Source organism: Lynx rufus, unplaced genomic scaffold (assembly GCF_022079265.1).
Source record: "Lynx rufus isolate CCGP_SWC_20201006 ecotype Redwood Valley unplaced genomic scaffold, mLynRuf1.p SCAF_9, whole genome shotgun sequence".
Lineage (NCBI taxonomy): Eukaryota > Metazoa > Chordata > Mammalia > Carnivora > Felidae > Lynx > Lynx rufus.
In genome coordinates this window covers 66,407,026-66,551,204 of record NW_025814897.1, presented here as the reverse complement: position 1 = coordinate 66,551,204, position 144,179 = coordinate 66,407,026, and the positions used below count along the sequence as shown (strand labels likewise).

The 144,179-nt window shown below is 41.4% G+C and overlaps 2 protein-coding genes and 1 pseudogene across 4 annotated transcripts in view; 1 reads left to right on the top strand and 2 right to left on the bottom strand.

Annotated features, from left to right (window-relative positions):
- SBF2 (SET binding factor 2) overlaps positions 1-30,761 on the top strand; it is a 489,861-nt gene extending 459,100 nt beyond the window's left edge. For both annotated transcript variants that reach the window (XM_047070360.1, XM_047070361.1), the window contains 10 exons: positions 717-818; positions 1,515-1,700; positions 16,293-16,419; positions 19,355-19,482; positions 20,736-20,969; positions 22,038-22,142; positions 24,291-24,484; positions 25,179-25,266; positions 27,908-28,039; positions 29,022-30,761. In XM_047070360.1, the coding sequence (XP_046926316.1) occupies positions 717-818; positions 1,515-1,700; positions 16,293-16,419; positions 19,355-19,482; positions 20,736-20,969; positions 22,038-22,142; positions 24,291-24,484; positions 25,179-25,266; positions 27,908-28,039; positions 29,022-29,120 (1,395 nt within the window). In that variant the 3' untranslated portion in view covers positions 29,121-30,761. The remainder of the gene's footprint in view (positions 1-716; positions 819-1,514; positions 1,701-16,292; positions 16,420-19,354; positions 19,483-20,735; positions 20,970-22,037; positions 22,143-24,290; positions 24,485-25,178; positions 25,267-27,907; positions 28,040-29,021) is intronic.
- Positions 30,762-36,849: 6,088 nt separating this feature from the next.
- Positions 36,850-37,129, bottom strand: LOC124504574 (60S ribosomal protein L37a-like; annotated as a pseudogene).
- Positions 37,130-50,133: 13,004 nt separating this feature from the next.
- On the bottom strand, positions 50,134-129,012 carry SWAP70 (switching B cell complex subunit SWAP70). Of its 2 annotated transcripts, none has more exons than XM_047070737.1 (12): positions 128,849-129,010; positions 102,789-102,929; positions 88,278-88,451; positions 73,321-73,548; positions 70,764-70,910; positions 69,518-69,626; positions 67,184-67,365; positions 60,801-60,908; positions 58,793-58,959; positions 52,757-52,955; positions 51,682-51,778; positions 50,134-51,356 (listed from the first exon to the last, which is right to left on the bottom strand). In XM_047070737.1, exons 1-12 carry the CDS (start codon positions 128,945-128,947, stop codon positions 51,250-51,252), a joined length of 1,758 nt encoding a protein of 585 aa, XP_046926693.1. In that variant the 5' UTR covers positions 128,948-129,010; the 3' UTR covers positions 50,134-51,249. The 2 variants fall into 2 exon arrangements, 1 of the variants encoding a protein (XP_046926693.1); XR_006960558.1 differs by lacking the exon at positions 50,134-51,356 and adding an exon at positions 51,855-52,500 and having other exon boundaries at positions 51,717-51,778; positions 128,849-129,012.
- Between the last annotated feature and the right edge of the window lie 15,167 nt (positions 129,013-144,179).

Sequence of the window (144,179 nt, the reverse complement as noted above, 5' to 3'; positions counted from 1 at the left end):
AGTTGAAAGTTGGATTCATCTACAAATTACATCAAGTGATACTTAAAATATAGTTTTAAACTACAATATACATTTGGTTTTGAATCTCTATGCTCTATTCACAGCATAATTGTTCATTAGGGACTTTGAGTCAGTTGGCTTGGCTTAAAAAGCTGAGCACAAATCTGAGTCTTCTTCCCATTTAATACACAGTACAAACAAGAGTGTCTTTCTTAAAATACAAAATTCGTTTATCATAAAATTCAACCCTGTAAAGTGTACAGTTCAGTGCTTTTTAGTATATTCACAGAGTTGTGCAACCATCCTCACTATCTAATTGCAGAAAAATTAAGAGTATCTGAAATAGAACTGACTACATCATAGAAAAACAAATTTTACATCCAGTAACTGTTTTGGTAGGGCCACTTATAGAATCTCTCTTTTCCACTCTATGGAATTATATAACTCTTCTACTTTGAGGAGATCATGTAAGGTCAGTTTATTTCATGATATATCATTTGAACACATTATTTTTAAATGTGTCTGCTTTTAAATTATGTCATTGTTTCATCTTGATTTTGACAAAGAACTTAAAGCATTTAAAACTTACATGGTTCTTTTGTCCAAATACTTTATCCCTAACTTGTTTTTGTTATCTAAGGTTGATAATGAGTCTGTGTGTTCTTGGTGTGCAGAAAGTGCCTGGTCTAATTGTGGCCTCCTTTCTTATCTCTTAGCTTCACAGGATAATGCAGCTGGCTGTGGTTATATCAGAAGTACTTGAGAATGGTTCCTCAGTTTTGGTCTGTTTGGAGGAAGGCTGGGACATCACTGCACAAGTAAACTCTTAAAACATATTTTCAGATACTTAGTTTTATATTTGTATCGAAATTCAGTTGTTTTTAAGTTCTGCAGATGAATCTTTTGTATAATGACTAATGTAATTATGGACAGAGAAAGTCCTGTGTTAAAAACACCTAGTATCCATGAGAAAGCTCTGAGTCCTGAGCTTCCCAGCACAACATAGCCTGGAGCTCCGGCTCAGGGCATCAGGCTCCCACATGAGAGATACACCATGTGAGCATACAAATGGAGCACTTGATCAGAGGGTAGGACATGGATCATCCTTCCTGGTTTTATCAGCCCTTTCCCTGGCTTTCAATAAGCCCCTCCTTTACCCACTCCACATGAAAAGGAAAAGTATAAATATAAACTACAGTAAGACATTAATCTATACCTGTCAAAAAGTAGATGTAGGTTTGAACTGATACTCTGGCCTTATTAATTAACCTAGGAGAGGGCTGCAGTCAGCAAACTGGTCAGCTAAAGATTAAAATCATAATTTCTGAAAGAAAACATGTAGCCAAAATGAATCTGAGTTTTAGCTTTTGCTGGAAAGTTTGCAGAATTAATTTGATTGGCTGTCGTGGAGCAGTTAGTGAACAAATTTGCTGTTGAGGTGACTTTGCTTGTCTTACTAACAAAATTTTTTCAGGACTGAAAGTAATGAAGTATCCATCCTGCTTGTGCCCTAGGTGACATCCTTGGTTCAGTTACTCAGTGATCCCTTTTATAGGACACTTGAAGGCTTCCGGATGTTGGTCGAAAAAGAGTGGCTCTCTTTTGGTCATAAATTTAGTCAGCGGAGCAGCTTGACTCTCAACTGTCAGGGTAGTGGTTTTACTCCCATATTCCTGCAGTTCTTAGACTGTGTACACCAGGTAAGTAGAGCAAGCTTAAATTGACTTGATATGAAGGAAAGAAAAGAACTAGCATTTATCGAGCCATTGCAGTGCTGTGCCAGGTATCCTCATGTCATGACTCTGATGGACCTGCTGAAATCTTAGCAGTGGATTGCTGGTAATAGAGAAGAAGAGAACTAGTTGGTTTCTGAAATTAGGATAACTGAGTTGGCTATTAGGCTGGCCCCCATGTGAAGTGGCCAGCACTCTAAATTATCATCTCCCAAGAAGAGGAGCAAACTTGGGTTTGTTGTCCAGAAAGCTTTGACCTATGGTAGAACAGCAAAAATCTCTAGGTAATGGCAGAGCCTGAAATGCAACAGATGGTCTTCCCAGTTTGAGAGAGGACTTTAGCTTGTGCCTAGGAATATAGAAGGTAGAGCCTAACCCCTAGAGAAAGAATCCGGGCTGAATCAGGCAAGCCTATGAGGTTGAGAACCCTGGCTCGGTTCTACTCAGTGACCTACTCAGGGCTAATCAAAGGACCAGACAGAAACACAGGTATATAATCCAGTCCAACCCAGCAGGAGCAGGGGAGTGGGGGAGGTGTGAATGCTTTAGGCTCCCTCCTGCCTTCATCTCATGCACATAAGATATAAACTCCCTAATGGGGCCTTAATCAGGATTGGGCTTGAGAATTGCCTGGCACTGGCTTTGCTAAATTGGCCTAGGAAAAGCAGGACTGACATTTCCAGCTTTGTTTCATCTGCACCACAAAATGAATGGGTTCTGGCATATCAAACATATGTGTCAGAACAGTGAGCTTCCTTGGAATGATTGGCCTCAGGTACCTATTGGAAGGAAAGGTGGAAATGTTTTTAGGAGCCCAAACTGGAACTAAGTCTTCTATTTTTTTTTTTTTTTAGTTTGTATTCATTTATTATTTTTTCTTAATTTGAAATTTATTGTCAAATTGGTTTCCATACAACACCCAGTGCTCATCCCAACAGGTGCCCTCCTCAATGCCCATCACCCACCCTCCCCTTCCTCCCACCCCCCCCATCAACTGTCAGTTTATTCTCAGTTTTTAAGAGGCCAAGTTGGTATATGGGTTTTGTTTTGGTTTGGTTTTTTAGTCTATTAATAATTTGATCAGCTCTTTTAATTCACTACGTAATTTTTCATTTATTTAAAATGTATAGTTCAATAGTTTTTAGTATATTCACGGATTTGTGTAATTGCCACAATCAATTCTAGAACATTTTATCACTCCAAAAAAAACTCCATACCCATTACCTGCAACTTTCCAGCCCCCTGATCCTACCCCCCACATACACACTCTGGTGGTTGTTTTTGATTGCTCTAATCGGCTTCTTAAAGAAAAGATCTATTGAATAATTTCAATTAATTCTGTCCAAGCAGCATCTGGAGAAGCTGGTGACCAGGTTGAGCTTACATTTTAAATCTTTGCAGCAAATGATATATTTGTTTACTATTTTAATATTAGTCTTTTTATTTCATACTCCTTTTGGCAGATAGATGAGGAAGACATTTGGAGCCCCATTGTCTCTGAAACAGAAAGCTTAACTGAGACCAAGGGAGGGAGCAAGCATCTTTTTTCTCACATCTAGATAGGTGAAAGCATATGAGTTCTTCATGAAAGCACTTCTTATTATCTTGCTTATTGCCTTCTTATATCACTTAGCAAATGAACTAGGCTGTATACCTTCAGCTTATGCAGTGATGTATGTCAATTATTTCTCAGTATAACTGACAGAGGTATGGGGAGGCAGGTAAGAGCAACTACACATTATATGATTTAATTTATAGAAAATTCTACAAAAGGCAAAACTGCAGTGACAGAAAACAGATCAGTGGTTTCTTGGGACCAGTGGTCAAGAACGATGGAAGGGCATAAGCAAACTTTTTAGGATGAGGGAACTATTCTGTCTTATTTGTGGTGGTGACTACACAGATGTGTACAGTGACCAAAATTAATCGATCAGCCTATATGCTGAAAATATGGAAATTTTGTTATATGTAAATTATATTTCAATGAACCTAAGAAACAAAATTTTAATTAGGAAGTCCAACATCTCAGTTAACTGGAGTTCCAGAAAAAGAAAACAGCAGCTATGTGGTTTCTCCAGAGAAAAATTTGTCTGTCTGGTACCCAGAGAATACTTATAAGCCTGACTGCCTGATTTTTAGAAATAGGCAAGAAATGGGTCCAGGGAGATCCCTTTTGAGTGTGCAGATTTTTTCTTTTTCCATGTTATTTTCAACTTCAAGCCTTGTCACCAACCCAGTTGTGCCTGCTGTTCCCAAGCCCAGAGCTCATCAAGTTTGGTTTTTCCAGAGGACAAACCTCTAATCTCTTGCTTTCAAGGAGACAATCACATGACTGCCTGGGGTAGGAAAGGACCCTGGAGATCTCACCACCTCCTCTATAAACTTACATCTAGTCCTCATTTTGGGCTCTCATCTCACCCCTATATATGTTACTCAGCACTTGGGGGCCTCTGAGCCCTGGGCCTTTCTGGATTTACAGGGCAAGCTGTTGCCTTCTCAAATCGTTGTCATCCTACAGGCATCCCAGTGTAGCTTCTCATCGTCTGTCATTTACTGCTGTCCTTCCTTCTGTTTTCATCATTCACAAATGTGCTGAATTTTCTTGACCTGCTACTGTCTCCCCTCTCATTCTCCCTACCTCCTTTTAGTTTTTTACCTTTTAAAACTTCCTTTCCTTTAATTAAGGGAGAGTTGCAGGGGGTGAGTTTGTATGGCTGTATTTGCTTAAGTTAAATGCACTATTACATATGTTAAATATCCATGTTCAACTTGCAGAACTCTGCATACCTAAACATTAGAGTCAGCTAAAGAATCCACTCACAATCAGTAAGAAATGAGAGGTTCTCATGGAAGACATACTGTCCTTGAAAATGAAAACATTATTGTATCCCAAGTATAGTAATAATTACTTGAAATGTAATGCTTATATTTTATTGTTGGTGGTGTGTAAGAGTGTGAATAGTCTAGAATGTTTGAAAGTAACCTGTATTTTGTGAGTACCTCTTAAGTGATGTAAACAAAGTAACTTAACATAAACTAAAATGAAGTAGGAATTATATTCCTGTTGTCTTCAGAATACATTATAATAGATGCTAAAACTATGTAATGTTAAGTTATATAAAACAACTTGAGGTGTATTTCTAGCAACTTTTCATTTTAAATAATGAGTCAAAATTCAAATGTTCTATATAAATTGAACTTTGATGAAAGTTCACTTATTTGTAGGTGAATGCTTCACAAACTGCAGAAAATAATATTGTTCAGGGTCTAAAGACCCCTTTAGTATTCATTCAAATCTGGTTGTATCACGTTAAGACGTTTTTAATTAAAATATGAATTTTTAAAATTTTTCCTGAACTCTCATTTGCTTTAGTACCCTCACACATAATATCCTGAGTGCAGGCAAGTCATGGCAAAGCGAGCATATGACCTTAATTGCAGTATTTAAAGGATGCTTGACTATGATAGGTATCAGCTTTGGTGAAGCAAATTACTTTGTGCTGAAAAGGGATTGTTTATTCATTCAAAAACAGAAGACTAAGAAGACTATAGTTAACAAATAGTGCTCTGACTCTTGCTGACTTAATTATAAGGTAGTGTTTCATCATCTTCTACATACTAGTTTTAGGCATTAGAAAACGCCTTCTTTGAATACCTTTCAAGTGAACACTAGTGCTTTACATGACTCTGGCTTTTGCCAGACAATTCGAATTACTGCTGTCCTCAGTCTCTCGGGGACACAAAACAGAGCCAGGCCCAACAACATTTAAAAGAAAAAAAAAGTGCAAAATTGTGCAGCAGCAAGCGAAACTCCCAGGTGGAATGTGTTCACTGCTTATTAACCATTTCTAACATGCTGAATGCCAAAAGGCAGTCTATGGAAATTTGCCTAGACTTGTCCATTAGTACTAATAGAGTTACAAAGAAAACAGATGAAGTACTGATCTTAAATTAGAACTGCCTCATCATATAAAAAGCCATTGTTTATGCCAGTATATCCAGGTGTCAGATGAATTAAAATGCTAGATCACTGTTTCATAATAGCAACATCTGGCAAATTTTTTGTTGCTTCTAAAAGAAATTGGCTTAGTTCAAATGATATCATTACAGGATGCTTCCTTTTCTTAAAATAGTTGAACCAAATTCAAAAAGAAATACATCCAAAATATAAAAATGAAATTTTTACCTAAAATTTATTTTTAAAATACAATACCAAAGGAACAAACCTGTAGGATATAAACGAAAACATGGAGTATAGGAAAGCATCTTCTCTACTTCAACATTAGAGTAAATCTTTGAGAACTTAGAACTTATTGTTTGAGGACCTGTTGTTTGAGAAAAACAAATACTAGTTATAACTTTGCTTTTGAAGTTTATTCAAATCGTAAATTGACTCACTCTGGTCTGGCTGTAAGAGATGGTTGTCCTCACAGTTACCATATGCCAGCACTATGCCAAGTCCTGTTCCAAAGAGAAAAACTATTTGCCTTTTGAAGATATGAACTTTCCTTGTGAGCACATGTGTAAGGAGCTAGGCTGCCCTCAAACAGTTTCATGACTATAAAATTTATCCATTAATATTGACAAAATGACTGCAGTTAGTGGATTAATGGCATATTCAAAGTTTCTGGTGTCTGCCTGCTCCTCATTCATCTGAAAACTGGCAGAAACTGACACAATCCAAGCTGTTTTATAACAAGCCAATTTTGTATTAAAGTTGTTAATATTTTGAGCCCATAAACTGAGTTTACGTATCAGTCTTACTAATTTTTGATCTTTAACAAATTTTTCAATCTCTCTGTGCTTTGGTTTCTAGATAGATACATGGATAGACATAGCTATCAGATGGATTACAAATAATTTTTTTTAATGTTTATTTATTTTTGAGAGAGAGAGAGACAGAGAGAGACAGAGCATAAGTGGGGGAGGGGCAGAGAGAGAGAGAGACAAAGAATCTGAAGCAGGCTCCAGTCTCTGAGTTGTCAACACAGAGCCCAATGCAGGACTCGAACCCACAAACTGTGAGATCATGACCTGAGCCGGTCAGACGTTTAACTGACTGAGCCACCCAGGCACCCCAGAAGGATTATAAAGCTTACGTAAAATCATTTGTACAGTAGAAACTGCACAGTTAATGTTTGTTAAATCTTAATCTTGAAATAACAAAAACTAACATTAGTTGCTTGTTTTTCTAGGGTGTATCTACCATACCCACAGTTTTTCCAATGTTGACACCATCCTATATAGGGTCTCTTGTAGCTTAACATTTCTAAATCTTGAAAGTAAAATCCAGTGTTGACCTACTATATTTTATTCCCAAAATGTTGATCTTTCCTGGGATTTGAGTCATAGCTTATTTTATGGGCCTTTAAATTTTATAAAGTACTTAATGGCACATGGGCAAAATATAAGACCCTATAAATTCATGTTTCTCCAAATTCCATTTCAGATTCTCTTCTTATAAATAAGTGAAATTGGCAAGTTTCACTCCGTAATGGAAAACAAAACTAAAATACCTCACATAGCTTTGTCTTTTAAATCTGTATATTTTTGTCTTTCATCAAGATAAATACAAAATTATTTTGGACAACAGAATCCAGATGATGCCTGACAAAGGCCTAAACTCTACTCATCAGCATATTTGGGGAAATGCTCGTATAGAATTAATTTATAGACTGAGATGCCTATCAATTCCAATTCTCCATATTATAATAAGGCTAAATTCATTTGAAGCAGATTTGCCTTTAGGCTCCAAAAATCTTGTGGCCAACAGGAAAGAATAAAATACTGAATCCAAATGCTGTTCTTTGAAAAGATCAATAGAATTGATAAACTTCTAGCGAGACTGATCAAAGAAAGACACAAAATATCAATATTAGAAATGAGAGGGGCACCTGGGTGGCTCAGTTGGTTGAGCGTCCAACTTTGGCTCAGGTCATGATCCCTCAGTCCATGAGTTCAAGCCCTGTGTTGGGCTCTGTGCTGACAGCTCAGAGCCTGGAGCCTGCTTTGGATTCTGTGTACCCCGCCCCTGCTCCTCCCCCCACTCATGCTCTCACTCTCTAAAAAATAAATACATGTTAAAAAATTTTTTTTAAAAAGAAATGAGAAAGATGACATCACTACAGAGTCTACAGATATGAAAAGCATGGTAAAGGAATATTATGAACATTTTTACACCAATAAAATAAACAGTTTAGATTAAATGGACAGATTCCTTGAAAGACACAAACTCCCACACTCACTCAAGGAGGAATACATAATTTGAATAAGTCTATGTCTGTTAAGAAAATTGAAATTGTAGTTAAAAATCTTTCCACACTGCAAACTTCAGACCCAGGTGGATTCCCTGGTCAATTCTACCAAGTATTTAAGGAAGAAATAATAGAAATTCTACAAAAACTCTTCCAGAAAATTGAAACAAAGGTAATACTTCTCAACTCAGTCTATGAGACCAGCATTACCCTGGCCTGACAAAGCCAACAAAAGAAAACTATAGACCAGTATCTGTGGTGATCACACATTTGATGATCACACATGCAAATTTTCTAAACAAAATTTTAGCACATCTAATCCAACAAAATATTTAAAGATAATAGGGGCACCTGGGTGGCTCAGTTGGTTAAGTGTCCGACTTCGGCTTAGGTCACGATCTCACTGCAAGTTTCCAGCCTCACATCAGGCTCTGTGCTGACAGCTTGGAGCCTGGAGCCTGCTTCAGATTCTGTCTCCATCTCTCTGACCCTCCCCTGCTCGTTCTCTGTCTCTGTCTCTCTTTCTCAAATATAAAAAAATAAAACATAAAAAAAAATTTTTAATAAATAAAAGATAATATACCATGGCCAGGTGGCACTTACCCCAGGAATGCACAGTTGGTTTCACATTTGAAATCAATCACTATAATTCACCATATTAAGAAACTAAAAAAGAAAAACCATATGGTCAAAACCAATACACTCAAACAACCATTTGACAAAATATAACCCATTTCTGTAAAAATGTTCAGGAAACTAGGAATAGAAGAGAACTTTCTCAAACTATAAATAGTATTTTTTTGAAACCTACAGCTAACATCATATTTACTAGTGAAAGACTAAATGTTTTTCCCCTAAGATCAGTAATAAGGTGTGGATGTCTGCTTTACCACTTCTATTCAACATTGTACTAAATAAAGATCCTAGCCATGCAATAAGGCAAGAAAATAATAATAATAATAATAATAATAATAATAATAATAAAGACATCCACATTAGAAAAGTGAAATTATCTTTTTTCACAAACAACAGTTGTCTATGGAATCTACAAAAAAAAAAAAAAGAAAAAGCTAGTAGAATAAGTGAATCTGGCAAGGCTACAGAACACATGATCAATATACAAAACTCACTAGTATTTCCACAGATAACAATGAATCATTGGAAAATTGAAATGTAAAAATTATTACCTTTACAATAGTATCAAAGAATGTAAAAGAAATCTAACACAATATGTTAAAGACCTAGACACTGAAAACTACAAAACCTTACTGAGAGAAATTAAAGGCCTAACCAAAGCAAGAGATACCTCTTGCTCAGAAAACTCAATATTGTTGAAATGTCAATCTCCACAAATTGATCTAAAGTTTCAGTGCAATCACAATCAAACTCCCAGAAGGCTATTTTGTAGAAATTGGCAAGCTCATTCTAAAATCCATATGGAAATGCAAAGAATCTAGAATAGCCAAAACAAATTTGAAAAAGAACAAAATTGGAAGACTTGAACTATCTGATTTTATTATAAAGCTACTGTAATCAAGACTGTGTGATAATTGATGTAAAGATAGATAGGTCAATGGAAAGGAAGAGAGTCCAGAAATAGTCCCACACATATATGATATGCAGACAACTGATTTTCAATGAAGGTGCAAAGCAATCAGTAGAGAAAGGATAGTTTTTTCAGCCAACAGTGCCGGACAATTGGATTCCCATATGCAAAAAAAAAAAAAAAAATTAACTTTGATCCAAACCTAGTAACAGTATAAAAATTAATTCAAAAGGGGTCATAGACCTAAATGTAAGACCTAATATTATACAATTTCTAAAAGAAAATATAGGAAGAATTTTTGTGACCTTGGGTTAGGCAAGGTATCTTAACATTCAACACCAAAAGCATGATTTATAAAAGAACAAATTGAAAGGTTAGACTTAGTTAAAATTTAAAATTTTGTTCTTCAAAAATTACTGTTAATAAAATGAAAAGACAAATCAGAGAGAGAGAAAATATTTGCACATTATGTATCTGCTTAAAGGACTTATGTCCAGAATAATTAAAAAATTCTTCAAACTCAGTAATAAGAAAACAACCAACCTATTTTTTTGTGGACAAAATATTTGTAATGACTTTACCAAGAGGTACAGATGGCAGATAAGCACATGAGAATATACTTGACATCATTTGTCATTAGGAAATGCAAATTAAAATCACAGCTTAATACCACTGCATACCTATTTTAATGGATAAAAAATTTTAAACTGACTACCTCAAGCGTAGATGAAGATGTGAAGGAACCAGAACTCTCTAACACTGCTGGAGGGAATACAGAATTGTACCACCATTTGGGAAAATAGTTTGGCCATTTTTTAAAAAGTTAAACATACCTGTACCTACCATGTGATTCGGCATTCCATCCCTAGGCAGTTATGCAAGAGAATGAGAGTTTTTGCCCATACAAAGGCTTATACATAACTATTCATAGCAGCTTTATAGATAACAACCAGAAATCCAGAAGCAACTTAATGCCCATCCACAGCTATGAATGAACAAATGGTGGTATATCCATACAATGGAATACTATCTAACTATAGAAAGAAATTAACTACTGATAACCCAACATGTCTGCATCTCAAAGAATTATGCTTAGTGAAAGAAGGCAGACAAAAAAAGAGTTCATACTTATGATTCCATTTATATAAAGCTCTAGTAAATGTAAATTAATCTATAGTGACAAAAAGCAAATCAATGTTTGCTTGAAGAAAGTGTCCAGGAAGAGGCAAAGGGAGCCCAAAGCAGCTTTTAGGAGTTACGAATGATATATTCATTATCTTAATTGTGCTGATGATTTCAGGGTGTATAGATATGTCAAAACTTATCAAATTGTACACTTTAAATATGTGCAGCTTATTGTACATCAATTATACCTCATTAAAGCTGTTAAAAAAAAGTCTCCTGGCTAACAAACCTCTAATCTCTCACTTATTCCCCATATCTTAAGTCCTTAGATGAGATCTCTTTGGCCTAACCCTATTTCTTCTACTAAAACAATACTTAACAGAGAGAAGGAAGCACATGGATTGTGCTTTTTGGAGACCACTGTAGAATTTTACAGTGGAAGAGTCTAGATGTCACATTGACAAGGAGGGGAAAAAAAGCCAGTGAACTGGGCAAACTGAGTCTCTGGAAGATAGGACTAAATAGAGAAAGTATAATTTTTCTTTTTTACTGGAAATCTAAAGATTTTGCCATGTGAATATAATCAAGTCTTCATTTCTTATTATGGTAAAAAGACATTTTAGAAGAGAGAATTGAGAGCCCAGAAATAAACCCACACATATATGGACAATTAATTTACAACAAAGCAGCCAAGAACATAAAGTGGAGAGAGGACAGTTTTCAACAAATGGAAAAACTGGACAACTACATGCAAAAGAATGACACCAGACCGCTGTCTTACACCATACACAAAAATTAACTCAAAATGGATTAAAGACTTGAATGTAAGGACTGAAACTATAAAATTCCTAGAAGAAAACATGGGCAGTACGCTCCTTGACATCAGTCTTAGCGATGTATTTATGGATCTGACTCCAAAGGCAAGGGAAGCAAAAGCAAAAATAAACACATGGGACTACACTGAACCAAAAAGCTTCCAGACAATGAAGCAAACCATCAAAATGAAACGACAGACTACTGAATGGGAGATGATATTTGCAAATTATATATCTGATAAGGGGTTAATATCCACAATATATAAAGAACTCCTATAACTCAATGATTAAAAAACAAAACAAAACAAAACATGGACAGAGGATCTAAATAGACATTTTTCCCGTGTTTCTTAATGTCAGATTCCAGATGTGGTTATCTAAGTATTAATCAATCCAGCATTCAGGTCAACCTGAAACTTTTTTTCCATTGAAGAAATCCTCACATGCTTATTTCTTAAACTGTTGCTAAAGAGGAAAAGAAAAAGAGAAAAAAAGTTGTTCTACCTCTTCTTTTCTACTTCCAGTAAACCTGATAATTAACCTCAGTTTGGGGGCAGATTGTTTTTCAACCCCAAGCAGTTAGCAACTGCAGGTGCCCTTGTGGCACATACAGGCACAAGCATAGTGCCCCAAGCACCCTCACGATGATGCTATCTAAGCACCAATTCCAGTTCAAGCAGGGTGAGTGCCAGGGTCCTTGAGAAGTGTCTAACCTTTCTAACATAATTGTAGGGTCTGGGATTTGTGGTGAGGCTAGTCACTCAGTACAGTGGGCTGTGAAAGTATTTTTCCACTTGTAGAGTTTTGCTTCTAGTCCTAGCATATGATCTCCCTGAAATGCCTGTAAGTTCAACGTAAGGTCATATTCATTATCATTTCCATCCTACTTTACCTCATAAGTGGGTCTTCAAAATTACATACTTAAGCATATTAAGTATCAGAATAATCAAGGAAAGATACAGACATGTATGAGGCAAGTGGTTTCTATGGAAAATAGTTATTAAGAGAAATGTTTTGTTATTTGGCGCTTTGTTTAATAAAAAGATTTTTTAAAGTTTTTAGAATCTATTATGGACTGGGTCTGTAGAAATAGCCCTGAACTCTTCTTCCCCTGTGAGTAACAAAGTGTATTCCAATGTCTGTTGGGGCAAAGTTGTTCTTGGAGCTCACTCTCCCTGAGCACATTGAATATTTCTCCTCCCTGAGACTCAAATGGAAGGGAACCAAGTTCTATCTCGGGCTTGTCCCCTGCTTCTGTCCTACCATCCACAACCTGAGTCACCCCCTCTCTGTCATGTGCACAATGGCTATTGGGGTGGTGCTATTGGTTCTGAACCAGAAGCTCAGACTAAAGAGCTTGCAGTTCTAAAACCTTAGAATAGGGCACACTACCTAGCTATTCAGAGCCATGTTCCATGGAAAACTCTCCTGTCTTATGGAGACCTGATGCAACAGGAGGTGGCTCAGATAAGGGAAGCAACTCCACAGTGTATAAGCCCATTGCGTGAGAGTCACACTCCCTTTTAAAACATTTTCTTAAAATCCATTTTACTTCATATTATGAGGTAAATTTTTAGTTCATTTAAAGAACCAATAAAAAAATGTTAAGGGGAAAAAACACCTTTAATCACAGAAAACTAGGTTTCTAACCAAATGATAAACTTTAATAAATCAGTGATATCCAGATCGTGACTTTAAATTTTCACTGATCTGTGGTAACCACCTGGGTAGCTCAGCCAGTTAAGCGTTTGACTTTGGCTTGGGTCATGATCTCACAGTTTGTGGGCTCAAGCCCCGCCTTGGGCCCTGTGCTGACAGCTCAGAGCCTGGAGCCTGCTTTGGATTCTGTGTCTCCCTTTCTCTCTGCCCCTCCCCCTCCTTGCTCTCTCTCTCTCTCTCTCTCTCTCTCTCTCCCAAAAATAAATAAACATAAAAATTTTAAAAAAAAATAGATTCTCAGGGGTGCCTGGGTGGCTCAGTCGGTTAAGCGTCCGACTTCAGCTCAGGTCATGATCTCACACTCCATGAGTTCAAGCCCCGCATCAGGCTCTGTGCTGACAGCTCAGAGCTTGGAGCCTGCTTTGGATTCTGTGTCTCCCTCTCTCTCTGCCGCTCCCCTGCTCATGCTCTGTCTCTCTGTGTCTCAAAAATAAATAAAAACATTAAAAAAAAATAGATTCTCACTGATCTTTTAGTCTGTAATATCAACATACATGCCTGCTCACTTTGGCTGACCAAGTGTGGGTCTACATTGCCAAATTAAACATGGAGAGAAAAGCTGGCTTCTAGACAGCCTGCCTAAAGTGTTCATTTGAAACAGCTTTTAAGCAAGTATAATTATGATTGGAACTTCTCTCAACCAAACAAAATTCTCTAACGGGCCATGAGAGATTGAGTCATAGAGAGGTGAAACTGCTAGGTTGATTGGAGTATCACGAGGTCATCAGCCTACCTTCTGCCACCATAAGATGGCTCCACAGAGTCTGCATGCAGCTTGTCTAAGGTACACTATAGCTCAGTGACGGTTCCAAGTTCTGCCTTGCTCCCTCCCTCCCATATCATGCTTTCATCCTTATTCCTATGTCCAAGGATCTCACAGTCTAATTTCATGATGACCAATCAGGTTAAATGGCATAAGCCCTTCCCCCTTCCCTTGGCACTTGAACGTATCTTTCTTCTACTCATCTGTCCGTCCTCATTTCCAAAGCTGTTCCCTATATCTGGGCCTGTAGTCTCATTCATTCTTGCTTTCCTGGAGCCTTACTCTCTTAGTTTCCAGCTCTTTTGCCACAACTTGTTCTCTCTCTACTGGCTTCTCTTGCATTGTCCTCAGACAGGCACGTCGTATTTCTTTTGTCCAGAAAAGATCTCTTGCTGTCCCCTAAACCACCACCTCCTCTCTCATTCCTTTCACTGCCAAATTGCTTGTTTTATTACCCACTATTACACCACAAACACTTGAAGGGAAAATTATGACTTGTGATAATTTATGTCTATCAAGTATTAGCACAGTAGGGGCGCCTGGGTGGCGCAGTCGGTTAAGCGTCCGACTTCAGCCAGGTCACGATCTCGCGGTCCGTGAGTTCGAGCCCCGCGTCGGGCTCTGGGCTGATGGCTCAGAGCCTGGAGCCTGTTTCCGATTCTGTGTCTCCCTCTCTCTCTGCCCCTCCCCCGTTCATGCTCTGTCTCTCTCTGTCCCAAAAATAAATAAACGTTGAAAAAAAAAATTTAAAAAAAAAAAAGTATTAGCACAGTATAAAGCAGTGAATAAGGCACAGACTATTGGAATCTAACAAGCCGGATTCAAATTTGGTCTCACTGGTTACTGTCTAATGACCTTGGGAAGTTACTTAATCTTACTCATCCTCAGCTTCTTTGTTTCTAAATGGGGGAAGAGGTGGTGGGAATGATAATGCTTATCTTCAGAGGATCTAAATAGATATTTTTCCAAAGAAGACATGCAAGTGGCCAATAGGTATATGAAAAGGTGGTCAGCATCACTAATATCAGGAAAATGCAAATCCAAACCACAATGAGATATCACCTCACACCTATTAAGATGTAGAGAAAAGGGAGCCCTTGTGCATAGTTGGTGGGAATGTAGATTGGTGCAACCACTGTGAAAAAGTGGTTCCTCAAAAAACTAAAAATAGAATGACCTTATGATCTGGCAGTCCCACTTCTGGGTATTTATCCAAGGGAGTGAAATCAGTATCTCAAAGAGATAGCTCTAATCCTGTATTCACTGAAGCATTATTCACTAAATAGCCAACATATGGAAATAGCCTAAGTGTCCATCTACAGATGAATGGATAAAGAAAATGTTATATATATAAACAATGGAATATTATTCAGCCATGAGAAAAAAATAAAAAAGGAAATCTTGCCATTTGCAACAACATGGCTGGACCTTGAGGACATTATGCTAAGTGAAATAAGTCAGAGAAAAATTAATTCAGTATAATCTCATTTATATGTGGAATCTAAAAAAGCCAAACTCATAGAAACAGTAGAATGGTGGTTGCCAGAGGCTGGGGTTTGGGGAAAATGGGGAAATACCAGTTAAAGGGTACAAACTTCCAGTTATAAGAGAAATAAGTTCTGGAAATCCAATGTACAGCATGATGACTATAGTTAACAATGCTGTATTATATACTTGAAAGTTACGAAGAGACTAGATCTTAAATGTTCTCACCAAGGAAGAAGGTAATTTTGTGAGGTGATAAAGGTATTAACTAATCGTATTGTGGTAATCATTTCATAATAAATATGTGTATCAAATCATCACATTTTATACCTTAAATTTAAACATTATGGGGCACTTGGGTGGCTCAGTCGGTTAGGCGTCCAACTTCAGCTCAGGTCATGATCTCACAGTTTATGAGTTTGAGCCCCGCTTCAGGCTCAGAGCCTGGAGCCTGCCTTGGATTCTGTGTCTCCCCTCTCTCTGCCCCTCCCATGCTTATGCTCTGTCTCTCTCTGTCTCTCAATAATAAATAAATGTTAAAAAAAATTTTTTTTAATTTACACATTGTATGTCAGTCATATCTCAATAAAACCAGATAAGAATGATGCCTATCATACAGTGTTGTTATGGAGAGTAAATGAAATTATGATTCTAAAAACCCCTTGCATGGTGTCTGGCACATAGTAGTTGCTCAGAAAGGCTGGTTCCCTTCCCACCTCCACTTACGGTAGGGATTCAGTTGATTGAGTGACCACATGGTCTCCTGCATATATCAGGACATCATTCAGTGGCGTGGCATCCAGTTTTTGTTAAGTTTGGGTCTTACTCTTTTCTTTGCCTTGTGTGTTTCAGGTTCACAACCAGTATCCAACTGAGTTTGAATTCAATCTCTATTACTTGAAGTTCTTGGCTTTCCACTATGTGTCTAATCGCTTTAAAACATTTCTCCTGGATTCAGACTATGAAAGATTAGAGCATGGTATGTGTTTGCATGCCCTTGTTTCATCTTTTTTGATAGTTTTTGTGTGTTTTTTAAAAAAAATTTAATGTTTGTTTTTGAAGGAGAGAGAGAGAGAATGAGCAGGGGAGAGGTAGAGAGAGAGGGAGACACAGAATCTGAAGCAGGCTCCAGCTCTGAGCTGTCAGCACAGAGCCTGACACGGGGCTTGAACTCATGAGCCATGCAATCATGACCTGAGCCGAAGTCAGAAGCTTAACCAACGGAGCCACCCAGATGCCCCATTTTTTTGTGTTTTTAATTGAAAACTCCAATAACATAACTACCCCCAAGTGTGGCAAGGCCATTTTAGGATTTATAAAAGTAGAATAGGTAGGAACGAGTGCCCAGATTCTGAGATTATGTGCTGTACTAGCTCTTAGGGACTGCAAGTGGTCTTCCCTGTAGCACCTTTGAAAGGTGAAATCTGGGTGGCGCAGTCGGTTAAGCGTCCGACTTCAGCCAGGTCACGATCTCGCGGTCCGGGAGTTCGAGCCCCGCGTCAGGCTCTGGGCTGATGGCTCGGAGCCTGGAGCCTGTTTCCGATTCTGTGTCTCCCTCTCTCTCTGCCCCTCCCCCGTTCATGCTCTGTCTCTCTCTGTCCCAAAAATAAATTAAAAAAACGTTGAAAAAAAAAAAAAAAAGAAAGGTGAAATCTGCTTACTATTTTAATATCTCAAAGTGGTATCACCGTTTGAAGAGAAACATTTGACCTAGTTTTTCCATCCCAGGTACACTCTGGTAGGAAAGGTGCCTGCCCTTGGAGGCACTTTGCATAGCAGTAAAGGCTCTGGAGGAAATAGAACAGGATTAAATTCTAGTATTCTCAGTACCAACTGAGTACTTTGGACATGTTAGGTGCCTCTCTGAGTTTCTTCAGTTTCCTCATCTTTAAAATGAGTACAATAATAGCACCTACCCCTTTGGGCCATGATGATCACATTAGGAAATATTTGTAAACTTCTTAGCACAGTTTATAGTGTATAATAATAACTCATTAAATTTTAGACATCTCCATCAATATTATAATTTTTAAGAGCAGTAATACTTGTAAAGAGTAGATTTTAAAAGTCAGGCGGCCCCTGTGAAAACATTCCCACAGGGATTTTACATTCTGTTGTTATAGGGAGAAGAGAAGGGAGGATGTACAGGATCTTGTTAAGAAGACAACAAAGAAAAAAATCAGCTATTTTCAGTATATGTACCTGGATTTTCATAAAGAAGACTCTTCTAGTAGCTGAAAATATTTACTGATGTTCTCAGTTTACAGTTTACAGTATGTCTTGGGACATACTGCTTTCCAGTGCATGCTGTTAAAATTGTCTAGTGTGATATTTTATACTGTTGGGAAGGGAGACAGCACTGGTTCTTATTTATACTTCTAGACCTTTGTTGACTCAGAATTGTCGTTCCACACGTCATAATCAGAAACTTTATAATTTCTTAAGCACCCATGGTTTGGGAAGATATGAAGGAAAGCTGGTTACAAGAGACATTGGAGTCACTTGGAGAACTTTTAAAATATCTGCTTGGACTCATCCTCAGAGATTCTGATTTAATTGGTCTGAGGCAAGACCTAAGCATTGGGGGTTTTTAAAGCCCTTGATTTTTCCAATGTGTGGCCAGGGTTGAAAACTACCACACTGGACTCTGCAGTTAAAAGGTAGACTAGAAACACTAATTAGTCTTGGGGGCCTCTTACAGGATTTTGTGCAGAGTTGGGCTTGAGACCATCTTTTCTGATAAACTGATAAGATGCTTCTTGACTTTTGACTGAGTCATTTCATTCAAAGCAAGACAGCATTGCTAAGGAAGGCACCCTTCCTGGCCTTTTAAAGAAATAACCTCCTGGGGCTACTGGGTGGCTCAGTCAGTTGAGCATCTGAATCTTGATCTCAGGGTCATGAGTTTAAGCCCAGCATTAGGCTCTGCACTGGGTGTGAAGCCTACTTAAAAAAAAAAAAAAAGAAGAAGAAGGAGAGGGAGGGGGAGGAGGGGAGGAGGAGGAGGAGAAGGAGAAGAAGGAGAAGAAGAAGGAGTGCCTGGGTGGCTCAGTCTGTTAAACATCTGACTCTTGATTTTGGCTTGGGTTATGATCTCACAGTTTGTGAGATCGAGCCCTGCATTGGGTGTTGCATTGACAGCACAGAGCCTGCTTGGGATTCTCTCTCTCTCTCTCTCTCTCTCTCTCTCCCTCTCTGTCTGCCCCTCCCTTGCTCACACAGTCTCTCTCTCAAAATAAATAATAAAACTTTTGTTTTTAAAGCTTATTTTAAAAAAAAAAGTGAGCTCATGTGAGTGACACATTGACTGTTCGATGGGTGCAAAGATAGGATCAGAAACTCCCTGAAGCACCTCCCCCACCCACTACATTTGGCTTTTGTTAAGTCACCCAAGGATACAGACCACACCCTTCTATCATCCAAAGTCTTCATGACCATGATTTGCAGTATATAAATTACTAAATAAGAAAACACTTTAAATGGCTTCATAATGAACAGCCAGCGACTGAAAAAAGAAACATAAAATTATGTTTTTAACTGAACTTCATCACATAACTCTAAGTCCTTCCCATTTCTCCTGAAAAATATGTAGAATGACTCCTGGCATGGAGCTTTGTGAATCTAGATATAGATGTAGGATATAGATTAGAAGAGAGTCACTATGTGCTGCTAAATACTTGGGAAAACCTTACCAGATGTTTTCCTTCCATTTGGGTTTGTTTCCATATAGCTGTGAAGTTCATTCCTATCCTTAGCTTTGCGGTCACCACCTAAGGTTTCTGCACATACATTGCTGTTCTGAGAGCTGTAAGATATATTTTGCTTTTCATCTGGTACATGCATCATAGTTTTAGGCAAACTGTTGATTTATTTGACTTTTGTTGCTTTTTTTTGGGGGGGGGGTTGATTTACAGGAACGTTGTTTGACGATAAAGGAGACAAGCATGCCAAAAAAGGAATTTGTATTTGGGAGTGTATTGATAGAATGCACAAGAGGAGTCCCATTTTCTTTAATTATTTGTATTCACCAATGGAAATAGAGGTACAGTAAGAAAGCATTTATGTTTCACTTTCTGAGTATCTAGTGTTAAAGTTTTCCTTACTTTTAAGTATATATAAGCTGTTTAAGCTTTTTATAAACATTGGATTAGGAAGCTATTTAAAATACCAGAAGCTATTTAAAAATTTGATATACACTATGGGTTTGGGTTATGATGGAATACAAACTGTTCATCATATTCTTGACCACAAAAATTAGGAGCTGGCCCCCAAAATCTAGGAGGGATAACTTCAAGAAAGTCAAAGTGAGGCAACTTTCTCCAGGAAGAAAGACAAAACAAAACTTGAAACCTCAACTGGTCATCTAAGCTGAAAAAATCTAAAATACTTTAGAAAAGATTTCCCTAAGTCCATTTATACCAAAGCTGTGGAAGAACCCCTATGGAACGCCGGATGTTTGGAGCCCAGCTCAAAAGAATGACGTCTCAGGGGCAACCATGCTCTGTGATGCACATCTATGTGAAGTAAGCTCTGGGATGGAACAGACTGGTTTGATGACAAGTGAGACGTATCACCTTACTCAGGGGTAGGAATGCCCCTGCCCTGGGTCCCATGCATTAGGACCCCATTCTGGCCTTTCTCCAACTATCCCCTCCTCATAAAATGAAGACCACAAGAAACAAGGGTATGTGCTTAGATACCCTTTCTTCATCTAAACCATGTACCCAAAATTTCTTGCCTAATCCAAGTTGCTCACAAAGCTACTTCTTCCAGTCTGTCTCCCAAGCTGGTGCGTGTTCCCTTCAGCCTCAAGGGTGCCTAAGAAGTAGCTGTTTGGCAGGTAGTAGACCAAGTTTAGTTTTGTGGACTAGGTATATATATATATATATATATATATATATATATATATATATATACATTCATAAAAGACCTCAGAATATAGGACAGAGCCAAGGTGAGAGGAGCAGGGGATTAGGCCAAGGACTGGGAGCTGGGACCAGCTTTCCCAGTGCCACCTTGGGCCTTGGTATAGAATTCCAAGGAGTCCAAGAATTCTCAGTTTGAGCCTGGTCTTCCAGATCATTAGGAAGTTATATTTACCAAGGTAGGAGGAGAGATATATTTTATTTAATAGTTTATCTTGATGTATAATATCTAAATATTTACATATATGGTATTTGAATCTCCATTCATGCTCTTGCCCTGGACCCTGCAAATGTTAAGGGCTGACCTGCCAGTAAGCTGGGGTACTTTGAGGTCAAGATGAAACTATATTTCAGAATTTTCTTTGAACAGGCCCTGAAGCCCAGTGTAAATGTCTCCAGCCTCAAGAAGTGGGATTACTACACAGGAGAGACCCTTTCCACAGGCCCTTCATATGACTGGATGATGCTAACCCCCAAGCACTTCCCCTCCGAGGACTCTGAAGTGGCTGGAGGAGCTGGCCCCCAGAGCCGGAGGAGAACAGTGTGGCCCTGCTATGATGATATCAGCTGTGCTCAGCCCGATGCTCTCACCAGCCTTTTCAGTGTAAGTCAGGCCTGTGTAGACATGCACAGAGGGCAACAGGGGCCCTGGTAGTACCCGAGGCCTCAGAAACCAGGCTAAATTAAAAGTGGTTCGCACACTTCCGGACATGGCTGTCCTCACTCTGAGCCAGTGTGATACGTAGCATTCCAGGAGAATGAGGAAAACCAAATTTGCTCCCCAACAACAGTAGGGGACCAGGCTCAACTACTGGAAAAGGGTCTCAAAAAAGTAAGTTTTCTGGCATTATGAGGAAGCAATCAAGCAAATGGAGCAATTTGCAGCTTCCCAGCTGTTTTAGCTGCCCAACAGCCTGAGTCAGGCCTGGGTTATGGCTTTTGTGGGTGCTCTACTTCCTCTGGTCAGAAGTGTGGGTAGTTGATGGCCTGATGGGAATACTGCCAGCGTCTCTACAGAGAATATTCTGAACTGAAACAATCCCAGCAGTAGCCACCCTGCTGAGAGCAGCAGCCCTGAGGAAAGGGTTTGAGCCCTGATATGGGCCAAGCAGTTCCTGAAGAGTCTTCGTGCAGTCTTGTGACTGGGAGGAGTGTGCTGCAGTGAAGGCGTCACAGAGGCAGCTGCTCTGATCCCCAGCTTCCTTGTCCCGAGGAAATTCCATTCTTTGTGCATTTCTTGGTTCATTCTTTCCACATCTGGTTTTAAATCAGCAGAGTTAGGGGTTCCTCTGTCAAGGACAGACTCCTACCTCAGCTACTAGGGTTTGGATGCCAGCCCAGTGCTTGGCCTTTTGCGGTGGCCATCAGATTCCCTCTGGGCTAGCCAAAGGTGAAGGTGTTTGGGATACATATTTTATGTCTTTATTTAAGCTATTCTGTACAAAAAGGCCTGATTACAGATCCTAATAAATCATCTTTGCCATAGTGCATCATACCAGCTAGAGTTCACACCACTGCTCCTGGCTTGGGAGACCTCTGAGGCCATTGACTTCAGCTGCCCTCTGACCATGATGTCCATTGGGGCCCAGTACAGAGGAGATGTGGCTCTGGGACACGTCCTGATTTCTACGAAATACTTACTATCAGAAAACTCCTTTTTATTACTTTGCAGGAAATTGAAAGATTGGAGCATAAATTGAACCAAACCTCTGAGAAGTGGCAGCAGCTGTGGGAAAGAGTAACTGTGGACCTTAAAGAAGAGCCCAGAACAGACCGTGTGAGTTGGTAAAATCCTTTGAGGAGCTACTTCTGAGCTTTTTGAGGGTGCTAGGTCAGGTAGGGCCCGCTGCCACAGGTAACCCAGGTGAGTTTATGGCCAAAGAGAAGGGTAGAAAGGGAGGGGTCATGCCCTGGAGGTCCAGGGCAGAAAGTTCCAAATGACTGAATAGTTCCTGAGTGTCTCACTTCACCGCAGTGACATAATACTTGTGTTTCAGGGCCCCGCATCCACGGAAAATTACTGGGTTCTTTTCTATCTGTGTCTCTGGTTTCAGCTGATTTTCTACCACGAGTGGGGAGGGGAACACCCGGACCGTATTTGCTTCAGAGAAATAACCAGAGAAAAGAAAATATTTTTAAAAGACAAATTATGCTACTTTCTGTTGCTCACACCCCCTTTTCTCTTTCTGAATTGAGAAACATTTATCATAAAAATATTTTAAAAACAGAGGCACGTGGGTTGCTCAGTTAGTTAAGCGTCCCACTCTTGGTTTCAGCTCAGGTCAGGATCTTACAGTTCTCAAGTTCGAGCCCAGTGTCGGGCTCTGTGCTGACAGTGCAGAGCCTACTTGGGATTCTCTCTCTCTCCCTCTCTCTCTGGCCCTCCCCTGCTTGTACTCTCTCTCTCAAAATAAATAAATCAACATTAAAATTTTTTAATATTTTAAAAACACTCTGTTTTCTGTTTTTCACACCCCCCCCTCTCTGTTCTGATTTAAACTTTTATCAGGCATGTAATACGTGCAAAAGACTGTGCTGAGCACCCTGTACACTTTAGCCTCCCACTTACCCCACAGTGAGGGAGTGGTGTCCCTTCTGATGTGTGAGGGGACAGGCACCATCAAATCCACATCACACTAGCTCCAGATGCAACAGAAGGACAGATGTGAATGTTCAAAAGAGCATTTCAGAAAGAAGGAGAGGTCAGCAGGGTCCGATGTCACAGCAGGGCAGGGAGAATCGGGTGTAGAAGAAAGCCTCTGGCATGGTAAGAAGGGATCCTCTGGGCACTAGCTGTTGCCTTCCAATGGCAGTTCTGGAGCTGCTATCAGGCCACAGGTGGGTGCTGTCTTACTGCTTTAATTGTCAGAAAAATAAAATACTTTCTTGATATTTTTTCTGGTTATGAAAGTGAGATATACTTATTCTTTTAAATAAGACAATACACAAATAGTTATAAACAGAGGACAAAAATCACCCACAATTTAAAACCTAGAAATAAACCACTAAGCTTATTGTATCATTCAAAACATACATATAAAAGGGATTTGCCATACATACTATTTATTTATTTATTTATTTATTTTATTTATTTATTTTGAGAGAGAGAGAGAGAGAGAGCAAGCAGGGGAAGGGCAGGGAGAGAGGAGAGAGAGAATCCCAAGCAGGCCTTTCACTGTCAGCATAGAGCCTGACTCGGGGCTGAATCCCACAAACTGTGAGATCATGACCTGAGCTGAAACCAGGAATCAGACACTTAACCTACTGAGCCACCCAGGTTCCCCCTGTACATACTATTTTTTTTTTTAACGTTTTATTTATTTTTGAGACAGGGAGAGACAGAGCATGAACAGGGAGGGTCAGAGAGAGGGAGACACAGAATCTGAAACAGGCTCCAGACTCTGAGCTGTCAGCAACAGAGCCCGATGCGGGGCTCGAACTCACAGACCGCGAGATCATGACCTGAGCCGAGGTCAGCCGCTTAACCGACTGAGCCACCCAGGCGCCCCTATACATACTATTTTAAAACCTGCTTTCTTTTTTACTTACTATGAGGCATACATGGCCTCCCATTGGTCACTGTATATAAACCAGCATGGTAGTTTTAATGGCTTCTAGAATTCCATTGATGGAAATATTTTTTTAACCAGTCCCCTAATGATAGACATGTAGGTTGTTTCTGAATTTTTTCTTTTATAAACAACTGCAGGATAAACCTCTTTGTACATATACTTTGTGTATTTTGCTCCAGTTTTCTCTTTGACATAAATTTTCAGAAATGAAATTATTGGATTAGTTGCTCAATAAAATCTTTGTAAAACTTTCCTAGCTCTTTTTTTTTTTTTCACTTAAAATGCAAATGTATTACCTTCTATTTTGGGGGGTGGAGGGGTGTGTTTTTTCCTGAAGTATAGTTCTTTTTCAGCCCCAGAGACACCCTTCAGGCTCCCCAGGAATTGTGTCTACCAACCTACCTTCCTATCAGAAGAGGTCTCTGCTGCACCTGCCAGACAGCAGCACGGGGGAGGAGCAGAGTGCCAGCATCTCCCCATCCAATGGAGTGGACCGGAGAGCGGCCACGCTGTACAGCCAGTACACAACCAAGAATGACGAGAACAGGTGGGCGCGCTGAGCCCTGCCTGCGGCTGCACCACAGGCCCTTCAATCAGCCAGGCCTGTGTGGTACTGCCTCCTATAAACTTAAATGGGTTTGCCACGTAACTGGGTTTGCCTCGATTCTTTCTTTGTTCCTATTTTAAATGTGTCAAAGGGGTCTTTAAAGAGGAAAAATCAAAATTACAACTAAAATAATGCCAAGAGGTTATAGCTATTTGTGGTTGAGTCCTGATTATCGTTATCTCATGTCTGTCAGATCTCTTGAGGGAACGTATGTTAGTCAGCACTTTTGTGGTGGCACACGTCAGAAGGCCAGCTCGTGCTAGCTAGCTCAAGCAAAAAGGAATTTACTCACGTAGACTGGGAGGGCCAAGGATGTGCCAGTTTCTCACATAGTATCTTCAAGCTTCTGTTCATTTGCTGGCTCTGCTTTCCTCTGTGGGTTGCATCATTCCCAACATGGCACAAAAGATGGCTACCGTGAGCTCCAAACCTCACAAATTTGGTAATTCCAGCAGAAAGAGGCAGTCTTTCCCCCATAAGTCTAGTAGAAAAATTCTGGAGAGAATTCTGATTGCCTTTTTGGGGGACTATCTGAGAGAAAGAGAGACTTGACAGACAAAAACAACAGACATCCTCTTCACAGTACTTTTTAAATGAAAACCAAAGTTAACTGACCTGTCATCATTTCTTCTAGGTCCTTCGAAGGAACACTTTACAAAAGGGGGGCTCTGCTGAAAGGTTGGAAGCCCCGTTGGTTCGTGTTGGATGTAACAAAACATCAGGTAATACTGTCAAAGCCTACAGAAATCACTTTTCTCTAAGCTAGGCTCAGTCCCTGGCTGTTGTACAACTCTAAACAGACAGACACATCCCTCATGTTCAGACAAGGCCTCACATATGCTCCCTGTGGGCTTATTCAAGGACTCAGCATGTCCCTGAGTTAGGGCAGTAGCCTTCCGAGGGAAGGTCCAAAGTAGCTCTGCCTGATATATACAGGCAGAGGCAGTGACACTGGGGCCCAGAGCATTAAGAGCACTAGAACTCTGCTTTTCATGCTCAAATATCTTCTGCTGCCTGCTCTTAAAACCCAGGCCAGGAGAGGACCTGAGCTTTTCAGTGGGTTGCATTCCACATGCATATATAGAGCCTGTGCTTGGGAGCATTCCTCAGAATACAGATTACCTTCATTTTTGCAGCATAAAGCATCCATTCAAAACTGAGGGCATTAATTTATTTGACAAACATTTATTGCTCATCATGTACTGGTTACTAAAGAAAGCATCATTTTCCCTCAAAATGAGAGCAACAGTGGAGAGAGGGGGCCCTGAAATAGGCAGAAGGGGCTATACCCACTCAAAGAGGGAATTCTCACTGAGCAAGTACTAGCCTGAACCTCACTGGCCATGTTGGGAAGTCCTTTGTCCATTGTTAGGTTCTTAGCTATTGCTACAGCAACCCCTGCAATTCTTAGTATCATGATCTTTGCTCCAGTAATCTCAGGGGTGAGGGATCCCTACCCAAACCTCCAGCCCCTCCATACCCTTCCATGGTGACATTCTCATGGCCTCCAAATATTCTGACTGTGGACCTCACTCTACCTTGGAACTGACCGCTCAGCCTGAGGCAGAGGGGTACACATCTTGATTCTCAGTGCATTCATTTCTAAAATGGACTCTGCTGAGAAAGGTACAAACTGGTACCCCTATACAGTGCTCTGGTCGTACGTGCACCTAGGAAACTCTTTCCAGATACAGATTTGAAATGGGGATCACATTTCCCTCTGCTCAGGGAATTTCATAAAAGTTACACAGTCTCTGTGGAAGAATATAGAGAATTTATTTACAAATATGCAATGGAAGCCCTTGGGGGGGGGGTTGTACTTTAAAATAACAATGTGTCTGAAATCATAGAGCCTACACTGTGGAGAAAAGTTCCATTAAACCACTAAATATAACATAGGACAATGTCATAATTTTTCTGTAATTTACAGTTACACCAAATTATACTTGCATTCTTACGGATCTTTTGGATTTAACACGAAAGGTATATAGTTTTTCCATTTAGACCTACTTATACCATGCCTGACTGGAGAGACAGAAAAGTCTGAGGCCAGAACCACAGTGACAGAGGCATCAGACCCTTTCCTACTGTGTAAGTTAGAGAGTGAAATCCAGACTCATTTAGTTAGAGAGTGATATCCAGTCCTGGCATGTGATAACCACTCAGTCAAATGGTGAGCTATTTATTGTTTTTCAAAAATAAATTTAAATGTTTGTTTATTTATTTATTTATTTTGAGAGAGAGATTGAGAGAGTGTGTGTGTGTGAGTGCAAGCAGCGAAGACGGACAGAGAGAGAGAGAGAGAGACAATCTCAAGCAGGCTCCATACAGTCAGCACGGAGCCCGATGTGTGGCTTGACCCCATGAACCCATGAGATCATGACCTGAGCTGAAATCAAGAGTCAGACATGTAACTGAGTGAGCCACCCGGGTGGTGCCCCTCAAAAATCACTTTAGATTTACATGTGGTTTGGCAACTTGTATTTTTTATATGGTATATCTTGAACATACTTTCCTACCAGTTCATATAGATCTTCCTTATAATTTTTGAAAAGCTATATATAGTAGTCTGTATCATTGATATAATTAACCATCATTTAATTAACCAACACCCCAATGAAAGACAGATACATCTTTTCAGTTTTTACCTGATCAAAACAGTGCTGAAGGAAACCTCTTTATGTGTATCTCTGCATGCTTGTGGGATTGTTTCTGTAGGATACATTTCTAGAGGTGAGAAGGTATATCAATAGGCATAAACATTTTAAATTTTAGATGATATTGCCAAATTGTCCAAAAAGTTTGTAACAAATTATATTTCCACTAGCAATGTTTGAGAATACCTAGTGCCTTGCCCTCACCGTGAATATTTCTTAATCTAAGTGAAAAGTGAAATCTTACTGATTACATCCCTTTTCTTTCATCAGTGAGGTTGCCCATCTTTTTAAATGTTTATAGGTCTTTTGCATTTCCTCTGTGACTTACCTGTTCAGATTTTTTTGACCATTTTTCTACTAAATTGTTTATCTTTTTCTTATCAATTTCTAGGAATTCTGCATATTTTTCTAAACAACCTCTTTTATATGTTACATATATTTTTTCCAATTGTTAGCTGACATTTAGTTTTAGTTTTTAACATGTAATACTTTTATTCATTCGAATTTCAGAAAAATATGTCTTTTTCCTCCTTTCTGTCGGCCACCTAGTCCTCCTTCCGAAAAGCAACAGTGTTTTTATTTTCTTGCTTATTATTTCAGACAGTTTAGCAAGGTACAGAGGCAAGTATTCAAATACATTTTGAAAAGTCATACCATTTTCCTTTTCTGTGTCTCTTATTTCCCATCTGTATCCTTTTGGTTCCAGCTGCGATACTATGACTCAGGTGAGGACACAAGCTGTAAAGGCCACATTGATCTGGCTGAAGTAGAAATGGTCATCCCTGCTGGCCCTAGCATGGGAGCCCCAAAGCACACAAGTGACAAGGCTTTCTTTGATGTAAGTTGATCTCACTACATCTCACTAGAAAACCTGGCTCTGTCTGTACATGATTCCTTACAATCCATCCACCTCCAAGAATTATGGGGCCTCAGAGCAATTGGTGGTGACAGATGATAACCCCTTGGCTATGGAAATTGCTCCAGAACTTGAACTTAGCACTCGATCCCCAAACCTGACATCTCCAAACTCCATCTCCAAGCTGTGGTGCGCTGCTTTGCACAAAGGACTCCTTTACTGGGTGTCCAGCCACACATGGAAGCAGATGAATTCCTTGATAAAAACATTGTTAGTTATTTTATTCACCACCTATTCAAGAACAGACACTACTTCCCTTTGGATCCAGTGGTCTTCATGTTTGACCATCCATAAAAATTGTCCTTAGTCATATATGATGACTGTTGGTCCTAACATCTTCAACAGCCCTTAGGTGAGCCTCGGGGCATTTGATGAGCCACATGATAGGGTTCTCATCCAGTTCCCATAGCCAAGCAGGGTTTCATAAAGAGCACAGCCACACTCAAGGGCTCTGCTCTGGCTATGAGGCCATTTACCTGATTCCGGGCATCCAGTGTGTCCCCAACTTAAGCCTTTAGAGAAGGGGATGGAAAGAGGACAAGAAAGACAACTTCTTGGTGGGGGTGAATTTCCGGCTTCCCTGAGGAGCCCAGGGAGCTGCACTGCACTGCTCCCAGTGCAGTGCATGGGAGAGGCTCCTGACCCTCCTCCTTAGGAGTAAGGGTCTCCTAGTATGTCTCCTTTTTCTGCCAGTGTCATTCTATTAACATCTACTGTGACTCTGGGGACCAAAGAAACAAAGTGACTATAATGGCAGTGACAGTATGGTAGCGGAGGGAAGAGAAAACATAGAGGTTTTGAAGCAGTACGGAGGGGAAGTTCACTGAGATTGATTCACACACTTGCCCAAAGCCATAAAACAGGCCTGCCCTTCATCTCTGCTTCTGTTCATTTGGTTTTGTAGCTCAAGACCAGCAAACGTGTGTATAACTTCTGTGCCCAGGATGGACAGAGTGCCCAGCAGTGGATGGACAGGATCCAGAGCTGTATCTCTGACGCCTGATGCCCATGGTCAACCCAAGCAAAAAAGAGGGAGGAAAGCCTCGTGCTGTCAGATAGAATAAAGTGCATGAATCCTTGAGGAGCTGACAGCTTCCTCTTTGGTTCTGAGGAGTCATCCCAGGCCTGAGGTTCTTCTGCCCAGTCTTACCCAGTGCCCTCTTTGAACAATTGCTATGTCTGCTTAGCCTGAATGAATATGTCACAGAGGTCTGGTCAAGAACCCCAGGCACTCCCTGTATCTTGCACTAGGTTGTTCTAACAGGGTCTTAGTGGTTAGGGATCAGAAGAATGCTTCCTGAGCCAACTGTCACCCATCCCCTAGATAAATGGTTTCTATTTACTTGAGTCCTTCTTGATGAAACTAGATCCTTTTTATTCCCCAAGGTCATAATTTCCTTGGAGAGCTTTCTGACAAGCAAAAATCAAAACCCCGCCAACACTATCTCATGTTCTGCACAGAACAGATTTCCCAGCAGAATAGCTCCTACTCCTACTGCCTGACCTTAGAGATGCTCAGCTATCTGGTGCTGCCAAAAGGTGCTTCCATAACCCCTGCTCGGCCATGGGGGATCACAGCAAGAACATGAGTGCTCAGTGGCAGACGAGGAACACGCAGGATTCTCCTGAAGGAGAAAGACGGTCCAGGGAATGATGCAACAATGACAAGGCCAATGCAGGAAAATACTACTTTCAAAACACTGAATTTTCTAGGCCACAGGTGCCCTGAGGATCCAGGACTTTGTGTTCCTGTGTATTCTTCTGTTCCCTGACAGCTCCTTACACAGAATAACATGCAAAAAGCTGAATGCACTAACTCACAAACACTTGCACTGAACTCCTAATGAAGTGAAGGTGTTGGAAAGACAGAAGCCAGCTGTCTACAAGCACATTACACCTGTACCAGGGGCTGTGTCTGTGGCACAATCAGATACCCAAACAGCACTTGTGCACGTGAACAGTAAGAACTGTTTGTAGATTTTCTCTACTTTTGATAACCTTGTGTTTGTTCAGCTAAAGATCCGAGGAATGCTGTTTGTTCCCTGTGAGGAGCAGCAGCATCTCTGCTACAGGCATTGCAGCCCAACTGGAGTCAGAGGTAGCTAGATCGCCGTTTTGAAATGTTAATATGTTAAATACCAAACTAATATTTCAAAAATATGTACATACGATTTCTATATCCTTGTTTTTCAGATAGCCTACTTATAATTTAATATAAAAGTAACTGATTCATGCATAAGATTTCAGTAATGAAAATAGTTCCCTTTTTAAAAAATAAAAAAAAAACCACTTTGTCTTTGTAGATGAAAAATAAATCAGATTTTCAAATTTAAAATTACCTACACGCTAGGAAATAGACCTGTGTTAATATATAAGAAATTGGGGATAATAAGAATGAAGGATTTTTCTACCATTTTCATTTTATAAATTGCCACCTGTGAAAATGATTTTTGCACATTATTTGTATTTTTTCTTTGTATATGAAATAATTTTTTGTACTTTGTAAAATACGGAGCCCATTGTACCTTCAGCGATTTGAGACTGTATACAGTGCTTCTTTTATAACTGGATTCTTTTAACTTTCATAAAGGTTACATGCCTTACATGCACTAACCACCCCGAATTAAATTTATTTCTTAAGAAAGAGCATCCCTCATTTACTGTGAAATAAAACTCATCGTGTAGTGCGTAGCACTAAGCAGGCAACATTCAGGATTTATATACGAGACTAAAAGCTCAAGAGTAAAACAGCCCATGTGGTGCCCTGGTTCTATTAATGCCATCACTGCCCTTTGCATAGAAGGTTACCAGAGACATTGGACAAACTGGCATGAGCTTCTGGGTTCTGGACGTGCTGCTGCAGAGTTTAGGTAAGAGACCTGAAGCCACTGTTTGTGCTCTAGTGAGCTGTGTGAAATTGGTGAGGTCCTTTACATCATCTGGGTCACAGTTTTGCCACGTATGGTATGTGACAGTTTGTGAGAATTTTAAGCAGGATGAAGTGAACTCTGGTTGGGTGGCTGGTTTTTCTGCTTCAGGAAATTGTTAAATAGCACAAATGGGGATCAGTGATTTCAGTTCTGGACAACACTTCTTCTAGCTAAACCCTTGGAGTTTACCTTGGGGACCTTAGCTACATCTCAACATGTAGCCAACAGAATGCACATTCTCATCTCGGGGCTGAACCTCTAAGTCTGTTGATATCCAGGAGCCCTCTCTGAGCCAGGCAAAAAGGGCCCGTTGAGCCTTCAGATCTTCTCAGTCTAGAGGGCTCATGTGATCCAGGCAAGGGTTGGTCCCAGGCCTCTCTTCTTAATGGCTGGTCCTGGGACCTGCCATTCTGCCCCTGCTGTGTCCCTGAGTTTCAGTCACAGCAGAAACAACTGAGATTAGGGGTTGAGCACAAGAATATCCAGATGCCCTTCATGCCTCAGATCTTAGCTGTGAAGGGGAGAAAAGCACTGGACTCCAAGGAAGAAGGACTAGGGCCTGGCACTGTGTCAGAGGCTTGACCGCCACCAGCCCCCCACCTTGGCACCTGTGACAGAGCCTGTCCGTGGCTGGGCTCTTGAAAGATGCAGATCTCAAAAGGAGCACATTCATACAGGTCTCACTCCCCAAACCCTTTGGCCCGAGTTCTTTATTCTCACTTCCCAGTGGCTCTCCTCCAGAGCTAGAGCTTATACTGTGAATGGTATGGCAGGTTTGCTTCTCAACAGAAATGGACACTTCTAGATATTTCATTGGAAGTTCTTTTAAGAGTTGTTAAGTAACCCCATCATCCTATAAAGAATTTCTGAACAGTCTCAAGCTGATAGCCGGGAAATGCCTTCAGCAGCAGCAACAGAAGCTATGAATTAAGCAAAGAATAAGACAGTATTGCTGAAGAGCTAGAGCTTAGAGCAGCACTGTAAAATAGGTACATATTGGGAGCCATATAATGTATGTTTCTTAATATTATTTCATTTTTGAGAGGAGGGGCAGAGAAAGGGGGAGACAGAGGATCTGAAGCAGGCTCTGCACCAACAGCACAGAGCATCACTCAGGGCTCAAACCCTTGAGCCAAGAGATCCTGACCTGAGCTGAAGTTGGATGTTTAACCAGCCAAGCCACCCAGGCACCCCTATAATGTATCTTTTTTAAAGTAAAAAGAAATAGATGGAATTAATTTTAATAACATTTCATCTTATTTTCAAGATATTTTATTTAACCCAGTGTATCAAAAATATTTCAACATGTAATCAATACAAAAAATTATTAATGCTCTGTCCTCATGCAGTTTACCCATTGGGCTTGGACTCACTCAGGCTCAGTCCCAGAAGTAGTATTTCCACCTTATAGATGCTGTCAGGCCCATCCATTTTTATGACCTGATGTATCCAACAGAACCCAAGTCATAATGGGCAGTTTCAGATGTCCCTCTTGGTGTAACTTGGTCAAATGTTCTGTCTCTACCAGAGCCTAGTAACATGCCATAAACTGCTTCTCAAAATGTGCATAATCCACAGTCACTGATAACGTGGCCCTGCTGTGGCATCCCAGAGGCCTATTTTGGGATTCTCCCACTGGGCTTGCCATAAGCTCCATGCTATTATATCTTTCCTCTTCCCACTGCTGACATTTCCAACACCTCCAGCTTCCAGGCTACCATGCCCGGACCTTTTTCAGAGCATTTTCCTGTCATGGGACCCCACTCCCCATAGCTGGCAGCTTTACACGTCACCCAGAATAATATGTTGCCTCTAACCCAAAGACGGTTGCCAGGCACTGTGCTCTCTTCACCATGGCAAGAGATACAATATGCAACAATTTATTCTTTACTTTTGCTTCCTTTTACTGACCACTGAACGGCTTAAAAAGTTCACTAAAGTGGCAGGTCCTTAGGTCTTCATAGGTTTTATATGCTGTACTTGGAAGTGCATGTGACTTAACCATGGCCTCCAGCTTAGGAACACCTCTTACTCATCCTGCCTAATCAGCACCAGGTCATCGATGTAATGGATCGGTGTGACATTCTGTGGGATGTGCACATGGTCCTGACCTCTTAGGATTAAGACAGAGGGAAAGGCAGTTTACACAACCCTGAGGCAAAACTGTAAATGAATATTGTTGCCCACCCCATGTGAATAGGAACTGTTTCTGATCTTTTCTAATTGGAATGGAAAAGAACACATTGACCAAGTGACTGCAAACCACATACCTATGGCTTTATTAATCTGCTCTAGCTATGATTCCATGTCTGACACACAGCAGGGCTCCTACTTGGTTATACCTGAGGCAATCTGTCTAGTCTTGCTCCAAGATCCAGCCGATTCATGCAGAGGTCAGATGGGCAAATTAAATGGAGAAATGGTAAGGGACCATGACCCCTTCATCCTTTAAATTGTTAATGGTGGCATTAACTTCTGTCACATCCCCTGGTATGAGGTGAGTTTTTTTATTTTCTATCTTGGGCAAGGCAAAGGAGCAGGGAAATGGCAATTTCAAAAATTTGTACTTGGCCTTCTCTACTGAGATTTCTCCCACCCAGTAAGCCAGTGACCTGAGGTGGGGATCCCTTCAGGTCAGAGCATGTAAGTTCTAACTAAGCAGTCGGGTATAAGGGCCTTCTGGGCAGCTTCGTGGACCCAGCAAACCAGACCTTAGCCACAACTCCACTTTCTACCTGACCTCCACAGGCCTCCTTCTAAAAAAGGGCCCACGATGACACTTTGAGTCTCCAGATGTTAATGTCAACTAAACCTCTGTGTCTGCTAGTCCCCTTTCTTTTGTGAACAGTCACCCAAATACATTTCCCACCTTTGGGGAAAAACAGGAACCATCACTATACATACTTGTTGCTGTTTTGCGGAGTCCTTCTTACTAGACACTGGCCTCCTCTTCAGTCAGTGGGTCCCATATCTGCAAATTGGTTCAGGTCTGGGGACAGAGCAAGAGACCAAGAATTTCCCTTGCGCCTGCCTCCTGCACCTCCATTCCTGTCTGCTTTTTAAATTGCAGGTATTGGGGCGCCTGGGCGGCTCAGTCAGTTGAGCGGCTGACTTCGGCTCAGGTCATGATCTCGCGGTCCGTGAGTTCGAGCCCCGCGTCGGGCTCTGTGCTGACAGCTCAGAGCCTGGAGCCTGTTTCAGATTCTGTGTCTCCCTCTCTCTGACCCTCCCCCATTCATGCTTTGTCTCTCTCTGTCTCAAAAATAAATAAACGTTAAAAAAAATTTTTTTTTTAATATTTAAATTGCAGGTATTAAGCAGAGCCTTATTGGCTGCCTGGTTTGCCCCTAGGGACACCATGCTCTGTTAGCTTTCTCCGCAACTTTCTATGGGTTGAGCCCCCTTTCCTGCCCCTCTGTCATTACTGGCCTTACACAATGTATCCATTCCAGCACACCCACTTTTGCCAGCTTCTTTAATTTCTTCTTTACCATCTGCCAGGAAAACTCGGGTATTTCCATTTCACTGAGTGTTGGCCACTGCTTTTTCCAGGCTTCTAAGAGCCACCCCAGCAGAATCTTCCCCATCCTCTAGTGGCCCATCTAGGGTATTAAATCTGTGTCTCAATAGAGTGCCCCCAAATCCCTGAATGCTTGCTTTTCCAGTCTCACACCCAGCCCCCTTAAGCATTCCCAAAATGCAATCCCAGGAGCATTCCCCTGGCTCCTGCCAGTGTCCGTGATAGTTACCATTCTTTCATGTAGCGTCTCTTTCCTCCATTATCGGGCCCAGTGTGTCCCCAGCTGGATTAGTCTGGAATTCAACCCTAATTACTGTCCTAGGCTACCAGGAGAGGAAGTGGGGGCAGCACCTGAGAGGGTACCTGTTGCCCAGCAAGGGTGAGGCCTCTGTGGCATCTTTCAGCACAGCAGAGATGGGAGCTCTTAGGAGGAGGGATGGCCATCTCTGCAAGCATCAAGGGTCAGGAAGGCTGCAGCACCAACATCTTCAGGGGCATCCATCCTGATGTCTTTAGCTCATGTTTCAGGGTTCCAGTTTTTCCCCACCAGGGCCTGACCTTCACATAACTACCTTGGCTGAGCAATCAGACTTATCTGTGCAACTCTTATCTCCAGCCTGCCTCTCAGCTATATCTGTTCTCCACTGCCAGAGATAAGGGCTTCTTTGTAAGCTACCGTGGAGGCCTGCCGGCTCTCACACCTCCCTGTTAACTGCTTGTCAGTGGCCCATAGTCCCTCTTCATCCCTCTGCAGAACATCAGCATGAGTTCACAGTAACCAGCCAACTTTTTGAGGGCATTGTTCCCAACCCCCTTATTTTTCGAATGCCTGGATTATCACACCTACCTCAACATTCTTCTCCAGGAAACTGGAAAATTCCCAGTGAAATATTCCCAGTGAAATATTTGAGCTGCTACCTTGCTTTAGGGACTATCTGGGGCCCCCATCAACCAGGACAGCATCCTCCTCCCCATCCGCTGTGACAGTCCCAGATCCCCATCTTGCCACTGTTTCCTCAGACCGCTTATGTTAGTTCTGGTCCTTCCACTAAGACAGGACTCTGCATGCAAAAGACTTACAGAGTGAACAGGTATGAGAGTAGGTGAGCAGGACACTGGTCAGGGAGCAGGGTGGGGTGGGGGTGGTGAGAGGGACATCAGTGATGTAGGTTTGACCCCTGTGAACAAGAGACAAGAGGATGGAAGGTGGGGTGGAAGAGTCTTGGGCTGCAGTTCAGATCTAAAAATAGCAAGGCCAGTGGGGAGCCCTGTGTGCCAAAACTGCCCACCAGGGAAATCTTGTATCTCCCTAGAAGAAACCCACCTTAGTCACTGGCTGACAGCAGCCTGTGGGCCTCAGCGTAAAAACTGTGATGGCTATCGGAGCACAGCCGTGGGGGCTAGTCTGAAATCTGAGAGGTGCATTTTCATGGCCACCACCCAAGGTCCAGGTACTTCTCTTTTGGATCTCTAGACCCAAAGGAACAAAGGTGTCAGCGTTTTCTACCTGAGGGCAGTATATACTGAAGCTTCTGGCTCTGTCACATAGTAGCTTTTTTGGCCTAACTTCTCTGAGCCTTATTTTCCTCACCTATAAAATGGGGATGAAAGCTGTGTACCTGGATAAAAGTACCCAGGACAAATGGATTCTCAACATAGCATTGATTGAATCAGATTTACTCAAATATGTAATAAACACCTAGTACAGCCTGGGCATGGGCACTCTTTCAGTCTCAAGAAGTCTCTGGATGAGTAAGATACAGCACAGGCCCAAAGAGCTCACAACCAAAAGAGACAGACCATCTGTGGTGTACAGAATAAAGCCCCCCATGCCCGAAGACGTGTGCATCCAAATCCCCAGGATTTGTGAACATGCTACGTGACATGGCAAAGGACAATTAAGGTTGCAAATGAAATTAAGGCTGCTCATCAGCTGACCTCAAGGTCATCTTGGATGGGTCCAGTGTCATCACAAGGGTGCTTATAAGTTGAAGGAGGAGGCAGAAGTGAGTGGCAGAGAGATGCAACATGAGAAACACGGCCAATCATTGCAGGCTTTGAAGATGGAAGGGGCCATGGGCCAAGGAATGTGGGCAGCCTTTGGAAGCTGGAGGAGGCAAGGAAACATTGTCCCCTGAAGCCTCCAGAAGGAATGCAGGCCTGCTGACACCTTGAGACCCATTTGGACTTCAGACCTTCAGAACTGTAAGATAATGTATCTGTTTTGTTACAGAAATTAACCCATTTATTATAGGCTAGCTATGTTTCAAATGGTAGAGCTTCTACTGGCCTGCCAACTCCTTCAGTCTTCTGATGGCTGACTTTACTGTAACAGGAGAAGTGGTGTTGTAGGGCCGGGCACCACTGGCTACCATTTTCATGCAGGAACCACGAGGCCAGATCCCCACAGCTCACCTCTTCGTCTTGGTTTTGCCACAGAAGGAGCAAGTGTCCTTGGTATGCTGACTTATTTCTTATTTTCTTCACCATTTTCCTGAGGGAGGCACCATAACAGGTCCCATATTTACCAATGATTCCAACCTTCTTGGTGCATTTAACCATGTTGCCACAAACTAGATCCGAGCCCAGAGAGCAATAAATCTGTTGTTTTAAGCCACTAAATCTGTAGTAATGTGTTAGAACAGCAACAGGAAACTAATGCGGCATGACACAAATGCCCCACAGTGATGTGTGCAGCGACAGAAGTGTGTGCAGGGCACAGGAGCCCAGGACAGGGACACTGGATGCGGGATGGCCCAAGGAGAGGCAAGAGGGAGGCAGAGGGCTGAAGTGCCATGGGAGATGTGGGCTTCGGGGGCTGTACTTGCAGGGGGTTACTGCAAGACCCTGGGGGGCTGGGGGCACTCACACACACACATACATGCAAACACATCCTGACACACAGACAACAGACAAGGGCATGCACGTTCACCATGTACACTTGCACATGTACCCACCCTAGTGTCACAGGCACTTTATGTGCACACTGACACAAGCCCACCTGTCACCTAGAGTCCACCAGTGTTTGGCATCCTCTCTCAACATCCACATTTCCTAGGGGCAGCTGAGTTTAGCAGGTGGGGCTGGGGGTCCCTGCTGTGACCCTATCACTTGAGACGTCACCAGTGGGAGGCAGCTGGGAGTTATTTCTCTGCTGGGGCTTCAGTATGTGAGGTGCCACGGCAAGCCTGACCATGCACATGTTCCCCTCAAACCTCCTACTGTAGGATGGAGCCTACTATGAATGAGCCAGTCACCCCAAATCAGACCGTCCATCTTCCTGTGCATTTGTCTGCCCATGATTCATTCAGTCAACATGCTTTTATTAGTACTTGCTATGTGCTGGTGCCCGTTCTGGCTACTTTGGACCCCAAGTAAAATAAGCCACTATCCGTACCTGCAAGGTATGATATCTAGCATAATCAGAGCTGTGACCTGGTGGGACAGCTAGGGTCCTGCAGAAAAATGGGAAGAGATCCTAGTCCAGCCCTGGGTGGGCATCCAGAGAAGACTTTCCAGCATGAAAAACTGATGTGACTGCAGTCATTTCAAAATAGAGTCAGGGAGGCCACTATGGAGAAACGGCCTTACCTGCCCTTGTTTGAACCGGGCAAAACAGCAGTTGTGTTAAGCAATTGTCCACAGAGTCAACAGGACAGCAGGCATCCTGGCCAAAAACTGTTGGTTGTGGACTTTCTGAAGACAGAGCAGTTAACTAAAGCGTACCAGGAATAGTTCTGTGTGTTAACAGAAGAGTCAGTGCACACAGCAGTGCAGCCTGTTTGTACCAAGTCATGGAATTACCAGCCTTCCTCCTTCCCATAAAACCCCTTGCTTTCACCTAAAGGCAAGACGCTTCGCTGGTTACTGCCAGAATCTGTGCTCCCCAAACTGCAATTCTCTGATCCCAAATACACACTCATTTGCCTCTTGTCATGACTATTTTCAGGTTGACACCTGAATAAATGACATTTATGCTAAGTCTTAGGCCAGGAAGGAGGTAGCTGGGCGAAGAAGGCTCCATGGTTTGGAGAGGTCAGATGACCTGCCCCGGTCAGACGATAGTGTCTGATGGAGGTGGGTTCAGACCCAGGCTTGAGTGACTGAGTCCTGGTCTCACACTCCCCAGCCATCTTACTTCAACCAGGCCAATCTTGGGGCCAGAGAATGGACAGTACAGGGGACCTGAAACCTCTACCTCCCACCCAGCCAGGCCAGGCCACTTAGAAGGTCATTCAAGGCCAAGAGCACACTTCTATGACCTCACCCTCCTGGGGACTGGACCAGGACATAAAGTTTCCTCTGCTGGTGGAATGAGCTAAGGCCTCCAAGGAGAGGACAGAGGGGCCCACAGCCGACTCAGCACCCTTACACCCTCTCAGCACAAGCTGTCCACCCCACAGACTGCCTGAGAAGCATATATCTCTATCCGAAAGCAAGGGTTCCTGCCAAGAGGAGCACAGGCCTGGCCCAGCTTGCCCCCCACTGTCACACAGCTCAGCAAAGCAGGGCCTTCCAGGAAATGCAGGCCTGGCCAGAAGAAACAGAGTTCAGGGCTTAGAACAGGGATGCTCATGTGATCCTGATGAGAGCTGGTCCTGTCTGAGCCTATTTCCTCATCTGAAAGTGAGGTTGGGCTCGTTTCTCTTAAAGCTTCAGCAGCTGTGATGCTCTTTTTTGTCTGCTCTACAGTCTCTGGCCCCATTCCAGCCTAAGGGTTGCACACCAGATGCCTGGTCCCTGCAGAGAGTCCCCGACTCTGGCCTCAGAGATCCACCTCCTCACTCCCCACAGGTCCCCCGAGGTTGGAGGTTCAGTGCAGCCCCAGCCAGAGGAATGTGAGCCATTCCCGGCATCTCCTCCCCTGTGGCCAGCCCAGAGAGGGGCTGGGGCCTCTGGGCCATTCTGACAGGAAATTAGCTGGGCCTGGCCTTCCCCACTACCAGCTGCTCTGCTGACCCTGACCCCATGTTTTCTGAAACCCGATACTGCAAATTTCAGAGCCTCTTCTCCATTCCCTAGGAGGCCTGGCTGAGCTCTGTGTCTAACCTCCAGCCTGCATGCGGGTTAGCCTTCCTGCCCTGGAAACTGCAGCCCTGCTATGACCCTAAGGAGGCCCTACTCTCTCTAGGAGAGTGGTATCCTCATGTCTGAGGCTCAAGGCAGAACCCATTGTGCAGAGTGGCTACAACATGGCTTGGAGGGAGGCAAGTGAGAGGGGATGTGGAAAGACCACTTAAGTGGCTGTTGTGGTCCAGGAAACAGCGACAGTGGTTTGGATTAGGAAGGGACAGCAAAGATGTAAAGAACTGTACAGAGTCCTAAGTTATCGAGGACGTAGGATGAAACAGGTGGTGGTCTGGCCATGGAGGCTGCATGGAGAGGTGTCTGAGGCCCCCTGGGCTCCTAAGTTGCACAACGGGATGCCTGGTGGTGCCTCTTGGGGGGCGGGGGGGCAGTGATTACCGGGGGCTGAGCAGGGCTGTGGGAGAAGAGAATTGACCCCAAGTTTGGCCTTGCACCACGGAGGCTGAGGTGACTTTCAGATGTCCTAGTGAGCATCTGTATACAGAGAGGAATGAGCTGGAGATGAACCCTAGGGAGGCAGAAAAATAGATGGTAACCCAAGCAGAGACACGGTGCCACCAGTGAGAGTTCAGAGAAGAGGAGAGAGGCAGCCCGCGCCCAAGGACAGGAATGCTGGCTGGCTGGTGACGGGTGGACCTGGAGGGAGCGGCAAGGAGCAGCCTGTGATGTAGGAAGAACCCAAGAATGCTGTGCCTGCAAGGACCGCAGAAGGGCGGTTCAAGAGTCCGCTGCTGGAAGCTGCTGGACGACTACGAAGAGGAAGACTGAAGTGTCCCTGGGTCACAGGCGACTTAAGGGCGCGCGTTCTAGGGGAGTGAGGTGCCCAGAAGGCAGGCTGCAGTGGGCAGGGAGGCCATGAGAGGTGAGCAGCAGAGAGGCAAGGGGAGGAATTGCCCCGTGCACGGGCGGGAGCTGCGGCAGCGGATGGAGGGCTGTGGAGTCAAAGACAGGCTCTGGCTTGTTCGCTTTTAGGGCGAAGGACATGCGAGCGTGTTTAAATGCAGCCGAGGAGGGCCCTGTCACCGAGCGGGCTCATAATAGCCGCGAAAGCAGGGATGACCACCAGAAAGGTGGCTTGGAGCCAGCGCGGGGCTTGTGAGGCCCACTGCGCCCCAAGGCTGAGCTAGAACACCACGCGAGCGCGGTATCGGGCGCGCCGCTGTCCTCCTTGCCCCACGCTCCACGCTCCACACCGCTGGCCGGAGTGGCAAGGACGCGCCGCTTACGCGCGCGCGCACACACACACGCACACACGCACGCACACGCACGCACGCGTACGACGGGAGGCTTGGGTAGCGCGGCGTGAAACTCTGCCCCAAAGCGGTCGTCTGTATTGGAGATGACGGTCTTAGACAGTCACGCACTCTGTCCTCGTTGGAGAGCACGAATGTGAAGTATTCCTGAGAAGTCAGGTAGCGTCCAGCGCCAGCTTCCATTCTGAATGACGGCAAGCTACTCTTGCACTACGTTTTCCACTCACAGGTTTTCCGTGAAGCCTGCCGTTCGCCTCCCCCTGGAAGGCGCCGGAGCCAGAGCCGCTGCGGCCCCGCGGCCCCGCGCTAAGCCCCGCTCCGCGAGACACACGCCCGCGCCTGGGCTGCAGGGCGGAGCCTGATGGCCACGTCGCCGCAGTGGTCCTCCTTGTGCGCGGCGCGTCTGAGCGGGCACCTCACCCGAGGCGGGCGCGGGAACACCGGTCGTGAGCGGGAAAGAGGGGTCGCCCGCCTCGCCTTTCCCGAGCTCTCAGCAGCCCCTGTCAGTCCCCCTCTGGCTTCATTTTCTCACCCCGTGTCTCGTGCTTTCCCTCCAGGCTGTCGGCCACTCCGCCCAGGGCGCCCGTGCTGCCTGTTGTCTGGAGCCGACAGCACTGGCCGGCCGCCCCGGACCCGGTCTCTTCCCTGCCCCCTCCCTGGATGGCTGGGGCACGGTCCCGTATGGTCCTCGCAAGTCCAGCCTAAAACTCTTGCCAAGCCCCAGCTGTGCCTGCTGACGCCTCCACGAGCACCCGAGTGTGGGGCAGGTGCACCTCCTCTCCCTGCACTCCCTGTCGGCCTAGAAAGAAACTTTTTTTTTCTCCTCAGAAAGAGAAACCCCATCCTTACGCTTGCCCTGGCCACGGGCTGAGTTGTCTTTGACGGAATGTTCCCTACTCAGCCACAGCTGACCCTGCCTTCAAAGTACACCCTAAACCGGACCTCTTGTCACCTTCGCTACTGCCGGCCTGGCCCGTCTCCCACCTGGGTTTGTGCAGGAGCCTCCTAAGGGGTCTGCCTGCTTTACAGCGCCCAGGGGGCGCCCCTATAAATGTAAGCTCACGGCATCGTCTGGCCAGCATCCTCCAGTGCTGCTCCCTCTTCCTTGGACTGGAAGTCTCCACGTCCTTACAACGGCTTACAAAACCCAGGGTGATCCCTCACTCTGCTGCCCCTCGATCACATCTCCTGCCGTGGGCCGCTTGCTCACCTGCATCAGCCACCCACCACAGTTGTCCTGCACTCTTCCTAGGACACTCCTCCCCTGGACTTGGCAGAACTCACCCCTCACTTGCCTCCATTCTCCCCCAGAGATGCTCCTTGCACATCCCGTGCCTGACAGCACCCAGCCCTGGCCTTGCACCCTGCACCCCTCTCCTGCTCTGCTGTGTCAGCAGCATTACCCCCTGGCACACAGCTGCCTCCCTGGCTTCCTGAAGGCAGTAACTTCCTGTTTGCAGCCTGCCTGTCAGCACATAGAAGCATGGTGGAGGCACAGGCACGCACGTAAATAAGCACTTGGTAAAAACTTGTGGGAGGAAGGAGCCAGAGTAGCTGAGAGAATGGCCACTGGGCCCGGAGGAGGAAGCCCAAGCCTAAAGGGAGGACAGACTGAGAGATCCACCAAAGATGGAGAGAAGAGCCACCCTTCCTGACCTGCCAGTTCCAATATGCATGGGGCCTGAATGTCGGTGAGGTCTACAAGGTTGCCTGTTTTATCCTTAACTGCCTCCCACCTCTTTTCTGATGATACGGGTTTCTCTTCCTTGCAACCAAAATAGCCTTGGCTCAAGCACTGCCCTTCCACCTACCTTCCACATCTCCACCCTACAGCTAGCCTCCCAACCATCTAGACATCTAATCATCTGTCTGCAAGTCAAATAGCCCACTGGGCCCTTCATGCCCAAGAGTGCCTACCTGCCCAGAGTCCACCCATCCACCCAATAGATAGAACCAACAACTGTCCCTCCACACATCAGCCCCTCAGAACACACATGGTAGCATGGGACCAGACCGTGAAGGGTCTCGAACACCAGGCTAAGGCAATCTGACTCTGTTGATAAATAGTGGGGAACTATGGAAGAATTTTGAGCGTGATCAAATCTGCATTTTAGGAATATAACACTGGCAGCTGTGAATAAGATGGATTAGAGGGGGGAATCTAAAGGCAGGAAGATCAGTTGTGGTAAGATTACAATATTGCAGATGATGAAACAGGGCAGAAGCAGAGTGGCTAAGGAAAGGAAGCTTTGAGGAGCAGCCGTGGGTGCAGCCTGCCCAGATGGGGAACCATCTAATAGTCCTTGGCTTGGCAACCCCCAGGTGAGCCCAGGCACTGTGCTTGCCCCAGCTCTCACTCAGCTGGGGCCTTGCCTCCTGCATGCTTGGCCCCCGAAGTTCAGGACAGGCAGTTCCTAGGGGCCTAGCCCAGGAGCAGTTCTTTCTGGGACCATCTACAGAGTACTCTATCCTATAGCTCAAGCCCCTGAGCAAGTGATATTTCCAGAGTACGCTGTCACCCACCAACTCCAGTGTCAGAGCTCAGCCCTGGCTGCAGAAAGCTGGGGCCTCTTCTCTGTTAATTTTCTCCAACTCCTCAGAGGCTGGGCTTTAGGCCCAGTGAAGTCACAGTTTGGGAGGCAGCCCTGGCTCCCTGCCGCCCACGGAGGCTATATTTGGAGCAAGACAACTCCCTACAGACATAGACTAGGGACCCACCCTACAGCACTGCCCCAACCAATTTTACCAAGTAGCCAAACAGTGTGGGTGTCACTCGCATTTTTACTTGTTTGCTTATTCATTCATTCGTTCACTCATTTATTCATTCCACCTGTGGTTACTGATCCCCTAATATGGTGTGACAGGCACAATGGATGTATGGTGGGCATGTACATGTGTGTGAGTATATATGGGTATCGTGTTGAAATGGGAATGGCAGAACATACTTTCAGTACCCTTTCTCAGGGTTCAACAGTGTCAGTGACTCAGGATCAGGTGTAAATGGCATCTGTGGGCACCTGCGTGCGTGTGCATGCAGGCACGTGCTCTGAGAGGCAGCTATGACTCAGCTGCACATGGCGTCTGTATGTACCTGTGCAGATAGGGCTGTGCATGGAGGCACGAGCTCTTGCCCCCAGGAGTGGGGGAAGTGGTTGAGACTGACTCAGCTGCATCTGGTGACTGGATGCCCACAGCCCAGCTGTGACTTTACACCTTGCTCACTTGCCAAGCCAAACAGCCAGTGTTGGGTGCAAATATTCTGCACAGAGTGTGCAGGGATGAAGTCCCAAGTCAGGAGCCTCTGGTAAGCAATCTGGGTCCAGCTGCATCTGTCCCTCCACTGGTGTAGGGCCCCCATCTTAACCTCTCTGGCCTGGCCTCCTGGAGGCTCAGAGACTATGCCGCACGTGGACTCCTCCATCACCCTCGCCCACCAGTCCCAGGTTTGTGCACGTTGAAACCAGGACCACAGGTACAGAGCTGCCAGCCATCCCGTCCATGTTTCCACCACACCTAAAACCCCTCCTGTTTCAGCCATGATTGCATCTTTCTCCATCTGCACCCAGTCGCAACCTCAGCAAGCACAACCCCGGAAGCATTTCCAGGCTCTGGAGCTCCAGACCCACTGCCTCAGCTATGGCCCTGCCTGGTCCCTCCCTGTCTTCTTCCTCTGTGCTCCTTGCCCTGTCTATCCCTGGCCGTCTCTCTCCTTATCTGGCCAACGGTCTATCTTTGTCTCTTTCCGAGGCCGACTGTCTGCAGCGGAGGCTTCACAGGAGTGGAGGTGCTGACAGAGTGGGGGTGTGGGGCTGCCTCTCGGTGTCCCTTCTTGAGCCTTATCAGGAAAACTGGAGTTACTGCTCAGGGCTCAGACTGGAATTTCGCCCTGGATGACCTTGCTCCGTGTGCTGGGGCCTCCCCAGGGACAGCCAGGGTCAGACCAGTCAGGAAACAGGCCCCTGCTTGTTGGCTGCTCCCCCTCCCTCCTAACCCACTCTCATCCCAGCCGTGGCCCCCTGCCAAGCCTGTCCACAGAGGACACAGAGGGGAGAGGGCTGCCCCTTCTTAGGCTCTTACAGGAACAGGGCCCAGGCTGTGTGTGTGCCTGCGGCGTGGGGAGGGGTGAATCATGACCAAAATGCCTCAAGCTACCAGTAGGGCACTCCTTAGACCCCCAAAAGGAAACCTCTGGGCCTAAGAAGGGGGCTCCCCCACCTTCTCCCCTCAATGGGCTTCCAGGCAGTCTGCCCTGCAGGCAGGTGGTACATGCCCATTGGCTAGGAGAAGCTCTGGAGTCAGGACCCCTGGTTTTTGTCCCCCATCCCTCTGCGCCTGCCATCTCCTTGGGCAACTGCCTAACGTCTGAGTCTCGTTTTCCCCATCTGTAAAGTAGGAAAAAAGCCCACTTTCTGGGCTTTGGAAGACACAATGAGATTGCCCACGGTTGGCTCCGCTATGCTTAGCTTCCATGGGTTTCCTCAATCCTTGGAGGGACTCGGCTGTGACCGCTGGCACTCCCTGCCACCCTGCTGAGACCAAGCCACGAGTGGGACACCTGGCGGGCGGGGTGGCCGGGAGCGCGACCGTGGCACACGCCTGCCACCTGGTGGCCCCCAGCGGAGTCGCCCAGGCCAGCGCCAAGGTCCCAGCTCAGCCTCAGTTGCGAGTGCCTGGGCAGGGACTCATTTCCACAAAGGCGTGAACAGCTCACTGCCCCTGGGTCTGGGCCAATTCACGACCTGCCATGGAGGCGGTGGATGGTGGGGTGGGGAGTTGTCTCTTATGGGGCGGGTGTGTCCCTCCTTCAAGCCAAAACCTAGGCCTGGAGGATTGTGCCACAACCCTGATCGATTGTCTCTGGAGGGTGGGATCGTAGCGAGGTATTTTATTCTCTCTGCATACCTGCTTTGTCTCCATTTTCCACATTGGGTGTGTATTACTTTGTGAAATACTGCAAACGTTATTTTTTAAAAAATCACACAAAGAGGGAGAGAGGGTCCTAATTGGCCTGTCCATCAGAGAATTCTGGAAGTTTTGACTTTCTAGTATCTTTATTTTCATGAAGTCTCCCATGGTTCACTGGGAGAAATGGACACTAGGACTTGAGGCCCTGGGATTGATGATCCATCCTTCACATATGCTAGCATTAACTCTCTTAAGCGTATCCTCAGCCCCAGGACAGGGTTGGGGTAAATGCTCTAAAGAGAGCAGAAATTCTGTAGAAAAGAGTTGTTTGCAGGTCAGTCACTGTTGTCTCCTCTGAGCCCAGGGGACTACATCCAGGACATATTTGAGGACAAGGATGTCTTCCCAAAAGTAGTCATTAAAAAGCCAGCCTTTACTAAGGAGCTACTAGGTGCCATGTGCTGGCAATACAGCCATGAGGGGGGCGTCCTGCCCTGAAGGGGCTTTGGGCTCATCTCTGAGAAAGAGCAGGAGTGCAGTGGGAAGCCTCACCCCACAGGCATTGAGACAGAATCAGCAAAAACATCAGAAGTAGTGTAAGGGGTAGCTCCTGGGTGAGGCCCTGGGAGGAGTGTGGAGAATAGCTCTGGCTTCCACAAGATCCCAGAGGGGAAAGCAGAGGCTGGGGGTCCTGGGGGTCCTGGGAGGTGGCAGTCCCAGGCCCTTTAGATCCACTTCCAAGCCTAGCTGCAGCCCTCCAGAGGGCTGGTACGTCTGGGAAGTGGGGGGGTCTTCACGGACAGGAGCCCTTGCCTAGGACCTCAGCCATTCAAACATCTGCCAAGCACCTGCCTTTGCAGGACACTTCAGAAGTGACACCTGACCATGGAAAATGCAGAGCACTCAAGATGTCCCCAGACTCTCCAGTAGCTCTGCATGATCACCTACCTCAGTCACCTGCGGAATTTTCTCAGAACTTGCCATTTCTCCAGCAAAATCCCCATTATGTGTCCTGGCCCAGCCAAGCTGGAAAGCCCCTCATCACATGACTTTGGAAACTGCACTAGGATGAAATAACGGCAGGCGGGGCGGCGGGGGGTGGGGGTCAGGAGAACAGTACGTCTCTGTGATGTGAAGAAATCTGAGCAGGTCCGTATTCTCTCACCAGTTAAGGACAGATGAATATCATGTGCCTCCAGATATGACACCCCCAGAAGGACATATTACCTGTGCGGGACTCCCTCTGAGAATACAGAATCTAACTCAAAAGTGACACAGTAAGGTAGAACCATGAGTAGAACCCAGGTCCGTTGTCACTCTGAAATCCAGCCTCTTTCCAGTACTTTTGGAGGCCACTCCCTGACTACTTGTAATCTCAGACCGAGGGCAGCCACTCTAGAAAGAACTCATCCCACCCTGCCCCTTTAGCCGTCTTACAGCTAACTGCTGTGGGGAGTACGGGGCCTTGGGACTCAGGGATGAAAGCTTCCGCTTCTACACACTTTTTTGGATTCCCTGTGTGTTCCTGGCAAACAAATATTTCAGACACAAATGGGAACAGAGAGCCCAGTTTGGCAGCACTGGACAGTGGTGCTGCTTCCTCTTCTCAAACAGGAGGAGAGGGCTGGGCCTGGCTTCTGAGGGTAGCAAAGCTACAGATGAGTGTGGAGGTGACAGCAGTCCCAGCACCCTCAAAACTAGCCTGTGGGTTCACAGTGCATCTTCCCAGGGAGCTGGCCCAGGATGGCCCATCAAGAGAGCAGAGCACCTGAGATCAGAGTGGGGGAAAAACACACGAAGTGCAGTCCAGGGAGGCCTGCTCTCAAAGACCTAGTGTGGGTGGCCGTTCCAAGCAGTGTTGGCCGAGGGGAAGAGGCAGGGTGACATGGGACAGGAAATGGGTTCAGATGGGAAGGAAGGGTCAGCTGCTAGCCTCAGGGACTGCTAGACAAGCTTGCCTCTCCCTACTCTTCACACCTTGCTGGCTCTCAGCCGGGCTCTGTGGACTGCTCTTGAGGAGGTGGACATAAACAGGGAGGGAGGCCTGCATTCCTGTGGGCAGATGACCCTAAGAAACAGTGTGCAGCATCTGAGTGGTGGGGATGGAAGAGGAATCTGAGGCTAGCCCTGGTTGGAACTCAGCGTCCACCACAGCTTAGCCTCTGCACAGGGCCAAAGACTCAGCAACCTCGCGCCAACAGAAGCTCAGCATAGGACAAGAGTGGTCAGGGCCCTCCCTCCATAGAAAGGTGAAGCCCGGACATGCAGTTTGGCCGGGCGATGGATGACAGAAGCACATTGAGATAAACATGTTTGATGTACAAATGTAAAGAGGAGGCAGGGGGTGTAAAGAACTGCATCCTAGAAGAGAGGCATTCCAGTGTGGATTTGACTCCTCCCCTTCCAGGTCCTTCTCTGCAAAGTGAGGGGTTTAGACCCACTGACCTCTGGGGACCAGCCAATTCTAGTGTTCTAGAGGCACTACAGTTATTCTCTGTACAAGTTGATACATTTTACTTATATAACAGCTTCCCATTTCCCGCATCCCTTATGATAGTATTTTGCAATCAACAACCACCCCTACCTAGATCACTATAATTCTGGCTTGGAAATCCACACATTACCTTTGCCAGTTCTGGAAATTAATATAATTACACAGACCGTTCTCTGGTTTCTTTGTTCAACATGATGTCTGTGAGATTCATGTTGTTGCATCTCTCAGTGATGTGTTCTAATTAAAATGTAATATCCTTTGACTATATCACAGTTCAATCTACTCCCTGCTTATGAGCATTTGGGTTGTTTCTCGTTTGGGGCCATCCTAAGCAAAGCTGCTGTGAACGAACCTCCTTGTAGGGTCTTGGTGGACAACGTGCCTCTTTTCTCCTGGGGGTGGAACTGCTGTGCACACATTGTCTTTAGCTTAGTAGATCTCACCAAACAGCTTCCCAAAGTTGAGACGTGACTTTTAACGGGTCTCAAAATGACTATACAAATAAACAAGGAAATACAAGGGAAGAAAAAAGAACCCTATTCCTTAAACTATTCCCAAGACTGACCCTTTCAATAAATTTTGAGCACTTACTATGAACTGGTGAAAGCTGGGCAGTGCCTCTTCCTCACGTCCACATGGCCTCATGTTAACCTGATCCTCGCTCCATGAGGCATCTGTGCTTTGCTGACACTCCTCTGAAGGTACAAGAGGCTCTGCCAAGTGGAACAGGCACCAGTACAAGGTGTGACACCAGCTGGGCAGTAGATCTGAATGCTCATTTCTTAGCAGCCGCTGAATGGTTCTGATGGACCCTCCCTCTTATGAAAAGAAAATCAAGGTTGTGACAATCTTCCTATTTCACACTTCAGCAACCTGCCTCACAAAGACTTTAAAACACATTCACAGCAATTCCCTTTAGATCTGTGTTTAAAAATGCAAATTTGTAATTTCTGAAGCACAGCGCCCCCACACGGGCTGTGCCAAAGCTCCTGCCCTCCTCTCTCCACCAGTTCACAGAGCAAGCGGCCTCTTTCCTTCCCATTTCTACCAAAGAGGTCAACTCCTAAGACTCCGTAAGGGGAAACCCTGACCCCTACTATTGTGTTCTGGACAACAGAATTTGCCTTTCCTGAGCAGGTTTTCTCAACCTTGACACTACAGACATCTCTGTCCAGATGACTCTTGGTTACAGGGAACTGTCCCATGAATTGTAGGATGTTCGGCAGCATCTCTGGCCTCTACCCACTAGATGCCAGTAGCACTCCCAGTTGTAACAACAAAAATGTGATCAGATATTGCCAAATGTCCCCTGGTGGGCAAAATCGTCCCCTGTTGAGAACCACTACAGTACAGAAAGATGTTTAAAAACACCAGCCAGTGTGCTGTCTCCCTCTAGAAGGGAAAGAGCATGGGTCGCCTTAGTCCACCCTAGATATTTTAATCTTGGCAACCATGTGAGACTAAAACAAAAAACCACACTGTTTACTCTGGTAAAACTGAAACAAAAACTAAAAGGCATAAAAAGAAAATTCAGGAAAGCAGAGTTAACAGGATTCAGAGGTAACAGCAACAATGAGGGAGAAATCATCATCGTAAATTCCCGTCTATGAATGCACACATCTGCCATGGTTTCCCACATGAGTGACTCAAGCACCAAACACAAAGCCATAGCTAACGTCATCACAGCACTGGTTCAGGGGTGCAAGCTCCAAACTGTGTTTGCAGGAAGCATCCCTAAACTCAAGTCCATCTCGTTATATGAAAATACACAAATGTACCCTACTGTTCTATTAAATCAGACAGTTTAAAATGCATGCTGTTCTGGTATTTTTATTTTCTTACTCAGTCCATTTTACTAGAAAAAAAACAAACATACAAAACATTTTTAATATATCTTAGAAAATTAGCAAAAAAATTAAAGTTCAGCATATTACATTGTACAACATTTAGGTAAGAATGTTTGAAAATTATAAATATTTGTTCCCTCTCAACATAGGACATCATAAAAATACATTCTTAAAACTTTTTTCATGTATAATTCCTATAAATGATCATATCCATATTTATCAAGGAAAAGGCCTAATCATGACAAACTTCCATATACTCCTGGAGTTTTCTGTACAGTAACTACAAAAGAAAAAGCAAGGGGTCTGGCAGCACGTTGACCCTTAAAACCTTTTTAAACATTAGGAAGAATTCAGTTAGTATCAAATTATCATTCCAAATGGGATTTACTGAGTTCATCTCTGCGCTGATTCCTAAGTATCTATCTTAGCCAAAGCCTCTTTAATAAGGTGTTTGCCTCCTTGAGCTTAGTGCCACTGCAGCCAGGAAGTAACTCAGCAGCACTGCATTCAGCAGAAACTTCTGCACAACTGCATCCATGGACTGCGCCCTCTTAGCGGAGGCAAGATCCACACGTGGCCAGGGACCGCTCTGTGGGAGCAGCTGGTCAAAAGTATCCATGGCAACCAGCATGCCAAGGCAAGCAGACTGGCCCTGCACTCAAAGAAGGACACGTGCTGCCACAGGAAAGGAATGACCCCAGTCACTCAGGTTCTGATTATCCAGTAATCCTGACCCCACACCCCCATGCACCTCAACATCGGCAGCTGATGGCGGCCACGGCGCGGTTTGCATGCTGCCTCAATCCCACAAGGACCTGAGAGAACTAAAGGGAATTTTCAGAAGCTAAAGTTTTCAAAGAGTAAATAAAAAGCTTGATAGTGTCGACTTTTTTTTTTTTTTCAGGTAAGCCCTTATTTTCAGGAAGATAAATAAGAAGCCTTCCTTAGTATATTGGCCTGAGAGAAGGCACTGAAGAAAGAACGGTTAGAAGCAGCAAAGCCAGTTCCTTTGTCTTTAGCATCAAGCTTTCCAGCTACACCCGGAATCTGCACAATGGACGGGACTCCTGCCAGCTCGTCACTCGGGTCACTTGGTCACTCTGTGTTCTTCTTTCCTTTCCAGTTCTTCTCTCTCTCTTCCAGTTCTGCCTGGGTGAAAGCTGCGGGGCCCCAGTTAGTGATCAGGTGAGGGTTTTTTGAACCTAAGGAACAAACACACATTAAATATTCTTCACATTCTTCAATGAACATTACCATTTTTCCAGATAAAATAGTAACTTTCTACTTGATTTCTTCTCTGAGGAATATCCATAAATGTCACACCAGCCAAAACAACTAGAAGATGTATGCAAGGGAATCAACTGAGCCTTCTTATCTAGTACAGAGCAAGTTATTCAAGAGAAATGGGCCCTAAACAGTGTGATTTCTGTATATTTGGGCTCAAGAGGATTTTTAGCACAATTTAAACACACAAATAAAACAAGAATAAATTGGATAAATATCTTACTACTTCAAAGAGCGTGTTACCTGGCTCTATCAATCGAATTAATCCTTCATGCTGGGCCACTTTGTCCTTCCAGCTCTTGGTCTTACTAGTTGCCATCTCCAGCTTCTTCTTAACTCCCTGAAACAAAGGTAGATGTTAAACTATGCAAACACACAGGCAGTTTAAGACCAAATAAAAATGCTTGGGCACTTACTCTGTTCTTGTGGATTATCCCATGAAATCCAGCCACTCGAAGAGGCAAGAACTATTAATCACCCCCATTTTACAGATGTGGAAACCAGGATGCAGAGAGCTTGGGTAACGTGCCCAAGGTCACCCAAAGGACCTAATGACACGGCTACACATGAATGCGTAAGATCCTTGTGTACGCATTACGGCTCACCACCCTCGGCCCCAAATCCAGCCTCCTCTGTCTTGCACATGACACCAGGGTGACTCTCCTCACCAGCTGGCACGACTTCAGTTTTGTCAGTAAAGGGCACTGAAGGGTCACTGGAAGAAGGGGCTCTGCTCCCAGGTCCCACTGTGCTCTTCTCAGCAGCTCCTGTGACATGTGGGGCATCCACAGTGCTCACACCAGTGGATTTTAGTGTCATTGCCCTGTGGGCTGCTTCCCCCAGTCCCCAGAGGACAGCTTCCCAGTCACGGCTTTTCTGCTGTCTGTGGGGCCAAGGCCATGCCCTCTCCAAGGTCTAGATCACAGCAATGCGCAGAAGGGGCGAAGAGCAGATGTGTTCCCTTCCTGGGTGCTCTGCCTCAGTCTCAGAGGCAGGGGCTGCTTCATGTACGTGCCATTCCTGTATTCGTAGAGTCTTCTTTACTGCTTCGTAGGTAATCCCCTGTTATAGTTAATAATTGTTTATATTAAACTTTCCCTGTTCAAATTACTGTGTGCCTCTTGACTGGACTTTACCTGATACACCTCACCACCTGTAAAAACTACTTCTTACAGCTAAGCAAATACTGTTATTTCTAAATGTTTTTTTAAGTTTTGACTTTAATTCCAGTTAACAAACAATGTTACGTTAGTTTCAGGTGCTTCAATGTTTGTTTTTAAAATTTTAAATGGGCGTTTGCAGGGATCAGTTGGATTACCTCATACTGCTCAAGCGCTTGTTTCCGCTCTAGCTCAAGTTGCTCCAGCTGTTCCATGGCTTCCTGAAGGGCCCGCTCTTTCAGGACACGCTGATTCTCCAGCTCCTGTTTCTCCGCTTCAGTTGTCTGAATGGCCTGCTGCTGCTCCAGGTGCCACTTTTCCAGTTCAGCCCTCTTGGAAGACTCTTCCTCCAGCAACCTGCAAGGTGGGGAGCTCAGGACCAAACCTGCCCAGGCTTCCATGCCCGACCCAGCGGATGACGGAGCCACCGAGAGCAGCAGACAAGACCTGATGTCATCTAATCCACCTCCCTCATTTTGCAAGTTGGAAACTAGGGGCCACAGAGGCCCTTATTCACAGCGCTGGCAAGGTGCCCCATGTGTCCTGCCCTGCTCCTCTCTGTTTCACCCTTTTTTGAAAAAATAAAATAAAATAAAATAAAATGACATTTATGAAAGGTTTAATGTGCCACAACTGGGCCAAGAGCTAAGTGTATTTTCCCAATCAATCCTCACAGTAAACTTAAGTGCTATCAACATTCACACTTCAACGATGAAGAAAGTGAGACACAAAAGTTAAATGACCTGTACCACATCATTTGACTGGCAGGTGGTAGGGCCAAGTTTTGAAATTTGCCTGGTTGCTACAACATTAAAATATTTCTCATCTGGGGGTGCCTGGGTGGCTCAGTCGGTTGAGCGTCTGACTTCGGCTCAGGTCATGATTTCACGGTACGTGGGTTCGAGCCCTGCGTCGAGCTCTGTGCTGACCACTTGCTCAGAGCCCGGAGGCTGCTTCAGATTCTGTGTCTGCTTCTCTCTGCCCCTCCCCTGCTCGTGCTCTGTCTCACTCTGTCTCTTCAAAAATTAAATAAATGAAAAAAAAAATTAAAATTAAAAACATTTCTCATCTAGTACAAACATACTACCAAGGAAAAAGGTAACAAACTAATGATAATGAAAATGAGGGGGAAAGGAGCCAATAAAAGGCAGAATAAAACAGATACCGCTTACTGAACAATTACTACATGTCAGATACCTGACTTCATTATTGCTAACCCCCCATCAATTCTGCAAGGTATTTATCATCCCTCCAGATGAAGCAATAAAAATTCAGGGTATTTAAAAGTATGTCGCACAGGTACTGGTGAATTTTTTTTTTTTTTTTAACATTTATTTATTGTTGAGAGACAGGGAGAGCATGAGCAGGGGAGAGGCAGAGAGAGAGGAGACACAGAATCTGAAGCAGGCTCCAGGCTCCCAGCTGACAGCACAGAGCCCGATGCAGGGCTCAAACCCACGAACCACGAGAGCATGACCTGAGCCAAAGTCGGACGCTTAACCAAATGAGCCACCCAGGCACCCCGGTAGTAGTGAATTTTAACCAAGGTTTGTGTGACTCTAAAATGTTATCTTGAATAACAGGCTACCCATCTAAGAATATCCAGTTACACAGGCATTTAAATAAAACTAACATACAGCCCAAACCTATACCCAAAGTATAGACAATGTACTTAGATGCCAGCCCAGGACAGGACACATCTCTAGTGGCTTGACCATCAGTATGCTCTTCTAAAACCAATGACTGAAGCCATAAAGTAACAGAATAGACACCCCTTATATCACGACTCCCAACTCCTCCACCCCCGGCCCCCACCACTGAAGAATTCCCTCTACAACATCCTGCAACGTGGTTATCCTACTGTGCTCAAATACTCTGTGGGATGGGCCACTCACTGCTTCAGGAATCACGCGAGTTCACAGTGGGTTCACAAACGGGCACCCTCAATCCTTCGAAAGTTCCACCTCAACCAGGAAGAGCTTTCCCACCCACTATCCCTAGTTCTACGCAGGACCATCCACTCCCTCCTTAGATGTTTCCTGGAGTGTGATACCCACAACTGAACACAACACTGCAAATGTGGTCTGGCCATGTTTTTTCACTCACTCAGTGTGTATATTGTGCACCTTTGTGTGCTTTTCTAGACACTGGGGATACAACAGTGAACAAGACTGGAAAGGCCTGTTTCTTCATCCTAGGGGTGAGAGTATGAAGGGGGAATGGACATTTGCAGGTGTTCAGGCTGCCCAGTCGGAATCCCCTCCATGTGTCCAAGGAATCTGCCACAGGAGGCATCTTGATGGGAAGTAGGGCCCACCTCCCACTACATAAGCCACAGGCCCAACCCCTGCCCTCCTGCCCTGTGGCAGCCAGGGCACAGTGGAAGCCCGAGCTGGGCTTGGCTAAGCAGATGCCCTTCCTGGAGCTCCGACCCTGAAGCAACTGATGCAAAGCAGAGATAGTGGAGAATTTATCTTGCCGGTGGCGGCAACAGCCAGTGCTGCATGACAGCAGAAGCAATGGTGACTCCCAACACACAGTGCCAATGCTGACATCAGCGGCATCCTGGGTGGACTCTCCCCTTGGCCTGGTTTGGGCTGTGGTTTGGACTGCTCAGCTTCCCTTGGTCCATGCCTGTGTTCAGGCCTGGCCACCTGCCTTTCTTTGCAATTGGTGAACTATTCAAGAACCTTTCAATTAACTATTTTATTGCTCTGGGAAACCCCAGTTCGTTTCTGTGGTTTCCAAATAAGACCCCTGAACAAAGACTAACTACTCTGTCCCTCGGTTTCCTCATTTATAAAAAAGGGATAGAAACTACATCCACCATCAAAGGTTTGTGGATGCATCAGTTGTGATAGTGCATGTAAGGTACCTAGAACTGTGCCGACCACATCTAGGTGCTGGATAAATATCAGCTTGTGTTATTATAGTAGGACTGATACCTCATTTGCTCCGAATACTTCGTATTCACTAACACTACCTGAGAGTGTATGGGGTTTTTGGCAATCGTATCCCAGGAAAGTAACACCATGAATCTTCTCAAAGTCTCCTGGATCCAAGACTCCTGTTGTTACTTTAAAGCTATCTCCTGGGGCACCTGGGTGGCTCAGTTGGTTAAGCATCCGACTTCGGCTCAGGTCATTATCTCCCAGTTCATGAGTTCGAGCCCTGAGTTGGGCTCTGTGCTGACAGCTCAGAGCCTGGAGCCTGCTTCCGATTCTGTGTCTCCCTCTCTCTCTGCCCCTCCCCTGCTCACGCTCTGTCTCGCTCTCAAAAATAAAATAAACATTAAAAAAAATTTTTTTGAACTATCTCCTTGGTCTAAAACCATCAGTCCAGCCTGTCAATAGATCTTTTTGAATGCTTATTTTGACATACTATACATTATACATCTTCCTCATCTGCAAAGGAAATAAAGGAACAGAAACCAACACACTGAGTAACTACCAAATACCAGACATTACACTAAATACTGTGCATGCAGTTCCTCCTCTAATCTTCACAACAACCCTGCAAGGTAGGCAACTATCCATAATTCTATAGATAAGGAACTGAAGGCTCTAAGTGGTGAAGTGACTTTTCAAAAATTACAGCTAGAAAGTACCAGAACTAAGAATCAAACTCAGATCTCACTCCACAGCTTGGTCCCTAATTGCTTTCAAATATATGAAAAAGTAGTATCACATAGAAGAGTAGCCTCTATTAGTAGAACTTGGATCCATTCATTCATTCATTCATTCATTCATTCAAAAAATATCCCTTGGTCTCTCACTATGTGCCAGGCACTGCATTAGTTGCTGGGAATACAGACATAACTTAACAGATCTAAAAATGTAGTGGGTAAAAGTTATAATGGGGCAGATTATGGCTAAGCCCCAAGAACTTTCCAATAATTGAGTTGTCCAAATATTAAACGGTTTTCTTCCGAGGTCCCATTTAGAAGACTCTAGACAACCTTCAATATTACACATCAAAATAACAACAACTACAATTTAATTAAAATATATATATACAGGGTGCCTGGATGGCTCAGTGTAGTTAAGCGTCTAACTCTTGATCTCAGCTCAGGTCATGTTCTCACAGTTTGTGGGATAGAGCCCCACATCGGGCTCTGCACAGACAGCACAGAGCCTGCTTGGGATTCTCTCTCTTCCTCTCTCTCTCTGCCTGTCTCTCAAAATAAATAATAAACTTAAAAAAAAAAAAAATCATGTGCCCTAGATGGCTTAAGTCAAAGTTCTTGTATTTAAACAATTTACTACAAAACATATCTCTGAGGAAACTTCAAACACTGACAGAGAAATGACTATCTTCTAGAAGAACAATGAGATACCAAATATTCTGAGAATGACTTGCTATTGCTTAAAGAAAGGTCAGGAAAGTTAACTAAAAAGCCCTCTACAAACGCCCTCAACCTAAGATTATGATTCAGTTCAGCAGTGCTAGACATAAATGTATTACTCAACTCCATGATGCTTTCCTTTGATTTTCAACCCAGGAAGGCCTACCCAGGAGTGGGAGCAAGAAGAAAAGCCCCCTCTGACAATCTGACAAAATGTCCCTCTGAATCAGGTCCAGCTTCTGTGACTTCAGGAAAGAGGCAAATCCACCTCACGTAAAAATGACCGAATTTTATTCATCTCAAGTTCCAAAAACTAAGATGAAAAACAAATTCAGAATTCAGTAAATTTAGTAAAATTCACAAAATGGCCTTTGCACACCAAGTTCTCTAATTTCAACTTACTGGAGCAGAGATGCATGTATTGGTTATATTTGTATTCCAAAGGTTGAAACCATTTTGCAATTTACTTAAATCAGATTATACAAAATAATTAGCCCAAGCTTTTTAAATAACAATACCCATGCCTGGCTCCTATCCAAAGATAATTTGATTCAACAAATCCAGGACACTGATTAAGAACTACTATACTAGCTTCAATGACCCAAAATTGTCTCTCACTCAAAACATCACTCATTCTACAAACTCAAAATAATACTTTAATAAATTTCTAGAACAGGGGCGCCTGGATGGCTCAGTTGGTTAAGCATCCGACTCTTGATTTCTGCTCAGGTAGTGACCTCACGGTTCATGAGTTCGAGCCCCGCATTGGACTCTGCACTGACAGTACAGAGCTTTCTCTCCCTCTGTCTCCACCCCTCCCTCACTCGCTTTCTCACTTTCTCTCTCTCTCTCAAAATAAACAAAAAAAAAAGACTTGAGGAGTCTGGGTGGCTCAGTGGGTTGAGCATCCAACTTCAGCTCAGGTCATGATCTCACAGTTTGTGGGTTCAAGACCCACTCAGAATTGAGATGAATTCTCAGACACCATGCTAATGTTGTGGGGGTTGGGAGTGGGGGGGACCCTCCATCCCATCACATTAAAATTAAGAACCATAAGAGACATCCCCTGACAAGACATCTTAAAGAAAGCAAATGGGGAAACAAGTTAGAAACTGGAAGAAGATAGCTCAAATTTTCCCTTTGGGGTTTTTATTCTACTGTGTCCTCCCTGCTGCCATGAAGACCACAAATTGACAGTTCTCACCTGAGATCATGACTATCATAAATAATAAACCTGACTTTTAAAGCTCTGAGGAAAAGAAGAATCTAGCTTTCAAGAACTTCTAAAACTGAGGTGCCTGGCTGGTTCAGTCAGTAGAGTGTGGGATTCTTGATCTCAGGGTCATGAGTTCAAGCTCTGTATTGGGCACAGAGCTTACCAAAATAAGAAACTTCTAAAACTAAGGTTTCAAGTAATAATTATTTAAGGAATGTCACCAATCCTGAATGACCAGATGGAAACTGCTTAATTCCTCATTATCCCTCGAAAGTAGTTGTAACTCTGGCCTGAAACAGGCCTCCACACAGTGGCCCTCTCTGGTCTGGAACGTGTTGAGGAAGGTTCTCACCAGAGCTGCTCCTGGGTCCATGGACATTCTCATTCTAGACATGGACATTCTCACCAAACAGATCCACCAGACTGCTCTAAAATAGATAGAAGGCCTGTCGATAGCCCCAGAAGCAAGGGCCTTCCAGTGCCATAGATGGAGAATAAACAACTCAACACGCCCAGCCTCCAAGGTCTCTCCAAAATAGCAGAGACACTCCTCCCTCTTCACCAGGATGTTAGTCATTCCTAGAAATTCCTAGAAAAGTACATAAAGGCACAGTATACAAACTGATCTGGCACCTGGCCTGAAGCTTCCGCACAGTCTCTTCATCTTGCCGGGCCTGTCTCTCATCCTCGAGAGCCTCCTGCAGCTTTAGGTACATGTCTTCCAGCTCCTGTACTCGCTGCAAATACTGTTCCAGTTCAGAGGACTTCTGAGCAACCTGTTCTTCCATCTGCTGTCTGATCTGATGATATAAAAGGGTCATGTTTAAACTCAGGTTAACTTCACCCTCAGGGAAACTCTCCCACTCCTAACACCACAGCCTACCTTGCAGCTCGGCAGGGTGGGCAGGGCCCTGTCCTTCGCTCCTGGAACTGAAGATGGAGGAAGGAGGGCACCACACCCAGTACCAACACTAAGACCCAAGTCCAGGACACACACCCCAAGTCCAGGATGCAAAGTACACCCCAGATGCTGTGTTCCTGCCCTCTCTGAGTTTCTATCCCTTCCACTCTACACGTTAAGATTCAAGAGTCAAGGGGCGCCTGGGTGGCGCAGTCGGTTAAGCGTCCGACTTCAGCCAGGTCACGATCTCGCGGTCCGTGAGTTCCAGCCCCGCGTCGGGCTCTGGGCTGATGGCTCAGAGCCTGGAGCCTGTTTCCGATTCTGTGTCTCCCTCTCTCTCTCTACCCCTCCCCCGTTCATGCTCTGTCGCTCTCTGTCCCAAAAATAAATAAACGTTGAAAAAAAAAAATTTTTTTTTAAATAAAAAAAAGATTCAAGAGTCAAGAAAAAAATCATTCCCCTGTATAATTTCTCCTTAAATTCCTTTTTGTTATAAAGCCACAACCTCTTTACCCACAATCTTCTCTAAAAGGAATGAACCTCTGTCCAGTCAGAAGAGCCCAAGGGTTACAATAAAGGGGAAAGGAAAGACAGACCTGCAGAGTCCTTGGTGCTTCCCTGGCTGCCTTGAGGCCCCTCCACTCCTGCCCTAGGGCACCTCCAGTCCTGGGGGGCCTCACACAGCTACGTTAGTGCCCTAACAACTCAATGGTTTCTCCCTTCTGTATTAAAGTTTTGAATCTCTGCCTTAAAAATTGAAAGACAAGGACATCCAAATGTAACAGCACACACATTAGTGTATGTGTCTGCGGTTTATAAAATATTCACACTTGCTCACATCATCCTAAGAGTCATGACAGATCACATGACAATGCCTCCAATTTAAAGAAGAGAAAACTAATGCTCAGAAGAAGGAGCAGAGAGGGAAAAAACCCAGATGTTCTGGCTGTGCACACAGCAACTCCTTCGTATCACATCTGCCCCGCTTGTGCACTTTCTCTCATAAAACAAACATGTCTGTTTCAACTCTAAGCAACAAAAAGTTACTTAAAAAAACATCATGAGCAGCTATTTAATGGGCACTGGACTCAGTACCCTCCCACAAATTACAACTCTGTGTAAGAAGACCTGTGTTCTAATTAACTATCTAACCACCTAGGGCAACCTGACTCTTGGATGTCTTGGGGGATGGGAACCTCTAAGATGAATCAGAGCTGCCAAGAGCAGCAGACCAGAATTCCTATATTCTCATGATTTCAGAACCCCCCCCCCCACTTTGCTCGTTACAGAAGAGAAAGGTCATGAAACCCATGCTTACTTTTCCCCCTAGCTATTTATTTTCCAAGCCAGGCCTTTCTGAGAAGGAAAATAGGATGCTGTTAATAATTATATCAGGATGGCAAGGACTGTCCCAGGCAAACCAAGAGATACAGTCACCCTAATCACAGTAGTTATCACCCTATTCCATGAATTTCTATTCTGGGGTCCTAAAAGCAAGATTTATGTCTTTTACCTTTATATCCTGGCATGATGCCTAGCACATAGAAGGTGCTCAATAAAACCATAATGAACAAACACAGAACTTCCCCCAATAGCCCACTGCATGTCTATATAGCATAGCCCAGCTGACAAGATGGCCTCACTCCAGTCTCCCAGGCCTTGACCCCTCCCCCTTCACCCAGAAAGAACCATTGTGAGCTAATGCAGCAGTGTTCCCAGGTTCCCAGCTGTAGCACTCACAAGCTTCTCTCGCTCCAGCTCTGTGCTGAACCTCGCCTGTAGTTCCACTTGAGTCTGAAGGCGTTTCTTTTCTTCTTCTGCTGCACGAGACGCTGCTTCTTCCAGTTTCTATCCAATCAAAACCCACCCACAGAAAAGCAGTAAGTAGGGGCGCCTGGGTGGCTCAGTCGGTTGAGCGTCCAGCTTCGGCTCAGGTCATGATCTCACGGTTCGTGAGTTCAAGCCCCGTGTCGGGCTCTGCGCTGACAGCTCAGAGCCTGGAGCCTGTTTCAGATTCTGTCTCCCTCTCGCTCTGCCCTGACTCTGCTTGTGCTCTGTCTCTCTGTCTCTAAAATAAATAAACATTAAAAAAAAAAAATTAAAAAAAAAAAAGCAGTAAGTATTAGAGTGGAGGTGTATTAGGAAAGAGAAATGGCCACACCTAAGTACATGGGAAAAGCAAAACATTCTTAATGTTCAATCAAGCTAGAATAAAAACCTTTAGATCCACTGGAATTCCATTCCAACAATTTTCCCAGTGAACATACAGAATGAATTAGGTAAATGAATGACTTGTTAAGTCTGAACAACATTTTGCAAAGAAAATTTTGTATAGTCATGGAGTTAAATTCACTTACAAATGCATTCATGAGGTTCAACATCTATTTCTTCAGCTCCTTCTACAGTTTTGTCATCTCACACGTTACTCCTTTAAAACTTTTACCAGAGTTTGACTTCCAGAGGGTGGCAGTGAGGAGCTCCATGGACCCATTTCCCAGCAAAACACCCATAACTGGTGAAAATAATTTCAAAAAACCCCCGAAAAACAACCATTTAAAGTCTCCAGAAATTAAACCAATTGCATATAGCAAATGGAGAAGATTTATCCAAAAAAATGAGGCAAGCCTAGAAGACCAGAGGGTACCACCTCTACCTGGTGATGGGCTCAGAAAGCAGGGGTATCACACCCAGAAAAGCAGACCACTAGTTTCTGCCACCAGCTCCAGAGCACTGGCACAGAGGTTTGCCTAGGCAGAGATCTGGAGCTCTCCCCAAAAGAAATAACATTATTTAAAACAGATGTGTGGAAGTTCAAACTTAAAGATGCTCTTGAAAACAATGGAGATTTTAAGGAATTAAGAGGAGGCTCATAGCTCCAAGAGACCAACAAACTGTAAACCACACACCAGGTGGAAGTTTAACAGAGAGAACCAGTTACAGAAAGTAAAGAGCCCTCATGTAATAGGAATAAGTCTCAAAGACTACATATGGGCTTGAATTTAAATAATATCAGACTGTGGAGCAAGTTAGGCCCCAAGCCCTTGTTGAAAACAATAGGGCTCTAACAGCTAGATAGGATAGCAACAGAGGCATACAGGTTAACAGAGCGATTAGAGAAAGAAACACACAAAGAGAACCTTAACATCATGGTCACCTCAGGGTATCTCGTACATGCCCAAGGCTGTGCCTCTGATGAAGAAGACCGTCAGAGGCTTCACAGTGTGAAGAAACAGACCTCATTGAAACAGCCTAGCCAAGTCAGGAGACAAATGAATAAGCAACAACAGGCCCCAGGGGGAGGGGAGAAATCTATATCCAGAGTTGCTACAATATATTGTCTAAAATGTCCAGTTTTCCAAATGGAAAGATATTTCACGCTCGTGGGTTGGAAGAAGAAATATTGTTTAAAATGTCCATACCACCCAAAACAATCTACAAATTTAATGTAATCCCTATCAAAATTCCAACAGCATTTTTCACAATACTACAAGAATAATGTTAAAATTTGTATGGAATCACAAAAGAAGTGGTTTGAAAAAGAAGAAGAAAACTGGAGGTATCACAATCCCAGATTTCAGGATATACCACACAAAGCTGTAGTAATCAAAACAGTATGGTATTGGCATTAAAAACAGACACATAGATCAACAAAACAGAACAGGAAACTCAGAAATAAACCCACAATTATATGGTCAATTAATCTAAAACAAAGGAGGCAAGAATATGCAATGGGAAAAAGTCTCTTCAACAAATGGTGTTGGGAAAACTGGACAGCAATATGCCAAAGAATGAAACTGGACCACTTTCTTACACCAAACACAATAATAAACACACAATAGATTAAAGACCTAAACGTGAGACTTGAGACCATAAAAATCGTGGAAGAGAGGGCACAGACAGTAATTTCTCTGACACTGGTCATAGCAACATTTTTCTAGATACGTCTCCTGAAGCAAGGGAAACAAAAGCAAAAATAAACTATTGGGACTACATCAAAATAGAAAGCTTCTGCACAGCACAGGAAACAATCCACACAACTAAAAGAGAGCCTACTGAATGGGAGAAGATAGTTGCAAATGATATATCTGATAAGTGGCTCATATCCAAAATATATAAAGAACTGACACAACATCAAAAAAAAAAAAGCAAATAAGTAAAAATGGGCAGAAGACATGAACAGACATTTCTCCAATGAAAACATACAGATGGCTAACAGACACATGAAAAGATGCTCAACATCACTCATCATCGGGGAAATGAAATCAAAACCAAAATGAGACATCACCTCACACCTGTCAGAATGGTTAAAAAACACAAGAAACAAGTATTGGCAAGGATGTGGAGGAAAGGGAACCCTTGTGCACTGCTGGTGGCAATGCAAACTGGTGCAGCCACTTTGGAAAAGAGTATGCAGCTTCCTCAGAAACCTAAGCACAGAATTACCATGCCCAAAGAATACAAAAACACTAAGTCAGAAATATACATGCACATCTCTGTTTATTGCAGCATTATTTACAATAGCAAGATATGGAAACAACCCAAATACCCATCAACAAATGAATAAAGAAGTGGTATGTGTGTATGTACACATACACACACAATGGAATAGTACTCAGCCATGAAAAAGAATGAAATCTTGCCATTTGCAATGTGGATGGATCTAGAGGATCTAGTACAATGGTAGGTAAAATAGAGAAAGACTAATAACATGATTTCAGTTATATGTAAAAATTTAAGAAACAAAACAATGGAAATAAGAGAGAAAAAAAGACTCTTAAATATAGAGAACAAATTGATGGTTACCAGAGAGGAGGTGGGTGGGGGAATGGGTGAAATAGGTGGAAGGGATTAAGAGTACACTCATTGTGATGAGCACTGAGTAATGTGTGGAATTGTTGAATCGCTAAACACTTGAAACTAATATGACACTATATGTTAATTATACTGGAACTTAAAAAATAAATTTTTTAAAATAAATATTAAAAATAATAATAGGGGCGCCTGGGTGGCGCAGTTGGTTAAGCGTCTGACTTCAGCCAGGTCACGATCTCGCGGTCCGTGAGTTCGAGCCCCGCGTCGGGCTCTGGGCTGATGGCTCGGAGCCTGGAGCCTGTTTCCGATTCTGTGTCTCCCTCTCTCTCTGCCCCTCCCCCGTTCATGCTCTGTCTCTCTCTGTCCCAAAAATAAATAAAAAACGTTGAAAAAAAATTTTTTTTAATAATAATAAAATAAAATGTCCAGGGAAAAAAGCGGGCAATAGAAGGGGCCCTGGTGGTGGATTTAGCAAAGATTTCATAAAAGTTTTATGTTCAAAGAACTCAAGGAAACCAAGCTTAAGGAAGTAATAGAAGGTATAACAATACCCTATCAAATAGAGATTATCAATAAAAAGATATAAATTATAAAAATAACCAACTGGAAATTATGGAGTTTAAAAGCATGATAACTAAAATGAAAACTTCACTAGATGTTTTCACCTTACATATTTGGGCTGCAAGAAGAATCAAAGATCAATTGATAGAAATGCAATTTGAAGAACAGAGAGAAAAAGGAATGAAGAAAAATGAACAGAGCCTCAGAGAAATGTGGGACACTATTAAGCGTACCAACATTCACATAATGAGAGTTTCCAAAGAAGAGGGAAGAGAGAAAGGAACAGGAAAAAATGTTTAAAGAAATAATGGCTGAAAACTTTCCCAATTTGATGGAAAACATTAACCGACAAATCCAAGAATTCAACAGATTCGAGGATAAACACAAAGAGATATACACCACACCCATCATAATAAACCTGTAGAAAGACAAAGTAAAAAAGAAAATCCTGAAAGCAACAGGAAAAAAATGATTCATCACACACGAGAAAACATCAATAAAATTGACAGATGACTTCTCGTCAAAAACACGTAACTAGTTCTGGGCAAAGTACTGTAAACAGAAGTGACACTTCTGAGCTGGAGTAGTTAACTGCCAAACCCTTGAACACTTTTTCCTCTGTTACAGTGATTAGTAAGATTTGAAATAGTAGCTGTTGCATCAGCCTGGATTTCATAATTGTAGGTGTATATACTCTGCTCCAGCAATCCCATTTCTGAGAATTTATTCTAAACACATACAGTAAAACCTTGGATTGTGAGTAACTTGTTCTGCAGTGTTCCACAACACAAGCAAACATTTCTAATAAATTTATTGACAAATGAGCAACGTCTTGCAATACAAGTAGTATGTGATGCCGAACATCACATGATCATAAATGAGTCAATGGTTCTTGAAATTCACTTCGAGAAACAAGTGTTTTGTATTACAAGCATGTTTCTGGAACAAATTATACTCACAAACCAAGGTTTTACTGAATTATTAGAACGTGTATAAAATGATACAGGTACAAAATAATTCCCTGTAGCATTGCCTATTTAATCAAAAGAGTAAAAATAACCCAAATGTTCATCAACAGGGGACTGGCATTGTTTTCTTAATTTCTCTTTCTGATAGTCCATTATTAATGTGTATAGACGTTACAGAATTTTGCATATTTTTTATTCTACAACTTTACTGAATTTATTAGTTCTAACAGTTTTTTGATGGAGTTAATAGTTTTTTCTATATATAATATCATGTCATCTGCAAATAGTGACAATTTTACTTTTTACTTTCCAATTTGCAGATCTTTTCTTCTTTTTCTTGTCTAATTGCTCTGGCTAGGTCTTCAAATACTATGCTGAATGAAAGTGGTGAGAGTAGGTGTCTTTCTCTTATTCCTGAGCTTAGAGGAAAAGCTTATGATGTTAGGTATGGGCTTTGTATGCATTTATTATTTGAGATACATTCTCCCCACACCTGCTTTGTTGAGAGTTTTTAACATAAGTCAATGTTGAATTTGTCAAATGCTTTTCTGCAACTATTGAGATGATCATATGATTTTTATCTTTCATTTTTATAATGTAGTATATCGTACTTATTAGCAAACAAGATTAAAAAATGTGAAATGAGACATAAAAAAATAAAATATTGGGGAGGGGAAAATAAAAATGTTGAGCTTGAGAATGGGATCAAACTTAAGTTATCAACTTAAAATAGTGTTACAAATATAAGTTGTTATATGTAAGCTTCATGGTAATCACAAGGCAAAAACCTATTTTAAATATGCAAAAGATAAAGAGAAGGGATATAAACATAGCACTAAAAGAAGTCATCAAACCATAAAAGAGGAGAGCAAGAGAAAAAAGGAACAGAGAAGAACTACAAAAACAGCCAGAGAACAATCAACAAAATGGCAGCAAGTACCTATCAATAATTAATGTAAATACACTAAACTCTCCAATCAAAAGACAGAGTGACTGAATAGGGTTTAAAAAAAATTTTTTTTAATGTTTGTTTATTTTTGAGAGAGAGACAGAGTGTGAGCAGGGGAGGGGCAGAGAGAGAGAGACACACACAGAATCCGAATACAAAGCAGGCTCCAAGCTCTGAGCTGTCAGCACAGAGCCTGACATAGGGCTTGAACTCATGAACCACAAGATCATGAGTTCAGACACTTACCAGACTGTTAACAGTCAGACACTTAACAGACTGAGCCACCCAGGAGTCCCCAAAAGTATTAAAAAATTCTTTGTGAGTCTATTCAGAGGATATCAGCACAAAGTGTGGCATTTCCATGGACTGCAAAGGGAGAACCTCAACAGAAATGAGGGGGCTTATACTGTGAGCATCTCCCATACTCCAGGGCATAGGTGCTACATAGGAGGACACAAAAGGGTCTCTGATCTTGTCGTTAGCAGGTGTTCACTGATGGAAGGCAGACAGGCTCAAGTGCCCATACACTGGGGACCCACTACCACCCCAGACCCATGATATAACTGAGCAACAAGGTTTCCCAATGAACATCAATTATTCTTGTTGTTTTCTGGTCAATGAAATGTCTTGCTGACCTGAGATCCTCATACTTCCAAGGCTGGAAAAACCAGATTATCTCACTTAGTAACCTAGACACACTTCCTAAGAAAACAATTAACAAAAAAATCTCTCTAAAATTGCATGAACCTGGTCTTGGTAGAACCAAAGCTTGTAAGTAAGGAAGCTGTGGCTCCTGCAATGCAACAGAGCGCCCTCCCTCAGCCCATTCCCACCTTCCTCACGGTCTCCAGCTCCTGCTGCTTATTTTCGTTGGCAGTCTGGAGCTCCTTCATCTGTCGCTCCAGTTCCTCCTGTTCAGCCAGCAGCTTCTTCCGGAGTTCTTTCCGACGTTGGCGGGCTTCTTTATGTGGTGGGGGGCTGCCCAACTTCAACAGATGGATAGTAGAGTGAATGGCTATAAAAAGTGTAAGATAAAAAACGGAATATACTGTTTATTCTTTGTAAGCCTAACATAAACATGGCACATTGGGAAGAAAACCAGAGACCCAGTGTAGATTCTGATTCTGCCACTGAGAAATGGTGTGACCTTGAGCAAGCCACATAACCTGCTGCAGAATCAATTTCCTCATCTCTAAAATGAAAGAGATGATTTCTAGAGTCCCTTCCAGCTCTAAAATTCCGTAACTGTACATCTGTGCTTAAAAAGATACTTGATTCGGGAATATCACGCACATTTGAAGAACTTCAAATACTTTCAATTAATTCCCTTCTCTCTATTTCTCAAAAGGCCAAATAAGAACAAGACATAGTTAGGGTTGAGATTATTAGTTCCTGATATCTGACTTGCTACCTGCTGGGTTTAGTCTGCCCCTTATCTATGCCTTATGAAACCATCTCCTTATACACTCCCTTCCTGAGATGGTAATAATAGCTACCAGTTATTGAATAGTTGCTATATGTATACCTTTTATACGCATTATCTAATTTTTACATATTTTCCTGATTGTTTGAATTATTTAAATTTAATTTTTTGAACAGCTAATACTCTCACATTGTTCAAATTCAAAAGCATAAAAAGATCTACAGGAAAAGTCTCCCTCCTATTCTTATCCCCAAGTACTGGGTTCCCCTCTCCACTACCAACTAATGTTAACAATTTCTTCTGCATCTTTCCAGAGATATTTTAAGCATATGCAAATAAGGAGGTATATACACCTTCCACCTTCCTTTGACATAATACACCCTTCTGAGCCTTGGTTTTTTTCACTTAATTTATCTTGGAGAGATTTCCATTATCAGTACATCAAACATTAAACATAATGTACCTAACTCCACTGTGTTACTGTACCATAATTTATTCAACCATTTCACAATTAATGGATACTTAGGCTGTTTGCAATCTATCACAAACATTTCTGCAATGATGTGTCTTTTTTAAAATGTGCAAGTATGGGGCACGTGGGTGGCTCAGTCGGTTAAGCATCCAACTTCAGCTCAGGTCATAATCTCACAGTTTGTGAGTTCAAGCCCCACGTCGGGCTCTGTGCTGAGAGCTCAGAGGCTGGAGCCTGCTTCAGATTCTGTGTCTCCCTCTCTCTCTCTCTGCCCCTCCTCCGCTAGCACTCTCTCTCTCTCTCAAAAATAAATAAGTATTCTAAAAACATTTTTAATGTGCAAGTATATCTTCATTATCTAATTATTAGCCCTCACAAAAACCTTGAGAGGTAGGTACTATTATCCCTATTCTACAGAAGAGGAAAAACAGCTACAAAATTCCTAACTCAATTCAAGTGACCCAGGAAAAAGGACTTAAACCTAGGTGCGCTTGCCTCAAACTCTTAAACCACATCGAAATGACCACAACTTTCACCATAACAATATTTTACTTATGTCCAAGAATACCATATTCGGAATCCCTTTTCATGACTTAAAAAAAAAAAAAAAATCTCATTGGAAGGCCTGGGGGGCTCAGTCAGTTAAGCATCCAACTCTTGGTTTCAACTCAGGTCATAATCTCACAGTTTGTGAGTTCAAGCCCCACGTCCGGCTCTACACTGACAGCGTGGAGCCTGCTTGGGATTCTCCCTCTCCCTCTCTCTCTCTCTGTCCATCTCCCACTTGTGCTCTCTCTCTCTGAAAATAAATAAATAAGCTTTTAAAAAAGTTATTAAATCAAAAGTTTGTGTTCTTGAGATAATTATTTGAAACTAGTGATTTCTTGTGAAAATAACAAATCTTGAAAATTATTGGAAATATTCAAAAGCAACTGTATTATTCCTGTTTTCTGTATTATTAAAAATTCATGATGATCACTTTAAAATTCTTCATAGTCCTTAAAATGGGAAATTCCATTATCTTTAAATAATAAAAGTAAAAAAAGAAACCCTAAAATGTATAGTTTATAATTTTCCCACAAGTTCATTATACAAATGAAATTGATGAAAAATTTGGGACTTCCTTTCACTTTATTTTTCTTTCAGTTACTATGCTGCATGTAGAAATAACTACAATGAGGGAACAATGCCTCATGAGATTAAAATGAGATTTAAAAATACAAAGTCAGAGCTCTCAAGTTATATCATGACAAATAATAAAAATTGCCTTACCCTGAATCCACTCCTGTTTCTTCTTCTTATCTGAGGCACTGATTTCAAAGGTTTTATCAAAACATTTTATGAGAAAAAGGCATTTCTTCCCATCTTTGTCAGGCAAGGACTAACAAAGAAAGCAAAATTAGTTATTTTTAATTTTATTTCTAAGCATTGAAATTAAGTTCAATCTGAACTATTTACACAAATCTTGCTGAAATTCAACATCAATAAAAAAAGTCCATAAGAGCATATTTCTAATTTACAAAATGCTGTCCTCTAGGCAACATTAACTATGGTAATAAATAACCCTGATTAGCATACTTCATCTGGACTAGGAGAACCACCAACACCTGATAGGGACACTATGCTTTGGCTTTCCTAAGCACAATGACTCTTGTACGTGAGCACATCCTTTATAGGAACCCTGGAAGGTATACCCACGTATTGACTCCAATGGGCTATGAGACTTCTAAGCCAGGGTGATTCCCACATCTGCCTGATGCAGATCCACTCTCTTTGACCTGGGATGTTACTGCTAGCAAGCTGTAGCTCCTCTCCTATATCCTTATAAGTAGACTGGTATGGCCTATGATAACCTTGTGAGTATCCATGTGTAGTTGAATCTAAGAAGACCGCTTAGTGGGCAGTGCAAACCCAGAGGCATTAATATATCTATACTATTTCATCCATCAAAATACACTGTCATTTATGAGTGAGATGTTAGGTATTTTAAATGTTCTTCAAGAAATACAAATATGGTGATAGTTTAGATATAAATTAAAAACTCAGAATTACTGTTCTTGAAGACTTCACTTCTTTACCAAATTAATATCTGGGAATAAAGTGTACTGAAAGTCACCCAAAATACTCAAAGGTAATGCTCCCATTTTCATTAGTTTTATTTACTATACTCAAAATGGCCCAGATGTCATGGTATATTCATGATTTCAAACACTGTCTTACTGAATAATTTTGTGCTCTTTTTTATGACTCCATTTTATTCAATAAATGATTCCTTAAACGTACAAACAAATCTGATTTAATCCCTATACTTTTTCCATAAGATAGAAGATAAATTCACATTACAAAAAACTTTTGTCAGTTATCTCTGGTTTTTGGTTCAGAAACTATGGCAACTGTATGCCTATGTTATTTTAGAAATGTAAATTTTAAGATTCTTTCAAGACTCTAAAGTCTAGAAGGAATATAAAACACTTGGGCAGCAGGGGGCAGCAACAGAAAGAAGTAACAGTAGACTGACCTCCACACAGCAGTTTTCATCCAAGAGAATGTCTCCTTTCTTATCTTTCAGATCTTCACCCACATAATAAGAAATTATGTTGGGTTTTAGTACAAACCAGCGTTCAGTCCAGTTTTTCCGTCTATGGCCTTTTTTCATCATGTAACCCTATGAAAGATTAAATTTTATATAAATATCTGTTCTTTTTCTTATAAGAGCTGATATCTCTTCCTGAATACATGAATATCAGTGGTTCTTGACCTCTGGAGATCATGAACCCACTGAGGATCTATGAAGGCCAGGGGCACTATACCCAGTCAAATTCATGCTAATACATGCACACAAAAGTTTACACAGAATTCTGGGCATGCAGAGACAACCCCTCTAACTCCACCCCATGCTACATACAGAGAGTAGCCTCAGGACTCCTGGTGCTAAAAACATTGTGATTTTTTAGAATTCCTTATCTTTTAGGGATACCTATTGAAATATTTATAGATAAAATGAAATATCTGGGATTTGTTTCAAGATACAGGAGAGGCAAAAGTAGGAGGGTAGGATTAACTATGTGTTGGTAGTTACTGGGGCTGGGTGAATGGTTTATGGGGGTTCATTATACTATTCTGTCTATTCTGATTAACACACACACACACACACACACACACACACACAACCCTAACAGTGATTCTCAGCAAACTAAAACCTCAATCAATGAAAATATTAAAGTTGGCCAAATATATCTTTCAACCAATCACCTTCTGGCACCAACCTACCCTTCCTACCTGACCTCTCACTATTCTGGAGGATGAACTCCTCCAGATGAGCAGAAAGAAAAAGAACTGGACCAAGTAGTTAGGATTCTAGCTTCTACACTTGCACTTCTATACTTTCTTCCCACAAATCAGTCACAAAGGTATATAACTCATATTTTTACTTCAGCAAAATTATAATTATAGGCCAAAGCCCTTCAGGGTTGTCTGAGAATAGATGAATTTTAAATAGTAAATGTACAAGTGCTGATACCCTATAGCAGATTATTCATTATCATTATATAATATAAGCTTGACTGTATCATTTGGTTATTATACCAAGTTCTAATCATATTACTTGTTCAGCTTCCTCATCCTTGGACATTTAAGCAAAAGCTATCTCATATTGAAATTCATCTGTAGTCCAATTATCCTGCCATCCTGGTGGGCCTAGAAGTCCTCTTTGGACACAGACCATGTCTCACATCTCTTTGTAGCACCAAAAACCTATACAAATGAAACCTCAATTAATGTTTCTTGATGGGTTCAATTAGGGAAAAAGAGCAAAGACACAACTTCACCTACTGAGCAAATAAAGGACCAAAGTAAGGAAATCCCAAATTGGAATTATTATTCAGTATAATAATGTAAAAAATATGAAAGAGCCGCTAAAAAAAAAAAAAAACATGTAAATTCTATTTAACAATCATTAAGCATTCCATATTTATATCAGATGCTATGTAGGTCATAATCTAACAAGATAAATGCAACTTTGCTATATAAAGGTATTTACTCCAAAAATAAGGGTATTTTTCTAATTTTATAAAAATATATAGGGGTGTCGGGGTGGTTCAGTCGGCTAAGCGTCTGACTTCAGCTGGGGTCACGATCCCACAGTTTGTGAGTTCGAGCCCTGCATCAGGCTCTCTGCTGTCAGTACAGAGCCCACTTCAGATCCTCTGTCCCCTTCTCTCTCTCTGCCCCTACCCAGCTGGTTCTCTCTCTCTCTCAAAATAAAGAAATAAACTTAAAAAAAAATAATAAAAAAATTAAAATATGTAATCATATGCATACATTCATGTATAGAATCTAGTAGTAAATCCAATCAACAAGAGAGGAATAAAGAATAAAATAAAATTTACAGGAATCCCACAATCCAGGAGTAATCACTTTTAACATTTTGGTGAGCATCCTTCCAGATAGCCCTACACATATATATCACATTACATGAAAGGGATTACAATATACTTCCTGTTCAACAACCTGCTTTTTTTTTCCTCTGAACAACATGCCATGAGGATCTCTCAGATCAACAAGTATGGATGTACACGTGACATGAAAGTACTTTAAAGATAGTTTGGGGGGCGCCTGGGTGGCGCAGTCGGTTAAGCGTCCGACTTCAGCCAGGTCACGATCTCGCAGTCCGGGAGTTCGAGCCCCGCGTCAGGCTCTGGGCTGATGGCTCAGAGCCTGGAGCCTGTTTCTGATTCTGTGTCTCCCTCTCTCTCTGCCCCTCCCCCGTTCATGCTCTGTCTCTCTCTGTCCCCAAAATGAATAAACGTTGAAAAAAAAAAATTTTAAAGATAGTTTGGAAATGTGGTCATTTAAACAATTCTTTCAAAATAGCAACTACCCAATGCTTAAGTATACTTCAAAATTGTATCAGTAATTTTTTTTAAGCCTAATACAAGACTGGGAAAATAAGAAACTTTATTCTTGTTCTAAATCAGTATAAAGGTATAAATGACTTATACTCAAATGAAAATGTCTTATTTCAAACATGTCAAAGTCTAAAGGTAAGGAGAAACACAGTGTTCCAGGACTCTTACCTGTTTCAACACATCTAATATAAGCTCATTAAAGACTTCATTAATTGCCATGGACACCGTCTGCCGATCCATGCCTTTGCTAAACTGTCCATTTCCAATAAGTTCAATCAGTTCCCACACAGAAAGACCATCTTTACTGTCATCAAAGTTGATTTTATAATGTTCAAATTGTTCCTGTTGCCAACCTCCTCCCATAGCTTCTGTAAGTTTCTTAAGCAGGTATTCAATCTATAAAAAGAAAAATTTTTAATTATTAATTCCTAGTAAAAAAAATAATAACTTTTAAACTTAGGTATGTATCCATGTTATTTACACTGATAAGGTCAACTTAGGAAATGTTCCTTTTTAGTTTCAAAATTATATCTTTAAAAAATCATGATATTATCAGAGGAAAGGTATAGATAAAATGCCACTAGTCTTGTATTAACCTTATAGAATAAGGACCAAAAACTGAGGGGCACCTGGGTGGCTTAGTTGGCTAAGCATCCAGCTTTGGCTCAAGTCATGATCTCACAGTTCATGAATTTGAACTCCCAAGTCGAGCTCTGTGCTGACAGCTCAGAGCCTGGAGCCTACTTCAGATTCTGTGTCTCCCTCTCTCTGCCCCTCCCCCACTCGTGCTCTGTCTCTCTTGCTCTCTCAAAAATAAAATAAACATTACAAAAAATTTTTTTGAAGGAATCAAAAACTTATAACCCTCTAATAGTATAGTATATTTGTATACTATAGCAGAACTAAAGCAAACTGTACACATACACTTAATTGATGTGGTTTGACTACTCTCTGTTGGATAAATACTTAAATATATCAGAATATCGATCTTACTGAATTAATATGCAAGTATTAATTAAATAAGCATCTCAAATTAGTATTTACAACTTAGTCCCCAATTTATAAATTTCTCACATAAGCCAATTATTTGAAATTTATGATGCTTCCTCCCATTATAACATTGACAATGTTGGAAACAATGGCCAAATTCCTACCCTGGGCTGAAAAAGCTTATTAAATCCTGAAAAACATACCTTTGTGTAGAACAGCAGAAAATATTGCTATTCAAATAACAGCAGGTAAACAAAACAGGCAATAATACTCACTGAATGAGAAACTGCTATCTTTTGGAAAGCCTGGGTTTCCTACAATGCTATCAAAGTCAACACATCCAAAAATGAATGCGTCACCTCTACCTTCCAAATGGCTTTCCCTTCTATTATTGATTTCAGTTGGGAACAACACCATTCACCCATGCCAATCCTTGTTCCCTATTCCTTTATTCCAAATCAGTGATAAAATCCTACTGTTTCACTTCCCCAGATCAGTGCTTTTCAAACTGTAGGTTATAACCCAATATAAAATCAACTTATTACATAGTCACCAGCATCTTCTTTAATTGAATGAGAATATTTGAGTTTACTCACAATAAAGACAAATGTTTTGTGGTTAGTTTGGTGTTGTGGGTATGCCTATGTGTGCTGGTCATGAAGTAATATCTTCCTATGGGTTATAGTCAAGAGAGAATGAAAAACTTTTTCCCAGACAATTCTCAAACCCATCCCCTCCTACTCCATCTACCTTGTTCAGGCCTCCCAGTTGGTATCCTTGCCTCCAGCATTGTTCCCTTGTATCTATATTCTGCCAGAGAAATTTTTTCAAAACATAACCTGAGCCTATCACCTCTCTCTATATTTTTTTAATGTTTGTTTATTTATTTATTTTTGAGAAAGAGAGAAAGAGAGATAGAGAGTGAGCAAGGGAGGAGCAGAGAGAGACAGAGAGACAGAGAGAGAGAGAGAGAGAGACAGAATCCCAAGCAGGCTCCGTGCTGTCAGCAAGAACCCAATGCAGGGCTCAAACTCATGAACCATGAGATCGCGACATGAGCTGAAACCAAGCGCTGGATGCTTAACCAACTGAGCCACCCAGGCACCCCTCACCTCCCTCTTTAAATCCTGTCCTGGTTCTCTATCACCTCAAAGATAAAGGCCAAGTTCTCCTGTGTCCCTTGGTGACCACCATTCCTCCCTCCCATTTACTATCTCTAACATGTCTTCCACTATGCCCACTGCAGATTTTACACACTTCACTAATACCACAGATCAGGGGTCTCGAGCTTCTTCTGTAAAGGGTTAGGTAGTAAATATTTGAGGCTTTGTGCATCTCTATTATAAGTTACTCTTTGTTTGGGTTTGTTTTTTACAATGCTCTAAAAATGTAAAAACTCTTCTTAGCACATGGGCTAAACAAAAACAGGCTACGGGCTACATTCAGCAGTGAGCCATAGCCATAGTTTGCCAATACCTGTCATAGATTATAAGTTTACCCATTTAACATACTTGTTTATGCTTCTATGCCTTTCCCCACCCTGTCCTCTCTGTCTTGAATACCTCTCCTCATTTCTGCACCAAGCTAAATGGTATTCGTTCAAATTCTGTGTCGTCTAGGATATTCCTATTCAAAGTGAGGTATGAACAGCAGCATCAGCATCACCTAGGTTGTTAGAAATGAAGAATCTTGGACCCCACCAAAGACCCAAAAATCAAAATCTGCATTTTAACAAGAACCCAGGTACTTCCATATGTACATTAAAGTTTGAGAAAGCACTACTCTAGTAAAACTGCTCTGACCAACCCTAATCCAAGTTAGGTGTTCTTTTTTTTTTTTTCCCCAAAAATTATTTTGAGAGAGAGAGAGAGAGGATGAGCACAAGCAGGGGAGGGGAAAAGAGAGAGGAAAAGAGAGAGAATCCCAGGCAGGCTCCATCCTGTCAGTGCAGAACCCAATATGGGGCTTGAACCCACAAACAGTGAGATCATGACCTGAGCTGAAATGAAGAGTCAGATGTTTACTCAACCTAGCCACCCAGGCACCCCCAGGTCAGTTGTTCTTCTATGTCACTCCACTTAGCATATTGTACTGAAATTATCTCTTAATCATTTGGATTCCCACCATTTTCTGAATTCCTTATAGACGGGACCATGTCCCACCTATCTTTGAATATCCAGAACTCAGCACCATACCTAGAATGTGGTAAAGCTCAATTACTGTTTATTAAACTGAAATAAACTAAGCTAAGCCTCAATTTTCTCATCTATGAAACGGGAATAACAACACTTATCATATAGTACTACTATGGGGATAAAATGAGACAAATACTGATTATTTTGCACAGTGTCTGACATGGTAGGTACTCCATCAATGTTATTTCCTTTTGTACTCAGTGGTGCATTATTCAAACATTTTAAATGACATTTAATTTTTTTATTATTTTTTTAAATTTAAATCCAAGTTAGTTAACATGTAGTGTAATAATAATTTCAGGAATAGAATTCAGTGATTCATCACTTACATTTAACACCCAGTGCTCATCCCAACAAGCATCCTCCTTAATGCCCCTCACCAATTTAGCTCTCCCCCCACCAGCCAACACCCCACCAGCAACCCTCAATTTGTTCTCTGTATTCAAGAGTCTCTTATGGTTTGTCTCCCCCTCTGTTTTTATATTATTTTTGCTTCCCTTCCCTTATGTTCATGTTTTGTATCTTAAATTCCACATATGAATGAAATCATATGGTATTTGTCTTTCTCTGACTTACACATTCTAGTTCCATCCACATTGTTGCAAATGGCAAGATTCCATTCTTTTTGATCACCAAGTAATCATCCATTCTGTATATATACCACATCTTCTTTATCCATTCATCAGTCGATGGACATTTGGGCTCTTTCCATACTTTGGCTATTGTTGATAGTGCTGCTATAAACATTGGGGTACATGTGCCCCTTCAAATCAGCACTCCTGTGTCGTTTGGTTAAATACCTAGTAGTGCAATTGCTGGGTTGTAGGGTAGTTCTATTTTTAATTTTTTGAGGAATCTCCAAATTGTTTTCCAGAGCGGCTGCACCAGTTTGCATTCCCACCAGCACTGCAAAAGGGTTCCTCTTTCTCCGCATCCTTGCCAACATCTGTCATTGCCTGAGTTACTAATTTTAGCCATTCTGACAGGTGTGAGGTGGAATCTCACTGTGGTTTTGATTTGTATTTCCCTGATGATACGTGATGTTGAGCATTTTTTCATGTGTCTGTTAGCCATCCGGATGTCGACTTTGGATAAGTGTCTATTCATGTCTTCTGCCCATTTCTTCACTGGATTATTGGTTTTTTGGGTGTTGAGTTCAATAAGTTCTTTATAAATTTTGGATACTAACCCTTTCTCCAATGTCATTTGCAAATATCTTCTCCCATTCTGTCAGTTGCCTTTTAGTTTTGCTGATTGTTTCCTTTGCTGTGCAGAAGCTTTTTACCTTAATGAAGTCCCAATAGTTAATTTTTGCTTTTGTTTCTCTTGCCTTTGGAGACATGTCAAGTAAGAAGTTGCTGCAGCCAAAGTCAAAGAAGTTGTTGCCTGTTTTCTCCTCTAGGATTTTGATGGCTTCCTGTGTTATGTTTAGGTCTTTCATACGTTGAGTTTATTTTTGTGTCTGGTGTAAGAAAGTAGTCAGGTTCATTCTTCTGCATGTTGCTGTCCAGTTTTCCCAGCACCATGTGTTGATGAGACTGTCTTTTTCCCTTTGGATATTCTTTCCTGCTTTGTCAAAGATTAGTTGGCCATATGTTTGTGGGTCCATTTCTGGGTTCTCTGTTCTATTCCTTTGATCTATGTGTTTGTTCTTGTGCCAGTACTATACTGTCTTGATGATTACAGTTTTGTCATACAGCTTGAAGTACAGAACTGTGATGCCTCCAGGTTTGGTTTTCTTTTTCAAGATTGCTTTGGCTATTTGGGGTCTTTGCTGGTTCTATACAAATTTTAGGATTGTTTGTTCTACCTCTGTGAAAAATGCTGATATTATTTTGACAGGGATTGCTAAAATTACATTTGAGAGAGGCACCTGGGTGGCTCAGTCAGTTAAGCATCCAACTCTTGGCTTTGGCTCGAGTCATAATCGCAGGGTCTTGGGATTAAGCCCCACATCGGGCTCTGACTGAGCATGGAGACTGCTTAAGATTCATTCATTCATTCATTCATCCTGTCCTCCCCCCCCCCCCCCTCAGGATTCTTGGGTGGCTCAGCCGGTTAAGTGTCCAACTTCAGTTCAGGTAATGATATCATGGTTTGTGAATTCGAATCCTGAAATCAGGCTCTATGCTGTCAACACCAAACCTGCTTTGAATCCTCTGTCCCCCTCTGTTTGCTCCTCCCCACCTCTCTAAAAAAATAAACATTAAAAAAAAAAAGATTCTCTCTCTAATAAAAATAATAATACCAAAAAATTAAAATGTAAAAATAAATAAAAGAATGTTCAATTAAATTTACCTATAATTTCCACTGCATAAAGACTCTGTAAATATTTTGACAAATACTAGAGGAAAACACAGAAATAGTAAGTCTAACTTGTTATAGATAAGATTGTGAGTTAATTTTTCTTTCTCTCCTTTGCACTTCTACTAATTTGGTTATAAAGCTGTTTGTGAAATAACATATTTTAGCAGAAAAAGAATGCCAACAATAGCAAAAACATGCTTGCAAAGAAATGTACATCCACAAAATATCACAAAGTCAAAAAATATCAAGAGTTCTAGTAATTAAATTTGATGAGACACTATAAAGTCTTCTAATATGGAAATTATCTAATCTCCTAAATCAAGTATATAGTAAGTAGTCAACAAATATTTACTTGTTGGAGAAAAACACACTTAGGTCTTTCCTTTTCCTTGTTGGAGATATGACATCTACTGTTATCAGATATTATTATTTTCTTGGTTTTTAATTTTTTTTTTTCAATGTTTATTTATTTTTGGGACAGAGAGAGACAGAGCATGAACGGGGGAGGGGCAGAGAGAGAGGGAGACACAGAATTGGAAACAGGCTCCAGGCTCTGAGCCATCAGCCCAGAGCCCGACGCGGGGCTCGAACTCACGGACCGCGAGATCGTGACCTGGCTGAAGTCGGACGCTTAACCGACTGCGCCACCCAGGCGCCCCTATTTTCTTGGTTTTTAAATAGAAGTAACAAGGATCAGGGGTGCCTGGGTGGCTCAGTCAGTTAAGGGTTTGACTTTACCTCAGGTCATGATCTCACGGTTTGTGAGTTCAAATCCCACGTGAGGCTCTGTGCGGACAGCTTGGTGCCTGGAGCCTGCTTCAGATTCTGTGTCTCCCTCTCTCTCTGCCCCTCCCCCGCTCGCATTCTGTCTCTCTCTCAAGAATAAATAAACATTAAAAAGATTTAAAAAAAAAAAGAAGAAGAACAAGTAACAAGGATCAGGGCACCTGACTGGCTCAGCTGGTAGAGCATGTGACTCCTTATATCAGGGTTGTGAGTTCAAGACTCATGCTGGGCATAGAGCTTACTTTAAAAAACAAAAACATAGGATGCCTGCATGTCTCCACTGGATGAATGTGTCTCAGTTGGTTGAACATCAGATGCTTAACTTTGGCTCAGGTCATGATCTCACAGATTGTGAGACTGAGCCCTGCGGAGGGCTGGGCACTGATAGCACAGAGTCTGCTTGGGATTCTCTCTCCCCTTTCTCTCTCTCTCTCTCTGTTCCTCCCCTGCTCTTGTGCATGCTCTCACGTGCTTGCTCACTCTCTCTCTCAAAATAAATAAATAAACTTTAACTAAAAATGAAACAAAAAAAAAACAATTTCATTTGTGCCTAGCTGGTTCAGTAATTACAGCATGTAACTTTTAATCTTGAAGTTGTAAATTCAAGCCCCAACTTGGGTGTAGAGATTACTTAAAAATAAAATCTTTAAAGAAAAAAAAAAAGACGTAGTAACAGGGATAGTCAGTGGAGGAGAGAGAAAGAAAATGGTAAAGATTAGAGAGAAAGAAGAAAAAAGGACAGAATGTACCAAAAAAGAAAAGGAAAAAAGATTAAAGACAAGAAGAGACTAAAGAGAGACAAGAGAGAAAAAGAAAGTTAAAAAGGACATTAAGATGAATAATTGCCCAAAGTAAAATAACTTAAAGGCATTAACATGCACAGAAGTTCAATCTCCCTAATGCAGTAAAAAGAAGGGCCCATGCTGTCTGATCACAAGGTGGGATAAAGGCAGTACAAGCACAAGTAGAAGTGTTAGTAGTAAGGCCAACAGAAGCATATGCATATGGTCACGTGGATAGGCATGACAAAATGGTGCATTGGACTGACCATTCATACTATAAATCGGGAAACAGCCTTAGCTTTTCTTCATCTACTGTGAATATACATCCACTGTGAATATACCCAAGTCCCTCCCACTCCAAGCTTCAGTTTCTCTTGTATATCCAATGGTCTTTAATAATGTTAGTAACTGAGAGTACCTGTTAGTAGCAAACTCAGCTCTAGAGGCAGCTTCCTTGGTTCATCCTAAACCTTTATGAAGGTGCGCACTCCCAAACCCTCCTGAGTTTGTCATCCGCACCCAGCAACTGCTCAGCATTCCCAGTGATTGTCCCAAACAATCTAGACTTATTTCCTGCTGACTTTCAACACAATCATATACTTATCATTACCAAATAATTTAAGGATCTCTTAATTCATTATATTGGGCCAGGAAGAGACAAACATTCCCACTCTCAACTATTCAATTACACTAAATAATAAATCACGTGCTGCCGGGTTAGTCTCGAGTGGCCTGCATCAATTCTAAAAGCTCATTCAGTTTCAGGAAGCAGCTTACTTCCTCCTTCCAAGCAAGTTTCACCAAAAATAACAAAAGAATAAACTTTCAAGCTGCATGTGATTTTCAAGGGCTTTGGCTCCAAAAATCATGTTGTTAAAAGTTCTTTCCCTGTCATCATTAAAAAAGGGCCTTTACTGGTTTAATAACAATTTAGGTTTTATTTCATTCACTAAGGATCTCTTAAAACTATTTTAGTTTTGATATTTAATTGCATCAAAGCAATTCTTCCAAATAAGTCCACAACAGACACATCCTGTTTTGTTCTTGGCTCTGCGGAAAATGAATGCTAATGAAAAAAACTATACAGACACACATTTCCAGGAATATCATTTGTCAAAAATTAAGGAACCATCTTAAATGGGAACATACTATTTCTTGAATTATGCATGGTGTAAGTCACTTAAACATTTATTTAATATTTTTGATAACTACTTTCTGGGTCATGGGAAACTGAATCAAAATCAAACATTTATACCACTTATGTTACTCATATAACTACCACTGTTACTTATATCTTATATAGCATTAATCAAAACTAGAGAATAAAATCTCAGTTAAAAACATTCTGGACTCAAACAAAATACAAATAATCATTATGGTAGATGGATGACTGGAAACATAAAAATTACCTTAAACTTATAAAACCTAAAAACTGTTGGTAAAATTACAAATTAAACTCATATATGCACTCATGACAAATTAAGACATTACACTTCAAAATTTATTTTTAAAATTTATCTATCTTTACATTAAATTTTACTAAAACCTCTAAGTCTAAAACTAGTTCAAAATATGGGGCTTTTTTAATGTTATTAAAGTATTTAGGAAGGAAACAAAATGTAACAGAGAATGACCACCTTAAGAAATATTATGACTCTAGTATTTTCCATAAAATAGTGTGATCTTGAGTTTACAGTGCTTCATCCAAGGACAGGAGTTGTGCTAAGAGCTTAATAAATACATAGCCATATTTTAACAGGAGGCTGGTTCAGCAGCCAGACAAAGCAATTCCACATAAATCTGTCCTGATGATTCTTTCTCCAAATAAGTACTTCTGGCCACAAAGAAAGGATCTATAAAACTAACTCTAATTCTAAATCTAAGCAGAAGAAATGCTGAGAGAGTTAAAGATGTCAAAACAGAGTAATAAGTCCAAACAATAACATGACAAGGTATGCTGCCTGGCTATTCTAAACAGAGGCTATTCCCTTCTGGAATGAGATTAATTTGTTTAGAAGAAACACAACCAAAGACATTCCTAACAGCCCGCAGAGCCTTGGCGGGGCTCTAGAGTACAGAAGTGGATACAGTCATGGTACACCTCAAGGCTCATGTGGGTCCCAGTTCTTCAGGCCACCTGAAGCAGTTTCTTAGGCAGAGCAATCAGGAAGCTAGTGCTGACCGGCTCCCTTCATAGCCCATGGCTCAACAATGATTTAAAGCCAATGGCAAGTCCTCCATATCAAGCAAGTGCCCCCTTGAGGAACAAGGTAAGTTTCCTTAGTTACTAAGGAAATTTCTAACGCTGAAATCAGGACAAGATCAATTTCAAGTCTACCATGAATATTTTAGTGATGGTAAGAGCCCAAACATCACAGGTAAGAGACCCACTCCACCTCCAATTCCAAAGAAAACACAAATAAACTTAGAACACTAAGCGTAACTACAAAATGTTTTAAAAGACAACACTGGAGATTTTATTAGCATAATTCTTCCAAGCAACAGCTAGGTTTTTAAAATACCACCAGAGGGTACCTGGGTGGCCCAGTTGGTTAAGCATCCAACTTCGGCTCAGGTCACAATTTCACAGTTCATGAGTTCGAGGCCGGTGTAGGGCTTTGTGATGACAGCTCAGAGCCTGAAGCCTGCTTTAGATGCTCTGTCTCCCTCTCTCGGTCCCTCCCCCACTCACATTCTGTCGCTTTCTCTCTCAAAAATAAACATCAAAAACATTTTTTAGGGGCTTCTGGGTGGCTCAGTCTGTTAAGCGTCTGACTTCAGGTCACGATCTCACAGTTCGTGGGTTCGAGCCCCACATCGGGCTCGTGCTGACAGCTCAGAGCCTGGAGCCTGCTTCAGATTCTGTGTCTCCCTCTCTCTGCCCCTCCCCTGCTCATGCTCTGTCTCTCTCTGTCTCTCAAAAATAAAAAATAAATGTTAAAAAAAATTTTTTTTTATTTTTTTTAGGGTGCCTGGGCGCCTGGGTCAGTTGAGCATCCAACTTCAGTTCAGGTCATGACCTCACAGTTTGTGAGTTCACGTCCCGCGTTGGGCTCTGCTGACAGCTCAGAACCTAGAGACTTCTTCGGATTCTGTGTCCCCCTCTCTCTCTGCCCCTCTCCTGCTCATGATCTGTCTCTCTCTGTCTCTCAAAAATAAACATTAAAAAAAAAAATTTTTTTTACTTTTAAATACCATCAATACATCTTTTTCAACACCTATCAATATTCCACTCCTTCTATATGTCTCTGTATTAAGCTAGACAATTTTCATGGACAAGACTCCATAACACATTTTATTCTTCATATCCCCCCCTTTTTTTTAATGTTTATTTATTTTTGAGACAGAGAGAGAAAGAGCATGAACGGGGGAGGGGCAGAGAGAGAGGGAGACACAGAATCGGAAGCAGGCTCCAGGCTCTAAGCCATCAGCCCAGAGCCCGACACGGGGCTCGAACTCACGGACCACAAGATCGTAACCTGAGCTGAAGTCAGACGCTTAACTGACTGAGCCACCCAGGCGCCCCACTTCATATCCCCTTTAACATTGACACACTATCACATCATTATTGTTACTAAGCACTAAAAAACTGTTCCCACCACTACGTAAAACTGTGTTCTACTTGATTTCCAATGACCACCGAATTGGTAAATCCAAGGGCAACTTCTCACGTATCGCCCTCTAATTTTTCTGTAGCATCTAATGCTAGTAACTACTTTTCTGCTTCTTAGAACTTTTTCTTTCTATGGCACTCATGACTCAATACTCTCCCAGTTCTCCTCCTACCTTATAGACTATTCAATTCAGCTTCCTGTACCAAAACTACTTCCTCTTCCTGTTACAGAAACAGTCCCAAGGTTCCGTCCTAAGCCCTCACTTCTCCCACAGTGGTTTCTTCCTCCTTGATCTAACCTACTCCCATAGCTTCCCCATCTCTGTCTCCAGCCCTAACTTCTCACAAACTCTAGAAGTGTAATTCCAGTTGAATACAGGACAGCTCCACAAGTATGTCCCACTTAAAATACCAATGTACCCAACCCATCATCAGACACCATATCTCCAACTTATTCATCATCCTGTCATTCACACATAGACACTATTTAGTGAGCACTCATCATGGGGCCAGACATTATGTTAAATGCTTCACATATATCAACTATTTTAGTCCTCACAAGAGTCCAATGAATGAAGTAGCTGTCCCCATTTTACAGATGGGGAAACCCAAACAAAGAGATGAGTTAATCTCTTCAAAGTCACATAGTTAAAATGTGGTACAGTCAGGATTTAAAGCAGGCAGTCTGATTTCAAAGATCATGCTTTAAACAACTACACTCTATTCCCTCCCGATTGCCCAGGCCTGAAACCTGCCTATAGGCCTACACCAGGCACTATGAACTTTTAGTCCTGTCACCTCTAGGTCCTTCCCATCTGATCTTCTTTTCCATTCTCACTAACATCACTATACTTCGGTCCCCATATGCCACTTACCTTCTCTCAACTTCCCATCTCACATCTCTTCATATTTCATCTATTTATTTGACACTCTCTTGCTTAAAAATCATCAGTGGCTCAGGGTGCCTGGGTGACTCTGTCAGTTAAACATCTAACTCATGATTTAGGCTCAGGTCATGATCTCACCATGGTTGTAGGATCAAGCCCCATATCAGGCTCTGCGCTAACTGTAGAGCCCACTTGGGGTTCTCTCTCTCCCTCTCTCTCTGCCCTTGCCCCTCTCTCTCTCTCTCTCTCTCTCTCTCTCAAAATAAATAAATAAATATTTTAAAAAATCATCAGTGGCTCACAGCTCCCCATTGCCTACAGGATAAAGTCAAAACTCCTTCTAGCCTCATCTACCACCATTCTTCTTCCTTCTAGCATATTCCAGTTAGACAGGGCATGTGTCATTCTTTTTGACTGCCTAGCAACGAACCCCCTTCTTACATCTAGGCAATTCCCTACCTCCCAATACAGACAATAAAAATGCAAGTGGACCCTTTCCAGGACTCCTTTGCAACTATCTCATGGTACCTGACATAGGCCATACCAATTACATGTGTTATCCTCTGACTATGAACTGAAAAGTGGGCACAGAGAATTCTCTCTGGTAGCAAAAACAGTTGCAAGAAGATCAGAGTTCCTGGGCTGCACCAAATGTTCAGGGCCAGAGGTTTTCCACTGTACAAGTACAATACCCATCCCCTGGTGGCAGCAGCTTTTCCTCCAGTGAGGAACTGGAGTGACCAGGATAGTTCCAGAATGATAGCATTCAAACCTGGTCTCAGCCATCATGACAATTCTGTGAGCTACCCAATATCCTTTTTAAAAATTCCTTTTTGGGGGTACCTGGGTGGCTCAGTCAGTTAAGCAACTGACTTTGGCTTAGGTCGTGATCTCACGGTTTGTGAGTCTAAGCCCCGCACTGGGCTCTGTGCTTGACAGCTCAGAGCCTGGAGCATGCTTTGGATTCTGTGTCTCCCTCTCTCTCTGCCCCTGCCCCACTCACATTCTGTCTCTCTCTCTCAAAAATAAACATTTAAAAAATTTTTTAAAAAAAAGAACATGCCCTTTGCTTTTACAATTTTGTTCACTCATATAATTTTGCCCACTGTTTCTTCCACCCAGAATTCTTCCCCATTAATCAAAATTCTTCCCATCTTTTAAGGCCCAGCACAAGTGCTAATTTCCCCATAAACTTAAGAGCTAATACTAAATGAGGACTTTCAGGGCCAGGCGTTCTCCTCATCTGATCTTCACAAGAAGAGTAAGAGGTAGATACTAGCATTAGTCTTATTTTATAGTTGAGGAAACTGAAGCAAAAACAAATGAAGTATATTGCCCAAAGTCATAGAGCTAGTGAACAGTGATAGAGCTAGAAGTCAAATCCAGGAAATCTGACTCCAGACCCCTGCCCTTAACCAGGGAACAGCAAAAGCCAGTCCACAAGTCAACTCTAGCCCAGCAGCCAAATCTGGCTCATGGCATGTTTGTATACATCCATGATCTAAGACCATTTCCTGCATTTTTAAGTAGCTGGGAGGAAAAAAAAAAAAATTTCATGATCCATGAACATCATACAAAATTCACATTTCAAAGTCCAGCAATATTTGAAGTACAGCAACAAACATAGTGTCTGTGGCTGCTTTCACACCATAACAGCAGATTTAAGTAGCTGCAACAGAGACAGGATGGCCTAAAGGGCCACAAAGCCTCAAATATTTATTGTTTGGCCCTTTATGGAAAAAATTTAAGACCTTACTTTTAACTACTACATTGTCTGTTAAAAAGCTTTCCTTGATCCCTTACTTCCCCCAAGCTAGAATAAATCTATCCCTTCTCTGTATTTGTATGCCCTTTGCATCTCTCTTGTAACAGGTAGTCTATTTTGCTTTAAATTACATTTGACTTATTTTTTTCCTTGAGCAGACTACAAACTCCTTGAAGGCAGGAAGTAATCTTTTGCACTTTGCATTACTCTTGGTGCCTTGCCTATTGTTGGCAGTCAATAAATGCTTGCTGGCTTTAAATAAAATTTTGTAGTGTGCACTTTTAAACAAATTTTCCTAACATGAATATGAATCACAGAAATCACAGACTAGACTCTGTATTGGCAGGATGGGTAACAATAGGCCTCAATCACTGCTGATAGCTATCTAAATTGGTACAACCTTTCCAAAGGGTAATTCTACCTGTTCATCAAATACCTTGAAAGTGTGTTTTGGGGGTGCCTGGGTGGTTCAGTTGGGTAAGCATCCAACTTTGGCTCAGGTCATGATCGTGCAGTTCATGAGTTCGAGTCTCACGTCAGGCTCTGTGCTGACAGCTCAGAGCCTAGAGCCTGCTTCGGATTTTGTGTCTCCCTCTCTCAAAAATAGACATTAAAAAAAATTTTTTTTAAGTGTGTTTTTTAGGACTCAGAGTTCCACTGTTGGAAATCTGTTCTAAGGAAATAAACAGACTTACATGCAAAAATGCAATAATAGTGGTCATAGGAGTTAACACATTTACTGAGTACCTATTACATACCAGATATTGAGCTAAGTCCTTTAAATGCAGAACCTCTATTTAGCCCTATTTTATTTTTTAAAGGTTTTTAATTTTTGTTTTGTTTTGTTTTTGAGAGAAAGCAGGGGATGGGCAGAGAGAGAGGGGGAAAGAATACCAAGCAGGCTCTGTGCCATCAGCACAGAACCCCATGCAGGGCTCAATCTCATGAATTGTGAGATCATGACCTGAGACGAAATCAAGAGTCAGACGCTTAACCAACCGAGCCACCCAGGTGTCCCAGCGCTATTTTATAATAGGAAATTAAATCTCAAGAGGTTAAATAATTTGTCAAAAGTTAAGGAATGACAGGTTGTTGTTTTGTTTTTGTTTTTTTTTTTAGGGGAGAACTATAGCTAATTGTAATTCTTCATATTAGTCTTTTTATATTTATTACTGTAATAAGCATGTATTACATATATAATTTTTTAAGGCAGTAAGATAGCACAGAAATCTTACTCCTGTATTTTTTTTTTCCTTTGGAAGCTAGGGAAAATAAGTCAGAACAGAACAAGCAAAATATTCTTTTTCATTTACTTTGGAAAGAACAATAAAAAGTCACCATCCTGGACTTTGAAACGAGAACAGTATTTCCTCACATAAAAACAGCCTTGAGAACAACATTGTGGATCCTATGTGTTTCCCAGATAATATCACTCAGCCAATTTTGCCCTGCTTTCCTAAAATGCCATACTAGTTTGCCAATATGTAAGGAAACAAAAAATTATGTTGTGACTTGTACTAAATAAAAATTCTTTGGATATGAGGATGGATTCATTCATAACTATAGCAATTTGGAGAGGAAAAGTCCCACCCTATCTACAAATCTCCAGGGGTTATTACATGACCCCAAATCACTAAGTCTTGGACTTTCTTGGATTCAAGCTGTTTTGCCTCTGGTCCAAAAACACTAGTCCAAGATCTCCCTCTGTATCTACACAATTTGAATTAAAACAATACTTCCAAGCTATATCTATTAAATGCTATGATGGCCATGTAAGAACTTCCCAGAGCCACACCTTACCTCTTCTGGCACAATAATTAATGGATACTTGTCCTCAGATAAAAAGTTGAAAATAACCCATACTTTAAATGCATCTTCTTCTGTAATGAGCAAGGGGCTCTTGGTGAGGTTTTTTTTGACACAGAGGGTCCAACACATCCTATTGAACTCAATCTTGTCAAAGTTGTCTTGGACCTAAAAAAGAATGAGTTAAAATTTCAATGAAAAATATCCAATGAAGGAGGAAAAATTCCAAAATAAGCAGAATATAAGCCAAGTAAAACAGATACAGGCTTCCATTCTAATCAATCCAATTAACTAATAATCCAATTAATGAATAGACATTTTCTATTTTTTTTTAAACGTTTATTTATTTTTGAGACAGGGAGAGACACAGCATGAACAGGGGAGGGTCAGAGAGAGGGAGACACAGAATCTATCTGAAGCAGGCTCCAGGCTCTGAGCTGTCAGCACAGAGCCCGACGCGGGGCTAGAACTCACGGACTGCGAGATCATGACCTGAGCCGAAGTCAGCCGCTTAACCAACTGAGCCACCCAGGCGCCCCGACATCTTCTAATTTCATTTGCTTGTGTACCACACTTTCAAAGGCCCAATTAAGAATGTTATAGTTAGCCTGACACTAAAGCAATATCTATCTGCCCACATCACTCACTTGGCATATAAAATACTAGCTTGTTGAATAGTTATTTTTTCACATGTACACACTATCTTCTAAATAAAACTACCAACCCTGGTACAGAGGAGTGGAGAGTGTCAATTACTCAGTATGAGCCACATACTGATACCTCATCTTTACCCACATAGTCAAAGAAGATATTTTTTTTTGGAAAAAACTTAAACTGAAATTCTAAAAAGACAGTTTGCCCTTCAGTCATTCAATCATGCAATCAACATTCCCTCAGGATCTACTATAAGCCAAGTACTATGTTACAAATTAAGGATATAAAGATGAAGAAGAACTTGGTCTCTGCTCACAAAATATTCACAGTTTATTAGGGAAAACAGATATGCAAATAGACAAATTCTAATATAACACCATGTGTAATTCAATAGTTTTTCACTCATTCAAAAGATAAAATTTAGATAGTAATTATGATCTGCCAGAGACAATGCAAAGATAATGTAGTAGTAGCCCATGTCTCCAAGGAATGACAAGACAATTACAATACAGTGTGATAAGTACTATAATAGAAATAAGCGGAGGGTTCTGTGGGAACACTGAGGAACTAACCCATCTTAAGAACTAGGGGAAGATTTGCAGAAAAAGTAACATGACAACAGAGTGGAATTCAAAGGATCATTAAAAGTCAGTTTATAGTCACTATGGAAAACCATATGCAGGATCCTCAAAAAATTAAAAATAGGACTGCGATACAATCCAGCAATTCCACTTCTGGAAATATAATAATATATATATTATAATATACATAATAATCCAATGGTAACAAAAACACTAACTCAGGTAAATATCTGTACTCCCATGTTGACAGCAACATTATTCTCAATAGCCCAGACATGGAAACAACCTAAGTATCCATTGATAGATGAATGGATAAAGAAATTGTAATACACACACACACACACACACACACACACACACATATATATATATATATATATATATATATATATATATATAATGGAATATTATTTAGCCATAAAAAATAAGGAAATCCTACAATTTGCAACAACACGGATGGAACTTGAAGGCACTACGCTAAGTGAAATAAGTCAGAGAAAGACAAATATTGTATGATCTCACTTGTATGTGGAATCTAAAAAAAAAAAAAAACTCATAGAAAAAGAGATCAGACTTGTGGTTACCAGGAGCAGGTGGTGGGGGGAGGGAGAACTGGAATAAGGTGGTCTAAAGATACAAACTTCCAGTTATAAAATAAACAAGTAGAAGGGAGGTAATATACAACATAATGACTATAGCTAACACTGCTGTATGACATAGAAAAGTTGTTAAGGATATAATACATCCTAAGAGTTCTCACCATAAGGAGAAAATGTTTCCCCTTTATTTTTTTCTTCCTTCTTTTCTTTTTATTGTATGTGTATGAAATGATGGATGTTAGCTGAACCTATTATGGTAATTATTTCACAATATATGTAAATCAAACCATCCTGTGAGGCTTAAAGTTATTCTGTGATGCAAGTTAATTATTTCTCAATAACACTGGGGGAAAACAAAATGTAAACAGTTCAAGAATGGGGTAAGGAGAGTTCTAGGTAGAACAATGTGAGAAAGCCCAAAGGTGGAGACAACCATGGTCAGTTCAGAAGTATTGTAGAAGTTTAATGTGAATGGAGCACTTGGTGCTAAAGAGTGGTATGATTCAAGGCTATTTTGTAAGTGCAAATAACAGAAAACACCCTGGGTTCCTTTAAACATAAAAAGAATTCATCGAAAAAACAATGGGTAACCTCAAAGATCCAACACAAGGGATGGAAAATCTAGGGTCTGAAACTAAGTCATTACCGATGTAGGCTAGTCAGTCCAAATCACAGCTGAAACTATGCATGGTAAGAGTATAGTACAGACACCACTGCCAATGTAACAAGAGGCCATCACTGCTGCCACTGACCCAGTCTTTGATCCTCTGTGTCACTCATGAGTGTCTGAACTTTTCAATATCTGAGATGTGAGACAGGTCCTTCCCCCACCAAGCACTGTGCAATTTCCTAAACATAAGAGTTCAGATACTGGGCAGACAAAAAATGATAAGTGACCCCTGCATGGAGCACAGCTAAAGATGAGGCGAGAGAGAGAAGTGAAGGCCAGATCATAAAGAGCCTTATAATCCATATTAAAGAGTTAGGATTTATCTGTACTGAAAGAGTGGATAGGAGCACCATACACAGCCTGCATTTTAAAAGCCATATTCTGGGACAATAAGTAAGATGTACTAAAGAAGGCAGAGTGGCTGGCAGGACAATATGTGCAAAGCATTTCTGTTTGGAGAGATAGAAACAAAGCGTTATGTGTACCATAAGGAAGAAGTCACTAGCTGACTACATGGAGAAATTTCTCTTGATCCCTGACTAGGACGTGTGGTTGGCACACCAGTTCCCCAGGAGTAGGACGATATCCTTTGTGCTCTGCCTGCAGTACCCTGTCTCAGTCTGACACCATTTCTCACACCACAATCATACACAATTGATCCCTTGAAGGGAAAGCAGTAGTTGCTGCTGCAGCATCTTTTTTTTTCCTTTTTCTTTTTTAACACCACTTATGAGGACTTAGCATATGCTTGGCATTTTATATGCAGTTGCTTTCTTAAACTTGATATTAGCCTTGTAAGGCTAAATATTGCCCCTATTTTACAGATCAGGAAATAGAGGTGCAGAAATATTGAGTACTTTTACCAAGTTCACATGGCTTATAAATATTAGGAAACAGAAGTTCAGAAAAATTGAATACCAAGTTCATGTAGCTGGTAAATATCAAAACTAGCATTTAAATCAAGGTTCAAATGCTGTCTCTTTCCACTATGCTAAACTGCTTATAGAACTCAACAGATGGAGGACATCTATATAATGTAAGACACCTCTATAGGACTAGTTTCACAGGCCACCACCATCAACTCTATCCATCTGCACCCCTAAAAAACACTAAGGGGAAATGACATGTACACAAAAGCATATAGGCTTACCTGAGGAACAAGAAGTGATTCTATGTGGATTATGTGACGAATTATAGGATTCCTGAGGGGGAGTGCCTAGATTTATGGCTAGAAAAGCAAACATAGACCAAATCACAAACAGCTTCATAATTTTAAGAAACAGTCCATAAGAAACTCCCAATTGAAAGGTTTTAGAGCAGAGAATGAGTAGGTCATCTACTGCTCAGATTAGTACTTTGCAGAAAAGATGGTATTTGAAGCAGATCTTGAAGTATATTGAAGAGTATGAGGATAAGTAACACAAAAGACAGGAAAAGAAATGGCATGAGCAAAGGTATGGCAGAAACATCACACCAACCAAGTCTGGGAAACAGATACAGGATGAAGGAGACAAAAGCAAGACAGAAGGAAAGATAAAGTTTTCAATTATGAGCATCTTCAACCTGTCTAGTAAGACATTCAGATGAGGGTGTCCAAAGACAAAGAAGTGGAACTGTAGCGAATGAGGAGAGGCAGACTTGTCAGTCAACTGCCTGCTGATGATGACTGAAGCCATGATGGTCAAGTGAGATCACTGACAGAAAACATAAATCAAGAAAAGAGATGGGATCAAAAAACAGAACATCAGGGGATACAGACATTACAAAACTAGAGGAGGAAGAGGAATTATGATGACCGAAAGAACAAAGTGGCAGGAGAACCACAAAGATATGAAAATTGAGTGAGGAAACAGTTAAGGAAGTTTGATCAATAGTGCCATGCTACAGAGATTAAAAAGGAGTTAAGAACAGACCACTGGTTTTCCAATTTAGGGGTTACTAGTTACCTTCAAGAGAGCCAAGAAGTTTGGGTAAAAATCAGATTGCAATGGCATTAGAAACCAAACAAATTTTCCATAAATTTTCCCAGGAAATAAGTAGTGGCTTTTTTTTTTAAATCAAATTCACTGTATATTACTTAATTTTAATAAGTTGTCTGTTGGCTTATTCCTTCTCTAAAATATAATGGCACTATTCTTTAGTTTAATCATGCTCAATGGTAAAAGCATACTAAATGATGGCATTTACATCTTTTTAAAAAAATACAAAATGAGATCATGTATGAAAAGCTCACAGCTAACATCATACTCAACAGTGAAAAACAGTTTTTCCTCTAAGATCAGAACAAGGCAAGGATGCCCACTCTCACCACTTCTATTCAACACAATACTGGAAGTCTTAGCCAGAGCAATTAGACAAAAAAAAGGAAAAAAGAAATGTAAAGCATCCAAATTAGAACGGAAAAAGTAAAATTATCTGCCAATAACATGCTCTTTCTTTTATGTAGAAAGCTCTAAAGATTCCACAAAGAAAACCTTTTAGAACTAATAAATTTGGCAAAGTTGCAGAACACTCAGAAATCAGTTGGCAAAGTTGCAGGATACTCAAAAATCAGTTGTGTTTCAATACACTAACAATAAACAATCTAAAAAAGAAAATTTTAAAATCCCATTTAGTGGAGCATCAAAAAGAATTAAATACTTAGGAATAAACTTAACCAAGAAGGCAAAAGACTTGTACATTACAAACCACAAAATGTTACTGAAAAAAATTAAAAATGATATTAATAAATGGAAAGACCTCCAGTGTTGATGGGCTGGAAGACTTAATATTGTTAAAACGTCCATACTACCCAAAGCAATGTACAGATTCGGTTCAATCCCCATCAAAATCCCTGTGGCATTTTTTTTTTTTTTTTTTTTTTGCAGGAACAGAAAACATCATCCTGAAATTCATATGGAATCTCAAAGGACCATGAATACCAAAATAATCTTAAGAAGAACAAAACTGGAAGCTTTATACTTCCTAATTTCAAAACATATTACAAAGCTACAGTAATCGAAACAGTATGTATGATACTTAGCATAAAGAGAGACATATAGACCAACAAAACAGAGAGCCCAGAAATAAACCCTTATATATGTGGTCAAATGATCTTTAACAAGGATGCCAAGACTACACATTGAGGAAAAGATAGTCTCTTCAACAAATGGTGCTAGGAAAACTGAATATCCATACGCAGAAGAAAATGGACCCTTACCTTACACCATACATAAAAATTAATGCAAAAGGGAGTAAAAATCTAAATGTAAGACCTAAAACTATAAAACTAGAAGAAAACTAGGGGAAGAGCTTTATGACATTGGAATACACAATGTTCTCTTAGGACATTAGAAGCCACAGGCAACAAAGCAAAAATAGAGAATCAACTACATCAAACTTAAAAACTTCTGCATACAATGACAACAATCAACAGAGTTGTACAATGGTGAACCAGTCCTTGCTACCCCAGAAGTTACACTCTAAGAGGCATATCAGGTATCAAAAAATAGAGCAACAAAACAACCATCTATATGATGAAAATGTGCTAAATGCTAAAAAATTAGCTAAATGCTAAATGCACATTACAGAGCAGCAGGTTAGCTCTGGGAAGGGCAGGGTGCAACCTGGAGAACCTTCCCTAAGGAAGTAAGGATCAAGCTGAGACCTAAAAGATGAACAGGAGTTAGATGCATGTTTTGGGTAGAGGAAGCCTTACAGAAGAGGAGGCAACATGTCTGAAGGCTCTGTGGCAGGAACAGTCTTGGTAATATGAGGAACAGAGAGAAGGCCAACACAACTGCAGAGAAGGGGACAATAAGGGGAGAGGAAGAAAAGGAGGGCAGAGAGGTTGGCAGAGGCCAAATCAAACATGGCCCTGTACACCATAATAAGGATGTTGCACTTTACCTAAAAACAACAGCAAACTATTGAAGGGTATAGGTTCAATATCAAGTGCTTGCTAAATTAAAATAGATCTATAAATTGAAAACATCACAAGGTCTGTTCTACCTACAAAAGATCTAGGAATCTATGATTCCATACTCTACCCCATCTAAGATTGCAAACTGTGCTCCAAAATCCCAGTTTATATCATACATAATAAATTGTCTCACATCTTTTGGAAAACTAATAATGGCTGCCAATGGTTTCAGGGTGTCCAAATGGAAGATAATATCTTAGAAAGAAATATGTAGAGTTGTTCTTATTTTCAACATATATATTTCTTTTCACTAAAATCCATACAAGATAGCAATACTATTTATAGATCTCAATTCTGACTCAAAGTTCTGAAAGTATTTACAAAACTAAAATCACGTGTTCTCTAAACTAGAATTTTCATCCAAACCAGCTAAAGACTAAAGTTCCTATGGCACAGAGTCAGTTCTCAGAAGACAGGGAAATTGGCCAATTTGATGCTTTAGACATTGGTTGGAGAATATGTTTTCTCAGAAAGCATTCATACTCTTCAATCAATATTTCTACTTCAAATAATCTACCCCAAAAAGGGAATCAGAGTCAGATAAAGATTTACGTAGGATAGTCACTATTATTTATAAAAGTGGAAAAAAATAAAAATAAAATATAAGCCCACCAAAAAGGGAATTGTTATAAAGTCATAGTACAAAACGATTATACAGTCACTTAGTAGCTGGGTAACCTTAGACAAGCATTTTAACCCAAAGCCCAGTCTCTTCTTTAAAATGGTATTAATGATGGTACTTAACCCATGGAGTTAATATAAAGAATTAATTAGAACATTTGTTTAAAATATTTAGCATAGTTTCTGATACATAGTAAACTCTAAATAAATGTTACCACTTTATCTTTATATTCAGGTTTTAAAAAAATTTAATGGCATGGAAAAGGCAATATTTATGTCTTCAATATGATCCAAATTTGAAAAACAATATATACAAAGACAGCTAAAAAAAACAGACTTAAAGCAAACAGATCAAAATGATAATAGTGACTGCCTTTAGATGGTAAGGTTATGGGTGATATATGTTTTCTTAATAAATTCCTCTTTTTTCTTAATTTCTAACAATAACCTGTTTCCTTTACAATTAAAGAAACTGCTTTTATTATAATATTTCACGTTAATCATCAGGAAGATTCAAATCAAAACACAGTAAGATACCATACTTCATACTTACTAGGATGGCTAAAATCAAAATGATAGAAAATAACAAGCACTGTGAGGATATGAAGAAATTGGAACCCTCATGCATTGCTGGTAGGAAAGTAAAATGTGCGTCTGCTTTGGAAAACAGTTTTACAGATCCCCAAAACGATAAACACAGAGTTGCTGGAGGGCCTGGCTGACTCAGTTGGTGGAGCATGCAACTCTTGATCTCAGGGTTATGAGTTCAAGCCCCACAAGGGGCATTAAGCTTACTTAAATAAATAAAATAAACATAGAGTTGCCATATGACCCAAGAATTCCATTCCTAGGTAGTATACTCTTGGGTTAAATACCATCATCATCCATTTTAAAGAGAAATGAAAATGTATATCCACACAAAAACCTGAACATGAACACTCCCAGCAAATTTACGATAACCAAAAAGTGAAAACAACACAAAGATCCATAACCGAATAAACGTACAAACAAAAGGTAGTATAATTATAATGAAATATTCAGCCATCAAAAGGAATGAAGTGCCATCACATGCTACAATGTAGATGAATTTGAAGACATTATGCTAAATGAAAGAAGGCAGACACTAAAGGCCTCATATTATAGGAGTCCAGAATAGGCAAATCCATAGAGACAGAAAGTAGATTAGTGGTTTCCTAGGAGTGTGGGGAAGGAGAGAGTGAGTGCTAGTGGGTACAGTTTTCTTGAAGGAAGGTGGGGGAAATATTGTAAAATTGGCTGTGATGATGGCTGCACAAAAAATGTGACTATACCAAGAACCACTGAATTGCACACTTTAAATACTTAAACTGCATGGCATGCGAATACTCAATAAGACTGGTTATTTGAAAAAAAAATTATTTAAATTATATCACTCTTAGACTTGTATTGCTGGCCACAGTACTCAAGGGCATAAAGTCATCCATAGTTTTTATCATTTAACCTCTTTATTCACTCAGAAGTTTTTAGTGCTGTATAACTTCACTAATATGATGAAAATGTAGAGTCCAACTTGGCCGTTGTGCCAAAATAATACTATATAACTTTCAAGCAACAATGAAAGAAGAAATAACATGGCTAAAGGACAGTAAGAAGAATTGCTCAAAAACATAGTCTTGGGTTTTTAAGAGCAATACGACTTCCTATTAAATGATAGTTGTGGGGCGCCTGGGTGGCACAGTCGGTTAAGCATCCGACTTCAGCCAGGTCACGATCTCGCGGTCCATGAGTTCGAGCCCCGCGTCAGGCTCTGGGCTGATGGCTCAGAGCCTGGAGCCTGTTTCCGATTCTGTGTCTCCCTCTCTCTCTGCCCCTCCCCCGTTCATGCTCTGTCTCTCTCTGTCCCAAAAAAAAATAAATAAACGTTGAAAAAAAAAAATTTAAATGATAGTTGTTAGGCACACATTTGAAGACATTTTGATTGCTGAAGGTATATTCATTCAAGTAACAGAAAACTGAAACCTCATTTTATGGAAGAACTGTAACTGACATGAACATCAAGCATCTGATGTCAGCCTAGGAAAACAATGCAGAGGCTACTAACCTCTAGAGAAGGGACATTGTATTGAACTGAAAGGTTTCTTTTTTTCTTTTATATGTAAGTATGTTTCCCAAAAGCCAAAGGCCAAAAAAGAAAAGGATTATGGTAGAAAAGCAGCATTTTCCCCCATAAGGACTTGGTATCTTCCCAAAGGATTACTGGTTTAAATCATAATAGCGCAGATCAACCTTTAATATGCGGAATCAGGGAAAAGAATTGACAATGATTGAACCCAAAAGCCTAACAGGCTATTAAATCTCATGCAAGAATTAGGTTGCCACATAAATATGCTAAAGCAGACTAGCTTTTGATGTAGTCTATTGGGGATCAGTAGTAAAAAGGTAACAATATACTGCTTTCTTCAATTATTCACTGTCAGATAATCCAGGTATAATGTCTCTTTGCAAAAAGAAAGAGGAGAAAGTTCACAAAAACACTCTTCCTAGATGTTTATAGAATTCCATTCTTTACTAAAGGAGGAATTTAACAAACAAGCAAAAAAATTAAAAAGCCAACACTCAGGGAAGGCAAAATATCTGATACAAGAACATAAGCATATTAATCATTTGATGTCTCAGAAAAGCTGAAAATCAATTCTATCAATGTGAAGAACAGGAATGATAATCTCTGAAGAAGTAAATACAGAAATCAAATGGAAAAATTACTTTTTAGAAAGTGAATTTCAACATAATTTATCTCTTGGTCCCAACCCCTTCAGAATAATTCTAGGCAAAGGCAGAAAACCTCTAAAAACAACCTGGGGGAAAACTGAAAAGAATGAACACTAAAGAACACCAGATACTAATCAATCACAAGAAAAGAATCATCTTAAAAACACTTAAGGGGGCACCTGGCTGCCTCAGTCGGTAGAACATGCAACTCTTGATCTCAGAGTTGTGAGTTCAAGTCCCATGTTGAGTGTAGAGATTACTTAAAAAATAAAATAAAATTGGAGTGCCTGGGTGGCTCAGTTAAGAGAAATTAAATGGCTCAGGTCTAAAATCTATCTAACCCCTGGGGCTCCTGGGTGGCTCAGTCAGTTAAGCATCTGACTCTTGATCTCTGTCAGGTCATGATCTCACAGTTCATGTGTTCGAGCCCCCCACTGGGATCTGCAAGAATGGTGCGGAGCCTGCTGGGGATTCTGTCTCTCCATCTCTCTGTTCCTCCCCCACTTTTGCTAAGACTCTCTTTCTCTCAAAATAAATAAATAAACTTTAAAACAAATCTATCTAACCCTTATCAGGCAACATTATGCTCTGTTTCCTCGTGAGCTAATTGGAAATAAGTCCAATTATGCATTGCAGGATTAACATGAGGATCAAATGAGATAGTATACATGTGTGTGTCATACACATATGTATATGACACAGACATATATATCACATCTTGCAAATGTTTGATCATTACTTTATATCTTCTTTGCATAACTGATGACCATCTCTACATTTTATGTTAACATTCTCCAGTTACTATTGGCCTTTTTTCAACAAACTTTCAAAACAAGGCAATAATCTTTGCTCAATTTAAACCCACACCATGGAAACCCTAGCTGCTTTACTTGGACTGAAGGTCTGCCAAAATTCCACTCCAGGTGGCTAAGCAATAATAAACAAGAACTTACTGTTTCATCACATCCTCACTCATTTTGTGAATAAGTTTTTCTCCAAATTTAGTGGCTAATTTTGAACGTTTAAAATACTGCTATATTTTCTCCCCCAGTTAAAAAACTTTAAAAAACCTAAATATGGGTGCCTGGGTGGCTCAGTTGGTTAAGCATCTGACTCTTAATTTCAGCTCAGGTCATGATCTCATGGTCCTGAGATCAAGATTAGGATTCTCACTCTCCCTCCCATCTGCCCCTCCCCTGCTCCTGCTAGCTCAAAAATAAGTCAATAAAATACCTAAATACCAAAACAAAAAACATTTTAAAACTTAAAATTCAAGATATTTAAAGAAAGTTACACCAACGAGAAAAAAATGCAGTATTAAGAGTACAGCACTTCAAGATATGAAACCATGTTTCTCTATCCATTCGCCCACCCCACACAAATTCTAGCACTGAAAAGGCAATTTTCAGATTTCTGAGAATGTCCCAATGTTCTATTTATTTTTATTTTATTTTTTCATTTTGGAGAGCACGCACAAGCAGAGATCATGACCTGAGCCGAAATCAAGAGTTGGACACTCAACTGACTTAGCCATCCAGGCGCCCCTGTTCTATATTTTAATAACGGACATAATTTTTAAGATTAAACACATGCACACAGCAGGTCATCAAACATTTGCAGAATTTAAGACATATTTACTGGGGCACCTGGGTGGCTCAGTCAGCTGAGCATCCAACTTGATTGAGTTCAGGTCATGATCTCCATCTTGCAGTTGGTGAATTTGAGCCCCACATCAGGCTTGCTGCTGTCAGCCTGTCAGCACAAAGCCTGCTTCTGATTCTCTGTCCTCCTCTCTCCCCCTCTCCTGCTTGCACTCTCTCAAAAATAAATAAACATTTTTTAAAAAGACATATTTACTTATAATACAACTACAGACCATAAATGAGCCACCTGATCAATGAATAGAACAGCAAGCAGCCAGGAAAAAACTCCAGAAAATAGTACAGCATCATACTATGAAGTTTTAATCAGTTTCTGTACAATTTGATTAAAAGATTTTTTATTGAGATATAATTCACATACCATAAAATTTGTACTTTAAGGTATACAATTTGGTAGTTTTTAATATATTCACAAAGGTTTGCAACCTACCTAACTCTGGAACATTTTCATCATCCCAAGAAGAAACCCCAAGCCCATTAATAGTTACTCTCCATTCCCACCTCCCATCAGCCTCTGTCAACCACTAATCTACATTGTATCTCCATGTGTTTGCCTGTTTTGGACACATGATATAAACGGAATCACATAATCTGTAGCTTTTGTGAGTTTGATTAAATCTTATATGTCATTATGATGCGGTTTCTCTCTTTTTTTTCCTAATTACTAGGCATGATCAAAGCAATGTTACCATCTTTTCAGGAGAAATACTTTAAAAACGTAACACAGATACACATAAAACAAACACACAAAGAGCAGAAAATTGTATTGTGAGGCTGATATGGAATAACAGATACAGGTACAATGAACACTACATAAATGAACACACTGTAATCTTGACAACCTTTGCTATAAAATTTCTGAAAAACATGTAATTTTAAAAAGAATCCTCACCAACATTTTAGCATTTTCCAAACTACTAATTTAACTTATTACCATAAATTTTAATTACTGCACTTTACTATTATGAAAAAACACTAAACTATAAAAAATGTATACAGCAATAACAATCCAAAGAAGTCATAGAAACAAATATGCAAATAGTTGTGATATTTAGGTGATGGGAAAATACAGTTTTTAAATGTTTTTAAGTTTGTTGTTTAAGTAATCTCTATACCCAATGTGGGGCTCTAACCCCTGACCCCAAGATCAAGAGTCACATATTCCTCTCAGTCAGCCAGGCACCCCTAAACATACTTTATTTTTAGTTTAAACGTATTATCATTGTCACTTTTTGAAAGGCATTTTTAAGGGCACCTGGGTGGCTCAGTCAGCTAAGCATTCGACTTTGGGTCAGGTCATGATTTAACAGTTCATGAGATCGAGCCCCATGTCAGGCTCTGTGCTAACAGCTCAGAGCCTGGAGTCTGCTTCAGATTCTGTGTCTCTCTCTGCCCCTCCTCCACTCATGCTGTCTCTCACTCTCGCTCTCTCTCTGTCTCCAAAATAAATAAACATTTTAAAAAAGGCATTTTTAAAATACATCCAAAACTTTTCAGGCTCGATGTTATAAATAGGCAAAAGCAGGAATTTCTCAACTGTTCATGTGAATATATGACTACTTCCATATCTAAACTAAATATATACAATATGGAAAGATGACACTAACATACTGTTCAATTATAAAAAATAATTTGAAGAACTATATGTATAGCATCTTAGCCATACGGAAACAAAACACTATCGCTTATATAGGTGTGTGTTTGCATGTATATATTTAAAAGATATTCACCAAACTGTTAACAGTGGTTACTCCTGGAGAATGAGTCTAAAAAGAGTAAAGGGACATTCACTTTTTATTTCACATATTTTTGTATTAACTGCCTATTTAATAAGAACATGCTACCTTTCATAATTTTTTAATCACTAATATTTTTAATTACTTGAAGGTGCCAACAGTTTAGAGTATTTTCTTCTAAAAAGAAATCAAAGTACATTAATTCAACACCTTATGCCAATTTTCTTTTTTGAGAGAGAGAGAGAGTAAAGAGGGGCAGAGGGAGAGGGAGAGAGTGAGAATCTTAAGCAGGCTCCATGCCCACTCAGCACAAGTCCGACATCTCAATCTCACAATCAGGTCTCGATCTCACGACTGGGTCTAAATCTCACGACCGTGGCATCATAACCTGAGCCAATATCAAGAGTCAGACATTTAATTGACTGAGCCACCCAGGCACCCCTTTTTGTGTCAGTTTTTAATTACCCAAACCAAGGGAAAAATTGAACATGGCAGCAAATGCCAAAAGGTTATATTTGGCTTCCAAATATATAATAGGTTTTTGTAGATCTTCACTCATAATATACCCCACAAGAAGCATCTGAGTGGTACCCTGAAAAGTCTATGATGAAAACTTGGCTGTACAATAGCTATTTAGTAAAGATAATTAACATTACCTTTAGTATTCACAGTTTACCCTAACATACCCATTCTTTAACAATCATTGCCAATACATGTGGAACCAGAAGTTAACAGCACTCTGAGAGAAGACAGTTACACAGACTAATAGAAAATACAGGTAGCTCTTAATTTCAAATCAATGAACCAAGCTGGAAAACATCAAACCAAGTTTTAGAAGAGAGGGGAAGAAGAAGAAATAGGAAGCAATGTCTCACATTCTTTCTTTCCTTTCTGATTTATCTCATGATGGCTCAAACCTGAACTCCTCAGTGAACTCACCAAAAAGGGGCTCTAGGACCCACTTGAAATGTGCAAATCGGGGCGCCTGGGTGGCGCAGTCGGTTAAGCGTCCGGCTTCGGCCAGGTCACGATCTCGCGGTCCGGGAGTTCGAGCCCCGCATCAGGCTCTGGGCTGATGGCTCAGAGCCTGGAGCCTGTTTCCGATTCTGTGTCTCCCTCTCTCTCTGCCCCTCCCCCATTCATGCTCTGTCTCTCTCTGTCCCAAAAATAAATAAACGTTGAAAAAAAAAAAAAAAAATTTAAAAAAAAAAAAAAAAAAAAGAAATGTGCAAATCAAACAGGAAGAATCAAACAGGAAGACATTAGAAGCATACCTTTTCCAAAATGAACTTGTTTAAATACGGCATGTAGCCCTGATTGGAGACGGGCCCCTCATCGTCATCCCTGAAGTGCTCTTCAAGGGCAACAGGGTCATGTGGAACGTTCAGCACTGTGCACAGGTTATGAGAAAGGACCTATGGGGGAAAGAAAGTAGTTTAAAGGCATCCACTACCCAGCACATGGCAGCTTCACTGAACACAATGGCTCAGTGTGTGTTGGTCCTGCCCTAGGGAGAGAAAAATGGAGAATAAGCCAGCAAGTATCAGGTGAGTACTTCTTGGCTGCCAGCTCCTCACTTGGCTGTTACCTCATTCCCTCCCCAGTGTTGGTTCACTTCAAACAAGTCTCTGTTACATACCGACAATGAGCCGGCTCCAAGCAAGATCTGTGACTATACATGGGAATAAAAGGCACGGCATAGGGAATACAGTCAATGATATTGTAATAGCACTGTATGGCGACAGATGGTGGCTACACTTGTGGTGAGCATAGCTTAACATACAAAGAAGCTGAATCACTATTTTGTACACCTGAAACTAATGTACATCGTGTTTCAACTCTAGTCAAATTAAAACAAAAATTTTTATCTGTGACTATAATATTCCTTATAGTTTTTTATTAATTGGCCCACATTAGAAAGAAAAAGGAGGTTAAGAGCAAGAGGATGTTTTCAAAATTAAACTTCTCCCCAAGTAGAGCAGTGTCAGAACCGTAAGAGAAAGAACGTGGTGCTGGGCAGCTGCAGCACAGGGTTCTGGACAAAGTGACTGACCTGAGCCACTCACATTTCTCTGGGCTTCAGTGTTCTCACTTGTTCAACACAAAGGGCCAAGTTAATACAAAAATGTACCAAATATTAATTAGCAATCTCTAAGTGTCCAAATGTCTCTAAAATTCTACGATACTAGGCCGTTTTCAGCATAAATATAAAAGAACATGAATATAAAAAGCGAAAAGAAATCAAGGGCCTGGTTTAGAAAGAGGAGAAAAATCAATTGCAAAATATCTCAGAAGTCACCAAAATGGTTGAAATCTTTCGCAGAAAATTTGCATTCCATATATAAAGCATTACTGGTCTTGGCATAACCTAAGTGCATACTTTAACAATCAGGTAGTTGAATTAGTAGTTTGGGCTATCTCAGTACTAACCTCATTTCATATTAAATGAAAATTTCAAAATAAAACTTAAATCCCTCCCATTTCATTTGTGCACTCTAAACAAATCAAAAATACATAGCTAAGGCTATACTTCCTTCAACAGAGAATCTTATCAGATGTTAAATCAGATGTTAAAATATTCCATATTTTCTCAGCTCTACGCATTTAATCACTTGAAGAACCACATTCATCTCATTGAAGACTTTCAATGCCATTAAGCAAGTCACTTTTTTCTACATACACATATTTCAGTTAGGATTTTTTAAGATGAAAAAAATTTAACCTATAAAAAGAATATTTGCATATCTTCTCTCTATATTTGTTTTGTTTCTCAAAGCTTCATTTATGTGGAGATCCTTTTCTACATGCTCTGCTGGTTTTAAGGAAGTAAGTAAAGTAAAGGAAGTAAATTCACAAATGGTTATAAATGAAGTAATGAAGACTTTTATCAGCCCCTACAAAGCAGGCTGTGTTTCTCAAGCGAAACCTCTATTTGCCAATAGTAGAGCACATGAAAAGAACACGGTAGAGCTTTTGCTGAAGAATCTTGCACCACAGTCAGCAAAGACCCAAATAGATATTTCCTTTCACTATTTACCTAGTAAAACCTAGGGAGTAATTATCTCCTCCCAAAGAGGTTCTGTGAGGATCAACTTCAAGAATATAAAGTGTTTATACATTTTTCTCTTTTTTTTTTTAAATTTTTTTAACGTTTATTTATTTTTGAGACAGAGAGAGACAGAGCATGAACGGGGGAGGGTCAGAGACAGAGGGAGACACAGAATCTGAAACAGGCTCCAGGCTCTGAGCCATCAGCACAGAGCCTGACGCGGGGCTTGAACTCACGAACCGCGAGATCATGACCTGAGCCGAAGTCGGATGCTTAACCGACTGAGCCACCCAGGCGCCCCTATACATTTTTTTTAAAACACTTTTCTTTATTTTTGAGCGACAGAGTGGGAGCAGGGGAAGGACAGGGAGAGAGAGAGACACACACACACAGATCCGAAGCAGGCTCCAGGCTCTAAGCGGTCAGCACACAGCCTGACGCAGGGCTCGAACCCACGAAGAGTGAGATCATGACCTGAGCCAAAGTTGAGGCTTAACCGACTAAGCCACCCAGGTGCCAAGAATATAAAGTGTTTAAAAACTGTAATGTACTATAGAAGTAAGAGTTTAGAGAAATAAGCAATTTTCTCAGATAAGGCTCAAAGGTCATTCAAATTTGAAATCATGTAGGACTTTAATCAAAGTAAAAATTCCCAACCACTGGTTAAATTCTGGTGTGTTCATAAAACAATAACAATAAGGAAGCTCCCTGTGGATACAAAAAGATATCCAAAATAAAGTGGAAAAAGCAATATGCTTGAGACTATGTATAGTGTGCCATCTTTTATGTAAAAGAAAGAAAAAATGAGAAACTCTAAGAGGATATGTAAGAAACTAATAACAGTAGGGGGAAGACTAGCTTGATGGTAGACCAGGGGTAGAAGACTTTTCACTGTACCTCTCTTTTTCTTAAGTTTGAAAAAAATTTTACCTATTCAAAAGTGTTCTAACTATTTAAAAATTACACAGGTATTTTTAAAAAGTGGCTGACCTAGGGGCGCCTGGGTGGCTCAGTCGGATAAGCGGCCGACTTCAGCTCAGGTCACGATCTCACTGTCCGTGAGTTCGAGCCCCGTGTCGGGCTCTGGGCTGACGGCTCAGAGCCTGGAGCCTGTTTCAGATTCTGTGTCTCCCTCTCTCTCTCTGACCCTCCCCCGTTCATGCTCTGTCTCTCTCTGTCTCAAAAGTAAATAAACGTTAAAAAAATTAAAAAAAAAAAAAAAGTGGCTGACCTAAGGTCATACAGCTAAATCTATCCTTGAAGTCTATATTTTTTTCTTCTACATTAACCTATTCTCTAGAGGTTAGGTATAAAAGGAAGACATATTCCACAGCAATGTACCATGATTAACAGATGAGTGAGTGAAAAGTAAGGGCAATAAATGAGTGCAGAAAGGAAAAACAATGTGTGCTAAGGTGACTTCACAGAGGACATGAAATGTAACCTAGGCCTTAAAACAAGGAGAGCTTTTTGGATAGGAAAGGGCAATTGGAGGCTTTCAGATAGGGAAATAACATGAGAAAAGTAGATGATTAATTTAAACGCTTCAGGGTACAAAAAGAAGACACCAATCTCTCCCACACCTCCCTTGCTCTACCTTTGGGTTTCACAGATCTTCCAATTAAAGTCCTGGCAGGGTCTTTGGATGCCATATTGTCATCTTTTTCATCTGACAGATGATGAGTACTGGCTCAAAGAGATAAAAATGTATTAATTTTTTTTTAAATAGGGTTATTTAGCAGAACTGAGACTAGAACTCAGGTTTTGTAATACCTGGTCCAACACTCTCTAGTAATAAGGAACATCATGGTTTTAGTTCTCTAAAATCAACAATGTTCTCTGTATGTGTAGGTGCTTGGTTCAAATCAGTGATCCCCCTAAAGATTTAGATTTGAACTCTAGACTTCAGTCTTGGACAATTAAACAGCACTTTCGTGAAACAGAGGGATAGCGGAATTCAATGACAATTTTCTTAACCGCCTTTATCTTTATTTAAACAAATAGTGAGAGAGACAGGACTCAATAGTAACAAGGACCCTGGAGGAGACCTGAGCACCAGCCCTGTTCGTGCAGTGTGTTCCTGTTCAGTGGTTTGCCACTTGCTGTTTTATAACGGTTTAATGTTTTGCTGTTTATTCGCTCAGTCAGCATCCTTACTGCAGAATAAGGTGTTAATCTTGCTTCTAACAAAAAAAATTTTTAAGTCCAATCCTTAACTGTCAACCCAAACTCATTTTATGAATTTAGCAAAAAGAGCTATAATTTGATCAGAAATTCAGCTTTTTTCAATATGGCCTAGAATAGGGAAGTCTTCAAACAAAATAACAAACTGGATAATAGTTCAATGAAAAGGTTTTGTTACTAAAAGAGAAACAAACCATTGTGTGCTATCTTTAAACTTAAAAAAAAAAATTTATGAGCAATTTTTTAAAAGCCTAGACAGTATCTCAAGTTTTTTTAAAACAAAAAATAAAATGTAGAAAGAAACCAGAATCTTGAAGGCCAGAGTATAAACTACTAACAAGAAGTAAACACTCCGTAAGCTTGTCCAGTAGGTTATTATGCTTTTCAGAGTAGATTCATATCATCCATCAGTTGGTTTTAGTCTTGCCCCTGAGAAAGTAGGTATTACTACTATTTTACAGATGAAGAGGCTGAGTCAGAAATTACGAGATGTGCCCAAATCACAGAGTTTTATGTGCAGTGAAACTGGGACTAGAACCTAAGTCTCCTGCTCTGATGCCCTTTTCTCATTTGCCACTTTCCTTCTCTTTCTGGAAAAACAGAGAGCCCTATGACTGTGTAGCTGTGCATGCACGTTGTAGCTAATTTGCAGTGATGGACTGACTGATGCTCCCCCAGCCCTACCTAGTCAGCTCTCCAGGACCCAACAAGATGGCTCCACTACTTTGTGGAGCCGAGTTAAATCCACTGGTGAAGAATATATGTCAGAACACTGGACCATTCTCTCTCAAGGGGCCCCCATCTCCTAGTATCTACCTTTGGGGGAATGAGTTCCAAGAGGGACTAGCCCCCTCTGCAGATGAGGAAGCTGGAAAGCAGATCAGAACAAAAGCAATCGGGAGGAAACAAGGCTGCAAGTTCTCAGTATGTATAAGGACTGCCCCTGAATCACTCTAATCAGAGTGTTTGCAAGTTTCTCAAAAAAGTTGAATTTATGCAACTTCAAATGCCAGCTCCTCCAAAGGCCATTCTTTTAGCGCCCACATGATTGCTAAGCAACTTTGTTCTCATTCCCCTGATTTGAAGAATAAACTATTGTCACTACAATAAAAGATCCACGTCCATGCCAAAAACCCATCTCTCCCATTCTTTCATAGCCATCTACTATTGCTTCTGCAGGGCCTTTGCTGACAAGAGATGACTAATTAACTGCATGAGCCCTGTTCGTTGGTCTGTTCCTGTTCAGTGGTTTGCCATTTACCCTTTTTATGTGCTTTGCTCCAACTATCATGAAAATGAAATCAAGGATGATGAACGACTAAATGGTGTTTTAACACACAAGTGCATAATGTTTACCCTCCTCCCTCCCAAAGATGTAGAGATTATAAAGGTCCTCTGAAATGTGGCCCCCCCCACACACACACACACAAGTCACAGTTTCCCTTTACAGGATGTGCGTAATGGACAAACTTCAACACTGAAGAAAAGGGGGGTGGGGATCTCCATTCCAACAAGCTTATCTGAACTAACACAATCATAGAATTAGAACTCATAGTAAGCAATCTTTTTTTAAAACATGAAAATTCCTGTCTGATTTATAAAATTTCATGCTAATGGCGAATTACCAGAAAACTCTTCCTAACAATGAACCAGAATGACCAATTTCCTACCGGTATTTATGCCCTGCCTTAAGAGCATTGTCTTAATAGAGGTCCTGCCCCTTACCACATAGAGTCATTTTCCCTTTCCTGACAATATCCTTTCATCCTGCTTATCACTGTTTTAAGTCTTGCTTGCTTTCTCTTAAATTATCTTCATTGTATTCAGTCTCAGAAATCTCAAAGTCAATGTTGACTCAGTCCCTAAATGCAATCACCATCCTAGACACTTTTACCAAATTAATTTTAAAGTAAGGCTTCCATCACATTATCCTCTCATCTAAAATTCATCAAAAGCCTACAGAAGCAAGACCCAAATAAGTTCTCAGCCCTGTATTTAAGTCACTAGACAAGTCAGGCCCTCTTTATCTTTCTAGCTTTTTTTCCTGCTGCTATGCACCAACTGTACAAATCCCACCAAACAAGTTACTCACTGTATCCCACCCAAACTCTGTACCACCCCCCCTTCCCTCAAGGCCTTTGCTCCAACCACCCTATGCCTCCATTTCTACCTAAAATAAGTGCCATCCTTTTCAGAAGCCTCCACCACCCAAAATCAAGACAGGCTTTCCTCACTTTGCATCTCCCAATCACTTTGTAGCTCTTATCTTATACTACCACACATGATTTTGCTCTCCCATAAGATGGTAAATTTCTGAAAGAAAGGCCCATGTCTTACCTATCCTTGCATTCCCAAAGCACCTAACATGCTATTCAAAAGGCAGAAGGCTTTCAATAAATTGAAATAAATTTCAATAAATGCTGAACAAATTCTTTCTAAAAATTCTTTCAACAGTAAAACCACATTATTTTAATAATGACAACAATCTTAGGGAATGTCCTACTCCTATCTCCTTATTTCACAGATAAGAACACTAGGGCCTGAGGCTTAGCCTAAGTCAAACACTGATTAGTAACAAAACAAGGATGAGAACCCCAGTCTATCCGCCTGTCCCACAATAACAGCATGCTAGAACATTCCCTTCTGTCTAGTTACTGGGTCATTCTCCGCAAACTCTAAGAAACCTTTACTGGCCCTCCTCTCCACTGAACCCCTATTCAGCATTTGAATGAATGACTTCATATGCTAGCAGTATCTCAAATACCTAACTGCAGCTCAGTGATGGAGGGAACCTTTCATAACACTTATATCCACATCCTTCACAGAGACTACTAGTAAGAGCATAACACTTATGAACAGACTATGGCAGCATATCTAACTCAAAACCACCTGTTGTGATGTTGTCCATAGACTATATGCCACTAAACTACCTACAGTAAATGCTACAGGATTGCATTCTAAATGAACCATCTTTAATAAGTTATTTCAGATACTTCATTAACTTATTCCTCTTCAGATATCAAACTGACAATATCAGTAAATTTGACCACATAAAAAGTGTTTTAATTTCCCTTTAAAAAGAGACACCATAGGGGTCCCTGGGTGGCTCAGTTGGTTAAGCAGCCAACGCTTGATATTAGTTCATGTCATGATCTCACCGTTCATGAGATCAAGCCCTGCATCAGGTTCTGCCCTTCTTGGGATTCTCTCTGTCTCTCTCTGCCCCTCCTCTGCTCTCTTTCTCTCTCTCTCTCTCTCTCTCTCTCTCAAAATAAATAAAAATAAATAAACATTAAAAAAAGAGACACCATAAAGACACCATAAAAAGGCAGATAGCTCCAAAATTCAAATTACTCTTAGAAATTAAGTAAAAGATAAAAGCCTATTTAAAAATGGACATGGGGCGCCTGGGTGGCTCAGTCGGTTAAGCGTCCAACTTCAGCTCAGGTCACGATCTCGCGGCCCGTGAGTTTGAGCCCCACGTCGGGCTCTGGGCTAATGGCTCAGAGCCTGGAGCCTGCTTTCGATTCTGTGTCTCCCTCTCTCTCTGCCCCTCCCCCGTTCATGCTCTGTCTCTCTCTGTCTCAAAAATAAATAAACATTAAAAAAAAATTAAAAATGGACATGTATGGAAAATTCACAAAAAAAAACTAATGACTAATAAAAATAGGAAAAGATGCTTATCCTTACTAGTAATCAAAACAATGCAAATTAAAAGAGCTATTACTTATTGCCTGAGTAACAATACCTGGTATTTAAACAGACACATAAGGGAGTAAGGAGTGCCACCACTCAACACTGGAGAAGGAATAGAGAAGGTTTTCTCCATCACTACTGACATTTTGGACCCGATAATTCTTTATTCAGGGAGCAGGGGGAGGTGTGTCCTATGCATTATGGGATGTTTAGCAGCATCCCTGGCTGAGAGCATCCAAACATCTCAAATATCTATGAACAGGAAAGTGGTTAAATAAAACATGATGCATCAAAACAGTGAAATAGTTCACAGCTGTTATTAAGAATGGTTGTCTGTATCTATGTGCAGTGATAATGGAAAGATGACCCTGGGGTGCCCAGGGTGGCTCAGTCAGTTAAATGTCAGACTCTTGATTTTGGCTCAAGCCACGATCTCACATTTTGTGAGATTGAGCCCTGCCCCACATCAGGATTCACTCTGACAGCATGAGTCTGCTTGGGATTCCCTCTCCCTCTCTATGTGCCCCTCCCTCCCTCCCTCCCTCTCTCTCAATAAATAAACTTGAAAGAAAGAAAGAAAGAAAGAAAGAAAGAAAGAAAGAAAGAAAGGGATGACCCTAACACTTGTTCAAGAAAAGAGATTACAAAAGCATATGAAATATAGTCCCATATATATGAAAGGATATATATGTATGTGTATATGCATGTGTGTATGCGTACAAAGCAAGGAAGGGGAGGAAAAAGGAGGGATACAGATGTTAGAAAGACATTCACTGAAAAGTTAATTGCATCTGCCTTTGGTCATGGAATTTTCAGTATTTTACCTTTACCTATATACTTCAATGTGTTGTCTGAATATTCTATGTATTATCTTTATAATCAGAAAAAGTGAAATTTTCAGGTTGTGGAAAATTTTTAAATGAAATATGTCTAGGGGTTCCAGCTAGAGAATACCAATAAAATTACAAAATATGAAGAGAGAGATCATTATAGGACTAAAGAGTTGATAAAATTAACTCCGTTCAGTCACCCAAAAGAACTATCCTTTGCTATGTCTCTTGAAGAAGCCACTTAATGGGCAACAAAGTCTCCCAATGTAGGATAGCTTCCTTAGATTTCAGCCTCCCACTGGACTACAGCATAAAGAAATGTCTTTAAGAAGATCAATCACTTGGGGTGCCTCGGTGGCTCAGTCGGTTAAGCATCCAACTTCGCCTCAGGTCATGATCTCACAGCTTGTGAGTTCAAGCCCCACACGGGGCTCTGTACTGACAGCTCGGAGCCTGGAGCCTGCTTCAGATTCTGTGTTTCCCCCTCTCTCTGCCCCTCCCCTTCTCATGCTCTGTCTCTCTCCGTCTCAAAAATAAATAAAAACATTTAACAAAATTAAAAAAAAAAAAAAGAAGAAGATCAATCACTTAAAATGGGACACCTGGATGGCTCAGTCAATTAAGTATCAGACTCTTCATTTCAGCTCAGGTCATGATCTCACAGTCATGGGATTGAGCCCCGCATTGGGCTCAATTGGGCTCAGTCTACTTGGGATTCTCTCTCTCTCTCTCTCTCTCTCTCTCTCTCTCACCCCCTCTCTCTGCCCCTCCCCTGCTTGTGCTTGCTCTCTCTCTCAACATAAATAAACTACAGAAGGAAAAAAAAATTTTTTTTTGAAGATTTAACTCCAATAAGTGTCTGTCTCTGTCCCACCACTCTGTAAGTTCCATAAAGGGAAGGTCTATATTTTATCCATCTATGCAATATCAAAACCTAATAAAGTACCTGATGAGAGAGTACCTGATGTTCAACAAATGTTTGCTAAATGAGCCCCATTTAAGAATTTTCTTTTCTCTCTTTCTCTTTTTTTGTTTTTGTTTTGTTTTGTTTTTGGTGTTTGTTTTTGTTTTGTTTTGTTTTGTTTTGTTTTTTTGGTTTAGTTTGCTTCTCCATCTTTACCTAGTTCTGGGTCTTTGAATTTATTTCACTATACTACAACTATATTCCACGAGAGAGAATTTTTGTTTTATTGGAATCTCTAACTCAGATCACTTTTAGAGTAAAAAACAATGCCTCCATTAGTTATTAACACCACCAGAACTAGCAGGCATAATTCATCTGACTGAGGTCTAGTAAATCAATCCAGTTCCTCAAAATTTGAGTAGAGATTTTTGAGGAAATGACTCAATAAGAATAAGTGTTAAGAGAGAACTCTATAACAGAAGAGAGAAAAATTAGTACAATAGTTCAATATGGTACAATCTTCTCCAAAAGAAAATCTCAAGCCACAGTGTACACCCAAGGTAATGTTAAAGATCACAAATCTGAGGTTTAACTTTGCTGTCCTCTCTTCTAACCACTCTGTCTTTATGGTCTCCATAATATGGCTTCCATCCCTATCAATCTCATGAAATTTCTTTTTCAAAAGGATTCTGTGGCAGACAGAGATGTACTACTCAGATTCCTCAAGAAAGGAACTGCTACCCAGCTACAAGGACTGTGGTTAGCTAAGAGCCTCCAGCTATCAGTATTTTCAGGGTCCCCCTCAGCCAATGGACTGAGCAAGATGGTGGCATCATTTGCTCCCAGTTTTGTCAAGTCCCTCTGTTTGACAGTTCCTTTTCCCAATCTTGCTTCCTCTTTTTTTTTTCCATTGGTGTTTCTCCCCAATAACCCTTTTGCACTCCCAACTCTGTCTCAGCATCTGCTTCCTGGAGAACCCAACATGGGACAGATACCTTCTGAACAAGTCACTCTCCCAAGTCTCTGGCACTTGGCAATCTGGATCATCCCCCTTCTCTTAGACTTATTTTGGTTCTTCTCCTTCCTCCACAAAGGTGCCTACCTCCCTCACCCCTCATTCTCCCAATGTGGACATTTCCCAAAGCTCAATTTTCAGTCCTGCGTTCTTCTTTCTCCTTATTCCCTTCTTCAAAAGTGCTTTTATTCGGACAACGCTAAGTCACCTCTATTCTAATAATTCTCAGTTCTCCTTCCAGTTTTGCCCTGTCAACTGAACTCTGATTTATATCTCTAACTAATACTAGATCTGCTTCACATCCAAAAAATCCAAAGGAGGACTCATCATCCTTCTCCCTAAAACAGGTTTCCCACCCTGATTCTGACTTGGGCACTACCATTCCTTTAACAACAAAATTATGGAATCTCCTCTTCTTGTACCTCTTTTACTTACAGTTTACCCTACTGCTAAATCTAATTCAGCACCCCCAATGCCAGCTCCTCTCTCCACTGAGTGAGGTGCTCTATCGGCTTAGGGCTAACCAGAGCATGTAACGCTGGGGAAACAGGGGCTCCTTGCCCCCAGCAGCAGGTCCCATTCTCCCTTCTGAGACCCCAACAAAGAGCTGCTGCATAGCAAACACTCAACAGGATATGACTGTGGTAAACACATCAAACTAACATAGTTAAATTAGAAGGCTAACCTTCAAAGATCTCATCTGGTACTTCACATTTTACAAATGAGAAAACAAACCCAGCCAGAAGTGACTTCCCACGGCCACACAAGTATCAGAGCACAGACAGATTTCCTGACTCCCCAACTAGTGCTCTCTTTGAACTTTTTCCTGCATTTCCAAGGGACTACTTTCCAAATCTTTCATCACGGATATTCTTATGGATCAGTTTGACACATCCCTTAAGGTCAGTGACAAATGTCTCTTCCTCTAGAAGCATTCTCTGGCCTAACTCCTCTAATCCTCGCCGTAAGCAAGGTAGGTTCCCCTCTTCTATGCTTCCAGCACTTTTTTTTTTAGGTGAAAGTTTAAACAGAGTAGGAAAATTAACACTTGTCATTATACAAAAATTATAGAATTGATCTTAAAAAATCACTATCTTGCAGCCACCAATGAAATAATTGATTATATGCCGGTGTCATGAATAGATTCCACAAGCATTAGGGGAAATGTGTACTTTCTTTATCTCACTATATTTGAGTTACCAGTTTACTGGTCTGTATCATTCATAAGACTAAAAGTTCTATAAAGGTAAGGAGCGTATCTGTTTTGATTCCTACCGCCACCATCCCAGTCTGGCATTCATCAACTTACTCATGAACTGTTACAGAGCTCCCCAATTGGTTTCCCCATCTTCAGCCTCTCACCTCTAATTACCACACCCATATCATCAGAATAACCTCAAAACTCTACCACTTTTATATCTACCCAAAAGTTTTAGTAACTTCTCCGCTTTACAGGACCAGGTCTGAACTACTGGTTCTAATATAGTCAGCCAACAAATGTATGTTAACCATCTATTCTGTCCAAGAACAAAAATATCTAAAATGTAGCCCAACATCCATATGGCAAGGCAGATAATGTTCCATCCTCCCAGAGCTGCTTATGCAATGAAGTAGAATACCTTCAATACTGTCCATCTAACCAGAACAACTTTTATCCTAACTAGTATCACTTCTTCTGGCTAGTACACCATGTTCACATACACCACTCTCCTGATCCAAATCAAACATAGTTGATTACCAAACAAAGCTAATTATTCCTGAAGAAGCAAAAGGTATAGAAGGCACAGAAGAATCCTAAGATGAAAAAATCAGTTTTTCCAAAATTGTAGCAATGTCTCCCTAATCACAAGATCTCATTATATATGAAATTCAACTATATGCAGATTTACTCCTAAATACGTTTCCACAATTAATTCTGAGAATTGAAGTTTCAAGTAGACACAGAGTTTAAATTAAAAAAAAAAAAAAAAAAAAGGATGGGGCGCCTGGGTGGCGCAGTCAGTTAAGCGTCCGACTTCAGCCAGGTCACGATCTCGCGGCCCGTGAGTTCGAGCCCCGCGTCGGGCTCTGGGCTGATGGCTCAGAGCCTGGAGCCTGTTTCCGATTCTGTGTCTCCCTCTCTCTCTGCCCCTCCCCCGTTCATGCTCTGTCTCTCTCTGTCCCAAAAATAAATAAACGTTGAAAAAAAAAAAAAAAAAAAAAAAAAAAGAACCTGAAGGTACAATGAGATGAAGGAAATAAAGCAGAAAGCAGAGCAGAAAAATAGATTTATGAAATGAATCCCTGGGGAAGATAAAGGAAGCTGAGACAAAGGGCTACCTCAGACTTATGTTATAGGAAAGGAACCGGGACACACATAAGAGAGACTGTGTAGGCAAGTTGGAATATCTCGAGTCCCAATTGCTAATTATCCACTGAGGGGATAAATATAATAAAACCCTCCTGTTGGGAGGGAATGAGAACATAGCTACTCTGTGATGGCACAGAATAAGTGAGAAAAGGTCATTCAAAGCCTCTTCTGTCTCTAGCTTCCAGGTACTATGTACCTCAAGATTATAGTGAGACCCCAAAGGAAATACAAAATGGTGATCAAGAAGGTTAAGAACTCTGAGTCATAAGATTAGAAATGCACACTAGCGCTTCAGATGGAGGGCCATACGCATACACACAGTGCCTCACAGTTTGTGTATTATCTTTAATAAAGTATAAGTTTACATGTTATTTCAAAAAAAACCCCCAAATTTCCAAGTTATCCCATTGAAAAGTTATTAGCAAATAAGAAATGAAGAAAGGAAATCACCCAGAATCCATTATTACCATTTTAAGATTTCTAAATGTCTCTTACATGCTCTTTATGTGGAGAGCTGTCTTTACTGCTTTGTTTTGGTAAATATAAAAAATATTTACAAAGACTTTTATAGGCTCACTCCTGATTCCAATCCCCTAACCCCATTTTTTGTAATCAGATTTTTAGTTCCTCAACAGAAATAACTTCTACCACAGTGATTAATAGAAATGTAACACTAAAGATTAGGGAGAAAATATACATGCCAAGTTCACAAGAATTAACCATATTTTTACATTGTGTTTCACACAATAAAAGCCCTTTACTGCAACTTGCTTCCTTTATACAGTTGTCCTACTTATGCACAGGAGATATTCCAAGATTCCCAGTTGATGCCTGACACCATGGATAATACTGAACCCTAGATACGTGTTTTTTCTGATACACACATACTGCTTCCAGATCACTGAGGTAACTGAAACCATAAAAATCGAAACTGCAGATAAGTGGGGACTACTGTATTTTCAACTGATAAATTGGCCAGGCTCAATTACTTTTGTAACTAGTAAAGTTAAACATTTTTTGAGGCTAAATGCCTACATTGGAACAGAACATGTGACATTATTCATAAGATACATAAACCAACTGGAAAGCAAAGAATGAAAGATATTTTGTTGAGGGGTGCCTGGTTGCTCAGGCAGTTGAGTGTTCAATGTTGGCTCGGGTCATGACCTCATGGTTTGTGGGTTTGAGCCCCACCGGGCTTGCTGCTGTCCGTGCAGAGCCTGCTTTGGATCCTCTGTCCCCCCTCTCTCTCTCTGCCCCTCCCCCACTTGCATGCTCATTTAAAAATAAACATTTTTTAAAAATTATTTTTTTTTTCCAACGTTTATTTATTTTTGGGACAGAGAGAGACAGAGCATGAACGGGGGAGGGGCAGAGAGAGAGGGAGACACAGAATCGGAAACAGGCTCCAGGCTCCGAGCCATCAGCCCAGAGCCTGACGCGGGGCTCGAACTCACGGACCGCGAGATCGTGACCTGGCTGAAGTCGGACGCTTAACCGACTGCGCCACCCAGGCGCCCCTAAAAATTATTTTTAAAAAGATATTTAGTTGGGGCGCCTGGGTGGCTCGGTCAGTTGAGCAGCTGACTTCGGCTCAGGTCATGATCTCGTAGTTCGTGAGTTCAAGCCCTGTGCTGACAGCTCAGAGCCTGGAGCCTGCTTCCGATTCTGTGTCTCCCTCTCTCTCTGCCCCTCCCCACTCATGCCCTGTTTCCCTTGCTCTCAAAAATAATAAATAAACATAAAAAATTTAAAAAATACATTTAGTTGAAAATCTATCATTGAGAAACAAATAAAGATTAAAACTACCCATGTTGTTGGGGCGCCTGGGTGGCTCAGTCAGTTAAGCATCCAACTTCAGCTCAGGTCATGATCTCACAGCTCATAAGTTCAAGCCCCACGTCCAGCTGTGTGCTGACAGCTCAGAGAGCCTGGAACCTGCTTCAGATTCTGTGTCTCCCTCTCTCTCTGACCCTCGCCCACTCACACTTGGTGTCTGTCTCTCTCAAAAATAAATAAACTTTAAAAAAAAATTTTTCTTCAAACTACCCATGTTATTTCCCCAAAATTTTTTTCCACTTAGATCCTCTTTTACTTCAAAAGGGCACAATTTAAAACAAAACACTGTTTCCAAAAACAGGATAAAAGTGCACAGCCAATAAGCTTATTTCAAGACATTTCCAGGAATGACATGTAATTCACACTGCAACCATAATTGCAAAGTAAAGTTATAATAAAGGTTGCAGAAAATATCACTACACTTTGCTATATTTAAAAGAACAACACTGGGGCGCCTGGGTGGCTCAGTTAGTTAAGCGTCCAACTTCAGCTCAGGTCATGATCTCACACTTCGTGAGTTCAAGCTCCGTGCCGGGCTCTGTGCTAACAGCTAGGAGCCTGGAGCCTGCTTCAGATTCTGTGACTCTCTCTCTGCCCCTCCTGGCTCACGCTGTATCTCTGTCTCTCAAAAAATAAATAAACATAAAAAAAAAAAAAAAGAACATTTACTATAACAATAAGAGTATTAATTTTAAGGTACATTTTGATCTCTGGAAGGAACATAACAAACTAGTTATAATGGTTACCTCCAGGGCAGGAAAATAGTGTGGGCCAGGGGTGGGAAAAAACTTACTTTTCACTTTTGTAAATGCCCTTTGAACTTTATGAATTGTATACCATATGTATATATGAACTATTCCAAAGTTTCTCTTTAAGGTGCAAGTGTTTAAATAACAGGCTTCATCATCTTACCTTCTTGGAATTACATGTATTTTTTTTTATGTTCTTTTAATCCCAGTAAAATTAATATACAGTGTTACATTAGTTTTAGGTGTACAATATAGTGATACAATTCTGTACATTACTCAGTGCTCATCCCAATACATGTACTCTTAATCCCCCTCACTTACTTCATCCATCCCCTCTCTCCCACCTCCCCTCTGATAACCACCAGTTTGTTCTCTATTTGTAAGAGTCTGTTTTGTTTTTTTCTTTGTTCATTTGTTGTTTCTTAAATTCCACATATGAGTGAAATCATATGGTATGTCATTCTCTGACTGACTTAGTTCACTTAGCATTATGCGCTCTAGACCCACCATGTTGTTGCAAATGCATATAGATATATATTTATCTATAGATAGATATATATATGCACATCTTTATCCTTCATCTATCAAAGGACATGGGTTGCCTTCATATCTTGGCTCTTATAAATAATGCTGCAATAAACAGAGGGGTGAATATATATTTTGAATTAGTATTTCATATTTCATAAATACCCAGTTGTGGAATTACTGGATCACATGATAATTCTATTTTTAATTTTTTGAGGAACCTCCATACCATTTTCAAGAGTGGCTGCACCAGTTTGCATTCCCATCAACAGTACACAAGTGTTCCTTTCTCTCCACATCCTCGCCAACACTTGCTGTTTCTTGTAGGGTTTTTTGTTAAGACTTTTTTTTTAAGCTTATTTATTTATTTTGAGGAGAGAGAGTGCACACTAGCATGAGCAGGAGAAGAATAGAGAGAGAGGGAGAGAAAGAATCCCAAAAAGCCTCCATGCTGTCAGTGCAGAGCCCAGCGCAGGACTCAAACTCACGAACCGTGAGATCATGACCTGAGCCGAAATAAAGAGCTGAACACTTAACCGGCCAAGCCACCCAGGGGTCCCTTAGAGATTTTATTTTTAAGTAATCTCTACACCCAACTTAGGGCTCGAACCTACAACCCCAAGATCAAGAATTGTATGCTCCACTGACTGAGACAGCCAGGCACCCTTTTGTGTTTTTAATTTCAGCCATTCTGACAGGTGTGAGGTGGTATCTCATTGTGGTTTTGATTTGCATTTCCCTGATGATGAGTGATGTTGAACATCTTTTCATTTGGCTGTTGGTCATCTGTATGTCTTCTTTAGAGAAATGTCTGTTCATGTCTTCTGCCCACTTTTTAGTTGACTTTTTTGGGGTTTTGGGTGTTGAGCTGTATAAGTTCTTTATATATTTTGGATACTGAGCCTTTATCGGATATGTCATTTACAAGTATCTTCTCCCATTTAGTAGGCTGCCTTTTATTTTTGTTGTTTCCTTCACTATGCAAAAACCTTTTACTTTGATGTAGTCCCAATTATTTATTTTTGTGTTTGTTCCCCTTGCCTTAGGAAACATACCTTAAAAAATGTTGCTATGGCCGGGGCGCCTGGGTGGCTCAGTCGGTTGAGCGTCCAACTTCAGCTCAGGTCATGATCTCACGGTCTGTGGGTTCGAGCTCTGCGTTGAGCTCTGTGCTAACAGCTCAGAACCTGGAGCCTGCTTCTGATTCTGTGTCTCCCTCTCTCTCTGCCCTTCCCCCACTCATGCTCTGTCTCTCTCTGTCTCAGAAATAAATAAACATTAAAAATTTTTTTAAAAAATGTTGCTATGGCCAATGTCAGAGAAATTACTGCCTGGGCTCTCTTCTAGGATTATTATGGTTTCAGGTCAGAATTGCATGTATGTCTAAGTAACACTGGAAATTTATTTTCTTACAGCAAGACCACTGAAATTCTAAATAATCTGAAGATCATTTTAAATTTTTTTTTTTAATTTTTTTTTTCAACGTTTATTTATTTTTGGGACAGAGAGAGACAGAGCATGAACGGGGGAGGGGCAGAGAGAGAGGGAGACACAGAATCGGAAGCAGGCTCCAGGCTCCGAGCCATCAGCCCAGAGCCTGACGCGGGGCTCGAACTCACGGAGCGCGAGATCGTGACCTGGCTGAAGTCGGACGCTTAACCGACTGCGCCACCCAGGCGCCCCAATCATTTTAAAACATAAATAAGTAGAGAAGAAAATAATTACTGCCTCTACTTCAAATAATATGCCCTATATCTATTTCCATTGACTTCTGCAAATTTACATCATAACCTAAACGTAACAATGTCTGCTTCAGATGGCATATACATAACATACAGAATCCACATACAAATGTCCCTCATTAAAAATATATATACTACAGGCATCTGGCTGGCTCAGTCAGTGGAGTGTGTGACTCTTGATCTCTCGGTCATAAGTCCAAGCCCTACATTAGGTGTAGAAATTAATTAAAAATAAAATTTTAAATACACACACACACACACACACACACACACACACACACACACACACACAAAACAAGAGCATAAACACCAAAACTAAACCAAGGACAAAATAGGTGGAAAGAAAATTGTACCATTCAACTCAATATTGACTTAGCTATCTATATGTACCTAGTAGTACCTGCCTACAGATATAAAGGAAAATTTCCACCAATCTCAGTAGTTTTCTTTTTTTATTTTTTTTAAGTTTATTCTTATTAATTTTGAGAGAGAGAGAGAGAGAGAGAGAGGACGCACGCACCAGCGGGGAAGGGGCAGAGAGAGAAGGAGACAGAATCCCAAGCAGGCCCTGGGCTGTCAGTATGCAGAGCCCAACGCAGGACTCAAATTCACAAACTATGAGATCGTAACCTGAGCCAAAGTCAAGAGTTGGACACTCAAATGACTGAGCCACCCAGGCACCCCAATCTCTCAATAGCTTTTAACCTCACATCAGTTATAGTGTATACTAAAATTGCATTCAAAACAAAAAATAGTCTTATAGTTTATTCTAAGGAAAGACTATTCATAAATACAAGTTTAAAAGCAAGTGAGAATGTGTTTCTGAAGATGTTTTTCCCCACCGTTAGCCTACTGATACCTACTTCAGCAGCCAATAAGTAGATCAGTACACATAGGAAAAGCTTAATTTAAAATAATAATTCAGGGGGCGCCTGGGTGGCTCAGTCGGTTGAGCGTCTGACTTCAGCTCAGGTCATGATCTCATGACGGTTCATGAGTTCGAGCCCCGCGTTGGGCTCTGTGCTGACAGCTGAGGGCCTGGAACCTGCTTCAGATTCTGTGTCTCCCTCTCTCTCTGCTCCTCCCCTGCTCACACTCTGTCTCTCTCTCAAAAATAATTCAGGGGCACCTGGGTGGCTCAGTCTGTTAAGCATCTGGCTTTTGATTTCAGCTCGGATCATGATCTCATGGTTCATGAGTTCAAGCCCTGCATCAGGCTCTGCACTAACAGTGCTGAGCTTGCTTGGGATTCTCTGTCTCCCTCTCTTTCTCGCTCACCCCGCTTGCTCACTCTCTCAAAAATAAATAAACATTTCGGGGCGCCTGGGTGGCGCAGTCGGTTAAGCGTCCGACTTCAGCCAGGTCACGATCTCGCGGTCCGTGAGTTCGAGCCCCGCGTCGGGCTCTGGGCTGATGGCTCAGAGCCTGGAGCCTGTTTCCGATTCTGTGTCTCCCTCTCTCTCTGCCCCTCCCCCGTTCATGCTCTGTCTCTCTCTGTCGCAAAAATAAATAAACGTTGAAAAAATAAATAAATAAATAAATAAATAAATAAATAAATAAATAAACAAACATTTAAAAAAAAAAATAATTCAGTTTAATGTCCTCCTGTATCCGGCCTGAAAAATAGAGTAACACCAAATCAATACGACAACTTAAAAAATGAGTTGCCTTCTAACAATCCAATTGCAAATTAAACTAATATAGCTGATGAATTCTATGGGGGTACTCAGGCTGAGTGTTGGTGGGGTAAAGACTTGTACAGCTGCAACTCAGGTGGGGAGCCAGAAAGGCCACAAGTGGAGCCCAAGAGAAAAAGGTCTCCTGCAGAGGGTGCAGAGATTCTAAGGAAAAAGCCCAAGGAGGGCACAAGGAATGCAGAAGAAGGAGAAAGAATCAAGGTTAACAAAAGTGAGGCAGAAGTAGTCCCCCCTTTTTTTGGAGGGTGCAGGGAACAGGGGGTTGGGGGAGTACATTAATGAAAATCAATAAGATACTGACCTACGCAGACCTCATAACTGGTTGTCTCAACAAGGAAGCACCAGTGTGACTAAACAACCCTAACATCTTGCCTCTATAGTAGCTTATGCAAGTCACAGATGGTTTTCAAATTCTGTGTTCCATATTTTTATCTTATTGATAAATTTAATGAAAGTCTATGTTTGCAACAACAAAATAATAATTATATAATTATAATATTATATTGTTAATTTATTCTTTGGACTTCAAGTTTCAAAATTTCTTGAAGTAGTGGGGTGCCTGGGTGGCTCAGACGGTTAAGCGTCTGACTTTGGCTCAGGTCATAATCTCGCGGTCTGTGAGTTCAACCCCTGCATCAGGCTCTACGCTGACAGCTCAGAGCCTGGAGCCTGCTTTGGATTCTGTGTCTCCCTCTCTCTCTCTGCCCCTCCCCGGCTCATGTGCTGTCTCTCTCTCAAAAACAGAAAATGAACATTAAAAATTTTTTTTTTTAAATTCTTGAGGTAGTAATTTTGGTTTCACTTAAAAATATGGTATTAATTAATAAAAATTAAGTATAAAACATAAGATTTTTGTACTAAACTTGGGACCCTAAATGAAAATATTTAGTAGCTATAGCAGTGACTCAAACACACATTTATCTCAACGATTACCGTACTGCAAAGTAATCTCCTTGAAAGTAAAAACTAAGGGCACTGGGGTGGCTCAGTCAGTTAAGCATAGGTCATGATCTCACAGTTCGTGAGTTCGAGGCCTGCTTCAGGTGAGCTCAAGCCCTGCACTGGGTGAACACTAGCCCCACTTCGGGTGAGCCCTGCCTCTCTTTCTCTCTCTCTCTCTCTCTCTCTCTCTCTCTCTCTCTGCCCTCACTCACTTGCACCCTCTCTCTCAAAATAAATAAATAAAGCAAAAATAAATTTATTCCCAAGATGATGCCAATATTCCAAACTTTTCACAACTTCTCTTTAGAGAAGAAATATGTAGTTCATAAGCTATGGCAAGAAAGAATCAATCTCATTACTTTACAATCTCCAAAATACATGTATAATAATAATAACTCTCAAAGATAATAGACCATGTATTCCTTGAAATCTCTTCTCCTTCAGCTCCAGTGTTGCCCCAAAGTGGTTCCTGCTCTCATTTCTGGTCCCTTGGCTTCTATTCTTCCTCTCACCACCTACTCTAGCCATTGCCCAAGACCGTCAGTTAATCTCTCCTCTCCTTTTCCCAAGCTTCAACTACCAGATCCTGTACAGACAGCCCCACCCTTGCCAAGGACATCACCTCCAACAAGGACCTCAAAAATAAAACAAAATAAACAAAACCCTACATGTTCAAAGTTAACTTTCGTTTCTTTTCTAGCAGTTCCTTTTCATAACTTTCCTGTTTCTATTAAAAACCACTACTATCCATTGGTCATCCACAGCTGAAATGTGAAACATTTCTGACTGTGTCCTTTTCATTTCTCTTCATACCCAGTCATGAGCCCAGGCAAGTAGATAGCAAAATTCCTTCACCCACCATCCCCTACTTGTCTATCCTTACCACCTCCAGTCTCCATTACCTCTCATCTGGGCTACTGCAACAGTTTCCTAATTCCAGTATGCCCAATCCACTCTAACCTAGTACACATGCTACAGCCCAAGTGACTTCCTAAAGTGTACTGATGATCATGGCCCATCACCTCTCAGAAAACTTGCAGGCTGTATGGCACCTACCTAACTAGCCTGGTACTCAAAGTCTTCCATGCATATTAACTGCAATCTATTTCTATAGCTTTATCACCAGCAATAACTCTCTCTTATATATACGTACACACACACTTATATTCTACACTGCAATCAAAATAAATTAGACAGGAACAAACGCCTGGGTGGTTCAGCCAGTTAAACATCCCACTCGATTTCAGCTCAGGTCATGATCTCACAATTGTGAGATGGAGCCCCGCATCAGGCTTTGTACAGACAGCATGCAGCCTGTTTGGCATTCTCTCTCTCCCCTGCTCTCCGCTCCTCCCCACTCATGGATGGGCTCATGCGCTCTCTCTCTCTCTAAATAAACTTTAATTAATTAATTAATTAATTGTACAGAGGTCCCCATAAATGCCTGATTAATTCCTGTCAGCTGCAATACTTCACAGGGATGCCTTGGGGCTAAGAGCAGTCAACAAATATTCATTGAATGAATGAATGCATGAATGAATAGAATAAACATGAATGAACAGAATCCTGCATTTCTATATAATCACATCCCACCTGTCCCTAGGAGTTCATTTCAAAGGAGCTTTTTTCATAAAATAATCCCACCAGTAAGAAGTAATCACCTCCTCCTCTAAAATTTCATGGCCCCTTATCTTCTAATCCACTCAACATCCTCTATCCAATAATACTTATTTCTTATCTCTACCACCATACTTCACATTGCTTAAGGATAAGGTAACTGAGTAATATAATCAAGAAAGAAAGGAAAAAAGAAAAAGAAAAAAGAAAAAGAAAAAGAAAGGGGGAGAGAAAGGGAATACCAACCTTCTCTAATGGTTGATTATTTTCTTAATTTACCTACAAAAATTTAAACTCTTTGAAGGCAAAGATTTGTATTTGGCTTTCCCCCCTGCCACCTTTACTATCATCCTTAGCACTGGACACAGTATCTAACACATGAATTATCCATTACATAGTTAGTGAATATCCATTCACTGTGTCAAATATTGTGAAGGTAATTCGAAAAGACAAATGTCAAAAATATTTTAAAATGCCCATACAGTTTCACAAAGTGATAAATTTTAACACTTGTTTTGGATATATAATTTTCAGTCTGTATTTAATAAAACCAATTATATGATATTTCCTCCAAGGAGATATTAACTCTTAAGAGCCTAAAAATTCTAATCTTGTTAGGAAATTAACATGGTACACAGAGTAAACACACAAAAGGTTATTGTATGAATGAATGTATTGTATTGAACGAATGAATGAATAAATTAAGGCAAAAACTCTACTCCTAGCCAATAAATCAGCGAACGTCAAACTTCAAAGTCAAAACAAAAAGGAAAGACCTAAATAGAATTTTTTTAAATATTTTCCATTCCAGAAACACTGGCAAGATGGACAGAACTAAATCAATTCCAAAGTCTCTCAATTAAGTAGACAAGGGACAAACAAAATACAACTGCATAGTTGCATTATCAACATCTTATGGGTGAAAGGTATGTACTGGGATTTAATGCTTCTTGCCAAGCCTTTCAGTCAAGAATCCTCTTTTTCTATAAGCAGCCATAAGGACAAGTTTGAATGGAGCAACAAAAGTAACAGAAAACATCTCATTTATGTCATCAATTAAAAGAGGAAAAATGAGGGCACCTGGATGGCTCAGTCAGAGAAGCATGTGACTCTTGGTCTCAGGATCATGAGTTCAAGCCCCATGTTGGGTGTAGAGATTACTTAAATAAAACTTTAGGTGTGCCTAGGTGGCTTAGTCAGTTAAGCATCTGACTTTCGGCTCAGGTCATGGTCTCATGGTTCAAGAGTTCGAGCCCCACACTGGGCTCTATGCTGTCAGCTCAGAGTTCACTTTGGATCCTTGTCTCCCTTTCTCTCTCTGCCCTACCCCTGCTCACACACTCATGCACCCTCACTCTCTCAAAAATTAAAAAAAAAAAAGAAAAAACATTTAAAAATAAATAAATAGGGCGCCTGGATAGTTCAGTCGGTTAAGCATCCGACTCTTGGTTTTGGCTCAGGTCATTATCTCATGGTTCATGGGTTCAAGCCCCAGGTGAGGCTCTGCACAGTCAGCACAGTCAGCCTGCTTGGGATCCTCTCTCTCCTCTCTCTGCCTCTCCCCTGCACATGCTTGCTCTCTCACTCTCTCTCTCTCTCTGTCTCTCAAAATAAATAAATAAACATTTAAAAATACATAAAATTAAATTAAAATTAAATAATTTATTGGTGGTTCAAAGCAAAAAATTTTAATATTGTTAATATTTTCAATGTGTGTAAGTTAATAAATATGACAGCTGCAACATAAAGCAGGGAGAGTAAAGGGACCTAAATAGTGATATAGTTTCCACATTCCTCTTAAAGTTGTAAAATATTAATTTTAAGGAGACTGAAAAGTTAGGTATATATTATAATCTCTAGAGTAATCATTTTAAAAACTACAGAAAGAAATATAGTCAAAAATTCAGTATTATTAAAATGAAATATTAAAATATATTCAAGTGGGGCACCTGAGTGGCTCACTCAGTTAAGCGTCCGACTTCGGCTTAGGTCATGATCTCACAGTCCGTGGGTTCGAGCCCCGCATCGGACTCTGTGCTGACAGCTCAGAGCCTGGAAACTGTTTCAGATTCTGTGTCTCCCTCTTTCTCTGACCCTCCCCTGTTCATGCTCTCTCTCTCTGTCTCAAAAATAAATAAATGTTAAAAAAAAAAATTTAAAAAAATATATATATTCAAGTAATCTAAAAGAAAGAAGGAAAAGAAGAAACAGTGAAACAAAAAATTGGAAAACAGAAACCAAATAATAAAATAATAAAAATAAAATTTAGGTTAGCCCTAAATCTAACCATATCAATAATTACATTAAATGTAAATGGTCTAAACACAATTAAAAGATAGAGACTGTCAGTATGGATTAAAACACAAGACCCAACTACATGCTATCTAGAAGAAATCCACTTTAAATATAGTGGTATAGGTAAATTAAAAGTAAAAACAATAGGGGCACCTGGGTGGCCCAGTAGGTTAAGATTCTGACTCCTGGTTTCGGCTCAGGTCATGATCTCACAGCTTGTGAGACTGAGCCCAGCATTGGGCTCTGCACTAACAGCATGGAGCCTGCTTGGGATTTCCCCCCCTCCCTCCCTTCTCTCTCTCCCTCTCTCTCTCTTTCTCTCTCTGCTCCTCCGCTGCTCGTGCCCCCCCCCAAATAAATGAACTTAAAAAAAAAAAAAAAGCAAAACACAGTTCTATACATAATCACCAAAAAGCAGAAATAACACAAATGTTCAAGGGTGAATGGATTAACTTGGGTACAACAATACAATGGATTACTTAATAAAAAAGACTATTAATACACACAATAACATGGATGAATCTCTAAGGCATTACCCTGAGTAAAAGAAGCCAGTATCAAAAGGTTACATACTGAATGACTCCATTTACATGACACTGTGGAAAAGACAAAACTTAAGCAATTAAGAATACACCTCTCACCAACTGGGGGTGAAAGGGCAACAACATGAAGCTTTTTGAGATGACAGATCTGATGGAAAACTGATTTTGGTAGTAGTTATAAAATTTTATACATGTGTTAAAACTCATAGAACTGTACACCAAGAAAGTCAACTTCATTGAATGTTAATTTAATTTAAAAGTAAAATAAAGATTAGGAGAATGATCTCTGTGAACCCTTCCAGACTATGATTTTATGAATGAGAAGGAGAGGAAAGGAAGATGGGGAAGGAGGAGGGAAAGCAAATGCTAAATCCTACTGGCCTAAAAACCACACTCATAAGAACCTCCTGATTACTGCACAAAATAAACAAAGCAAACCCAATCTTCATAAATTCATTCCCAGAAGAGGCTAAGAAAACCAGACATTCAGATCCAAAATGTGCATATTAGAAAATGCCTGTGAATGGGTCTTCTTGTCTGTTTCTATATTTTATACTTCCAAGAAGCTGCCAATTTCTCCTGGCTAAGTGCCACTTTCCCTGCTTGGGGTTACTCAACTTACAAGCATTCCTTTATTTATACCTTACCCTCTCAATGATGGGGTCTTTGGCAGTCCCAATAAAGATCTGCCAGAAAGATCAGTGCTCCTCACCCGGAACCAAGGTCCCTGCGGGGCACAGCACACGCGTGACTGACCTGAGGACGCTAGGCAAGGAGGTCTTCCTCACTAGTCAGAAACCGTCCCCCCCACCAAAGCTCCCAAAGTTGAAGCCGATGGAGACCGGGCTCTGGGAACTTCTCCCTCCCCCCGAACAGCCAGAATGCCTGGGGTGCAGCTGGCCGTTTCAAGGGCTGCCCTGGTGTGGAGCGTGCGCTCCACAGAACGCTCAGCCCAGTGACCTTGGGTAAGTCCCTCCTCTTCCAGAGTGCAGCAGTAATCTGGGTACGTTGTCTAAGGGAGTTTACCACAGCCCTGTCCGAATCGGAGATTTTCTGGATCGCTCCCCCGCCGACAAGAGCCCGGCTCGCCCAGACCCCATCGCTGCCTCACCCCCCTCATCCCCCCACCGTCACGAAGAGCCTTGAGGAGACTAACAGCCGGCCCGAGGGCACGGCCTGAAGGCAAGAGGAAAGCAGAACAGCAAAATCCTGGTCTCTGGCCCCTCTGCCCAGAGCAGGCCGCCGGGCCGCATTCCTGCCCTCCCCTCCTTGGGGTCACCACTAGCCGGGGCAGTGGAGCGCGCACCGGGTCGGGGCCGGGTGGGGGACCGAAGCGAAAGGGGGGGGGTGGCGCCCACCTTGAGCTGGGACTTGGAGACCTTGCCGCTGTGGTCCAGGTCCAGCGCGGTGAAGGCATGCCAGATGGCCTTGAGCAGCTCGTCCTTCAAGCCTCCCATGGCCGCGGTGTGTCTATCCTGACTGCCAGCCTCCCTCGCCGACCCTGGGGCGAGTCTGACGCCCCTCTACCGCCGCCGCCGCCGCCGCCCGCCCTGCAGTCACCTGACCGTGGCAGGCCCCGCCCCCACCAGGCCCCGCCCACTCGCTGCTTGCCCGCAGCCTCGCGCACTAGGGTGGGAGCGTTAGGGTGGACCGGACTTCCCACTCCTGCGGGCGGGAATACAGGCCTTCTTGCAGGCTTAGACGCAGAGCACTACCCCGCATGCCTCTCGAGTTCCCCAGACCGTCTCGGGCCACCTTCGGGGCTCGCGTGCCCCTAAACAAGACCCGCATTCCGAGTTAAAATATGAGAGTCGGCGAGAGCAGCCTCCCAGCTTCAGTCCGCGCTGCTCAGTGAAAAAGGGAGCCCTGGACCAACCAGTCCCGCGGACGCGCCACTGTCTGAGGAGAACTAACAAGAGCGGGAAAAGTCCCCGAGCTGGGGCTCCAATGCTAGCGCAGTTCCTAGCCAGAGAGGATGTAGAGGGGGAGGGGAGGCAGGGAAGGGGCGCCTGAGGGAAGGTTTATATTCATTTTTCAGACGTTTCCTGATGCCTACTATGTAGTGGGCTCTGGGGGCCCAGAGACGAGGTTTAAGGTTGGTTTAGAAGCCGCGCAGTCAGGCAACCTTTTCTTTCTAATCCTCAGTTGTTCGGGGTCAGTTTACAACTTAGAAAGAGTTTGACCCTGGTTATTCTGCTGTTCCTGGTGTTTCTGTGCTGGCACAATAGGAGTTATGAGAGAATCCCAGCAAATCACTCCACCCATTTTACTAGTCAGAATGGGTGGACCATTTAAAAGTACACGTCCAAGCCTGTAAGAGCGTCCTCCTCATTGTAGATGTTCAATTAATATCTGTTAACAATGATCACCTGAGCTCTGTGGGCTTCAAATTCTCCACATAAAAATGAGCATGTTGTACCAGATATTATGGGGGGCGGGGGGCTCTTCTAAGGGTCACATCCTAGGATAATAAGGATTGCTGGCTGACTCCAATCTGATTAAGTCACCAGGCACAGTGCCTTGCCTCTCCAATCCAAGACTGAATCTGGACGCTATGAAGAGAACAAGTGCCAAGAGTTTTCAAAGAGATAATTCTCAGATCAAGTTTGGCTTTGTTTTCCTCTTTTATGTTCCTAAATGCACATATACGTACCTTATAAAAAAGGAAAAGTTCATATAAAGGAGGGGGATTTGGAAAAAGCAGAAAAGGAAGAAATTGCTCAATGAGCTTGAGCCCAAAGGAAACTTGGCGGGGCAGAGGAAAGGGTAGCCTAGGTGATGGGAAGGAGCAGAAGTAAAGGGGCTGCTGGTCCTTCACTGTGAGGGCTCTTGAGGCCCTACCCTACTTCATCACCATTTGTCAGGATTTTTCTTGCTGTGTCAGTATTGTTTCTATCATTTATCTTCCCCAATTCCAATCCAAACCTGCCAGTCAGCAAAAACACATGATTCAACCTTTAATTTTTGAATGCCAACTCAGCTTTCCCTGGGTAGTGACAAAAAAAATAAATAAACTCTCCTAATTCTCAGGGTTCAGCTTAACCACTAGATGGTTCTCTCAGTATCTGTTAGCACCAAATAAATATTTCAAAGCATTTTTTAATGATCACATGACTAGGACATTCTGAACTTCCACATTCCCATTTCTTCCACAATCTCAATTCTCATTATCCAAACAAATTTTAAAAACAGAATGATGTCATGAAAAGAACTGTGCTTTGGAATCTAACAGATTATATTAGTTGTCTATGGCTGTGTAACCAATTAACCCTAAATTTAGCTCAAAACAGTAATAAATGTTATTTCAAAAAATAAAGGAACATTGTATCATATTTTTTCAATGACAGGGATGGGACACATAATTTGTCTCTTTAATTCATGTTGTTCGGATGAAGAGGAGCTCTAATTAAAGACCCTCATACACCTGGACCCGACTTTGATGTGATCCTAGACTTCAAGCCAATTCCATGAAAGGGACATGAATTGTAGTGTCTGGAATGAGGTGAGGACTATGGTGGATAATGTCCAAGATGGCAGCAATTAACTGTGTCCCTCTCTATGGATCCATACTGCTCTAAATATCAAAAGGCAAATCTAATTCCTCTCCCCTCAGATATGAGGTGGACTAAGTGGCTTGTTTGGCCAACAAAATGTGACAGAAGTAGCAGCCTGGGACTTGTAAACCAGGTCATAAAAAGCCTTTCGACCTTAACCTGGATTTCTTGGAATTCTTACTCTCGGAATGCTCCCTTTTGGAACCTTGCTGCCATGCTGTGAGAAGCTAAGGACACATGGAAAACCACAAAGAGAGAGAACAATGCTGGCCAGATCCCAGCTGTTTCAATCATACCAGCCTAGACACCAGATATATGAATGAAGGAGCCATCTTAGACATTCTAGTCCAGCAGACACTACATGGAAAAGAACCCAAACCTGAGACATATGACCCCAGTCAAGCTGTCCCTGACATCTCCAGCCATTTTCTAGCCAATGCAGCTTAGGTCCCAGACATTGGGAAGCAAAAACAAACCATTCCTTCTGTACCCTGCCCGAACTTCTGGCCACTGAAGCATGAACATAATGAAATGGTAGTTCTTTCATGCCACCAAGTTTTGAGTGGTTTGTTATGTAGCATTAGATAACTGAACAACGGTGAAAAGATATGTTCCCAAGATAATATTTCCTTCCCCTGCCCACCAAAGAAGATTCTGCCTTGGCCTGCTCATTCCTCCCCTCCCCTGCCTTCCAAGAGAGTCCTACCTTCCCAGACTAGTTCTTGAGTTGTTTCTTGTCAGGGAGAATTAGGAAGAAAGGAAGAGAGAAAGACCACAATGCAGACATTTGGTGGGGGAAGGGACAGTTGTTGATAAGAAAGAAAAAGCAGCTCTAGTGTGTGAAGGTAGTGGGTGAGAAAAGGGGGATTCTAACAGGTCTCATGGAGGACTACATATTTCCATAGTGTTTTAAAGGTATAGATAAAGGATTTGAAACCCATTCAAATAGTTTTGACTAGATAGACTTTGTTCTCTCATTTAAGACTAGCTTAGTTATGGCTAATACTCGTGGCTTTCTAAGTGTTACAAACAAACAGCATGCCCTCCCCTTGGACTGCATTCCAGACCATCCTGTGTTTTTCTGCTAAGTGCTACGAAGGGGAAGTATGGGTTGATATGAGGGTGTACACAGGTGAATATGCTGCTCTGTCGGGAACAGAGAGGGCTGCAAACGAGGAATGACAGTGAGGCTGAGTCCTGAAGGATGAGTTGTAGCTAACTGGGCAAAAGTGAGAGAAGAAACTTCCACCAGACAAATAACAGCCTAGACAAAGCACGGTTCAGTCAAGAAACCCAAGTGAAAGAAGGTGTGGAGAACAAAGGCGAGAGGAGAGATGTGAGAAGAAATTGGAGAGGCTGGGATCTGAGGCCAAATAAGCCAGGAGCGCCAGACCTGTCAGTTAGGTCTGTAGAGCTCTTATCTTCCCCAGGGGCCTGAAATACCCTGAAATCAGTGGCACAATCTGGCAGCAAGAAGCAGAAATGCTGAACAACTGTGCCTGAAGTTGCAGATGTGGGAGTGGTGTCCAGCCTCTGGCCACTCAGCTGCTGATAGCATCTTCATTACTGCCATTACCCCACAGCTTTCCTGTGGGGTACCCCCACAGCTTTTGCGGGGAAACTTCTGGTTCCATGGGAAATTTCATAAACCAGTCCCAGAATTTCAGTAGCACCTCAGGGAGTCAGGCCTGCCCCACACCCTCAGACCCAGGTGAAATTGCAGTCCCCTCACCTGGTAAAAACAACAGCCCTTTCTGCCTCATGAGGGTGTTATTGTGAGGAACAAATAAGATACCATCTGTGAAAGCAGACATAATCACTAAAGCCTATCCAAATGGGAGGGGCAATAGTGACGAACAAGAAGGAAGAGAATAATAATAGAGTTCTGATGCCAAGAAGGACAAAAGCCTCTTGAGGCTTTAGGGCTGGGCGGTTTGCTCAAGACGCAAAAGCAGCAAAATTTGACCTTTTAATGATAACTGTGTGACAGGGCTAATTCTGAAAGCCTTCTCAGACAACGTTAGCTGGAGTTTTAGCCGAGCCCAGTAGTCCATGGAATATCCTGATTTAATGATCTCCTACTGAGAAAAAGGCCAGATCTACTGACTCACAGAATGCATGAAAATCAATGTCAATTTTACCCACTGAGGATGGGGATGAGGGTAGCCTTCTCTAAGGTGAAGACTGAGTCTTGAAAATTAGTTGGGGCACCTGGGTGGTTCAGTCAGTTAAGCATCCGACTCTTGGTTTTGGCTCAGGTCATGATCTCATGATTCATGGGATCAAGACCCACATTGGGTTCTGTGCTGACAGTGCAGAGCCTGCTCAGGATTCTCTCCCTCCCCCTCTCTCTCTTCCTCCCCTGCTCACATGCACGTGTGCATGTTCTCTCTCTGTCTCTCTCTCTCTCTCTCTCAAAATAAATATTTTTTTCAAATATAAAAAAAAGTACAAAAATTAGTAAAAGTTTACAAACAGCTGTAGAGGAGAAGGAAGGGCATTCTAGAAAGAGGTAGCTGAATGTGCAGAAGTATAAAATCCTCCCCCCCCAAAAAAGAAAAAAAGCACACGGGAGATGAAGGGCTGAGGGAGAAAGAGGAATGTAGAATGGTATTTTGGCTTGGGGCGCCTGGGTGGCTCAGTCAGTTAAGCGTCCAACTCTTGATTTCTTTCGTCTCAGGTCATGATCTCACAGTTCATGAGATCTGGCCCCGCGGGATTTTCTCTCTCCTTCTCTTTCTGCCCCTCCCCTGTTCTTGCACATGTGATTTCTATCTCTCAAAATAAATAACTAAACTTTAAAAAAAAATGGTATTTTGACTACATGATATTGTGATTCACAATAAGAAATATATACAGTTGACCCTTAAACAATGTAAAGATTAGGGGCACCAACCACCTCACAGCTGAAAATCTGCATATAACTTTTGATTTCCTCAAAACTTAACTGCTAACAGCCTACTGTTGACTGGATAACATAAGCAGTCAACCTACATTGTGTATATGTATTACATACTGTTTTCTTACAATAAAGTAAGCTAGAGAAAAGAAAATGTTATTAATAAAATCATAAGTACTTACTATGGCCTGTGCTGTTTAAAGGTAAGCTGCATTTGGCCTTTATCCAATATCTGGCACAGAACTCCTAAAACCCATGAATATCCTAAGTGATAAGAGTGATTAAATTGTCTTTTGTTGTCATTAATGAACAACTTTTGGAAAACACCTAAGGATGAGGGCTGGTTTCCATTGGAGCCAACCATATTATTAGAAGGTTGCAACTTTCAGTCCCACTCCTTGACTGAGGAGGGGAGAGGGGTTGGAGGTATAACCAATCACCAATGACCAGTCATTTAATCATTCATGTGTATGTAATGAAACCTCCATAAAAGCCCCAAAAAACAAGGTTTAGAGAGCTTCTGGGTTTGTAAACCAGAACACACCCATGTGCCAGGCCCCAAACTCCACAGAAACAGAAGCTTCAGTGTGCAAGACCTCACCCTATGTATCTCTTCATCTGGCTATTCATTGACATTCTTTAAAATCTTTTGTAATGGGGCGCCTGGGTGGCTCAGTCGGTTAAACGTCCGACTTCAGCTCAGGTCCCGATCTCACGGTCCGTGAGTTCGAGCCCCGTGTTGGGCTCTGGGCTGATGGCTCAGAGCCTGGTGCCTGCTTCCGATTCTGTGTCTCCCTCTCTCTCTGCCTCTCCCCCGTTCATGCTCTGTCTCTCTCTGTCTCAAAAATAAATAAAACGTTAAAAAAATTTTTTTTTAATCTTTTGTAATATACTAGTAATCTAGTAAGTAAACTGGTTTCTTGAGTTCTGTGAGCCACTCTAGCAAATCAATTTGACCCAAGGAGGAGGGGTATAGGAACCTCTGATTCCTACCTAGTCTGTCAGAAACACTGGTAATAACCCATGCTTGCACTGGTGATTGGCATCTGATTTGTGGGATTTAGCCCTTAGCCTATGGCATCTGATTCTATCTCCAGGTATATCATGTCAGAATTGATACTGGCTGGTGTTGGAAAATTGCTTGGTGTAGGGAAAAAAACCCATGCATCAGAACTGGTGTCAGAATCATAGGCTAAGACACCTTGGTCTTTGCAGTCAGAAGGATGACCAAGACACGGGTTTTGTTTAGGTAGCACTGAATCCAAAAGCCAGGCAGACCTGGCTGAAATCTACTAGATTTCACTACTGGTAAAGACTAGACAGAGGGGAGGAGAATTTGGTGCAAAAGCAGTGGTGCAGACTACTAGGTATTTATCCAAAGGATACAGGTGTGCTGTTTCAAAGGGACATATGCACCCCAATGTTTATAGCAGCACTATCAACAATAGCCAAAGTATGGAAAGAGCCCAAATGTCCAAAAGGATGAATGGCTAGAGAAGATGTGGTATATATATACAATGGAGTCTTACTCAGCAATCAAAAAGAATGAAATCTTGCCATTTGCAACTATGTGGATGGAACTGGAGGGTATTATGCTAAGTGAAATTAGTCAGAGAAAGACAAATATCATATGACTTCACTCATATGAGGACTTTAAGAGACAAACCAGATGAACCTAAGGGAAGGGAAACAAAAATGATATAAAAACAGGGAGGGGGACAAAACATAAGAGACTCATAAATATGGAGAACAAACAGAGGGTTACAGGAGGGGTTGTGGGAGGGGGGATGGGCTAAATGGGTAAAGGGCACTAAGGAATCTACTCCTGAAATTACTGTTGCACTGTGTGCTAACTAATTTGGATGGAAATTTTAAAAAATAAAATAAAAAAAAAATAAACGAGTGGTGCAGAAATCAGGGAGAGCAGCCAAACCAAAACTCCAAACCCAAGGGTGGGAGGCAGAGCCTGAAGAAGTGCTTGATTTGTACATGGTTCCAGTGCTCAAAGACAAGAGTGTGACCTGAGGGCTTATGGGTAATGTCCAGCCTAGGTGTGACATACAAGTAGATGAGTGGGCAAGAACAGCTAGAGAAAGCAGAAGATGAGATAAGGATCTAGGGCCCAGGGAACACCAAATTTTAAGGAGTGGTTTGAAGAGGAGTTAATGAAAAGGCCTAAGAAATTTCAGCCAGAGAGATCCAAAGCCTCCCTAGCCTCTACTACTTCTCACAGCTCCACTCTCCCTTCACAGTGCTCCTTGTTCTTGAGTTAATTCTTGATCCTTCCCTTCCACCCTCTCCATCAAAACTCCTCTTCTTCTGAGTATAGGAAAGCAATCTAAATTAAAGCAATCCACATTTGAGTTTCAATGACCATTTCTTCTTTACCTTCAGCCAGTCCTTGAGTGGTAACCTCTAAATGTAAATTAGGGGGCGCCTGGGTGGCGCAGTCGGTTAAGCGTCCGACTTCAGCCAGGTCACGATCTCGCGGTCCGTGAGTTCGAGCCCCGCGTCGGGCTCTGGGCTGATGGCTCAGAGCCTGGAGCCTGTTTCCGATTCTGTGTCTCCCTCTCTCTCTGCCCCTCCCCCATTCATGCTCTGTCTCTCTCTGTCCCAAAAATAAATAAATGTTGAAAAAAAAATTTAAATGTAAATTAATCTCCAATAGGTAAACGTTCAGCCTACTTGGAAATGGCAAAGAAAACTTTGGCTGAGGCCATGCTGGCTATTTACTTCAGCTTGGGGGAGAGAAGCAGAGGAGAGAGTTGAAAGCAGCTATGAAGCCCCTCTGAAGTCTTAATTTAGTGACACTCATATGGTCATGCCCCATTCATAATGGGGAGCATCCACGTCTCGAATCTGGTGGAAACCTCTAACTGACAGGCAGGCATACCTAGAAATTCTGGGAACTCAGACAAGCCAAACACTGGTGCCCTAGGTGTGGTTCAGTTTCAGATTGAATATCCTTCTTGCTTCTTCCCCTTTATTGCCTCTCAGCAAGGACAAAACAACTTAGGCCCTCAGACGCCACACAGGAAACTGATGGAGAGAGTAGTAGAGAAGAGGATATCTCTCTCTGCCCATCTTCTCCCTCTGGGAATACCATCGAACATCTTTTCTTCTGATATAGCCATTATGAAAAACAGTTGGGAGTTTCCTCAAAAAATTAAAAATAGAATGAAATCTCATGATCCATAAATCTCACTCTGGGTATATATCCAAAGGAAATGAAATCAGTATCTTGGAGAGATATCTGCATATCCATGTTCACTACAGCATTGGTGACAGCAGCCACAATACAGAAACAACCTAAAAGTCCATTGACAGGTGAATGGATAAAGGAAATGTAATACATATATAATGAATTATTCAACCTTTGCAAAGAAGGAAATCTTGACATTTGTGACGATATGGGTGAACCTGGAAGACATTTTATGAAGTAAAATAAGCCAGACACAGAAAGATAAATACTGCATGATCTCACTTATATGTGAATTTAATATAGTCAAACTCATAAAAGCAGAGAGTAGAATGGTGGTTAGGGGGAGAGAAAGGTGGAAAGGGGGAGAGAAAAATAGGGAGATGCTGGTCAAGGGGTACAAAGTTTTACAAGATGAAAGAATTCTGGAGATCAAATGTATAGCATTGTGAATATAGTTTACAATACTGTATTGTAGACTTGAAATTTGATAAAAGAATAGATCTTAAATGCTCTCAACACACACACACACACACACACACACACACACACACACAAAGGTGGCAAGGTGAGATGATGTATATATTAATTAGCTTTGATTGTGGCAATTATTTTTAAGTGCATTTTTATTTATTTAAGTAATCTCTTTTTTCTTTTTTTTTTTTAATTTTTTTTTCAACATTTATTTATTTTTGGGACAGAGAGAGACAGAGCATGAACGGGGGAGGGGCAGAGAGAGAGGGAGACACAGAATCGGAAACAGGCTCCAGGCTCTGAGCCATCAGCCCAGAGCCCGACGCGGGGCTCGAACTCACGGACCGCGAGATCGTGACCTGGCTGAAGTCGGACGCTTAACCGACTGCGCCACCCAGGCACCCCTATTTAAGTAATCTCTACCCTCAATGTGGGGCTTGAACCCTTGACCCCAAGATCAAGAGTTGCATACTCTTCTGACTGAGCCAGCCAGGCACCCCTGACAACAAATCATAGACATTATATATATACAAATTTTATTTGTCAATTATACCTCAATAAAGATATGGAGAAAACCAGCAATATCCAAAAGAACAAAGAAAACAAACAAATCATCTTTTCTTCCATTCTTCACTCCTTTCCTTTCTTCCTCCATGCCTGCGTTCCTTTCCTTCTTTCTTTCTTCCTTCCACAAATAAGCATTGAGCATCTTCTCTGTATCAGGTATTGTGCCAGGCACTGGGAATCCAACAGTGCGCATGCATATAGCCTCTCCCCTCAGACTCACAGTTGGGAGGAAGTTCTGTCCCTTTGGCTGGTGACTTGAAGGGCCCTATGTGGGTGCAACTGCCACTTAGTTACCATTCCAGAACTGCTCTGTAGGCACTCCTGCTCCTTCCCATATTTCCAATCTTTCCCCATATCTCCATCATCTAACTTTCAATATATTGGTAGAGTCATCCAAAAGTTTTACCTCCCAGGAAGGGAAGGATTGATTTTGCAGAGTCAACTTTCTTTCTTTATGACATTTAATTAATACGCCATCTTGTAACACATTATCAGACACGTTTTTTTTTTTTTGAGAGAGAGAGAGAGAGAGAGCGAGAGCGAGAGTGAGTGAGAGTACAAGCAGGGGAGAGGCAGAGAGAAAGAATCCCAAACAGTCTCCAAGCTCACAACCGTGAGATCATGACCTGAGCCAAAATCAAGAATCGGATGTTTAATCAAAGCACCCAAAGCTTTTAACCCAGGTTTTAACCCAGGCACCCAAAGACTCTTTTTTTTTTTTAACCTGGTAATTATATGACCATGAGGTTAATCATTTTTTTTCCTGTTCTTAGTACAATCCCTGCTTTTTACATAAATTTTGGCTTACTCACAGTCCGCTGCATACACTCCTCCCTCGTTACACACAGAGAAATACATATTTATACTTTATATGCAAAATATACACAACAGAAGAAACAAAATGGCCAAAAATATTAACATCTACTTTCAAAATTAATACAAATTTTGATGCATTTTATTATATGTATCCTTTGGTATTACAGTTACTTTTTAAATAGTTCTTTTAAACTTTTCACTTTGACTCACGAACTTTTACAAATGTATCACTAACTAATTATTCTTTTTGATGCTCAAAAGAATCACAACGTGGCCAGTGGGAACCCTCTTATATTGGCTTTGTTGCCCAATCAGCATGATTTCAAAATTTTTTGGAAGCATCCTTTTCTTGGATGTTACAAGCCCCTCTTGATTTTCCCCTGCTCCAAGACATGGAATTGACAATGCTTCAAAAAACCTTGGTTTCTTCTTAGGAGCAGAACAGAATCCAAAATCTGGATATTGGGTGTGTAAATCAATTTGGTAGTGAGTAAAGTTGTTTCCAGGTGACAGACCCAAAGATTTTTCTTTTTAAATCCATCAGTTTGCATTAAAACTTTCCATTTTGGGGGCACCAGGGTGGCTCAGTTGGTTAAGCATCTGACTTCAGTTCAGGTCACAATCTCACAGGTTATGAGTTCTAGCCCCGCATTGGGCTCTCTGCTGTCAGTGCAAAACCTACTTTGGAAACTCTGTCACCCTCTCTCTCTGCTCCTTCCCCACTGTCTCTCTGTCTCTGTCTCTGTCTCTCTCTCTCTGTCTCTCTCAAAAATAAAACATTTAAAAAATAAAATAAAATAAAACTTTCCATTTTTATCCAGCTGGAAATTACTTTTGTTCTAACATAAAAATATACTTCCTTAATTTACCATATACTTCCTTTTTTAACCTCTAGCCAAATCTATAATTATAACCTCTTCTTCTTTATAATTTTTATTTGAATCACCTATCACTATTCAGAAGTCTCTTGATTAGTGCAAATTTGTTTACATTCTTTTTTTGGTCCAGAGTAAATTTAGTAAGAAAGGTTTTCCAGTTAACTGTTATTATCTATACCCTGGTTACTTATAAATGACCTATGTTCTGCCTCAATTCTAATCCTTTTTGGAGGCACCTGGATGGCTCAGGCAGTTGAGCATCTGACTCTTGATTTCAGCTCAGGTCATAATTCCAGGGGTTTGGGATTGAGCCCTGCCTCAGGCTCTGTGCTGAGCATGGAGCCTAAGATTCTCTGTCTCTCCCTCTGCCTGTCTCCCCTGCTTGTGCCCCCTCTCTCTCTTTCTCTCTCTAAAAATAATAATGATAACAATAACAAATAACCTTTTTTGCAAGAATCTTGATATAAATATAAAATAAATTAATAGTTTAGTATTGTAATCAAGTAAAACTTGATAACAAAGCAACTGACACATATTTCATGATTTGTTATTGTGCTAATAAGATAATCCAGCATGTATGGAAAAGTTTATATAAATGATGATAATTACACATGAAGATGGTATGTTAAGGGTCAGATGGTAGAAGAGATGGAGAAAAATTAGAAATATGGGAAGGAGCAAGTTACTCTGAGGGCCCACTGAAGAATTCTGGAATGGTAACTCAGCAATACCAACATAGTGCCCTTCAAGTCATCAGCAGAAGGGCCAGGGCCTCCTCCCAACTAGAAGTCCAGGAGGGAAAGGCCTACCTGCATGCTCATTGTTAGGTCCCCTGTGCCTGGCACAATATCTGATACAGAGAAAATATTCAACACATACTTGTGGAAGGAGGGAAAGAAGGAAGGGACGGGGAGGGGCGTCTGGGTGGCTCAGTCAGTTAAGCATCCACCTTCGGCTCATGTCACCATCTCATGGTTCGTGAGTTTGAGCCTGGCGTCGGGCTCTGTGCTAATAGCTCAGAGCCTTGAGCCTACCTCTTATTCTATGTCTCCCTCTCCCTCTGCCCCTCCTCCACTTGTACTCTGTCTCTCTCTCAAAAATCAATATGAAAAAAACGAAAATAAATTTAAAAAAAAGAAGGAAGACATGGAGAAAGGAAGGAAGGGAGGGAGTGACTAATATATATGGCATGTTTATATTTCCGATCATTCCAAACAATTGGGTCAATACATAACAAAAAGCAATACAACCAATTATGTAATACTAAGTAAAACTTTAAAAATACATAATTTCGGGAAATTCCCTGTGAAAGGTGTAGGCATGACAAGTAACACTGATAGAGCAAGTAAAGTTTTTAATTTTTAACTTTTAATTTTATTTTATTTTAGAGAGAGAGACAGAATGGAGAAGAGGGTCAGAGGGGGGGAAAGAGAGAGATAGAGAGAGAATCTTAACCAGGCTTCGTGCTCAGCATGAAGCCCAACGCTGGGCTCTGTCTCACAAGCAGGAGATCATGATCTGAGCCAAAATCACGAGTCAGATACTTAACTGACTGAGTCACCCAGGTGTCCCAAAGGTTAATGATTTAAAGGAGTCAAGCTTCTACATAGTGTTCCATTTGTATGAAATGTCCAGAATAGGCCAAGTCATACAGACAGAAAGTTGATTGGTGGTTGAGTAGAGCTTGGAAGAGGGGGAAATGGAGAATGACTGCTGATGGATTTCTTATGGGAGTGATGAAAACGTTCTAACATTGATTGTGGTAATGGTGGCACAGCTCTGAAGATATTGAAAACCATTGAATTGTACACTTTAAATGGTGAATTGTATGGTATGTGAATTTTATCTCAATAAAGCTGTTATGAAGGTGGGAGCAGCCTGATGTCTGCCAGTTCAGATTTAGAAGTTGCCACTAGCCCCCTGTATGGTCAAGAATCAACTATAAATAACTCCAACCTATTAAAATAGCCAAACACAAATAACCTATAACCTTGGCCAGTATGAGGTGGTATTATTTTACTTTGGGATCTAGTGGTATTATTTTAATTTGGGATCTAGTAAAATTACTGTAACCCTAGAAAAGTATCAAAATAAATATTACTTATAAATATAGAAATAATGAAAAAATAAAACTGTGGTTTTAAAATTTTCAAATTCGATTTAAATGTAGCTCTAGCCTTTGTGATTATTTGACTTTTGTGTTTCTGTCGGCCCTTTGGTGTGTTAGGATGTTTGAAATGTTCAGAGAGGTGATCATATTGTATTTATGAATGTAATTTGAGTTGTTTAAGGGAATTTAATTACATTTTTGCAGTGATCATGAAGATAAACTCCCCAGCACTCATTCACTCTGGGATAATTAGTAAAAGCTAAATGGCAGTCCCATTCTCCTTGCCAGCGATTGGTCTAGGAATAGGCATGTGGCACAGCTTTGATCAATGAGTTGTAAGTCAAAGTTCACCTAGGAATTTCTGGGAGAGGTTTCCACAGTTTTGTGCCCTGCCCCCCACATGTCCCTAAGAGGAAATAAAAGAGTCCCACCTCCTTCTCTGAATTGTTGTGTCTGGATATGATAATGTCATTGCAGCAGCCACATTGTGACAAGCCTGAGGGTGCTGCCAATACACGGAGAAGGGCAGAACCCAAGAGAGCCACAACAAAATGGAGCTGGAGCCCAGCTGTACCACATCCACAGCCCACCCCACCTCAGGGCTTCATGTTGTATGAGATAATACATTTCCTTGTTATTTAAGCCACTTTGAGCTAGGGTTTTCTGTTATTGTCACCCCACATAAATATAAGTTGCAACCCAGAGATAGTGCTACTAGGAATTTATCCAAAGGATACAGGAGTGCTGATTCATAGGGGCACATGTACCCCAATGTTTATAGCAGCACTTTCTTTTTTCTTTTTTTTTTTAATTTTTTTTCAATGTTTATTTATTTTTGAGAGACAGAGAGAGACAGAGCACGAGTGGGGGAGGGGCAGAGAGAGAGGGAGACACAGAATCTGAAGCAGGCTCCAGGCTCTGAGCTGTCAGCACAGAGCCCGACACAGGGAGCTCGAACTCACGAACTGCTAGATCATGACCTGAGCTGAAGTCAGATGCTTAACCGACTGAGCCACCCAGGTGACCCACAGCACTTTTAACAATAGCCAAATTATGGAAAGAGCCCAAATGTCCATCAACTGATGAATGGATAAAGAAGATGTGGTTTATATATACAATGGAATACTACTTGGCAATGAGAAAGAATGAAATCCTGCCATTTGCAACAACATGGGGATGGAACTGGAGGGTATTAGGCTGAGTGAAATAAGTCAGTCAGAGGAAGACAGACATCATATGTTTTCACTGGTATGTGGAACCTGAGAAACTTAGCAGAGGACCGTGGGGGGGAGGGAAGGGGAAAAATAGTTTCAAACAGAGAGGGAGGCAAACCATAAGAGACTCTTGAATGTGGAGAATAAACTGAGGATTGATGGGGGGCGGGGAAGGGGGAAATGGGTGATAGGCATTGAGGAGGGCACTTGTTGGGATGAGCACTGGCTGTTGTATATAAATGATGAATCATGGGAATCTACCCCCCAAACCGAGAGCACACTATATACACTATATGTTAGCTAACTTGACAATAAATTAAAAAAAAAAAAAAATCAATGAGTTAAATAAAAACACCTGAAAGCATAAAACTCCTAGATGTAAACAAGAAAGGAAGTTCCTTGATAAATAAATAAATAAATAAATAAATGTTATAATCAGGATTTAAATGTAAAACATAATTTAAGAAATTTTTATTTTCTAAGTTTTATTAAGCTTGTAAATTTGATAAATTGTGCATCTGTTGTCTTGATACTGGAAGTTGCAGTGTTCCTCTGCACACACAGAAGCCCTTGGACTTTAAACAACCTAGAAATAGTGCCAAGAGATAAATTTCAAATATGGATTCATCCCCTGGGGGCACCTGGGTGGCTCAGGTGGTTAAGCGTCTTACTCTTGATTTCGGCTCAGGTCATGGTCTCACAGTTGTGGAATCGAGCCCTCTGTGGAGCTCCATGCTGAGCACAGAACCTGCTTGGGATTCTCTCTCTCCCTCTCTCTCTGCTCCTCCCCTGCTTGTGCTTTTTCTCTCTCAAAATAAGTAAAATAAACATTAAAAAAAATTTTTTTTAAGAGAGGGATTCATCCCCTTGATCCTCATATGAAGACCTGCTGGTAACATGACACATGTATTCAACTGTAGCATTAAGTATAAACTCAGAAAAGACATAATCAGCAGAAGTCACAGATACTGACTTCTT

Bases quoted from the DNA above. Each gene is read 5' to 3' on its own strand.
- SWAP70 (XM_047070737.1), bottom strand. From the start codon at position 128,947: ATGGGAGGCTTGAAGGACGAGCTGCTCAAGGCCATCTGGCATGCCTTC. The intron at 67,366-69,517 runs GTAAGGCAATTT...CACTTTTTATAG, and splicing joins GAAACAGGAGTGGATTCAGG to CCATTCACTCTACTATCCAT. The intron at 51,779-52,756 runs GTAATCCAACTG...CCTTTGTTTCAG, and splicing joins AAGCGCTTGAGCAGTATGAG to GGAGTTAAGAAGAAGCTGGA.